Raw genomic sequence first — 121896 nt, 5'->3', positions numbered from 1 at the left:
GTATTCTACGATTCAAAATTTTGAAAAGCAGACGCGTCCGAGGCACGCCAGTCGCTCTGAAAATCTCAAAAACCAAATTTCTTCAGAACTCCCATTGTCTGGGGCTCCTCTGACGCGTTATCTACGATTCAAAATTTTGAAAAAGCGTCAGAGGTGCGCCAGAATTTTTTTTGTAAAAAAAGATTGAAACACTTTCTATCTGTCAGGTGCCTGATATGAATCATCCTGAGAATGTTGTCATCTTTTTTTGAAAATAAATTTTGAAATTTTGAAAGGCTGGGGTGCCTTTGGCGCGTCTAAGACGCGTCCAGATCTCACATATTCTCACATATCCGCTATTTTCCCTCTTATAATCAAAAAAATTTCAGAAATGAGTGAAGAATGGAAAGAATTAATACTGAACCATGTCAACAATACAAATAATTCCAATCAAATAATTCCGGAAATAAATAATGAGGATTTATTTAAAAACTTTATGAAGGAGATCAAATTAGAGCCGGTAGACGATGATAGCTCATCAAAATTATCCGAGTATTCGGAAGTGATGAAAATCCCAAAAGATATCAAAACGGAATTGGAGACCAAGGAGTACCCGGTGTTTGATATGCTAAATGAAGGAATTCTCAATGAGAATACGATAACTCAAGAGAAGTTGAACAATCTTCTCAACTTTATGAATAGTTTTACGGCAATGTCCCCGTCGGATAACAATTCGAATGAGACGGTGAATAATGAGATGGATATGACGGATGCGGATGATGAGTGGCAGGCGGAGTTTAAAAAGTTGGATAGGGAGACGCATTGTAAATTGGATAAGAAGGCGGAGGTGAGTGGGGAAATGGGGGAGGAGCATACTGTACATATTAACCGTAAAACCGCTAATAGAGGCGCCGCGTCTATTACAGGTTTTACGGTTAAAAAATAAGAAATGCAAAACATACAGTAAGAAAGGAATATCCTAGAAGACCCGGAAAGAGTCTAGTGTTCAAATTTTTCAAAAAAGTACTCTGGATACTGTATTCGGGAATAAGGGTATAATTATTTATTCCAGGTTGAAAGGTTTTAATACAGAAAGTACTATTCTATACAACACATCAGAAGATTTAGAGCAATTGATCCGGGTTACTGTAGTTTTCACGACGGGACCATTTGAAAGGTCTTGACACGCTGATTCTGAAAAGATAAGTTTCATTGTTGAGACCGATGCAAAACTGTCTGAAATACAGCCGATTCAGTGAATGTCAGATTTTCGAAAATCTGTAACTTTCTTTATTTCTATTGTTTTGGATTGATTTTTGGCGGGTAATAACGAGAATTGTTTGGTATATAAAGTATAGAAAATTTTTGTGTCATCTATTGGATTTCTGAAATTTTCAAACATTTTTTTTTAATCAGCAATAAAACAAATGATCTGACTCATTTCTCCCCAACAAACACAAAAAAACAAGAAAAAAGAGAAATAGACGGTTAGAGACCTCCCCGCCAAACAATTGCTAAGGAAGAACAGATAGGACTGAGCAAGACAAACATCTCCCAACGATATTTAAAGCGTAGATCAGAAAAACTTTGTGCATTCAAAAAATGTTATTAGCTTTAAGTATACTGAATTTTTATTTTACACCTGTGAGTTTACCAAATCTGCAATTTTGCCTCAAAAATTAAAATAAAATAAGAGCGGTGTGTCACTGAGGATCCAAGGAGGGTATTTTGATGATTTGAATCTCATGTTCTCGACACACAAAACCAGCCGGCAATGACTAACATTTTTTCATTTTTTTTGATTTCAGCCGGTTTACAACTAATAATATGCCGTCTATGATAACTTTCTTAGTAGACTACTGTAATTAACTAGGGAAGGCATCCAGGTGACCGTGGAGTTATGGGATGTGACCTATATCATTGGAAAGCTAAGAAAACGCTAATTCCAAATATATACTCAGTTTTTGCGCATGTGGTCTGGTTTTCGAGAAAAAAAGAGATCAAAGTTTGGGTATATTATCAGCGTTTTTTTCAGCTTTCCAATGATATAGGTCACATCTCATAACTCCATGGTCACCTGGAGGCCTTCCCTAGTAAGATACATCATTTTGAATCACAATTTGAACAAAAGCCTTTCGGACCGATATTTTTTGAAAATTTTGTCCTGAATACCGTAATTTTCCTATAAAACCACAAATCGCTATTCTTCAGGAACGTCACCGCCAAATGGCAAAAAACCGTGAGTACGCTCGGAAATGCGTCCAGAAAAAGAAGGACTTAAGGAAGCAAGCCGAGATGCAGAGTATGCACATCCTACGACGAATTCAACTTCAACAGAAATTCAATTCGATAAAAGAGAGGAATGGAAACTTTGCAGTCTTTCTAAGGATAATGGAGGGCGATACGGAAGCGGTGGAGCAGAAAAAAATGTACGAAGGGAAGAAGTTAGAGATGAATAAGAAGTATGATGAGATGTTTAGTGCCGACGAGGCGGTGAACTTGAATTTTCACGTGAGTTGGTTTCTAGGGGGTACTGTAGCGCTAGGATGTAACTGCAAACTACCATAACCCATGAGTACAGTAGTAGCAAAAATATGAGTTGGTTGAGGGTACTGTAGTCTAATCCAGGTTACTGTAATTCCAAAAATTCCAGAGACTCGCCAGCTCACGGGAGGAATTCGAAAAAGCTGCAACTGATCTTCAGATGAAAAATGGTGTGATTGGGACGCTGGGCTCTCGAAAAATTCGAGCGAAGCAGCAGATGGAGTGGAGACAACACTTGTATAATATCTCGGTTCATGAACATGTGAGTTTTTCGTATTTTTTGAAAAAAAGCAAAAAATTAGTAATTTTTTTGAAATTTTAGAACTTTTTTGGAGTCTACTGTACCAAAATGGTTCAAAATTAATTCTGGCGCGCCTTCGACGCGTTTTTCTGAGAATCGGAAATTTCTGTGATAATGGCAATTTTCACTACACAAAAATTATTTGGCGCACTTTGGGCGCGTATTATTCCAGAAACAGAAAGTTTTTCAGTCAATTTGCAGATTTTGGCTTTAAAATCTGAGAAAAAGTTGATTTTATTCAATTTCAGTTTGAAAAAGGGTTTTTGCATCAGTTTTGATGAAAAATCTCAAAATTAGAAACTGCACAATTTTTGCGTGTTGAGAGCCTGTTTTATCTGAAAAGTTCTTTAATTGGTCGTTTTAACACGAAAATCTCAAAATGTGGATTTCAAACAGTTCAAAATTCTTTAAAATTGGTCTTTTTACTACTACAATCTGAAAATTCCAATAAAATCGCGTAGTTTAGTCATTCTTAAAAAAACATAGGCAGTTTTTTCCATACCAGTTCAGTAGCGCGTACTTTCTACTCCTGAAAAACAGTAATTTTTCCAGAAACTTCGTCGAGAAATCGAGTTATCGAAACTAGCAGATGAGTATGTCCGTTCGACCGTCCCAGCCGCCGCTCCACTGATTCAATCGATGCCGAAACACCTGTTGGATGAGATAATAAAAAATAATAGAACCTCTGAATTGGAGGAATTTTATAGATTCGTAGGCGATAATTCTAGCATTATAGATGATAGTTGTAATAGTAGTGAGGTGAAGGAAGAAAAAGAAGAAACGGTTGTTAAATAAAGTTTTGACTTTTTCATTTTTTATTTGTGAATGGGAGATATCCGGACAGACAGTGTGACAGACAAACAGATGTAGGCATCCGAACAAATTGAATTTCTAATCTCCGGTCGTTCGGTTTCGAAATATTGTACAGGAAATCGTTGATTGGGTATTGAGTGATTTTCACGCAGATATCTTATTGCTACAGGGGTAATAATTCTGAAAAAATACTCAACCGTAAATTGATAATGATCGTCTGATCTCGAAGAGGCCGTTCTAACACCAGAAGAATGGGTGACAGAAGCAAAGACAGCCAAAAATCGTATTGTTTTTTTCCAGTTATATTGTCTAGTTTCCAACATTTAAAAATATTTTTTCTATTTCTCCACTATCTTCTTCTTCAGTTAAAAACCTCTCAGCATCTTGTTTTTTTTTGTTTGTTTCATCACCAATCCGTCGGTTCTTTTTTCCATTTATTTTCTATGATCCAATAGACTATTTTGTTCAAAATCTAAAATCTTACGGAAAAAATCTTATGATAGTAGTAAAAATAGTTTTTTGCTGTTTTTTTTAATACTTGCTAGGAAACGCCTCCAGGTGACAAATTATTGCCCTTCTGACACGCGAAAAATGTTAGGAACTTTTTTGCGATTTTTGCGTGTTTAAGACGCACTCTCTGAGTCAATCGAGCATCGATCAACTGACCGTAGGCACACGAAAAAAGTTGACCATCTCCGATTTGCCTATAATTTTGATCAAAGATAGTATCAAGTGTTCTCAGCAAATTAGGGTATTTTTTGGCCGGGTCCGTCACCTGGGTACCTAGGAAAATCAAAAAATCGATATTTTTCGAAAATTTTTCCTGAAGTAGTTAGGAATGAAATCTCAACGGGAAATTAATGTAGGCACTATTTTAAGCATTTTTTGTGTTCAGAAGAAAATTCCAGCTCAACACCTTCATTGTGAAAATTTTGGCTCTTTATGATTTAACGGGGGTTTTAAGAATTAACGGGGGTTTTATAAATAGACGGGGGTTTTAAGAATAGACGGGGGTTTTGAGAATAAACGGGGGTTTTGAGAATAAGCGGGGGTTTTCGACAAGTTCTATTTACTTATACTAAAAAAACCCCAAAATGGTCAGAAATGACTACACTCCCTCCAGTATACATTTTTTCATAAGCTTTTCCAATTTTTTTGCTTTTTTTTATATTTTTTCTGCATTTTCTCATTTACTTTACTATTTTGTACGTCGCATTGTTTTTTGATCAGAGAAGTGTAATAATTGTCCACCTTTTTCTTTTGCTCTACATTTGAAATTGACGAAACGGCGATGTTTCGGGCGAAATATAATTGGGATCATATGGTAGATGATTATCAGAGTGCAGTAGAGCGCATGTTTATAAAGTGGGCGAATTGCCCTACAAATGGGCATCTTGCCCTACTCCATCCTCACGCACACCCCCACTTCTTCCACCCCACCCTTGCCCAACTCTTGCCCAACCATCGCCCAGTGAGCAACCTGCCCAAAGTGAGGGCAATTCGCCGAAAATAGAGGCAAAATGCCGGCAAGGCGCAGAAACCTCGCCTAAAATTCCCTGAGTGGATCTTCTTCGTACAATAAAAATCAACAACCAACCTCTTTCGGATGTATTAGGCTGGTGCATAAGTTTCTTTCTTTTTTAAAGGTGTGACTTTGGTCCTCGGTCTCTAAGTGGTGAGATTGTTTTTCAACCCAAACTTTTTTGCATTTTTATTACCTATGTAGTGGCTAACACATAATGTATCAAGTTGGTGCCTAGACAGTCCGTTCGTGAAAACGATGGCTTTTTCGGTCGCCGACCAAACGCCTATTTTGGAAAGTTTTTTGATTCTAGTCGCATTGGTATTAAAGTGCTTAGATTTTTATGAAAAATAAACTGCAGTTTCTAGAACAGAACTTTATCTTGTTATCACATTTCAGTTTTTAGTCGGAATGTTAAAAACAAAAAAGTTACGATCAGACGATTGAGAGCAACGAGAAATCATGGTTCAGCTGGGTTCAAACAGATTACATAAATATTTGAGAGAACATTTTTACAAAACTATTTGTAAAAGTTAGAGGAAAACATGAGCAACTTATGCCATAAAAAATTTATGGAAAAGCATTTCAATTAAATGATGAAACTTGGGTGATGTATTTTCTATGATTTTTGCGCTTTTGAGAAACTTTGAGCAGTAGACCTGGGTGGAGTCTAGGTCTCTTCTCAACGATCCCAAACAAGCCGGAATTATATTCTTACAAATAATCAACAGTAGATACATTGCTCTAAAGTTGTGCAAAAGATCTAGTGGATTGACTTAGAAACAGGAGCTGTAGGCTTCATCAAACTTAAAAATCACATGATTTTGATGAGATTGGCTTTGCGCTTCCTGTGAAATGAGGGAAAGTGCTTAAACTTTTCAAACAAAGTAGATTTAGATACATCAATGTCTACTCTACTCAATACTAAACATTTCCACTAATTTCCTTAATTAGCGTTAAAGAAAAATCGAAAATACTCGCACATGCCTAACTTGCTGATCCTCACCTTTCTTCAGGGACCGGCACTAAACTATGATTGCTCAATTCAAATGTTTTTATTATTTTTTTAAACATAACGTTCCTTGCTTGTTTTAATTCAAAATAGCTCACCCATTCTCGTCAACATTTTCTAGGAAAAAAATTGAGACGAAGAATGGTACCACAAAAGGGTTCCTCGAGTATTTTGACTTGTCTACGGCTGAGATTAAGCAGATGGCGGACGTCAAGTCACAGGTAGAATCACAATGAGTTATAGGTACTAACCAACTATATTTCTCTTTGTGTGAGCAATTAGCCTTCAAGAAATTTCATGACGAAAATTGTCCAAAAAAAGAAAGAAACTTATGCACCAGCCTGATAACACCCCAGATGTTGAAAACGATTTGAGTGATACGGTTAAGTTATTGAAATGGGACATTTGAAAAATAGATGCATTTGTGTCGCATCATTATATATACAACCCTTTACATACCAGGAATCTGGGATATTCTTCTGTATGCGGCCCAGCCATCGCTGATAATCGTTGTTCTCGCAAAAATCTCTTTTTTATGTATTTTTTTTTCAGAGATCATACCAGGTTTCCGATTACGTCTGATTATGGGCAGCAGGATTATCGAATCTACCTTATTAGTCTTCCTTTCCAGCAATCCAAAAACCCAAACAGTTGGACGATCTACCATATGATCCCAATTATATTTCGCCCGAAACATCGCCGTTTCGTCAATTTCAAATGTAGAGCAAAAGAAGAAGGTGGACAATTATTACACTTCTCTGATCAAAAAACAATGCGACGTACAAAATAGTAAAGTAAATGAGAAAATGCAGAAAAAATCAAAAAAAAAGCAAAAAAATTGGAAAAGCTTATGAAAAAATGTATACTGGAGGGAGTGTAGTCATTTCTGACCATTTTGGGGTTTTTTTAGTATAAGTAAATAGAACTTGTCGAAACCCCCCGCTTATTCTCAAAACCCCCGTTTATTCTCAAAACCCCCGTCTATTCTTAAAACCCCCGTCTATTTTTAAAACCCCCGTTAATTCTTAAAACCCCCGTTAAATCATAAAGAGCCAAAATTTTCAAAATGTGTGAAATTTTCGAGATTTTTTCATGAAATCGCTTTTATCTCGGCAGAGACCCGAGAAGACAAGGTTTTTTATTTAAAATTCGTAATCTACATAAAATTTGGTATCGGAAACACGTTGTCCCTACTCGTAACTCTAGATCCCAAGAACGGTTTGTTGGGGAAGAATGAGAAAAACTGCGATTTCAATTTTCAAGTCCTTCCAGTAAATTATTTTTGATGTTTCAAAATAACGGTTTTTTAAAGTTTTTTATTCAATCATATCATTTTTATTCAGTTCCGGTACAATTTTTGATCATACCACAAAAAATTTTTCGAAAAAATTGAATTTTTTGATTTCTGAAAATTTTCTCCCGAATTGAACCATTCCGACTGAAATGTTAAGGATAGCATTATAAAATCAGGAGAATATAATTGGAACATTTTTTAGGTTTATAAAAAACTTGATTCCCACTGTCGGGTCACCTGCTACTTACGCGTTCATGGTGAAATTCAGCGAAATTTTCAACTTGGGAAGTTGGTACAACGCTACTTCATACTTGCAACGTTATTTGACAGGGAATTGCGGTGAATATGACAGGAATAGTGAGAAAACTGCAAAAATTGATAGATTCAGCAAGATTTACGAAAAAAGCTTTAAAAAATTAGGACTCATAAATGTTCAATGGTCTGACCTTTTTATGGATATCAAGAAAAAACTTTTAAAGCTTTTTTCGTAAATCTTGCTGAATCTATCAATTTTTGCAGTTTTCTCACTATTCCTGTCATATTCACCGCAATTCCCTGTCAAATAACGTTGCAAGTATGAAGTAGCGTTGTACCAACTTCCCAAGTTGAAAATTTCGCTGAATTTCACCATGAACGCGTAAGTAGCAGGTGACCCGACAGTGGGAATCAAGTTTTTTATAAACCTAAAAAATGTTCCAATTATATTCTCCTGATTTTATAATGCTATCCTTAACATTTCAGTCGGAATGGTTCAATTCGGGAGAAAATTTTCAGAAATCAAAAAATTCAATTTTTTCGAAAAATTTTTTGTGGTATGATCAAAAATTGTACCGGAACTGAATAAAAATGATATGATTGAATAAAAAACTTTAAAAAACCGTTATTTTGAAACATCAAAAATAATTTACTGGAAGGACTTGAAAATTGAAATCGCAGTTTTTCTCATTCTTCCCCAACAAACCGTTCTTGGGATCTAGAGTTACGAGTAGGGACAACGTGTTTCCGATACCAAATTTTATGTAGATTACGAATTTTAAATAAAAAACCTTGTCTTCTCGGGTCTCTGCCGAGATAAAAGCGATTTCATGAAAAAATCTCGAAAATTTCACACATTTTGAAAATTTTCACAATGAAGGTGTTGAGCTGGAATTTTCTTCTGAACACAAAAAATGCTTAAAATAGTGCCTACATTAATTTCCCGTTGAGATTTCATTCCTAACTACTTCAGGAAAAATTTTCGAAAAATATCGATTTTTTGATTTTCCTAGGTACCCAGGTGACGGACCCGGCCAAAAAATACCCCAATTTGCTGAGAACACTTGATACTATCTTTGATCAAAATTATAGGCAAATCGGAAATGGTCAACTTTTTTCGTGTGCCTACGGGTGATCGAACGAGTCAGAGAGTGCGTCTTAAAAGGCAATATTTTGTTATTTTTCCAAACTTTGACAATTTTTTCTCGAATACGAGGCCTCGACGGCAAACACTAAATATATGTTTGGAATCAACGTTCTCTCAGCTTTCCAACGATATAAGTCACGTTCCATAACTCCACGGTCACCTAGAGGCCATCCCTAATTAGTAAATAGGTCCATTTGGGAACTGTCAAGCATATCCTCTGACTATGATTTCATAATGTTCAGAAAATCGATTTCAGTGGAATAGAATAGAGATTAATTTACTTCAATTTGGTTTTTTTGACTTTTTTGTACGTCATGGTCATTTTGTCTGACTACAAGCGTCTCTTATATTGAGTTTCATCTTTTGCATTCTCCCTCTCCCTCTATTTCTCCCTCACCTGCGTGCGTGTGTGTGTTTGTTCATATTTAACCGTTATTCTGTGCAAGAAAAAATGATTTTCGTTTCTATTTTATCGAATTAATTAACTTTTTGTAATTTTCGTGGTCTTGTACTCAAAAAAACCTAAACCGTGTTTTGAAATTGTCAGTTAAACCACGAAACATGACCACCCGCCCGGATACAATTTTCAAGCGGATGGCTAAGAACCATCATGTTCCTTTAATTAACGATAAAGAAATTCCGAAAAATGATCAAAGAGGAATAGAAGAGACTTTAACTCACGAGGAGACTCAAGGAAAAGTGTTGTTTCGTGGTAAGTCACTGTTCTTATTTTGTACCATTCGAGGAACTATTTCAGAACAAAATACTGTCGTTATGGACCACAGTGAACAGAATGAATATCAACTTGCTAATTTGAGTGATTTGATTAATCTCGGTTCCGTTATTGAGTCAGCAGACAATTCGGATGGCAAACTTCGTGTAAAGGGTCTTTGGAAAACAAAAAAAGAGACAAAGTCTAAGATTCCTCGTAAAAGAACATCCACATTGACTATGAAGGCAATGGTAGGTTTTCTTTTATTTAGACACCCAACTCGAGTCGTTATCCTTAAATTTTTCAGACACCCGAAGACAGGGAAGAGCACGTAAAAGCTCAAGATAGAAGAAACGCTACGGCTTATCGATATCGCCAAACGAACAGTTTTAACAGAAAAATTGAAATTGAAAAAGAATTGAGAAGAGAAGTTCAACGAATGAAACTGGAAAATGAGAGTTTGGAGAACGCCTATCTTGCTCAATTAGATGGTTACAAAACGGAAGAATGGGGAAAGAATAATTTGAAGACGTTGGAAAGTGTGGTGTTTGCCACGTTCGAATTGCCGATGAAAATTGCTTGTGACGAGTTGGAAGAGGTAAATACGGTTTTTAAAGTAATAGGAAAATTAAGGTTCTGATATCAACACGTCGGAACTTGATAATTTTCCGATTCGGTCACAGTTTTGGTATTTCAAAACCCAACGAAAGTTGTTTTTGGCTATAATAGGTTCAATGAATACGTTAGAGTTTGAAAAGTATTTATACAAAAAAGATATTGAACTTGCGGCACACTATAAATTGTTTTCTCAATGTCATGGCTTTGAACTATATCAGAAAATATAGAAATTAGACATTTTATATTTTTGACCTACTTTGTGCTGAATAACGAATTGTTGCCGCAGGCCGCATCAAACAACTTTACTCATCAACCGAACCGACACCGGCCGACACGGGCCGGTACGTAGCTTGCTTGAAACGTAATATCATGAGCTGACATGAGTTGTGAGAATTACACCAAAATGTAGATCTCAGCGAGATCTATGTCTGTGACCTAATACAAGCCGGATGGCTAGTCGTTAATTTGCCATAAGCCGGGATAAAATTCCAAAAAACGCAAAAATGGCCAAAAAACTATTTTGTCCCGTCTCGTGGTACATAAACGACTAGCCATCCAACCCGTGATAGGTCACGCCCATCCATAGATCTTGCTGAGATCTACATTTGGTATATTTTTCAGATCATAAAACGCAACTTGAAGCGAGTTACGCCCCGGTCCCGTGTCGCCCGGTTGACAAGTATGCAAAAAATTGAAAAACGGTTGCCTCCGGATAAAATAACACCCCCTTTTTCAAAACACATTAACGTTTTCAGATCATCGACTCCCATAAAGACCAGCTAAATAAAATTGAAACAGAAAAAGCTGCCATTCTGAAGCGAAACGACATGAATAAGAAGAGCGACTCAAGCACAAATGGCTCTCAAAAATGTCGCACCAACAAAAAGTTGGCGTCTAGCCAAGTGGACTTGAAGATCTGCAGACTCGAGTTTCGTGTTGCGGAGTTGAAAAGTTACGGAGACAAGCTACTGAAACTTATGAGCTCTCAGAAACTTGTGCCGAGTAGTGAAGGGTCAACGGAGCCAAGAAATCAAGATTCAATGGCATCAATATCTGGAGAATTCACAGAGCTTTCTATGGAACCGAGTGGGGAGACTGTTGAAGACTTGCAACAACCTGGAACCAAAGCGACAGCTTTGTTGGCGCATACTACACTATGCCCGAAAAGATCACAAGAATTTATGACTCACGGATATGATGCAAGACCGTATTCAAAGGATTACAGGCCTAATTGGTCAGAAGTCACTCCTGCAGACTTTAATTTTGGTAGTTCGCAGCAGCAATTAGAGGTAATGTTATTTGGTAAGATTTTGGTATTTATTTGGTAAGATTTCTAGCTCATGAATCTAAATTTGAAGCAACTTACAATTAGCCGGAAAAATTCTAAACCTCGCTTAAAACGCAATGGCTGAAAAATATACGAAAATGTAGGTAGAAAAAAAAAAAAAAGTATTCTACCCCGGACAACTACTATTCCTATATGTGAAATAACTGAAACAAAACTAATGTGAGAAAATATTAGAATGAAGAAAAAGTAATCAAATGTGCATACATTCATCTTTAAGTATTATATTGAAACATTTCTTATCAATATGAAGCAGCATACGTCATTAGATAATTTCAAACTTGCAAACCGGGCCGAAATGGGCCGACGCGCTGAAAAATATACCAAAATGTAGATTTCAGCGAGATCTATGTCTGTGACCTAATAGAAGCCGGATAGCTATTCGGTAACGTGACGCGGACCAGGAAAAGGTGCCAAAAACGCGAAAATGGCTAAGACAGCCATTCTAGCCAAGATCACGGAACATTAAAAAATACAGTGACCAAACTACAGTGACCAAGTTACAACGCATTTCGTTTAATCCGGTTTGTCAGTGTAACTTGGTCACTGTAGTTTGGCTTAATGTACCGCGGGCTTTTTGGCCATTTTTGAAACTGTTGTTTTGGCTATTTTTGCAATTATGGATAATTCTATCAATTTCAGCACACCTTCCTTAACCCATCGGACCGACATGGCATCCAGCTACCATCGAGCACCTTTCCTCCGCCTGCTTCTGACCTTTCCTTGAATGAGTTCAGTTTCCTTGCAACACCGAATCCGACACCGGAAGCCATGGAAGTCGAATTTCTGCAGAACTCGGCGACACCCTCACACTGTCCTGCGTTACATCTGAAATCCAGATCTAATGAAGATGACGTAGAATTCCAAGAACTCGTAGATTATGTTCTAGATGAGAAGCTTGATGACTCCAAAGCGAACTTTGAAAATTTTAAGAAACGTTGTGGAGGTGCGGGCCCATCACTGCCGGACTTGCCGGATGATTTTCTGAAGTCGTCGCTGACTCCACCATCTCTAGAGTCTTCTATACCATCAGCTGGTGTCTCGGCTTCTGGAGCATCATCGGATAGTAGGATCAACTTATTGGAGAATCATACTCAACATATTCCAATGGACCAGACTCAACTCGACAGTCATGTGGCTAACCACGACTCCAGCCGCATTCAGAGTGCACAGGTAATGTGGGAATCGTATTTTGAGAAATGTTAGAAAAAAATTGTATAGAAAAAAGAAACTTATGTATAATAGTTGCCATCTCTGCCTAAATTTGTTACGTATTCCCTTCTTATCGGCGGAGTTGACAAAACGTCAATAAAGTCGGAGCCAATGTTTACTCTAGCTTTTTTCAGGAGCAACAATATTCCGCTGGCCACATCGCCTACCCTGGACAGCAAGTACCGGGGCAAAATTGGGATATCAGTAATGGTACAATGGGTATGGAATGGGAGCCTGCAAGATTATATGACGTAACATATACAGTTTTCGCCTGCGATGTTGCTAAACATATTTTTTCCTGCAGAACCCACCAAGTGGTTCTGAAATTCCACACGGAGCTGGAGAATTGCCATTTCCTGGAAACCCCACCGGTGTCTCTTTTCAAATGAATTACTTGTCAGAAGAGTACGCTCCTATCAACACTCCCGGAGACTCAGACGCAACCAACTTGCCTCCAGACGGTCAATTCTGGAATATGCCACGTTTTTCAGTCGCATAAAAATACTCAGGCTCATCATCTTCAATTTTCGACTGTTTCCCGGTTTTTCTCCTTTTTCTATTCATTTTTAAAGTTTATAAAAGGTTTTTCCGGGAACACTTTTTTTCCTTTTTTTATTGTATTTGCTTTCAGTGGTTCCAACTACCGTAAAAACTGTATTAGAGCGACATGTCGCTTTATTTTTCAACCGCCTCTCCGGATTTTGCATACTAAACAAAAAGAATTATCGGGGAACCAGCTTCCAATATGGGCGGAGTTTAGAGCAACACCAGTAGATTTGGCCAGTAACCAATGAGACATCCGGACTAACCGAAACACAGACAGACAATGCCATAGGAACAAGCCGGAGATGTTTCTTCTCAGTTTTTTTTTCTCGTTTTTAACTCTTTTTCAATTTTTCTTCTTCGTCTATTTCTCTACTATCTTCTTATTTAATGTAAGAAAGTAAAAGTAAGGTCAGCGTCTTCTATTCCCCCTCTTCTACTTGTTTGTTCAATAAGTCGTCTCCGTTCCCTTCTAGTAAGTCATATTTTTCATTTCTTACATGGGAATGACCCAGGGTGTAACGCTGGGATTTCTTAGATATTTTGGGAAATGATAGCCCTTCACCCAACTAGAACAAAATAAAAATCTTACGTGCCCCTTTTGAGTTTCCAGAGAATGGCAGACACAATTCCTTTTTTTCTAATTTTTCGAGTTGAGTCACTTCGAGACATCGTAACTCGGTCAATTCAAGAGCAATCTTTTCAAACTAAAGTGTAATCGCAAGATATAGATCAAGGCTTTATAAAAGGTAACAGACTCATGTTTCCAGCTGTGACTCCCGAATTACTATAAATGAAAACGTGAAAATTTGCACTTCTCATGAAATCAGAAAGTGGCCATTTACGAAAAAACGTATTTGGGAGACTATGTTTATCTGATTGCCAGTTCGTTTCGAACAAATGGTATAATGATATTTTAGATTAATTCAGTTTTTAAAGTATTGTGATACCCGTCTAACACAAAAAACTGAGAATTCACCAAACCGCGCTGAGTTTATTTTTAAGGAATTGACCTATACATGAAGTTAGACTGAAAAACTGGAAAAATGAAAATAAGTCTCTGGAATGAAAGGTGAGCCATATATTTGAATACGTATATATACCTTAATCGTCACTGGCAATCAGATAGACATGGTCTCCCAAATACGTTTTTTCGAAAATGACCACTTTCTGATTTCATGAGAAGTGCAAATTTTCACATTTTCATTTATAGTAATTCGGGAGTAACAGCTGGAAACATGAGTCTGTTACCTTTTATAAAGCCTTGATCTATATCTTGCGATTACACTTTAGTTTGAAAAGATTTCTCTTGAATTGACCGAGTTACGATGTCTCGAAGTGGTTCAACTCGAAAAATTAGAAAAAATGGAATTGTGTCTCCCATTCTCTGGAAACTCAAAAGGGGCACGTAAGATTTTTATTTTGTTCTAGTTGGGTGAAGGGCTATCATTTCCCAAAATATCTAAGAAATCCCAGCGTTACACCCTGGGTCATTCCCATGTTAGTTTCTTTTCTTTTTTTTTTTTGGGTATTTTCAATGTATGTTTTGAATTTTGGGAACATTAGACATGATGGTTTAGAGCTAAGGCGGCATCAATCCTTTGAGCCATATAATTTTTAATAAAGGCCGTTCTGTGCGTACAGGTCACTAGACTAAGTTACACTCCTCCTGCAGTTTACACATCATGACTCATAGCTATCATTCGAGGCAATTTTTTAGTCGATACAAAAACATATCAGGGTGCTTTTAGACACCAGACTCGAAAACTATATTTTATTGGAGACGGTTTTTTGACAATCTCTCTCCGAAAAAATCCCGATGAATCATCTGAAAATCGTTTTTTTTGTTCAATTTTTAATATTTTTAATTCCCAATTTTTTCCGACTCAATCTCTTTTCGATTCTATAAAACTTCTGTCCAAAAATCCCATTTAGTAAAAAATGATAAAATCCAATAATTTCGCAATAAAAAACATTCGTCTGTTCCCCCTCGAACCCTCTCTCCTATTTTTCAACCAGACGCAGATAACGGGGACACGCCAGTATGTCTTCATTCTAAGAGTGAGCAATGCCTCTGAAATTCTATTTTTTCTAGAATTTTATTTTTTAGGTAATAAATTATTATTTTTTAATTATTTTACTTTTTTGTGTAAAAATTGTTTTTCTCCCCTGTTTAAAAAATTTGCGTTTTTCTATCACGTTCTTTGTTCCTTCTCGAAGTTTTTTTCAAATTTCTTCCTATTCTTGAGATTTATTAAATTTTTTCTCTTTTCTAGGCGTGCAAACTTCACTTCATGTTACTGTAGATTTAAAGGCGCACGCAGTTTTTGAGGCATTGCTCAGAACAAAATGGGTTTTTTCTGCAATTTTCTGCAATTTTCTGCAAAATTCGTTAAAATTTCTGAATTTTTAATTATTTTTAAAAATCACAAACAAATTATTAAAAATCAGAAACATCCGTCGGGAAATTTGCTTATAGATTTTCCTTTTTTAAATACTATTCTCCACGAAATGTTTCACTGAAAAACTCATAATTTGCAGGTAATTATGAGCACTTGGAGTGCTCGACACGACCCACCGAACAACAACAGCAATTCTCCACTGGGAATCGATACCGAGTTTAAAGGAAAGAGAGGAGTAATTGAGAAGGTTGTTGTCAAGAATTTGAAACTCCTTAAACCTGACATCAACAACCAAATAGAAGTCTGCAAGGAGATGGAGTATTTTCAGAAAGATCCCACACTCAATCAGCTCAATGGCACCGACGATACGGAGGAGGATTTCTGGTTTATGGGGAATTTGTATGGTTAGTAAGTTATATTTGCGCGGCACACTTCTTACAACCGCGCTCTACCGAAATCGAAAAAAGTTTGTATGAAATTGAGAGGATCAGAGAAAAACACACATTGTTCAAGGGCATTTCGGTGGAGCGCGGTTGTAAGAAGCGTGCCGAAACGTCCAGGTTTCACTTCGACATCTGAGAAAATTAGTTTCCAGATTCCCCACCACAGTCACCTCCGATGTCTCCGTCAGTTGATACCCACGATTGGAGCGGTGATGAGAAGGAGAAGCTTGGTAGGTTTAGTCCAAGAGGACTACACGGCCGCTCGGAAAAACTCTTCCACCAAAACTCATTTTGATACGGGTCCATACAACTGCGCTCTCCCAAAATTCCCTTGAAAAATGTTTCTTTTTCTCTGATTTTCTCAATTTCACACACAATTTTCCGGTTTTGTTAGAGCGCGGTTGTAAGAAGCGTGCCGTGCTTATATAATAAATTCTGAAAATTTGCAGAGCTGACACGGCTGAAGTCGTCCCCGACATTGTCCCGTGAAGAATTCGAAGAGTTTATTGAGAGAGATAATGAAAACTCGGCGGCGGATTTGGGTAAGCAATTGGGTTTTTGATTGAATTTTGTCTGAAAATTTATGAAAATATGCATTTTTCTGTTCTAGAAATACTCCGCCGTCAACTCTCGCCGGACCGCCCATCGGATATGAATGGCCAACCGAAAGCGGAGCGTACCATTGGCCTAGGTACCCTATTTTCCACCAAATTACCTCGAAATTATTATTTTTTCAGAAATACTCTCCCAACTCTCGCCGGACCGCCCATTGGATATGAAAAATGCACCCCGCCCACTGGAAAATCCGATTGAATCAAGCCAGGAACACCGATTCTCGGCAACCAGTGGTCCATTGACCCTCAGTGATGTGTTTTGGCCAGAAGGTACGGGAAAAGAGCAAGATTTTTGCTTGAAAATAGAAAATCAGTAAAAATTGGATTTCAACCGTATTTTTATGCAAAAAACCAATATTTCCTTTTGAAAAATGCTGAAAATCATCGAAAATATCGTAGAAAATCGATATTTTTGACAAAACGAATAGTAGAAACGCGTTTTTCGGCGAGTTTTTTTGCATTTGAGAGTAAACCAGTCGGTTCACGTCGCCTTACGGCGACTAAACCTCCTTCTTAACACCACCCTTCTATGTGCTACAGTAAATCTTAATTAATCCAAAACGGACGACACGTTCGAAATCCTTAGTTTTTTCTGACTCTGACGATGACAAAAAATCTTTCATATCGCATCTGTGTATCAATCCGGAAACGGACGACACGTTTCGAATCCTTTTTTTCTGACTCTGACGATGACAAAAAATCTTTCATATCGCCTCTGTGGATCAATCCGGAAACGGACGACACGTTTCGAATCCTATTTTTCTATATCTGAATATAAGAAAATATATTTTACGTCCCAACATGGGTTTGATCCAACTGACTACAGTCAACGTTGCCGAACTTGACAGATCGGGTTCCTGAACGCACCGACCTTCCCCATTTGAAAGTAGAACTTAGCTTTGAAGTATAACCCCTCGCAATATGAACAAATTTGATTCATCCTTCTGGAATAGTGAAGGTCTGGTTGTGCACAGTAGCAGCTACTCCGAGAAGAGCTTCTTTCTTCTCGCCGTCACATCATCGGGCTTTTCTGATCGTCTGGTAGCTCCCCAGAAAGCTACTCAAGCCCTTCTAAATTATCTTCGGACTCTTGTCTACTGCTGTTTCCAATTTTTTTGGTGCCGGTTCTTTTGCTGTTCAACTTCTCAGTGTCAGCCTGTAGACATCTTCGGACTGCTGTATCATCTACCATTCATTTCAACCTCAACTCTTTCTCATCCTGACTCTCAGTTTCTCGTTTGGCAACCAAGCGGGTTGAATTAGCAGCTTTATTTTTCTGAAGTCATTAAAAGTTGATCTCTCTTTCTCTCTTAAGCGAGGTTATGCGTTTTTCTTATCTCGTTTTCGTACTGACTCCTGTGTCATCATCTCGTCCTCAATCCCTTCCATTCCGTTAAGCTCTACGATCATATGTGAATCGAGCCAAGGCCGTCAAAAAGGCCGGTGGGCGATTTTATATCTCAGTTCCCAGCCATGGAAAATGTTAGCTTCTTCAGCCGGCCTTGAAGAGAACCAAAAGATTAGTCGATATGCAAAAATTCAGCCCATTTCATTCATCCGCGGCCTCGACGGCCCTGAAAGCCACAGCCGGCCGTACGATAGCCTTGATCCGAGCTGATATCCGTCCTATATTCATCTCGCCTCTTTCTGCCGATAGGTCTACAACATTTGCTATGAATTCTGAACAATCTCAAGCCCGGATAGCAGTGCCCGACGTTTTCTTTTCGTCGTTTTTCTTCACCGACTCCTGTGTCATAAGTTGAATGTCCTGTATCATCAATTCCTTCGAGCTTCAATCTCCCATCTGATTCTGAGCGATGGATCACGCCTTCACCGGAAACAGGAGAAACATCACCATAATCATCCACTAACTTGTCGGCAGGAACAGTAGTTGTTGGAGACATTGACGCCATGAAGGAAATAGGAAAATGATAGTTATCAGCAGTTCAAAAGAATGGGATTTACGTGGCCACATGTCTGTACTTCACGCAACTTCCGCTTTTCACTGTATTTTACACGAAAAAGTAGGCGGAGCTAAAACCGTGGTAAGAAGGAGAAGGTAAATTCTAGCCAGATTGGCTATTAATACTTTTAAAAACGTGGACTCATATCCACAATGGATCCATCCCCTATTAGCTGTCTCCAGAAAACTGCCCGTATTTATATGATATTGATCAATCTGAAAAAAAACGACACGGTTGGAATCATCTACTTTTCTGAATCCTATGAAACCAAAACATCTTTCACGTTTTCGCTTTTTAGAACGCGGACCGTAATTTTCCTTATTGGAAACAGACGACACGTTCGGAAATCTCTTTTTTCCGAATTTATCAACAAAAAAATTTAAAATCTTTTTTTCGCCCTAAAAACTCGAACTAAAGACTAACTGTAGTCAACGACGCATAACTTGCCAGATCGGACGCAGCGACACGTCAACCGTAACCATAAGTCCACGGAAAATGCAAGCCGAAGAAAGGAAAGAAATGACAACGCTTAGGCCGACAGTTTCACGTCACTTTTTCCGTTTTTCATTCCCCTATGCTTTATCAGTGTTTTTGGCTCAGAAGGCGTCATTTTGAGAATTTTGAAAAAAGAAAAAGACGGGCATCATGCGGGGGAAATTTCTGATCTTTTCGTCCAACTTTGAAGAAAATCGGTCCAGTAGGAAGGGCTGTAGGATCGGCGACAGACACACAAACATACAGAATCTGGTGTTTGTTAATAGTAAAGATTATTGCTATTTCTGTTTAAAAAATCCCAAATTTTCAGAACCACCGCCGCCGGCGCTCACTCCACAGTCCTCGCCTCCGTCGATTCGTTCGACTCGTTCGACTTCATGCCGCCTATCTATTTCGAGTTCTGCCAGTAGTATATCACCGGTGAAGATTCCTAAGGTCGGGAGGAAGACTCGGCAGACTCGAAGAACTAAGGAGGCGATGAACGCGATGGTAAGTTGTAGAAATATTCTTACAACCGCGCTCTACCGAAACCGAAGACAATTGTGCGCAAAGTTGTGAGGTTTCAGAGGAGCGCAGTTGTAAGAACTGAGTGAACTTTCTGATATTAAATATATAATTTCAGTCATCTGCCGCCAAGGTGGATATGAAAAGAGTGCGGAATAAATTTCATGCTAGGGATTCGTTGGCCCGCAAAAAGGAGGAAAACGCTGACTGGGGACGCCGTGTTCAGTTCCTGGAGCTGAAATTAGGCGAGTCGGCGGAAAATAATCGACAGTTAGAAATTGGAGATTTCGATGAGGCAATGGAAGCGACCCGGGCCCTTAGTCGCTTCAAATTGAACGATGAAATCGCAAAAATAAAGAGTGAACTCGCTGAAATCGAAACTGAAAAAGCGAAGAAAGAACTTAAAGCAACCACACGTGCATCCCAAAAGTGTCGAGCCAATGCTAAGCTTAAGTTGACTAAGTTGAAATTGAGAGCCCTTGATCTGTTAGCGAAAATCGATATGGAGCAGGCATATGGAAGAGAGCTTTTGGAGAACACGTCGACGGAGTCTGAAGTATCGGAACCACCTTCTGTGAATAATTTCTCACCGGGAGCCAAGCCTACAACGGATAGACATGAATATAGGATTCAGGCGGAGCGCCATCAGTTCGGTCGCTCCGCCTCCGCTGACAGCTTGCCAATTTGTCAGCCTGATGGCACCGCCTATATTCACACACCACCTGATAATGTGGATTGGCAGCGGTTTGGCAAGGATCGGATGTACCATAGCGACGTAGCTGCAGAGCCTTATAACTGCGCCCCAGCGGCTTCGCTCCCGGAGCAAATGAGCGGCGTCTATAATGGTCAGGCGAATGATCAGCAGTTTGATGGCTCTGTCTTCCAGCGTGGCCACCAAGGCGTCCCACTGCAGATTCATAGCCAAACCGCCCATGACGGTCATAGCGGGATGTTCACCGAGAAGCAGATGGAATATAAAAGCGTGGATGCACCGCGTTTTAACGGCGCCCCAGCGGCTCAGCCCCCGGAGCAGATGGGCGGCGCCTTTAATGGTCAGGCGGCTTGTCAGCAGTTTGCTGGTGGTTTTGCCCCTCAGCAGGACCTGCCGCCGCCTTATAAAAGCACCGTATATGATGGTCAGACGAATGGTCAGCCGTTTGGTGGCACTACTCATATGGGTCAGATAGCCGCGGCTTCTCAGCAATTCCGCGGCCCTGTAACCCAGTACGGCCACAATGGCGCCCCACTAATGTTTCCGGAGCAGAGAAGCGCCGCGGCTTCTCAGCGATTCCGCGGCCCTGTTTTCCAGCACGGCAACCGCGACGCCCCACCGGAGCATGCGGGGTTTACCAGAATCGATTATATGTCGAATGAAATGAATTACGCGAATTTAAGTGCTGCTCAATACGCGGTTGATGTGGTGTCTCGTTATGAAGAAACTTTTGGAGAGTCTCCAGATGACGGCAATCACGAACGAATGGATGTCGATGACGCAGTCTGGCAGTCTGAAAGCGTGAACGCCTTCAACGACGGCGTGGGCTATAGCAACATGCCGAATCGAATGAATTACACGAATTTAAGTGCTCCGATGAGCCAAGAGGTAAACAATCTGAAAAACCACAAAAATCGATAAAATAACGATTTTTATGCGAAATATGTTTAAAAACTCGGTTTTTGTTAAAAATGCTCAAAATTAGCCATGGCCGAATTTTGGATTTCTAGACCATCAAGCCTAAAATGACCAATTTTTATCATTTTTAAGGCAAAAATTGGGTTAAAGGGGGTTTTTAAGTCATTTTACTGAAAAATTGATTTTTCAGAAGGCGCCGGCGGCCTAGACGACCACCACGACACCGCCCGAATCTAAATAATTTTTCCTCGAATTTTCTCATTTTTCCCTTGAATTTTCACATTGGCAGACTTGTCGCCGGGCCGCGCTGAATTGGGCCGGAAAAATCAAAAAAAATTAATTTCCGGCCCGGTTCCGCGCGGTTTTATATGACATGCTGGCGACATGTCTGCCCCGCCCCCTTTTTATGAATATCAGCTACTCTGTCTAAGCTCCGCCCCCTTTTTTATATCTCTGTAGTGTAATCCTCCTCACTGTACCGCCTTACTGTCAATTTTGTCCCCCGTTTTCTCTTTTTAAAATACCAACAAGCTCCGCCCCTTTCGATGCCACGCCCCTTATACTGTAACCCACCACTCCCGGTTCATTGTCATCTTCTCCCAATTTTTTCCGATTTTTTAATAGTTATACCGCCGTTTTTGCGTTTTAAAAACCAATAAGCTCCGCCCCTTTTAAGACCACGCCCACTTAATTCACACGACTCACTATCCCGATTTTCCCCTCTTTTTTTCACGTTTTTTAGATTTTTCTATATCGATTGAAATTTATTGAATAAGAGGGTTTTTCACGGAAATTTCTCTTTTTTTTCTATTTTTTTTGTTTTGATTTTCTAAAAAGAAAGAATTGAAGGCGAAGGTTAGTTCATCATGAATAGAAAATAGCAATTTTCATACGTAATATGCTTTAAAACCCGATTTTCCGCCGGAAAGAAACTCCTGGCGCACCTTTGACGCGTTTTTCAAAAATAGTCGAAAATGCCCGTTTATTGACCCAAAATGTTCAATTTTCACTTATTTTTTGCTCAAATCATGCGAAAATAACCCGAAAAAATCCCAAAAATGTGTGCTTCTCATGCGCAGAAAAAATTGAATTCATAATAATAGTTTCGTAGTAAAAAGTGAAAACTGAAAAATTTCCAAAAATAACAAAATTTCCAATAAATTTAATTCGATTTATTCAAACCATTATACTAATTTTCCGAGTGTTTCAATAATCTCTGTGAATTCCCTCAAGTTTTTAGTCCAAAACAACGATTCCCAATTAACCATTTTATTTCTAGGCGCGCAAATTTTACTTCGGGTTACTGTAGGTTTAAAGGCGCACGCAGTTTTTTGAGGCATTGCTCAGAATAAAAATTGAGTTTTTTTTCTGGAATTTTCAGTCGTTTTTCTTCATTTTTCTTCAAGAAAACTCTGTTTTTATTGATTTTTCTTCGATTCCAAATCGAAATTCATCAATTTTCCGCTTATTTTACCGGAAAAAAACGAAAATAATTCGATTTTCAGCGTTTTTTTTTAATTGCTCATTTTTATTCAAATTTTTTGCAACTTTGCCGCTTTATTCTTGTCAATTTTCTTTTGTTTTTTTCAGTCATCCAAATGAACAACCCGAATTTTATATTGGGAAATCCCCATTGGGCGTCGGCGTACGATCTCGAAGCGATCCAGCGAATCGCGGATGAATTGAAGAAGAGCAATCAGATAGAGATGAATGAAGGGATGATGGCTGAAAAGGTTTGTGGAGAGGGAAATGTGACAAAAATGCGCGAAAATCGGCTGAAAATAAGCTGATTCTAATTTTTCGCTGTTTTCAATTAATTATCAACTAATTTCGGTAATTCTCCATGTTTTTGAGGCGACTTTTCTTTATTATCGCTGATTTTATGTAATTATTTGCAAATTTCAATGATTTTTCATAGTTTTCGTAGACTTTGAGCAATTTGTAATTGATTTTAGTCATTTTCCATATTTTCAACTTATTTTCAGCCGATTTCGATCATTTTCCACGTTTTTCAGCTGAAAACATGGAAAATGACTAAAATCAATTACAAATTGCTGAAAGTCTACGAAAACTATGGAAAATCATTGAAATTTGCAAATAATTACATAAAATCAGCGATAATAAAGAAAAGTCGCCTCAAAAACATGGAGAATTACCGAAATTAGCGGATAATTGGTTGGAAACAGCGAAAAATTAGAATCAGCTGAAAATGGGCTGAACATCAGCTGAAAATGGGCTGAAACTAGCTGAAAATTGCTTAAATTAGGCGAAAATCGGCTGAAAATAGGCTGGAAGTATGAAAAATTGACGGAATTTACTGAAAATTGCTTAAAATATGCAAAAAGAAGCAAAAATTGATCGGAAAACAAAAAAAATGACTGAAATCAGCTGAAAATCCCCGAAAAAGTCGTTGAAACTAGGAAGAATTTGCTGAAAATCATTGAAATTGTTCGAAATATGACTGAAAACATCCAGAAATCGTCGAAATCATTTAAAATTCGCCATTTTTTTACCGAAAATTGTGAAATTCGAAGGCAACCGCTCAAAATGGTTGAAATCAATCAAAGACATGAAAAATCTTGAAAACTGCTCAAAATTTAAAAAAATTTAGCGATAACTTAGCGGAAAACCATAGAAATATTGCGTAAGTAGGCTAAAAATGACCGGAAATAGCTCAAAAATCATTCTTATATATAAAAGACAAGTGGTGTTTGTCTGTCTGTCTGAGGCACTGTCCGCAACGGTTTTGGAAAGAGAAGAGAAACTGAACCAGCGGGCAAAACCGAACTAGGGTGCTTTGGACAGCGACAGCCGCTTTAGACCACTCGGCCATGCGGGCACGTTTGAGAGAAGGTGGCCACGTGAATTAGGAGAGGCCAGCCGACTGAATCGCCGAAGGCGAGGCAGATAGGCTGGTTACTAAATAATCAGAAAAAAACATGTTTTTTCGTCAAAACTGGAAGAAAATAGTTTAAAACCGGTCAAATCGGGTTGAAAATTGTCAAAATACCTATTTTAACCCTAGAACACATCGATAAACGGCTAAAAATGCGCCAAAAACGAACTGAAATTATCGTAATCAGTGAGAAGGTTTGTGAAGGTAAATTTGACTGAAAATTAGCTAAAATAAGCTGAAAATCATTGAGATGGTCAGAAAAATGACTGAAAACATCCAGAAATCGTTGAAATCATTCAAAATTCGCCATTTTTTACAGCGAATTGTGAAATTTGTACGGAAAACCCTCAAAATGGTTGAAATCAAAGAAAAAATATGAAAACCCTTGGAAAATAGGCTAAAAATGATCGAAAATGGCTCCAATTACCTCAAAAACACATTTTTTTTTAAACTAGAGAAAAATATTTCAAAACTGTTTTATTTTTTCAATAAAATTATATTCAAATCCGCACAAAAATTCTCATACAATAAATTTTAACTCTGAAACCCTATTTTTTCAGCAATTCGAACCCGAGGAACACGTGGACAATGTGATGGATGGCGACAGTACGTTGGAAAATATTTTCGAAGGTATTCGTTTTTTGCCGTTGAGTAAATTCGCTCTAACGAACTTATTTCAGATTCCATGCTATCACCAATCCCATCACCAACAAGTCACGTGGCTCAGAGTTTCGGCGGACTCGAATTGGGTTCCGGTAGGTTTTGGCAAACGCGCTCCATCGTACAGAACTTTTTTGAATATAAATTTTACGGTGGAGCGCAGAAGAAAAACTATGAAAATTGATCGATTTTTAATATTGATTTTTCAGAGCCGCAAGCTCCGCCTCCTACTCCTGATTTGGTCACCAGTGGTCCGCTGACATTGAAGGAGTTTTGCCATGCAGGTACAGTAATAGTGAATTGGCGGGAATTTGAATTTTTGCATAGTTTCAGCAGAGCGCGATTGCAAAAAAAAAACAGAAAAATGCTGTTTTTGAGCATTTTTAAGTGGAAAATTGCAATTTTCAATCGAAAAGAGAACGAAAATCCATATTTTCAGCAGAAAAAACAATTTTTTCAGATACCAAGACCACCCGCTCCTCATCCCGTATATCCAATCGCCGTCAATGTTCGCTCCGCCCACCAAAGTCGCAATTCGAAACAAAGACTCCCCGTTATCGATTGAAAAAGAAGGAACTGAAAGCGATGGTTAGTTATTCATGACGACGTCTGAAATTCTGGATTTTTTGAAAAATTTTTAAATTTTCAGCCTCCCGAACAGAAAATCGATCATATTCGCCATCAAAATCTCCAAAATTCTGCGAAATATCGTCAGCGTCAGAAGGTGAAACTCGCTGAGAAAGGGAGAATAGTGGAAGAGTTGGAGGTGGAGCTTAAACAAGCTGAAACTGAAAGTCTGGCGATGGAAAATGAGTATAAGGCACGATTCGAGACAAACAATGATCTGAAGGCTCAAGTTTTCGACGATATCCAGCGAAAGCGACTCAAAAGACGTGATGAGCTTGAAAATCTCATGAAGTCCCATGAGGCTGTGCTCCAAGGAATTGCGGAGCGTCGGCGCGAAATTATGGATAGCCAGGACTTGAAAGACCACCAGAAAAAGACGGAGATAAGCACGAATGGTAGCCGGAAGTCACGTGAGATGGGTTATCTGAAGTCAAGTGAGATGGTTTTGAAGGCATACGAGTTGTCGACATCCTTAGAGCAACATGCGGTTTTTCTGAAGAAGTTGGAGCACATGTTTGGGAAGATTCCGATTCGCTCGGGTGCCAAAGATCAGAATTCGACAGCTTCTATGGTCGATCCGCCTCAGGTACAGTACCTTATCGTTTTTAGTCATCTTTTATTGTTCTTTTTTGCAGGACGGGGATGATTTCATTGATTTCACCACAGGATGTAACACGGGAGCCACTGGCACCTCCATGCCCAAAGGGAAACGCACCGGGAGAAGATCCACCGATCTTATGGCAGCCCACACCACGAATAGATTCAATTCTAGGGGTAGAGCCGTGTCGGATAGTATGGCAACCCACACAACCCATCCCGCCGATATGAGAGCCTCCGGAGCCCCTGCGATTCGTCGTAAATCAGTTTGTCTCGATGGAAATGACCACGATAGGGCTAGACCCGACACAAAGCGTCTCAAGGAACTCGAATATTCTCAAGATCGTCTGGATGTTATGGCGGGCTACTACTCGGATGATTCCGGCGTCACTCCAACACCCGCGGGAGGAGAAGGCCGCTCAAAAATGTCTACGTCTCTCGCTGTCGTCTCTAACGGCGGAACGCTCTCTGGTCGTCTTACTCTCGCCTTCCCCCAGCAATGTGATCGTCACCGCCACGATCGGCTTCATTCATCTCACTCCCCGCTCAACCCTGGGGAGGAATCAGCAGCCCGAGTCTATCCTCCGAATCATGGATCCCACGCGATCCGTCGTAATTCCGTTCGCTTCGATGACAACGATTGGGCTGGGCCGGACACAAAGCGTCTCAAAGAACTCGAATCTTCTGAAGATCGTCTAGATGTTATGGCGGGCTATTCGTCTGATTCTTACTTTGAGGAATCAAACACCGAAAACTATTCTCTGGACACTATCCGCGGTCATATGCTCGGCCACAATGGCCACGATGGGCATGGATTGCACAATTATCAGGGAGACCTCGAGGACGTCATCAGGGATGCGACTGAACTTTACAACATCGGTTCAGTCGCAAGTCATCCCGCCGGTGCCACTCATGTCGTTAATGTCAATAACGCCAAAACTCTCACCTCCTCCGCTCCCTGTGGAACTGAAGGGACTGGAGTGCACAATTATCAGGGAGACAGCAGGGATTCGACCACTCACCTCGACGGATTTATCTTCGTCGGTCACAAAGCCCACGATGGGGCTTGTGTACATCATTATCAGGAAGACCGCGGGGAATCGACACCGCATCCCGGCGGATTCAGTTCCGTCATCAATGCCAACACTTATGAAAATTATCCACTCGTCACTGATCTCAACGTACTCCACCGTCCGCTCATGTCTGATGCATCCCACCCGGACTCTCTGGCCTTCGTGGCCGGGGCGAGCGATACTGAATCAGTAGGGCGCAATAAGGGCGGTCTCGACGACAACGACCGCTATAGGGCTGGGCCGGATACAAAGCGTCTCAAGGAACTCGAATCAGTCACTCGTGTCTATCCTCCGAAACATGGAGCCCACGCGATCCGCGGGGAAATGGCCGGACACTATGCCAACGATGAAGCTAGAGTACACAATCATCAGGGAGATCTCGGGGAGATCATTCCCGCCAACGCGACTGGACCTAACGGAATTGGTTCAGTCGCAAGTCATCCCGCTCATCTCGCCACTCACGTCATCAATGTCAATAACGCCAAAACTCTCACTTCCACTGTTCACCGTGAAGCTGACGAAAATGATCCACTCGTCACTGATCTCAACGCACGCCACCATCCGCTCATGTCTCATGCATCCCACTCGAACGCTCTGGCCCCCATGGCCGGGGCGAGCGATACTGAATCAGTCGGACGCAATATGGGCGGTTCGTTCGATACTCAACTTAACGAATCCCGCCGTGACGCCAGCGCAGCTGCGTTCAACAAAAACGATTCTGACGCGGAAGATGCCATTGCGATCCGCGGCTCTGAATTCTGTCACGATGTCACCATCCGCAATGGGGAATCCCGCCGTAACGTCCTTGCGGTGGGACCTTTCGGAAATGTGGCGGGAGGGCGTAACGTCCTTCACCCATCCCGCCGCGACGTCATCTACAGTGAGGCAACTGGTCATAACGAAAATGATCCACTCTCCGGTATTCCTATGGAAACCCACCCGGCTATGATATCCTCCCGCCGTCCCGCCGGTGCTGATGTCGGAGCTCATGGTACTGCTCTCCGAGCCCATCCCGCCGGTATCGGGATGTCCGCAGCCCATGGTAAGTACCATACAGTAATCATGTTACAACCACTTGTTGCAGGACTTCACAGGTATAATGGAGCCAGCTACCGTACCCCGACCGGGTCGAACGCACGTGATACAGTAGGCTCTTCCGGCGTCATTAATTAATTACTCATATCATAATTATCCCTAATTATACCTCGTTGTGTTAACCATTTTTATTGTCATTCATTACCCTCCTCTTACAACTGCGCCCCACCGCAAACGAGGCGAGAGACGCAGAGTTTTTTCTCTCGCCATACACACGCTTCTCACAACCGCGCTCTACCGAAACCGAAGAAAATAGTGTGCGGGATTTCGGTGGAGCGCAGTTGTAAGCGCTGTGCCGAAAAAACTCTGCGTATCTCCCGTCGATGCTCTCTCGTTTGCGGTGGGGCGCGGTTGTAATATGTTGAAATCGTGAATTTTTTCCTCTTTTTCCCGCCGGTGGTGTAGGTACTGTTGCATACTGTATAGGCAGAAAAATTTCAAAAAAATCGATTTTTAGAATTCATTAGTTAGTTAGGTAAGGAAACTGCGCTCCACCGAAATCCAGTCAAAAATGAGAATTTCGGTGGAGCGCAGTTGCATTATATAGATATCTAAAAATAGGCTAAAACTGGAATTTGAGATTATAATTAGTTCCCCTAATTACCTAGAACCAATTAAATCCTGCTAAAAAGGGGCGTGGCTTAGAAATCCCCTCAACTCACTTGTTAATTTTAATTAGGCTCCGCCCACCAACTCATTTACTAGGCTCCGCCCACATCTCACTCTACTGTAACCCTCGTTTTCTTGTTCTCATTGTTTTTGAATTTTTCTTGTTTCTTTTGTTTCTAAATATAATTGAATTTGAGCTATCCCATCTGAAAATCTCTGAAATTTTAGAAAATGGAATTCATAGAAAAAAACTAACAAGAAGGACTAAAATAACAAAAAAATCTGAAATTTTTAGACAAAAAATTCCAGAAAAACTATGCTATATGAAGATTACAACAGAAAAAAAAATCAATATTTATTTCGCATTTCCATACTTATTCGGGATTCCCTTCTCATCGAGAAAATCGGAAATTTCGCCATCTTTGTGCATCGAGACGAGAATATCGCATCCGCCGACGAACTCCCCCTTCACATAAACTTGTGGAATCGTCGGCCATTCGCTGTAAATTTTGACGCCTTCGCGGAGCTCGGCGTCTGTCAGCACGTTGTAGTCACGGAATTTCACGTTGTGGAAGTCAAGCACCTGGAAATTCGGGATTTTTTGGTGAAAAATGGAGTAAAAATCGATAGAATCCGAGGTTTTTACTGCAAAAATCGATATTTTCAATCAAAAATTGGCTGAAAATGGAGGAAATCGGTACATCTGGATATCCGGACAGACTTTCGAGAAGAAACTTCGAAAAATCGGGTAAAATGACGGAAATCGGGACATCCGGACATCTGGACAGACAGATTTCGAGCAGAATGACACAAAACTGAAGTTTTGGACATCTGGATGCACAGATGTACAGACAGACGGATGAATGGGACATCTGGACTAACAGACACATAGACAGACCATTATTTCCGATTTTTCTCAAAATTCGTCGAATTTCATCGAAAAATTCATATTTTTGGCTTAAAATATCGATTTTTGCAAGAAAAAAAACTTGAAAAATCGTTAAAATTCGTAGTTTTTACTGCAAAAATCGATATTTTTCGATGAAATTCGACGAATTTTGAGCAAAATCGGAAATTGGTCTGTCTGTGTGTCATTGAGTCCAGATGTCCCATTCATCCGTCTGTCTGTACATCTGTGTATCCAGATGTCCAAAACTTCAGTTTTCTGTCAATTTGCTGAAAATATGTCTGTCCGGATGTCCAAAAGTCCAGATTTCCATAATTTTCACCAGATTTTTCGTTGTTTTTCTTGAAATTTTAAGAAGTTCAGTCTGTTCGTGTCTGTGAATCCCGATGTCCACAAAAATGACTGAAAATGAATATCGGTGTGTCTGTGAGTCCAGATGTCCGCAATCTCAGTTGCTGTCTTTCTGTCTGTCCGGATGCCCCGATATCCACTATTTTCAGCCATTTTTCAGCCAATTTCGCGCATTTTCAACAGATTTTTCTCGTTTTATATCCATTTTCGGTCAAATTTCTCGCATTTCTCACCAATTTGACATTTCTCGAGAATCCGCACGCCGGTTCCTGTTGTGTTCCCTTCATGAAGACGACAACGTCATCCTTCTTCACAATTCCGTCGATTCGTTGACGAACGTCGTCACTGAGTCCACCGGCCGCCGCTCCCGCCGAGAAGCTCTGAGTGGAGGAGCGGAGCATTGCGGACGCTTGTCGAGACACTAGGCGCAGCATTTTTAGAGGCTGAAAATGGGAAAAATTGAGTATGTCCAGTCGGAAATGGTGAAAAAACGATATTTCTAGCTGAAAAATAACCAAAAAAAACCCATTTCCTTAAATGGAAATGCTCAAAATCAATAATTTTACGACAAATTCGAGCATTTTACAAATTTGAGCAAAAAACGGTCAGAAATGACATTTTCAGCCGATTTTTAGGCTCGAAAACGTCAGAAATTCGCAATTTTAAGTTCAAAATGAGTTTCGGTGTCGATTTACGGTGGAGTAATGTGTATTTACGGAATATGCCGAATTTAATGCTCAAAAACATCAAAAATTCGTTATTTTCGGACCGAAAATGAAAAAATGTCATTTCGACTGGAAAATTTGGCTGAAAAATTACCAGAAAACTCAATTTTTCATTGGAAATGCTTAAAATCAATAATTTACGACAAATTTGAGCATTTTCCGCGTTAAAAACCAGTTTTCAGATATTTCAGAGTGATTTTTCAACTCAAAACCACACAAAATCGATAAAAATCAATAAAAAGAGTGGAAAACGTGTCTTTTTCAACAAATTGATATATAAACATGTTTAAATAACCCGAATAGAAGATCTGAGACCGTAGGAAAATGAGATTGAGATGAGAATAATGAAAATCAACAGAAAATTCAAAAAATAAATGGAATTAAATGTATAAAACAAGAAGAACGTGGTTAGTCTAGAAATGGGAAAAATTTAGGTGGAAATCGGGGATTTTTGCATAGAAAATGGTTAAAATATGAATTTTTGGGCGAAAAATGATATAAAAATCGCCACTTTTGGGCTGAAACTCGGTAATTTCAGAGTTTTTCGGGTGGAAAATACGGTTTTTGAGTAAAAATCGGGGATTTTTGAATAAAAAATGGTTAAAATATGAGTTTTTGGGTGGAAAAATGATAATTAAAGGAGTTTTTGATGTGAAATTCGCCATTTTTGGGCTAAAACTTGTGAAAAATTGGTTAAAAAAGAGTTTCTGGTGGTTTCTACAGGTGAAAAATGCATAAAATCGGGTAAAACCATGGAAAAATCGTCAAAAATCGATAAAAATCAGAGAAAATAGTCGGGAAGCGGATGTCTCTGAGCGTATCCTCTGTCCTCCTGAGGCGCCGCGTCGAATGTGATGAAATTTGGCTCCGTGGTGTTGTCTTCGGTGAATTGCATGATTGCAGCAACGTTTCCGCATCTGGAATTAAGGAAATGATGAGATTTTCAGTCAAAATTTGGTATTTTTACTAGAAAATCACGAAAAATGGATGATTTTGCAATGAAAACGCGTCAAAGTCACCCCAGCGCCTGCCTGTATGTCTGTCTGTGTGTCTGTTAGTTTGTCCAGATCTCCATCAGCTGTCCGTCTGTGTGTCCGAATATCCTTATGCCCAAATATCCTTTAAAAAACGCTTTAAAGGCGCCCCAGATAGCCTTAAACTCAAAAAAACTAAAATTTTCAGAAAACGCGTCAAAGGAACCCCAGACAGTGGAATTTTAGGTTAAAATTTGTGAGTATCAGTGTGTCCTGACGTCCGGATGTCCGCACAGTAAATAAAAATCGAAAACGCGTCAAGGGTGCCCCAGCAAAAACTATTCAAAAATCGCATAAAAACATTAGAAATAGCTGAAAATTCGAGATTTTTACTCAAAAATGCTCAATTTCCGTGAAGAGACCGATTTCAGACCGATTTTCAGTCATTTTTGACCAATTTCAGACAATTTTTAGCTGAAAATCGATAATTTTTACACTTTTTCGCATGAAATCTCCTCATTTCCCGTACCGATAACAATAATTGGGTGCCGACCAGACGGTGACGACTCTCTTGTCGAAATGAAACTTGAATCCCTCCATCACCAGCTGATGTGCTCGACAGATCTGATCGATTCCATTCGTGTCGCAGAACAACTCGGCGGGCTCCGGACCGAACAGATATCCGGCTCCACGTGGACTGAACGTCCATCCTTTCATTGAATCCTCCGGATCCGACCACATCAAATCACACATCGATCCTTCGTGCGGTACCTGCAATTTGAAGGGGAAATGAGGAGTTTTGGGGGAAAAATTGAGAAAAAATCGAGCTTTTGGAACCAAAATTGAGCTGAAAACGTTAAAAATGGCTCATTTTCAGCTGTCCACTGAAAATCTGTCTGTCCGGATGTCTTTTCAGTCAGTTTTAAGCTGATTTTTCATATGTTTCAACTGAAAAATAGCATTTTCGGTCATCCGGATGCACAGACACACAGACAGCCCGAAAATTTTCAAATTTCAAGAGAATTGATAATCAGAAGACGTATCCGACCAAAATGGCTTGTCTGGAGCCAAAATTGACTGGAAACGTTGAAAATATGCGAAAATGATCAATTTTAACAGAATTTTTCAGTTTTTACCGCAAAATCGATATTTTCAGTCAAAAATGTAAATTTTTTGATCAAATTTGAAGAATTTTGAGCAAAATCTGAAATAATGATCTATCTGTCTGTCTGTTAGTCCAGATGTCCCATTCATCCGTCTGTCTGTAAATCTGTAAATCCAGATGTCCGAAAACTTCAGTTTTCTGTCAATCTGCTGAAAATCTGTCTGTCCGGATGTCCAGAAGTCCAGATTTCCATCATTTTCACCTGATTTATCGCAAGTTTTTAATGAAATTTGGATAAATTCAGTCTGTTCGTGTGTCTGTGAGTCCATATGTCTCGATTTCCACCATTTTCAGCCAAATTTCCTCGTTTTTCCGATCATTTCTCGCATTTTCCTCGGATTTTTCTCTTTTTTTACCTCCTGCTGTCGATTTATACTGCGAATCTCATCGATAGTCGGACAAGTCGGCGACAATCCTCCGTGCACACAGAACACTTTCCCATCGATAACGGCGGCCAGCGCCAAATAGTCGAACAGATCGACGCAGTGTTTCCAGACGGAGGCGTTACCGTACTTCCGGAGACATTCATCGTAGAATCCATAGACTTGTGTGATCTGACGGGATTCATGGTTTCCACGGATGAGCATGATGCGGTCAGGATAGCGACACTTGAGGGCGATCAGGAGGATGAAGGTCTGGAAATTTTATAAATTTTTGAGAAATTTAGATAGAAAATAAGGTTTTTTGAGCTTAAAATCAAAAAAATGCCATTAAAATCGGCTAAAATCACTATATTTCCAGCTTTTTGTGGGGTTTCAGAGTGAAAATGGAGGTTTTGAGCTTTTTTAGCGGAAAAAAGAGCAAAATATTGGAATTTTGAGCATAAAAAATCGACTTTATCATCAAAAACCGGCTAAAATCATCTTATTTCACTGAAAAAAAAACATTTTCAGCCAATTTTCGAGATTTGGGGGTTTCGGAGAGAAAATGGAGGATTTCGAGAATTTTTTGCGTAAAACAAGCAAAATAGAAGTATTTTGAGCTCAAAAAACCGATTTTACCATCAAAAATTGACTAAAGTCTCCTCATTTTAACATTTTAACCGCTTTTAAGAAAAAAGAGCAAAATTGGAGGATTTAAAGCATTTTTTCAGCTAAAAACGCGATTTTTGTCTGAATTTTGCTGATTTCCGAGCAAAAATCTGTAAAATGCTCATTTTCAGCCCATTTCTCCAGCTTTTATGCGAATTTTCAGCCTATTCTATCAGTTTTCAATGCTTTTTTCGTTGAATTCCGCACCTCCACAGAATTATATCCTCTATCCACGTAGTCACCGAGGAATAGATAATTGGTGTCGGGTGGAGGGCCGCCAACTTTGAAAAGTTCGCGCAGATCGTGGAATTGGCCGTGGATATCGCCGCAGATCTGAAAAATAGAAAGTGTTGAAGAAAATTGATCGGAAATCGAGTTTTTACGGAATTTTTGAGCCAAAAACTCAAAATTTCTTCAAAAAAATTGAGTTTTTAGTTGAAAAAAATCGCTAAAAAACCAGTTTTTGGGCAAAACAGCCCAAAAATCTAGATTTTCTACGTAATTCCAGCAGAAAACCAGCTGAAAACCCACCGTGACAGGTGTATCGATGACTTGCACGTTTCCTTCCTCGGCAAGAATCTCTCGGGCTTTAACGCATAGCGTTTTGACTTCGTGTTCCAGAAGCACCTCACATCGCATTAATCGCTCAATTTGGCTGAAAAATGTGAGGTTTTTAGAGCAAAAATCGGTTTTTTTAAGCGATTTTCAGCTAAAAAATCTGTTTTTCCGTCGAAAACCTACTTGTCGATGTCATTTGAGCCCACTTGGCCAATTACGTCTCGATTTCGATGTGTCAGTGGGTTGGGACCATCATCTCTGACTGCCAACATCTGAAAATAGGGAAAAATTGAGAAAAAAATTTTTTTTTGAGAAAATTCGAAAAATACGGAAAATAACTATTTTTACAGGTTTTTGCTCGATTTTCGACTGAAAAAACGTTTAAAATACATAAAAATCTACTAAAATCCCTTCAAAACTCTTTCTAATCACCGCATACTTGTCACGGGCCGGGCCGGGCCGGGCCCGCTAAAAAAATCTTCCGGCCCGGCCCGGCTCGGCCCGGGCTGGCCCGGCCCGGCCCGTTCGGCCCGTCAAAATATTGAAAAAAATTTTTTAGTCGTTTTCCCATTGTTTTTTCGTTTACTACTTCATGGCAAACATATTATTGATTAGAAATTATAAAATGACAACAAGTGAAAACGAAAATTGTCAGAATAAGTTATTTTGTCTCTATAAACTTTGAGCCTCTCAAAGTCTCTGTGATAATCAGCCGATGATCAGAATCAGGATCAAGAACTTGCTGGAGGCTTCTGAAAGTAGTCTTATCGAATCCCCCGACCTCGATTTAGTATAAACCGAAGAAAAAATTTAATTTCCAAGACTTTCAATTCTATTTTTCAAAAATAATTTTTTGCTGCGGGCCCTGCGGGCCGGCCCGGGTCCTGAAATTTTCAGCGGGCCGGCCCGTGATTTGACAAGTATGAATCACCGGAAAACTTATTTTTAGCGTTGCCAATTGGTTTTCCGGAAAACACGATTTCTAAGCGATTTTCTGATGAATTTTAGCGATTTCTGCATGAAAACACTGAGAAAAACATTGTAAATTCAATTTTCATGTCAAAAACCAGGAAAAACAACGAAAAACAACCGGAAATGACGAAAATTTGGTTGAAAAATGATGAAAAAATAATTTTTCTTTGATTATCAGTGGGGCGCGTTTGCAATTCTCATCAATTTTTACGCGCGAATTTAAAATAGAAATTTTCAGTTTTTTCAATTTTTTCTTTAATTTTTCCTTTTTTTCGCATGTTTTGCACATTCTATCTGTTTTTTACTGTGTTTATTAGATTTTAGCTCTTATTGTTATTTAATTTTGTAATTTTCAGAGTCAACAATGCATTTTTTATTCACAATTATCAGAAACTTTCTCAAAATTAATCATTTTTCTTCGTATTTCCACCGATTTGCACATCTTCCTCGATCGAATTCAAGAACGCCGGTCTCACAGAGTCCTCCTTTCCAACCAGTGCACAATAGATTCTCATCACAAGTTCTGACATCCGATAGCACGTCAAAAAAAACAAAATCTGGCACAAAATGCCCCACAACACGAAGACGTAGCTATTCACGTCGCGTTTTCCGCGTAGAATCGAAGATTCGAGACCGACGACGAAGTTGGTGACCATCATCATGTTCTCTGATATCTCGTTGGGCGAACGCATCCAGGTGTGGTAACAGGAGAGGAGGAATAGGCAGACGGCGTAGAAAGAGCAGTAGAGAAGAGCTGGCGAGATTGGGAGGAACGCTTTCATAGTACGTTTGGAGAGCGCTTGCCACGAAGCTTTGATGTCGTATTGGGTCGAGGTGGTCTGGAAAAAATTTCCTTATTATAATTTTCACTTTTCCTTATGATATTCACATTCAGCTCGTCGAGAGCTTTCAGAAAAATATAATCATGACTAGGTTTGGTTGAAATTGGGTCTCGACGCGAAAAGCAGCGAAAAGCGGGTTACTGTAGTTTTCGTGGTGAGACCCAACTTGCACCGAACCATGGCATGATTATACTTTTCTGAACCGCCATTGTACGCTGAATTCAATGATGACACTTTAAATTCAAAGAAATCGGGTCTCGCCGCGAAAATCTTCACTTTATGAGAAAAACTGATTTTTTAGCGGTCAAACCCAAAATTTTCGAGTTTTTATTGTAATATTCAAATTCAACTCGCCGAGACGCTCCGAATGAGTATAATCATGACCAGATTGGAAGAAAGTTGGGTCTCGACGCGAGAAGCAGCGAAAACCGGGTTACTGTAGTTTTCGTGGTGAGACCCAACTTTCACCGAACCATGGCATGATTATACTTTTCTAAACCGCCTCGCCACGCTATATCCGAATTTTTCCTCAATTCCTCGAAATTCTCTATCCCTTCCGACTAACCGACTTAATCTGGACCCTTCTCGCCTCCGCCTTCTGTCTTCTCAAATCCAGCACAAAATCAGTGAATTCATTGACATCTCCCAGCGTTTATAAATTTCCATATCATCCAAAAATGTCTCCACTTTTTGATCCGCCCACAGAACAAAGCGAAGAACATTCCACCCGTAGAGCAATGAGCCGACCAGCGAAAAAATGACAATGTACCAGGAGGATTTGTTGTGAACGTCGAAATCTAGAGTTGAAAGTGTCAGATTTAAATTCAGCGCGACGAGAACTTTCAGAAAAGTATAATCATGTCGTAGTTTGGTGCAAGTTGGGTCTCACCACGAAAACTACAGTAACCCGTTTTTCGCTGCGTTTCGTGGTGAGACCCAACTTGCACCAAATCATGGCATGATTATACTTTTCTGAAAGCTCTCATCGCGCTGAATTCAAATCTGACAATTTCAAACAAAAAATCTTGAATTTTGACCTACCAACACCAATAAAAGTGCAGACAACCATCAAAAAGTCTCTTTTCGGTTCATCGTCAATAGTCTTTTCAGTAAGGACCAATTCCATGTCGGCATTCCACAAAACCACCGAGAAGTCAATATTCTGAAGACAAATAAGAAAAAAAAAGTGATTTTCAATTGGGAGACTAGTTTTCCATATTCTGGATTTCTTGTCCCCGGCTCAAATTTTTGTAATTTTTTGACCTACACTTGACCCATTTATCATCGCGTCTTCCGTCGCATTCTCAGCAATCTCCTGAGCAATCTCCCAACTGTCTAAATACGAATAGGTGTTCTTTTTGATGGTGAAAACACCGAGAACGAGGAGTCCGGCGATCAGAAAGAAGTAGAACACATCTGAAATTGAATTTTATAGCAAAATTCAGATTCAGCTCGGCGAGACCCTTCGAATGAGTATAATCATGCCTATGTTTGGTTGAATTTGGGTCCCACCACGAAAACCGCCTGGGTACTGTAGTTTTCGTGGCGGGACCCAACTTGCTTCGAAACCCCGCATGTATATACTCTTTCGAATCGTCTTAGCAAGCTGAATCCAAAAATACAAGTTTCGCACCAAAAATTACGCGAACCGGCGAAGTTTTTACTGATTTTCTCCATTTTTCGCCAAATTTTCGAGGTTTTTGGCTGAAAATTTTTTCTAAGATGGTTTTTAGCATTTTTCAACACAATATTCTTATTCAGCTCGCCAAGGCGCTTCGAATGAGTATAATCACGCCCCCATTCCGTGCGATTCGAAAAATTCGGGTCTTGGCACGAATTTAAAGGCGCATACACCGAAAATTCTCAAACTGGACGGAATATGGGCATGATTATACTTTTCTGAACCGTCTTGGCGAGCTGAATTCGAAAATCGTATTCAAAATGCCAGAAAGTTTTGACGTAAAGTTTTGACGTAAAGTTTTGACGACAATTTTTTTTCCATTTTTTACTAAAAAAAAGGGAAAAAAGCTCCCTGACGTCTTCTGAATCACTCACTAATCAGAATCTTCTTCCTCCGATGAATATTCCCAATAACACTGAGAAACATAGTGTCTCACCAGTCGGGAAAGACGACTTCAGCTCAAAATGAAGTTGGAAAAAGGGAAAACGCGAGGCGAGGCGGGCATCGAGTTGCCAGGCGCCAGCGACATGTTGCTAGACAATGTATCGAAGCACACGATGTTTTATTGGAATTTTGAATCTTTTTTTACGTTAGATACATATAGAATGTCTCCAACGATTACACAAAAAATTGGGAGGAAAATTCGGAAAAAAAGTGAGATCGGCTGTGGTTCGATCGCAATGGGGGGAATAAATACGAGAGAGTTATTATATTACAGTCTCAAATACAAGTGTTAAACATTTTGGGGAGATGAAAAACGAGTGGAATATTTAGGATGTTGTGCTTCTTTGGTGGTGACGTGGCGCCTTCGCCGTCGACGCTGGGGCGCTTTAGGCGCGCTCTCCACGGATGCGACGAGCGAGTTGCATGTCCTTTGGCATGATGGTGACGCGTTTGGCGTGGATGGCACACAAGTTGGTGTCTTCGAAGAGACCGACGAGGTAGGCCTCAGATGCCTCCTGGAAATGGGAAAATAAGGATTTTAGGGGAAAAATGAAAAAAATTTGGGCTTTTTAGCTCAAAACCAGCATTTTTAGGCTTAAAATCAGCTAAAATGAGCTATTTCTGGGGGAAAATACCAAAAATCTGAGATTTTTCAGCTGAAAATGGGTGAACTAAGCTATTTCTAGGGAAAAACGCCAAAATTTTGGCGTTTTTCAGCTCAACATCACCTGAAATTTGCATTTTTATGCTCAAAATCAGCTAAAATGAGCTATTATGGGGGAAAAATACCGACAATTTGGAATTCTCCAGCTGAAAATTAGCTAAAATCTGCATTTTTAAACTCAAAATCAAAACATTTCGGCTCAAAATCAGCAGTTTTCAGCTCAAAGTTAGCATTTTTAGGTTCAGAATCGGCATTTTTAGGCTCAAAATCAACATTTTTAAGCTCAAAATCTGGATTTTTAAGCCTAAAATCAGCAAATATGAGCAATTTCTAGTGAAAAACCTCCAAAATTGCTTTTTCAGCTGAAAACGGGTAAAGTAAGCTATTTCTAGGGGAAAAAGCCAAAGTTTTAGCGTTTTAAGCTCAAAATCAGCATTTTCTAGCTAAAAATCGGCGTTATCTAGCTCAAAATCCGCAGTTTTTAGCTCAAAACCGGCATTTTTGAGCTTCAAACCTGCATTTTTAGCTCAAAATCAGATAAAATGAGCAATTTGAAGGGAAAAAAACGCCAAAAGTTTGCAATTTCTCAGCTGAAAATCATATTTTTATCTACCTGAAGAGCTCCGATAGCAGCAGACTGGAAGCGGAGATCGGTCTTGAAGTCCTGAGCAATCTCACGAACGAGACGTTGGAATGGAAGTTTGCGGATGAGCAATTCGGTCGATTTCTGGTAACGACGAATCTCACGAAGAGCGACGGTTCCTGGACGGTAACGATGTGGCTTCTTGACTCCACCGGTGGTTGGAGCAGACTTGCGAGCCGCTTTGGTCGCCAATTGCTTTCTTGGAGCCTTTCCTCCGGTCGACTTACGCGCGGTTTGCTTGGTACGAGCCATTGCTTTCTGAAAAATTTGGGAGGATTAGTGAGAAAGGAGAGGGAAAGAGAAAATTGAGCGAAAAATCGATAAAATTTGGAATTTTTAACACAAATTTGATTGAAATTCGATTAAAAATCAATGAAATCCCATTATTCAAATTCAAATCTGATTTGGCGGGGGGTTGTCCGATGGAGCACACTTGCACACACACAACAGGTGGCGCGTAGCGGCCGCGTCGCGTGCGGATTATTGATTGATATTGATTGGGCACGAGGGGGAGAAACGGAGAGAAGGCTGGGCGAAAAAGGAGGAAACCCGCAATTATTGGACAAAAAGAGTCAAAAATTGGGGAAAAATGACATTTGAAGCGGTAAACTAGCGAAAAACCAGCATTTTCCCAACAAAATCTACGGAAAATCGGTCTATTTTCACTCTAAATAGCCAAAAAACCAGAAAATTATGAATCGCGAAAAAGTGGATTTTCAGAGCTTTTTTGCAACTAAAACTCACGAATTCACCTAGAATTTAATTCAAACTATTAACTTCTAAATAGTTTTCCCGAAAATCCGAAGAAAAATGAAGGAAATCGACGAAATCACAACGGAAAACTGGCTAGAATTCAAATCGAGATTCGCGGGTGATTGTGTCCAATGGAGCGCGAATGCATACCCCGGTGCGACGCGGTCGCGTCGCGTGCACTTTTCGAATGTAAATAAAAGAAAAGGGGGTTTTTGGCGGATTTTTACAGAAATTTCGCGGGGAATCAATAGAAACGGCTGGAAAATAGTGAATTAATGCAGAAAATCTACTAAAAATGACTAAAAATCACCTAGAAAACCTAAAAACCCGAAAAATTAGAGCAAAAATCGAAACCGCAGCTCGCAAGAGGAGCAACAGGTACGAATGGCTCTAACATTTGGGTGCGCGCGCAATTCGAAAAAGGGGCGGAGTCAGGCGATGCGGTCGCGTCGCGTGCGCAGAGGGGGTCATGTGATAAGATATTCGAAATTAGGAAAGTTTGGCTGGAAAATTGGGAATTTTGGCCGAAAATGGAGAAATTTTTGGCTGAAAATGAGGGAAATTTTGGCTGAAAATGGAAATATTGCGAAATTTCGTCAAAATTGAATTCTTCTATATTTTATATGTTTTTTACCCAAATTTTCATTAAAACTTGCTGAAAATCCACGTGGATTTGCACCCGGTATTCGAATTCGAATCAAAAATCGATTTGCCACGTCGGCATCGAAATTCTGCGAAAAATCGATTTTTCAGTTCTCGAAACAATTTTCGCGCGATTAGTCACGTGGAAACCAGCGAAAAACTAGTTTCTACCCCAAAAATCGGTCAAAAATCGATAATTCACCGCCAAAAATGACAAAAATGGTCCGGAACCGAAGCGGAGCGCGCGCGCGCACCTCCCGCCACGACAACAAACCAACACAACTGAACGATCCGCGCTTGTTGGGTGTCAAGGCGGCGGAGGGGAGAAGTAAGAAGCGAAATTGGTGCAGAACGTTTGATACTCAGTCATGTCAGCGTACTCTAATGGTGAAACTGAAGAGAGAGCAGAGAAAAGACTTGGCACGATGCCAAGTCTCCTCCCCATCCCTCTTCTTCCACTTTTTTAGTGTGTTTACTATTGATTTCCTTCGTTTTCCACGATGGAATCCCGAAAATCTTTGGGATCGTGGAGAAAAAAGGGGCGGAGCCAACTGGAATCTCTCTAGAAAATTCCAAGAAAAACCCAAAAAAAATCGTGGCGCTACGTGGAATTTAAGCCAAGTTTCAGACGGGGTCAACACTAATCGCTCGGATTTTTCAACAAAATCTTGTCGAGCCGATAACTCTTTTTCCTATCGATAAAATCTTCTGATTTTCAGCAAGAAGGATCAATAGGACCTCAGCGAGCTCTGGAAAAAATTTCAGAAATTTTAGGCCAGTTTAAGCCTAAAAATAATTAATTTCAAAGTGGAACCTTACTTTTCAGTCCGTTACGGGTTTAGACGAGTTTACGCGCCCGCAATATTCCTGCGGACACTCTCTTCAAATCACACACTCTCTCGCCGCCGGCCGTCGCTGCCTCTCGTTTCTCTGGCGTCTCTTCAGTGACGCCGCTACTCTCGCTCCCATTTTTCAAGAGACCCTTTGATGGACTATAACTCATTTCAAACCTGATGAATTTCGATGAAAATTTCTGAATGTATAGAAAGGGATCTTTTGAAAAATCATGGAAAAAATCGAAAAGAATCAACAAGTCTGAAAAAAATTAGAGCAAAACGAAAATTTTGCACTGAGTCTGCATTTGTGCGTGAGCGTGTGTGGCCTTGCGTACGTGGCGCCATATTCCACGCCCAATGAGTGACATTGGCTAATATCATCATTTTTGAAACGACATCCAATTTTGTTGGATTTTAAGTGGTTTTTTGTGTTTTTTTGGGTAATTTTACTGCTGAAAATTGAATTTTTGAGCTAAAAATGTCTAAAATTCGAGAAATTTCGGTCAAAATTCGTGAAACCAGAAATTTTCGATTTTTGAATCGACACCCAATTTTTTGGGTTTTCGGTGGTTGTTCGTGCTTTTAGGGTAATTTTACTGCTGAAAATCGAATTTTTTAGCTAAAAATGAGTAAAAATAGAGAAATTTCGGTCAGAATTCAATGAGAAACGAGGAATCTTCGTTTTTTTTTTATTTTTTGAAGTTTCTAGTTCATTTTTTCTTGATTTTTTTTTGGATTTTAGGTGATTTTTTGTTCTTTTAGGGTAGTTTAACTGCTGAAAATCTATTTTTGAGCTAAAAATGTATAAAAATGAAGAATTTTTCGCCAAAATTCAATGAAAAACGACTTTTCATTTTTTCGAAATTTTTTGGTTATTTTATAGCTAAAATTTAGAATTTTTCTCTTCAATTCTTCGGTTCTCCTTTCATCTACCCTCTAATTTCCAGATTTTTCAGAAAATGGCGCCACCAGCTTCCACCGACGCATCGAGTCTCAAAACGACTCAAAAATTGACGGAAGAGTCGAATGAGGAGACTCTCAGAAAGTATTTCCGTACTAAAGTCGATGCTGCTCAGGTAGGAGAAGATAATTGTGGATTTATGAAAATCGGGACGAAAAATAAAGAAAAATCCAGTTTTTGGATGGGAATCAGTGAAAAGTGGCTGAAAATTGAGTTCTGAGCCGTTTTTCAGCGTAAACTTGCCCAAAATTTGCTGAAAATTACATTTTTTGGAATTTAGAGCACAAATACCAACTTTTTTTGACAAAGCTTGTTTTAACTCAAATCAGCGATTGGTGTCATTCGGACCAGAAAAGTCAGTTTTTTCGGCGGAAATTTTCAAGTTCTGTCTTTTCCAATGTCGAAAATCATTTTTTCGGTGAGAAAACTACGTTTCAGCGATTTTCCATGTCAAATACTTGTTTTTACTGTTCTTGTGTGATTTTTTGACCGGAAACTTGATATTTTCTTGTTAAACTGACGGATTTCTGTCCAAAATCTCTGTTTTTATTATTTTCTAAGTCAAAATGTCTGAAAATTGTCAAAAAATTGCAGATTGAGTCTGAATAACAGCTATTTCCCACTCAAAAACCCTGAAAAATCCAATTTTAAGACCTATTCCTAACCGTTTCCCAAGTATTTCAGCAAAAAGTGGCCGACAAATCGCAAAACGTCCGCCGTCTCCAAGCGCAACGAAACGAGTTGAACACGAAGGTTCGTATGCTGAAAGAGGAGCTTCAACAGCTCCACGAGCAGGGATCGTACGTCGGTGAAGTGAGCAAAGCGATGGATAAGAAGAAGGTGTTGGTGAAGGTTCATCCAGAGGGAAAGTACGTTGTCGACGTGGATAAATCAATCGATATCAACTCGTTGAATACTGGAGCTAGAGTTGCTCTTCGTGCGGATAGCTATGCACTTCATAAGGTTCTTCCGAATAAAGTTGATCCGTTGGTCTCATTGATGATGGTAGAGAAAGTGCCTGATTCGACGTATGAAATGGTTGGAGGACTCGATAAACAGATTAAGGAGATCAAGGAGGTTATTGAGCTTCCTGTGAAACATCCGGAGCTCTTTGATGCTCTTGGAATTGCTCAACCGAAAGGAGTGCTTCTTTATGGACCACCGGGAACTGGAAAGACGCTGTTAGCTAGAGCTGTCGCACATCATACTGAATGTACATTCATTCGAGTTTCTGGTTCGGAATTGGTCCAGAAATTCATTGGAGAGGGAGCGAGAATGGTAAGGAGACTGAAAAGGCTTTGAAAAGCTGAGAAAATGATGCTTCTAGCCAGTGGTGGGCGCGAGTGAAGCTGAGATTCACTCCAAAATCCACGGGGGGAGGAGAAATGTCTGCGTCTCTCGCTGTCGGCAATGGTGGGGCGCGCTCTCTCGCACTCTCTTCCCCCCGCGCTGTGGCCGCTGCCGCTACGGGGAGAGTCACTAATTTCACTCCGCGCCCACCACTGCTTCTAGCTCAAAAAATCTTGAAAATGACGATTTTCTAATGAAATTGAGATTTTTACCTCAAAAAAGCTGAAAAATTACGATTTTTACAGATGAAATTGAAATTTTTAGCTTGAAAAATATGTGAAATTGATCGTTTTAGCTCGAAAATGCTGAAAAAATTACGGTTTTTAGCTTTAAAAAACTGAAAAACTGACGATTTTCCGATGAAATTGAGCTTTCTAGCTCAAAAACTGAGAAAATGACGGTTTTTAGCCTAAAATCGGAATTTTTATGCGTCAAAAGCAAGGAAATGATTGAATTTGCAATTTTCCAGCTAAAAAGGACATCTAGACTTATAGACACACAGACAGACATCATTTTCATCAATTTTTATGATTTCCAGCTGCTTTTCACTGGAATTTTACAATTTTTTCAACGGAAAATAGTGTTTTCGGACATCCGGACGTACAGACACGCTTTTGAGAAAAAAATTGCGAAAAATCGGGTAAAAATGATGGAAATCTGGACATCTGGACATCCGGACAGACAGATTTTCAGCAGATTGCCACAAACCTGTTGTTTTGGACATGTGGAAAGACAGATCTACAGACTGACGGATGAATGGGACATCTGGATTCACAGACAGACAGACAGACCATTATTTCCGATTTTGCTTAAAATTCTTAAAATTTCAACGAAAAATTAAGATTTTTGCAGAAAAAACAGTGAAAATCGCTAGCTTTAGACCTTTCGTATCAGTTTTTGCTAAAACATTGCCATTTTTCAGGTGCGTGAACTGTTCGTGATGGCTCGTGAACACGCTCCATCAATCATCTTCATGGACGAAATCGATTCGATCGGATCGAGTCGTGTCGAGGGATCGAGTGGTGGAGATTCGGAAGTTCAGCGTACGATGTTGGAGTTGTTGAATCAGTTGGACGGTTTCGAGGCGACCAAGAATATTAAGGTGTGTAAAGAGCGAAAATCTACGAATTTAGGCTTTTTTCCATCAAAATTAGTCAAAAAACGGTCACAATAGGTTACTGTAGCTTGATCCTGGATCTTAGGGATCCTAGTGTCTTACTGTAACTCGATCCTGGATCTCGGGGATCCTATTGGTTACGGTAGCCTGATCCTCGATCTCGGGAATCCTAGTGGCTTACTGTAGCTTGATCCTGGATCCTGGCTCTCGGGGATCTCAGTGTCTTACTGTAGCTTGATCCTGGATCCTGGATTTCGGGGATCCTGGTGTCTTACTGTAGCTTGATCCTGGATCCTGGATTTCGGGGATCCTGGTGTCTTACTGTAGCTTGATCCTGGCTCTCGGGGATCTCAGTGTCTTACTGTAGCTTGATCCTGGATCTTAGGGATCCTAGTGTCTTACTGTAACTCGATCCTGGATCTCGGGGATCCTATTGGTTACGGTAGCCTGATCCTCGATCTCGGGAATCCTAGTGGCTTACTGTAGCTTGATCCTGGATCCTGGCTCTCGGGGATCTCAGTGTCTTACTGTAGCTTGATCCTGGATCCTGGATTTCGGGGATCCTGGTGTCTTACTGTAGCTTGATCCTGGATCCTGGATCTCGGGGATCCTATTGGTTACTGTAGCTTGATCCTGGATCTCGGGAATCCTAGTATCTTACTGTAGCTCGGTCCTGGATCCTGGATCTCAGGGATCCTGGTGTCTTACTGTAGTTCGATCCTAGTATCTTACTGTAGCTTGATCCTGAATCCTGGATTTCCGGGATCCTGGTGTCTTACTGTAGTTCGATACAGGATCTCGGGGATCCTAGTATCTTACTGTAGCTTGATCCTGAATCCTGGATTTCCGGGATCTTGGTGTCTTACTGTAGTTCGATACAGGATCTCGGGGAGCCTAGTATCTTACTGTAGCTTGATCCTGAATCCTGGATTTCCGGGATCCTGGTGTCTTACTGTAGTTCGATACAGGATCTCGGGGATCTCAGCGTCTTACTGTAGCTCGATCCAGGATCTCGGGGATCCTAGTATCTTACTGTAGCTTGATCCTGGATCCTGGTATTCCAATTTACAGCCAATTTTCAAAGGGATTTCGCTAATTTTGACCGATTTCAGATAATTTTCTGTCATATTCCGACTATTTCCAGCATAATTTCTATCTCTTTCCAGGTAATCATGGCCACCAACCGTATCGACATTCTCGACCCCGCCCTCCTCCGTCCAGGACGTATCGATCGTAAAATCGAATTCCCGGCGCCAGACGAGAAGGCGCGTGCCGATATTCTGAAGATTCATTCGCGTAAAATGAATCTGATGCGTGGAATCAACATGGCAAAGATCGCTGAACAGATCCCCGGAGCATCTGGAGCAGAAGTGAAGGCGGTGTGCACAGAAGCCGGCATGTTCGCACTACGTGAGAGACGTATTCATGTGACACAGGAGGACTTCGAGATGGCTGTTGGAAAAGTGATGCAGAAGGATTCGGAGAAGAATATGTCGATTAAGAAGTTGTGGAAATAATTGTATTCTTTTTATTGGACCCTTTTATTTATTTATTCCCCTCTTTTTCCCTGTACCCGATACTACAATACAATACATTTAATGGATTCTTTTAGATCCGGAAAAGGTAGAAAAAATTGCAGGGATTTCATTTTATGCGGAAATCATTGTCACCAAAAGATTCAGCTCGCCGAGAGCTTCTAGAAAAGTATAAACCAGACTTGCAACGGGCCGGGCCGGGCCGGGCCGGGCCGGGCCGGAATGAAAATTTCCAGGGCCCGCCCCGGAAGTTCAGTACTGAAAAAAATTCAAATTTTTTTTTCGAAAATTTCCCGATTTTTTTTGAAAAATATTTCTTAAAAACAATTTTTTGTAGGTTTCGAAGGTTTTTGAAAAATATACTTGAGGAAAAATATGAAACATTTTCAGAAAATAAATTTTTGGATAAAAAATTGTAGTGAAAAAAGTTCAAAAATTCAAATCCGGGCCGACCGGGCCGATCGGGCCGGCCCGGAATCTTGCAAGTCTGGTATAAACATGCCCAGGTTTGGTTGAAATTGTGTCCCGCCGCGAAAACTACAGTATCCCAGTCTCCAGACTACTGTAGTTTTCGCGTCGAGACCTAACTTGCTTCAAACCAGGGCATGATTATACTCATTCGAAGCGTCTCGACGAGCTGAATCTGAATATCATACTAAAAAGTAAAAATTGTTTGATTTGCGTCCCACCACGAAATGTACAGTAACCCAACTCCAGATTACTGTACTTTTCGTGCCGGGACACCCTGCCTAGGCATGATTACACTTTTTTGAAAGCTCTCAAAACGCTGAACTCAAATTCAGCCATGGCAGTGACAGGAATTTTAAATTATTTATTAAACACGATTTTCGTTGGGGGAAAAAGGGAAAATTTCGAATCAAGGCCAGGGGAAAACGTATATAATGAGGATATTTCAGGTTGGAAATAGAAAAAAAAAAGATTTTTTAAATCGATGGAGATTCTGAAAAAGCTGGATGGAAATGGGGAAAACAAAAAAAATTTTTTGGAAATTTTTTTTCAGACAAAAAGAGAAATAAAATGATATAAATGCTCTCTCAATCAAAGGAAATAGTCGGCATGTGGCTTCTTGGCCGGGGCGCCACGACTCTCCTGTGGTGCCGCCTCGAAAATGGTGAATTCCTTGTTGAGATTCTCGTCGAGCTCCAGAATCGCCGCCACGTTTCCGCATCTGAAAATAACATTTTTTTTTCGATTTTTGGGTGGAATTTACTGAAAATCCTAATTTTTCATAGATTTTCAGCTTTAAAATTGCTTTTTTCGGGTTAAAATTCGCGAATTTTCACAAATTTTCAGTCATTTTTAGCTCAAAAGTTAGAGTTTTGACCGAATTTTTTAGAGATTCCGGCTGAAATTGCGGGAAATTTCGCATTTTTAAACTCGAAATCAAAAATTTTCAGTCATTTATCACTGGACACGGTTCTGATCGATTTCAGCCAAGTTTTTGATGATTTTCAGCTAAAACTCGCAAAATTTTGACCATTTTCAGCCTATTTTCGGCAAATATGAACTATGTTTCGCTCAAAATCCGAAATTCGCTGCCTAAAATCGACTATTTTCAGTCTATTCCTGCTCCCTAAAGATCTCTGGGCCTCAACGAAAAATGTATGCTTTTTGGACGATTTCAGACCGATTTCAACAGATTTTAACTGAAAATCGATACTTTTCTGTCATTTTCAGCCATTTTCATACGATTTTGGACAATATTTTGCGATTTTTCAGCCAAAATCCAACCTTTGTTGCCTAAAATCGACTATTTTCAGTCTGTTCCTTATTTCCAATGATCTCTGGGTCTCTGGGATAATATCATATCGATTTCTTTGATTTTCAGCTCAAAATCGTCGAATTTTCAGTCATTTCTACTCAATTTCAATCATTTTCATCTCTCTCACTCTTACCGATAACAATAATTGGGCGCCGACCAAACGGTGAGTACTTTCTCATTAAAATGCCATTTATATCCCTCCATAACCAATTGATGTGCTCGACAAATCAGATCAACTCCATTCGTTTCGCAGAATGTCTTAGAAGCGTCTGCCCCGAATAGATATCCGGCTCCACGTGGACTCAATCCCCAACCGACATTCCCTTCTTCTGGATCAGACCACAGTAGATCACACATTGGGCCGTCGTGTGGCACCTGGAAATAGACGAGGAATTGAGTGATTTTGACTTGAAAAATTGCAAAAAATCGGCTCTCTTGACATAAAAAATGACAAAAATCGAGATTTTTGGCCTGAAAACTGACTTTCAGCTCGAAAAATATAGGCTTTTGGCAATAAAAATCGGATTTTTGAACAAAACTAATGCCTAGAAACACGTTTTTCACCGAAAAATATGAGTTTTGGTAAAAATTTTTATGGTAAAAACACGACTTTCACCTTGTTTTCATGCCGAAAGGCTGATTTTTTTTATTATTTTCATGATTTTTGAGTCAGAAATGGCTGGAAATTGAGTTTTTGTTATTTGGACTCATTTTCCACAATTTTTGTCGGTTTTTTTGAGCGATTTTGTTGGGTTTTTCGCCTAAAAAGTCCTTAAAATGGCCAAAACTCTTTTCAGTCTATTTTCAGTTAAAAACTAAAATTTTTGAGCTAAAAACGAGCTTCCAGTGTAGTTTTTCGCGGTTTTTACACAAAAATCGTCATTTTTCCAGGATTTTAATCGATTTTTGCTGGATTTTCGCTGAAAAAAGTGCTAAAAATGGTTCAAACTCCATTTCACCATATCGAGCCAGAATTTCAGCTCAGTTTTTCAGCTCCGACACAAAATTGAGGCTAAATCACTGAAATGGCTTCTACAGCTAAAATTCTTCGTTTTTCATCATTTTCAGCTGAAAAAGTATAGTTTTTCACGATTTTCAGCACAAAAATCGTCTTTTTTCCACGATTTTGAGCAATTTTCCTCGAATTTTCGCTCATTTACCTCCTGCTTCCTATCAATAACCCGAATCTGATCCATCGTACTGATCGACGGCGACAATCCTCCGTGCACACAGAAAACCTTTCCATCAATGACGGCGGCCAGCGCCAAATAGTCGAAAACTTCAGTGCAGTGCTTCCAGACGGAGGCGTTACCGTACTTCCGAAGGCATTCATCATAGAATCCATAGACTTGAGTAATCTGACGGGATTCATGATTTCCACGGATTAGCATCATCCGATCCGGGTAACGGGCTTTCAGAGCGAGTAGCAGGAGAAATGTCTGGAAAAAAACGAAAAAATGGGGATTTTGAGGGATTTTTGATGGAAAAAACGGTGAAAAATGAGTGAAAACGGGTCTAAAACAACAGAAATATCATTAGAGCGCACTTTCTACATTCCGAAATATGAAAATTTGGGCATAGCTTCCGCATCAAAGTGGCAAGTGCGCTCTACAGATAATCCAGTTAAATTTCTGATATTTTCAATGTCTGAGATCGTAAAATAACAGATTGTTATACCGGATTATCATTAGAGCGCACTTTCCACAAAATGATACGATTTTCAGTGTATTTTCGACATAAAACTATCGGAAAATGTCAATTTGTCAGTGTCTCTCTATCCGGATGTCTCAAACTCTCTGAAACGCGTCTAAGGCGCGCCAGACACTCGTAAAACGATAAACCGCGTCAAATGTGCGCCAGAAAGAGATTTTTCTAGTTTTTGTGTCAAATTTTCACCGAAAATCAGCAATTTTTCCATTTTTTGAAAAAAAACCTTAATTTTTCACTGATTTTTCACTCCAGAACTCTAAATTTCAACTATTTTTCATTGAATTCCGCACCTCAACCGAATAAAATCCCCGATCGACGAAATCTCCGAGGAACAGATAGTTGGTGTTCGGCACCGGACCGCCCACTTTAAACAGTTCCATTAAGTCGTAGAATTGGCCGTGGATGTCGCCGCAAATCTGAAAATATCGATTTTCAGCCAAAAATTCCGATTTTAAGTGAAAAAACTGAGTTTTTAGTCGAAAAAATCACAAAAAAAACCAATTTTTTGGGCAAAAATAGGTTTTCCGACACGAAAATTGCGATTTTTCAGCTAATTTCAGCTGAAAACCAGCGAAAAACCCACCGTTACAGGTGAATCGATGACTTGCACGTTTCCCTCCTCTGCTAATATCTCTCGGGCTTTGGCGCACAACGTTTTGACGTCTTGTTCGGCGATGAGCTCGCATCTCATCAGTTTTTCAATGTGGCTGTAAAATATGAACAATTTATTCGAAAAATTGAGAAAATTTGGAGCATTTTGAGCTAAAATTTGGGATTTTTCGATGAAAATATGAAAATCAATATTTTAGGTGAAAAATATCGATTTTTGAGGTTTTCGGGGTGGTTTTCAACGTTTTTTTTCGTCTTTTTCAGCTTTTTTCACCCCAAAAACACTAAATTTCAAAGAACTTACCGATCCAAGTCATGTGTACTCAACTGATCCGATGGTCCTGACGTCGGGGAGTCCGATCGGGCGAATGTCTCATTTTGCGTCGTTTCGGCGACTGCCAGAGCCATGAAATACTGAAAAATCGCAAAAATTTGATGGGAAACCGTCCAGAAAAAACTAAAAACGATTATAAAAAATCAATAGCCATGCAAATCGATATTTTCGACAGATTTTATGTGAAATTTTTAGTTTAATAATTTCAAATACAGCCTAATTTTAATATAAGCAAAAAAAATCGCAGAAAAATCATTTAATCCATCAATTCCAGCTTATCGAAATGAGTCATATTGTAATCTTGGCACACTGCCAGGTTTTCTGCGCGTCGAGATAGGGCGCGCTTGCAACATGGAAGAGGAACACCCTCGGCCGCGACCGTTTTTATGAAATTTTTTAAATATTTTTCAGCGAATTTTTTTCAGAAAATCACTGAAAATGTCAAATTTAGCGGATCTCGGCTACTTTTTCGATGATCAAGGTGTTTTGAGAACTAAAGAGGTAAAAAAGCACTCTAAATATCAGACTTGCAAGATTCCGGGCCGGCCCGGCCCGGCCCGGCCCGGTTTTGGCCCGGCCCGGCCCGGTCGGCCCGGATTTGAATTTTTGAACTTTTTTCACTACAATTTTTTGTCCAAAAATTTATTTTCTGAAAATTTTTCATATTTTTCCTCAAGTATATTTTTCAAAAACCTTCGAAACCTACAAAAAATTGTTTTTAAGAAATATTTTTCAAAAAAAATCGGGAAATTTTCGAAAAAAAAATTTGAATTTTTTTCAGTACTGAACTTCCGGGCCGACCGGGCCGGGCCGGGCCCTGGAAATTTTCATTCCGGCCCGGCCCGGCCCGGCCCGTTGCAAGTCTGCTAAATATCGTGAAAATACAAAAAAATCATGAAAAATTGGCTTTAAGGACAATGAAAAATTCAAATTCACTACCCAAGAAGCGTACGAGACCCTGGGTGAAGCTGTCGATGAAGAGATCTTTAACCTTCTGGAAACACGCTGCGGTCTAGAGAGAAAAGTGGTATTTTTAGAAAAAAATATTTTCGGCCAAAAAAAAATAATTTTTCAGCTGAAACCAGCGGGAATCGAGGGTGACGATGAGGATTTCAGCTTTTATTTCGCCTCAAAAAACTTGAAAACCGCTGAAACTATGCTTATTCTAATGCACGGAAGCGGGGTGGTTCGTGCCGGTCAATGGGCGCGGCGCCTCATTATTAATGAGAATTTGGAGTGTGGAACACAGATTCCATACGTCGAAAGAGCACTGAAACTGGGGTGGGCGGTGGTGGTGATGAATACGAATGCGAATGGAACCGATCAGCAGGAGTTTAAGGTGCAAAAGTTGGAAAATTCTGGAAAAAATCAGAAAAAAAAACACGAAAAAACTGCTTTTCTGGAGTTTTTAGACTGAAATAAGCTGAAAAATCGATTTTTTTTAAAATTAAAATCGTCTGGAAAGGCTCAAAAATGCTCAAAAATTGCAGATTTTACCCTGAAACAGTAATATTTGCGATTTTAAGACAAAAATCTCAAAAAATTACGTTTTTTGGAGTTTCTAGTCTGAAAAACGCTGAAAATAGCATTTTCGAGGTTAGAAACGTCTGAAAATGCCCAAAAATCACTAATTTTACCCAAAAGTGTCAAAATACAGAAAAAAAATCGCTGGAAATCACTTTCTGAGATTTTCAACTGATAATGAGTTTAAAAATGATTTTTCAGTGATTTTAGACTGAAAAAAGCTGAAAAATCGCATTTTCGAGCTCCGGATTATCAAAAAATCCTCAAAAATCACTAATTTCCACTCAGAAATGGCAAAAACTCGATTTTCAGTCATTTCTTACTCAAAAAACTTGAAAAAATAGCACCAAAACTCATATATTTCGCTGAAAAACGTATTTCACACTGATTTTTTCAAATTTTATCGAATTTTCAGCCCAAAACCTCAAAATTTCCCATTTTCAGTTCTCTCGAACACCCGAAGAGCACGCCGAGATGGTATTCAAGATGTGTGTGGGCGGAGCCAAGCTGAAATCTGTCTATGTCGTCGCTCACAGTCGTGGAGGGTACGATTTGTCGGCGGCGGTGAGTAGCGGCAGGCTGGCGTGTCGTTGGCGTGTTTTGGAGCGAAAAAATCAAAAAAATCCGAAGAAAATAGAGGGAAAATGAGGGAATTGGCAGAAAACGTAGTGTCTGGCGCACCTTCAACGCGTTTTCAAAAAATGGAAATAACATCCGGATATATAGACAAACAGATAGACACACCGACAACGTTTGTTCGGCTGGGGCGCCATTGACGCATTTTTCGCTTTACGAGTGTCTGGCGCACCTTTTACGCGTTTCAGAGCTTAGGACACTGAAAAATTGACATTTTCCGATAGTTTTATGTCGAAAAAAACTGAAAATCGTATCATTTTGTGGAAAGCGCGCTCTAATGATATTCTGGTATTAAATTCTGTTATTTTACAATTTAACCGGGTTATCAGTAGAGCGCACTTGCCACTTTGATGCGGAAGCTATGCCCAAATTTTTATATTTCGTAATGTAGAAAATGCGCTCTAATGGTATTCTGGCGCGCCTTTGACGCGTTTTCACTCATTTTTCCCCCATTTTCAGCTAAAACGAAACGGATCGGACGACCGAATTCAGAAGATTTGTCTCACCGACTCACCGTGGTTCAGATTCCCGAAAAGCTGTGAAGAACGCAAGACACCTCTATATGTGTTCAATTTTTTGGCTCGCGGGGTACGGATTTAGTGGTTTAAGAAGGGAAAATGACCATTTTTTGAACAAAAATTGTTGAAAATCGCATTTTTCTGACCAAAAATGACTATTTTTGACCAAAATTAGCCATTTTTCGGCCAAAAATGCTTAAAAATTCGATTTTTCCAGAAATACGGCTCTCCAGAATACAAAGTTCACGAGTATCAAGCCGGTCGAGTCACCGATCTCTACGCCGGAACGAAAATTCACGAATGGTCGAGTCATATGGCGATTGACGCCGTTTTTAAGATATTCGAGACGGAGGTACGGAGACTGGCGTGACGTTGCCGCGAAAAATAGAAGTTTTCGGTCCGAAACTCGATTTTAAACCAAAAAATCTTGATTTTTCTCATTTTTTTATACTCAAAATTCACATTTTTTCAGCCGAATAAGTCAGAATAGAGTCTGGCGTAACGTTTGGCGCTGTTTTAAGGCTGAAAAACTCGATTTTCTACTTGAAAAACGAAATTTTTCGGTCGAAAACTCGATTTTTCCAATATTTTTCACTCAAAATGCACTATTTTCAGCTGAACAGGCTGGCGTGACATTGGCGCTTTTTCCAAGTGAAAATTTCGTATTTTGAGATAAAAATTGAGCTTTTGAAGCCAAAACCACTTTTTCAAATTTCAAATTTTGGACCGTCTGGCGTGTGGTTGGCGCGATTTTTGAATCAAGACAGTCAATTTTTCTCTTATAAATCCTATTTTTCATAGCTGAACAGGTTACCGTCTGGCGTGCCGTTGGCGCGTTTTCAAGTGAAAATTTGATTTGCGATGAAAATTGAGCTTTTGAAGCCAAAAACACTTTTTTAGTTAAAAATTCAAATTTTGATCCGTCTGGCGTGTCGTTGGCGCGTCATAATTTAGTTTTCTCATTAATAATCCCATTTTTTCCAGCTGAACGAGTCAAATTTCGTGGAAACTGTCAATGAAGCGAAATATTTAGTACTTCATGGAAAAGAGAAAGAAGATGTGGAGAGTGATGAGCCGTCGGTCAAGAAAATGAAACAATAAATGCGATTTTTATCGATTTTTCAATGATTTTTGTGTAAAATTTGCATATTTTTCCGGTTTTTACACGGTTTTTCCCTGGAATTCACCTTAAAAATCTCAATTTTGACCGATTTTTCACTCAAAAAGTGCGATTTTTCCACTTTTTTGTGTAATTTTGCATATATTTCATGGTTTTTCTCATAATTTTTTATTGAAATTCGCGAATTCGTCATTTTTTCCCCAATTTTCTTCTGGAATTTCTCATTTTCTGAAATTTTTTGTTTTTCACATATTTAATTTTGATCGATTTTTCATGTTTTTCACTCAAAAATTCACTTTTTTTCTCTTTAAAACGATATTTTAATCATTTTTTCTGTAGTTTTCCTCCTCAAAAGTGTCATTTTTAATGCATTTTTTGTGTAATCGCTGAAATTTGTCTTTTTTCACTTGATTTTTTTCTATTTTTTCCCATTTTTCATTCAAAAAATTGCATTTTTTTCCACTTTTTGTGTAATTTGCATATATTTCATGAGGTTTCTCTTCATTTCTCATCAAAATTCCTCATTTTTTCCCCCGAATTTTCATCTAAAATCGCTGACAACTTCATTTTTTAAATTTAATTTTTCCACGATTTTTCCCGATTTTTGCTGTTTTTTTGTCAATTTTCTTTGATTTTCCCAAGATTTTAATCGATTTTTCATATTTTCCGCTTAAAAATTCCTATTTTATTCATTTTTCTATTGTTTGCCCTCGGTTTTCTCATCAAAAAGTGTCATTTTTATTCATTTTAATGCATTTTCCCTGAAAAAATCCATTTTTCCTCCCTGAATTTCCCTTTTTTTGTCATTTTTCAATACTTTTCAATAGTGTCTCTCGGCTATCTTTTTGGGGACGGGGGCTCCGCATTTTGGCGCCAAAGTGTCTACACTACGGCACGTCGCTTTAGAGACCTTCAGAATCTTCTCGGCTTCATTTTTTCGAAAAAAAAAGTTTTTGTTCAAAAAAATATGAAAAAATCGATTTTAGGCCCTACTCACCAACTGACAACATGTGCGATAATTGTTTGTATAGTGAGTTTTTTCTTCAAAAAAAGAGAAAAAAGGTGTCTGGCGCGCCTTTGACGCGTTTCTGAACAAAAAAGCCGGCAAAAAGTGTAAAAAGGAGATACACATGGAGAGAAAACACAAAAGCCAACCAACAGTCAACAAGGAGATCAAACCGGAGGTAGATCGAGAAGATTTCGATATGAAGATTTCGAGACCAGCTCCATCACCACCTGCGATATCGATGAATTTGACCCGTGTGGTTGGAAAACCTCCTCGAAAAACCTCAACATGCTGATGAATTGAAACCCATCGAAGAGTACGGTTTTTGACAGAAAATTTGATTTTTGAGCTGAAAATCTATAAAAAATCGCTAAGAAATCACAATTTCGTCTTAAAAACCCCAAATTTTCAGATTAATGAGTCGATTGATGAGAAGAGAAAGGATCTTGGAGCAGGATGGCGAATCGCTGTGCAAAACAGCCATGGCTACTTTTATGAATGAGGAAAACGAGCAATGTGCAATGGAATCCACTGTTTCCTTAACTTGTGTAAGTATCTACATGACTTTCCCGATACTGCCCCATTTCGAGAAATTCATCGGGAAATATATCTCGAAACTTTCTCGATATTTCACGAAAGTATCGATCAATTTTCTCAAAAACTTTCTGTTTTTTCTAGATTTGTGGAATCCAACACCCGGAATTGAAGGAAGCTCACGAGATTATGAAATCAGCCGACTCGCCACCCGACACGAAGTATGAGTTCTTGGGAGACAACATGAATGGAAACATTGAGGTGCGGAATTCTATGAAAAATGCATCAAAAGCGCCAAAAATCCGCATAAAAGCTGGAAAAATAGGCTAAAAATGAGCACTATAATGATTTTTAGGACGGAAATCATTAAAATTCAGTCAATAATCGCATTTGAAGCTGAATAAATGCTCCATTTTTCGATGTAAACCCCTACAAGACGGAAAATTGGCTGAAAATGTTGCTTTTTGGTGAAATATGGTGATTTTAGGCAATTTTCGGTACGAAAATAGGTTTTTCTGCTCAAATTCCTCATATTTTGCTTATTGTTCCGCTAATAATGCTCAACATCATCCAATTTCTCTTCGATAAGCCCCAAAGCTGGAAAAAGGCTGAAAATGTCGTTTTTCTGTGAAATGGGGTGATTTTAGCAGATGTTTGATGGAAAACTGGTTTTTAAGCCTAAAATTGCTCTTTTTTGCTATCTAATCCTCCATTTTCTCTTCGAAAAAACCTCAAAATAGGCCGAAAATGTTGAAATGGGGTGATTCTAGCCGATTTTTGAAGGTATTTTTTGATTTTGAGCTCAAAAAACTTCTGCTCAAAATTCTGTAAAATTCCTTACATTTTTTCAGACCTTCCTCCTCCTCATCGGCCTGAAATGCCTCTTCCCCGAACGGATCATGCTCATCCGTAACCAAGACTCCCGACAGACCACTCGACTCTATGGGTACTATGATGAGTGTATCCGAAAATACGGTAACGCCGCCTTGTGGGAGTCAATGGAGCACCTTTCCGGTGTGGCAATGGACAAGAGAGTGTTCATGTTCAAGGAATGGTTCGAATGCGAAGCGATCGGAGCAATTCGGAAGGATTCTCATTAATTTTCTTTGACGATTTTTCTCATAATTTTCCCGATTTTTCCAGTTTTTCTTCCAAAAAGTGTTTTTTCCCTCTTTTATGGGAAAATTTGCACAATTTCTCATTGAAATTCCCCATTTTCCCCCTATTTTCATCTGAAATTGCTTAAAATGTAATACCTTTGATTTCCCCAGAAATTCACCTCAAAAATCTCATTTTTGACCGATTTTTCACTCAAAAAGGGCATTTTTTCCTATTTTTTTGTGTAATTTTGCGTATTTTTCATGGTTTTCACATATTTTTTTTTGTGTAAAATCGCTGAAATCTGTCATTTTCACCCCATTTTTTCACTCGAAAATTGTTTTTTTTGTGATTTTTCTCATCATTTCCTCGAATTTTCATCGGAAATCGCTGAAAATTCTATATTTTTCTTGATTTTTCCCCGATTTTTGCTGTTTAAAAATCCATATTTTTTTCATTTTTCTACGTTATCCCCCGTTGTTCCCCTCAAAAAGTCTCATTTTTGCATTTCCCCTGAAAAAAATCAATTTCTCCCCTCTGAATTTTCCTTTTTCTTTGCAACTTTTCAAAACTTTTCAATAGTGTCTCTCGGCTATCTTTTTGGGGGACGGGGCTCCGCATTTTGGCGCCAAAGTGTCTACACTACGACGCGTCGCTTTAGAGACCTTCAGAATCTTCTCGGTTTCATTTTTTCTAAAAAAAATTGTTTTTTTTCCAAAATTAAAAGAAAAAACTGATTTTAGGTACTCACAACGACATCAACATGTGCGATAAGCGTTTGTATAGTGAGTTTTTTTCTTCAAAAAAGAAAAAAAAGGTGTCTGGCGCGCCTTTGACGCGTTTCTGACTCCAAATATTGAAAAAATCCGGCGAAAAAACTCACAATTTTCACTGAAAAATCAAATTTTAAAACAAAACAAAAACGAAATAATATTTGTTAGAAAAATCGCGTCAACGGTACGCCAGATGCTCAAAAATTGTCCGAAAAGAAAAATCTGGCGCGCCTTTGACGCGTTTTCCAAAAACTTCGAGGTTATAGCCAGCTGGCGCACCTTTGACGCGTTTTTTGCATCTTAAAGATTCTGTGTGGACATCCGGACACCTGGACACACCGATTAACACCAGAAATCCCTAGAAATTAAAAATCGCTGGCGCACCTTTGACGCGTTTTCCGAGAGCTCGGGAGTTTCAGAGTTTGAAGCCAGGCTGGTGTACCTTTGACGCGTTTTTTGTACTCAAAAGGGACATCTGGACATCTGGATATACAGACAGACATATGTTTTGAACTATTTCAAAAAAAAATTTCCTTAAAAAAAAATTTTTTTTTCGAAATTTTTTTCTGCATGCACGTTAATTCAAAGTGAACCTATGCAAACGCGCTCTTTTGAGAAAAATCGCTTACCTAAATTTTTTTGTTTAAACTGAAAAACTTTGTCAAGAAATAGTTTTAAGGAGAAATATAATCGAGAAAGGCCATTTTTTTGAAAAAACAAAAAATATCAAAAAATTGCAATTTAGGCGTCAAATAATATTACCAAAATGTAGTCTCAACAAAGCGCGTTTGCATAGGTTACGATTGAATTATCGTGTGCATGACGTGATGGGTTTTGATTTTTCGCCCGAAATTTTCCCCACTTCATTTTCATTGATAAAACTAGAGAGTATCACGAGTAGGGCTGTTAAAACAGGCGTTTTCGGGCGGCAACGCCGGTTTCATTTCCGGCGATTGTCGCACACGCCGAAAATAAAACCGGCGATTGCGGCAAACACCGGAAATGAAACCGGCGATTGCGGCAAACACCGGAAATGAAACCGGCGATTGTCACACACGCCGGAAATGAAACCGGCGATTGCCGCCGCTTTCAAATAAAAACCGGCGAATGACGCCGGTTTTTCAGCATTTTTATTCATTTCCAGTATATTTTCTACGAAAAAAAACAGGCGTTTGACGCCGTTTTTTGAAATGAAAACCGGCGAATAACGCCGGTTCAGAAATGAAAACGGCGTTTGACGCCGGTTTGGAAATGAAACCGGCGATGGAAGCAAGTTTCGGAAATGAAATTGCTTTTTAGGCAATTAACGTGAAAATAAGCGGCGCCTGCTTGCCGGTGATTGCCGCAACTAACAGCCCTAATCACGAGACACTCGTTTTCCGCCGAAAAGTTTATTTTGGGAGAGAGAGAGCGAAAAAAGAAGAAAAAGTGGTTTGGGTACTGTACCACCTGTTTGTTTTCTCAAAAACCTTGAATTTTTTAACGAGTTTTCAATCTGGAAATTTAGAAATTCATATGACTGGGAAGCTGACGTCGTGAGGATTCTGAATCTGTTTTCAGATTTTGACTAGCATTAAAATTGACTGAAATACAAGGTTATCTATCTGAACGGCTTGTATCTCGGCCCGTTTTGACGCTAGCCAGAATCTGAAAACAGATTCAGAATCCTCACGATGTCAGCTTCCCAGTCATGTAATTTTTTTTTCGAAAAATTATTTTTCGTCCGTTTTTCCATAGTGTGTACATAGTGCGATGATAACAGTTGTTGACGAGCGAGCCGACCAAAACGAATGATTCATCGCATTATATTTGCTCAAGAAGAGTGGAAAAACTGCAAAATTTTCGATTTTTAGCACAAAATTTTGATTTTCACTCAGTTTTTTGTTCTAAAATCAGTCATAAGTCATCCTTTTCGGGTCTTTCAGTTCCAAATGGTGTTTTTAGTGGCAAATGCGCTCCACTGATAATCTGTTGCATTTTCTGCGGTTTTTTTCAACACAAAAATCACTGAAAATGTATAAGATTATCAGTAAAGCGCATTTAGTCACGCGTAGGCGGAAGCTATGGTCAAAATTCTAATTTTTCCAACCTACCCTATCGCTATCGGTGTCACAGTATTCAAGGCTGGATTACTGTAGCTTGTAGCTGATTTTTGCGCTCTACCGATAAACGCGGATTAATGTAAAAAAGCTACTTGTCTGTCGGATGATCCGGATGTCAGTAACATTTACAGTAATCCGCGATTATCAATAGAGCGCACTAGCTCAACGCCAAATCGATTATAGCTAAAGTCACTATCCTATAGGCAGGATTACTGTAGCTTTGACACCAAACTACACATTCTTTTTCCATTTCCTCAGATCGACGCGTCCTGCAACACTGCGGGCCGACTGAGGAAAAGTGGAGAATGTAGTAAACAATGCTATCTATCACTCCATTCTCTCTCTTTCTCTCATCACCCTCTCCGTTCCACACACTCTCTCGCCTTCTCTCACATTTCTCTTATCTCTCCACTTCCTCTCCTCTCGGCGGCCACACTCACTTGATCGGCGCCGTGGCGCTGGGCGCCCGGCGCCCCGGCCGATCAATTTAAGAATGAGCAACACGGAGGATTTTACTGTGTGTGGATTTGACTTGATTTAGGAAGAATTAGGAAGATTTAATTGCCCAGTGAGGAAGAAAAATCGATAATTGATTAATCGAAAAAATTGCAACTTTTTTTTTGGTTGGAAATTTTAAAATTTCAGATTTTTCCACATTTTCATTGTCATATTCAAATTCAGCTTGTTAAGACGCTTCGAATGAGTATAATCATGCCGGGATTTGAAAAAATTGGGTCCCGCCACGAAAACTACAGTACCCCCAGGTCGTTATCGTGGCGGGACCCAAATTACTTCAAATCTTGGCATGATTATACTCATTCGAAGCGTTTCGACGAGCTGAATCTGAATATGGCAAGAAAAATGAGAAAATATTGCAATAAAATTGCGAAAAATTTAAAACATTTCAATTTAAAAGTATTTTGAAAATTTTTTTCTGCATTTTTTCCGTATAATATGGTTCATCTGTTTCCCACTACTGTAGTTGTCATTCTGTCGTAAGATCTGAAGCATACGCAAAGTTGCGGAGTACTCAGTGATTACTGTATCGATTACTGTAGCATCTGTCACCTCATCTGACGCAGAATCACGGATTTTTTCGAAAAAATGAAAATTTTGAATTTCAGTGCATTTTGTCGTGAAATCTAGTATGCATCAGATTTCACGACAATTTGCGGACTTTCTCTGTTCCGTTTCTACCGTAACCTCGCCTACCGTAACCCCATCTACCGTAATTCCAGACCGCCCATCAACACCAATCATGAACAATCAAAACGATAATATTGAAGAAATGGACTTGGGTGTGCCACCTGAGATAATGGTAATAATAAATTTTTTGAAAAATTAAAAAAAAAGTTTTTTTTTTTGATCCAGGAAATGGAAATCCCAGCCGACATCATGGATACATGCAATAAAACTGTATTCAACGAGGTTCCCGGAATCATCGAGTGCGAGGGATCGGTGGCTGAAGTGGATAACCATGATTTGGATGCTCCTGTTCTCCATAATAACCAACAAGACGAGTTTTTGATGGATTTCAATCCGGAAAAGGTAGAAAATCGCTTTTATTGTCACCAACAGATTCAGCTCGTCGAGAGCTTTCAGAAAAGTATAATCATGCCTAGGTTTGAGACAAGTTGGGTCTCGACGCGAAAACTCAAAAAGCTACAGTAATCCACCTGGGGTACTGTAGTTTTCGTGGTGGGACCCAACTTGCTTAGAATCTGAGCGTGATTATACTTTTTTGAAAGCTCTCGACGAGCTGAACACGATAAGAACAATAAAATGGGAAAAAATGTTGGACCTTTTTTTTCAAAAAATGTTTCTAATTTTTTTTTGAATAATTATTCCTAATTTTAAATGTGATATTCAAATTCAGCTCGCCGAGAGCTTTCAGGAAAGTATAAGCACGCCTAGATTCGAAGCAAATTGGGTCCCGCCACGAAAACTACAGTACCCCCATTTAAAGGCGCATGCCGTAGTTTTCGTGGCGGGACCCAACTTGCTTCGAATCCACTCATGATTATACTCATTCGAAGCGTCTCGAAGAGCTGAATTTGAATATGACAATGAAAATGCGAAAAATCTGAAATTTAAAAAATTTCAGCAAAAAAATAAAATTTCAAAAAAAAAAAAATTTTTCAAAAAAGTCAAAAAATTTATTTTCAGCCTATGATCGTATATCCAAACGATATGACACTTACCGAGTTGAATGGAGGACGTGTTACTGACGAGAATTTCGGCTTCGAATGTGAAGAGGAGAAGACTCTGACTGGTTCGTAGCAGACAGGGGCTGACTAAGGCTTAGCAATAAACACGTAGATCAAAAGTATTAGTCATAATTGCCTTGCTCATCTTAAATTACAAAATACAGTAACAATAAGGAATAGGCGGGCTGAAAATGAGTTGGAACGTATATAACCCAAAATTTATTCGATTTGATCTACCACGCGTCGCTTCGAGACCCAAAATATGTCTCAAACTTCTCAAACAGTTATCTGCCACTTTTTTTATATCAATAAGAAATATCATCGGCAAAAGAGGAGACGGATAGTGAAAAAGTGCAGAAAAAGTGAGTTTTTTTGATAAAAAACTTGATTTTTTGTTGAAAAACTTTGATTTTTTCGATTTTTCCATCGGAAAACTTGATTTTTGACAGTTTTTAAACCAAAAATCGAGTTTTTCACAGTTTTTTTCACCCCAGAAATCGCGTTTTTCAGTTCTAGATAGCTCAGGTGCGCTCCACTGCACTCTCACCCAATTTTCGCAGTTTTCGACCCGGAATTTGAAATTTCAGTGTGAAAATACGATTTTTCATTCAATTTTTCCACCTAAAACCCTATTTTTTACCTCGAAAAACCTATTTTAGTCCTAAAAACCAATTTTCAGCCAAAAAATGCAGATGCGCTCCACCGCACACTCCAGTTTTTTTTTCAAAAATCCAATTTTCAGATCTCGATAATGTCGACAGTAACCCACCACCGTACGCCGCCAGATACGGTCAAAATCGAGAAATGGGAATGAATCAGCAATTCGAAGAGCTTGGACTCGGTAAGGCTGGCGCGCCGTTGACGCGTTTTCTCAAAATTTCGAATTGGCGCTAATACAGTCTAATAGAGCGCGATTGCTTCGAATATTGAAGATTTTCACTACCTGGCGCGCCTTCTCCGCGTTTTTTAAAAAGAATTTTTTTCGAATTTTCAGAACAAAAAGCGGATTACTACGCGTACCAACAGGCGGAGCAGACGCCGACTCTCATTTATCGAGCGGAATTCGAGCAGGAGCAACAATATATGCAACCGGTCTATTTGGAGGACCAGAAAGCGTTTTATTTGGATAATGAGCAGAGTAAGCGAGCATTTGTGGTGAAAATTAGAAAAAAAAATTTTTTGCTTGAATTTTTTAAAATTTCAGATTTTTCCGCATTTTCATTGTCATATTCAGATTTAGCTCGTCGAGACGCTTCGAATGAGTATAATCATGCCCAGATTCGAAGCAAGTTGGGTCTCACCACGAAAACCGCCTGGGGTACTGTAGTTTTCGTGGCGAGACCCAACTTGCTTTGAATCTCGGCATGATTATACTCATTCGAAGCGTCTCGACGAGCTGAATCTGAATATGACAATAAAAATGGGAAAATATTGATTTTTAAGAGAATTTTTTTTAAAAATTTACTATTTTTAGGTTATTTTTGACCAAAAATCATCAAATTTTTTGCAGAACCCGCCAATTTCTTGCCGTCCCCGTCGCCATCTCTATCCATCGACGCGTATTTTGTCAATGACAACAATACGAACTACTCACCGCGTATTCGGTCTCGCAAGACGTCCACCACTAGCAGTTGTGGCGGGAAATTGCTCGGAAAGCATTTCATTGGAAAAGTTGGATTGAAGGAGGAAAAGCCGTTCAGAAACCGCATGACTAAGGCGGAAATGGGGAAATTGGTAGGTTAACGGTCAAAAATAAACTAAAATTCAAAAGTTTTTGAGTTTTTTGGAATTTTTCCGCTCAAAATTCATTTTTTCCCATTTTCAGTGTCATATTCAAATTCAGCTCGTTGAGACGCTTCGAATGAGTATAATCATGGGTGGATTCGAAGCAAGTTGGGTCCCGCCACGAAAACTACAGTACCCCTGGCGGTTTTCGTGGTGGGACCCAACTTGCTTCAGACCAAGTCATGATTATACTCATTCCAAGCGTCTCGACGAGCTGAATCTGAATATGACAATGAAAATGGGGAAAATCTGAAATTTAGAAATTTTCAGCAAAAAAAAATTTCAGAATTTTTTTAACCAAAAATTTTTTGTTTCAGTCAAAAGCTGAAAAAGAAGCACGAAAGAAGGCGCAAAACAAGGAGAACGCGAAGAACTGCGTCGCCCGTAAGAACAATGGAAAAAAGGAATTGCAGGCGAATCTGCCCCACCTCCAAAATAACGCTAATATTATGGAAAACCAGAACGAAATCCAGGAGAATGGTCTCCTCGCCGTCTATAACGACGTGATCTATCCATCGTATCAAAACAATTCACAATTCGGCTCAACTGAACAATTCGCCGAGCAATTGAGAGATCAAAAGGAATACGTCTGCGAGGAAATTCTCGATAATAATGGATTTGAACTACACGCGTTGGAAAAGGTAAAAAACCCGAAAAATCTGTGAGAAATTCAGAAAAATCGAATAAAATCACAAAATTTCTCCGGCTGGGGCACCCAAGACGCGTTTTTTCGGGAATTTGGACATCAGGACATCCGGACAAACTAACAGACACACGACAGACGCTGGGGCGCCTCCGGCGCGTTTTTGATGAGGAATCACTAATTTTTTCGAAAATTTTCAAGATTTTTACAGAAAATAACTCCTTTTTTAACTTTTTTTTCTAATTTTTCGATTTTCAGGATCACAAGGAGACGAAAGCGAAATTCGACGAGATTTCTTCGAAAAACGGCGAAGAAGGAGTCCCCCAAAACACATTTGCCTCTCGAAAATCGCGTGCCAAGACAGCTGCCGAGCTCGCCGAGCTCCGTTACCAGACGAAACTCGTCGAGATTGAGATTCTGAAGAAAGAGGCTGTCGGACAGGTTCTGGAGGGCTTTACGTCTGAAATTAATCAGATTTTGGAGCGGTTGGGCGAGAAAAAATTGCCGGAGAAGATTTTCTATGAGGGATTGATGGAACAATTTGAGCCGAGTTAAATGGAGGATGCGAGGAAAAAAAAGAAAAAAAATAATTAATTCGCATAATATTTTGTATTCTCAAAATTTCCCAATTTTTACTATGTAAAACCCGCTTCTTGCTTATCCCTTTGCCATTTTCAGTTCCCATGATTCTTCCCAGTTATACCTCCGATTTAGACAACACGCCCCGCCCACTTTTTATGCACAATTTCTAATTTAATCTTAAATAACTTCTTATACTTTTTTCATGTATTAATTATGTTGAGTTTTTCTAAAAATCTAATAAACAGTAAAAAACAGAAGTGTATTTTGGGTACGGTATGCGTCTTTAAACCATGTCGGAATTGTGATGAGAATCTATTGTGCACTGGTTGGAAAGGAGGACTCTGCGAGACCGGCGATTGGTGGAAATAAGAAGAGAAATGATGCATTCTGAGAAATGTTCTAATAATTGTGAAGTTTCGCAGTGGGGCTTAGTTAAAAAAATGCTAGCTCAGTTATATGTTGTGTCGAAACAAATGAGAAGAACAAATGTTTATTAATCGAATTAAATTCAAAATGTGTTAAAAAAATATTTTGAAGGATTCGCTCATAAAGTTTTTCACCGGATCCTTTACACCTAGTATCACCGCGTGGATGTAATCATCGCGAATCCTTAATCCTTGAGCTTATTTTGCTCCTAATTACCACTTGCGCAGATACCCGGAGCCGGCACTGACTTCTTCTGCAACGTGTTGAGCAACGCACTGACGGTACCGGACAAAAGTTTCCGAAGAAACTTTCATCACTTACGTACCCGGAACGGCCCTTACCTATCCGTGTAGCATTCGGATCGTATGCAGACCCTCGGAGAAACGGTTATTATTTCGTTCTCAACTGGGATTTCTTCCTGTATGAACATGCTCCAAACGGCATAATCCAGGAGTCCGCAAAGTGACTCCTGACCCGGAGACAGTCCCTTTCACGTGGCAGATACCCGGAGCCGGCACTGACTTTCCTGCAACGTGTTGAGCAACGCACTGACGGTACCGGACAAAAGTTTCCGAAGAAACTTTCATCACTTACGTACCCGGAACGGCCCTTACCTATCCGTGTAGCATTCGGATCGTATGCAGACCCTCGGAGAAACGGTTATTATTTCGTTCTCAACTGGGATTTCTTCCTGTATGAACATGCTCCAAACGGCATGGTCAAGAAGTCCGCAAGTGACTCCTGACCCGGAGACAGTTCCTTTCACGTGAGCAGATACCCACGTGAGCAGTTACCCGGAGCCGGCACTGACTTTCCTGCAACGTGTTGAGCAACGCACTGACGGTACCGGACAAAAGTTTCCGAAAAAACTTTCATCACTTACGTACCCGGAACGGCCCTTACCTATCCGTGTGGGACACGGACCGTTGCAGACCCTCGGAGAAACGATTCTGATTTCGTTCTCAACTGGGATTTCTTCCTTCGTATGAACATGCTCCAAATGGCATGGTCAAGGAGTCCGCAAAGTGACTCCTGACCCGGAGACAGTTCTTTTCACGTGGCAGATACCCGGAGCCGGCACTGACTTTCCTGCAACGTGTTGAGCAACGCACTGACGGTACCGGACAAAAGTTTCCGAAGAAACTTTCATCACTTACGTACCCGGAACGGCCCTTACCTATCCATGTGGGGAGCACGGATCGTGTGCAGGAACCCGGAGAAAACGGATATGATTTCGTTCTCCATTGGGATTTTCTTCCTTTTCGTAGAACGTCCCGACGGTTCTGAAAAATATAAAGTGTGAAAGGCGTTTCGAAAACAAACGAGAGGGGCGAAAAGAAAAACGAGTGAAGGAGTGAATATGAGTTTAAAAAGCAGAGCTACGACGCAAAGACGAGTATCGAAAAAGGATTTTATCAGAGAAAGTTGTAGAAAACAAGGAAACTTTCGGATGAGCACGCGAATAGATTCTGACGGAAGAGAGGAAACAATAGAAATTCAAAGACTTAACGCGGAATCTTCCAGTGAAACTGAACGAAGCCTGATGAAAACAACAAAAGAGGGCGAATAATTTTATAACCAAAAAGAATATTGCTGAAATATGCTGATAAACAAAATCATGCTGAAAATGGCTGAAATATGTGAAAAACTAATATTTTCAAGAAACAATTGAGAAAAACCAACGAAAATAACTTTTTACAGCAATTTGTGCTCAAAAAATCAAGAAAGAAGTTGAAACTTGAAACTTGATAACTTAAATGCTTTGGAAATACCGTAAAGACTGTAATAGAAGCTACCCTTTATTTGAGGCGCCCCTCAAATAGAGGTGCACCCTGAAAAGCGGTTTGAACAATAGTGGCGCGCCTTACATTTTTACGGTGGTTACGACTGAGTTTGTAAAAAAGTACGTTTACCTTCTCCGGTTATTTTTTGAAAGATATGACGGAAATCGGAAAATGAGCGATAAGAATTCAAAACGAGAGAATCATTCTCATATATAAAACCTGTGGAGGGTCTGTCCATCTGTCCCAGAGTCTGCATTTTATTTTCATTTCCAACAATACAAATTATCATTGAGAAAATAACTCGAGTGGCACTGGCGCGAGAAAAAACGCCGGGGCGCGTCAGCTGTAGCTGGTATTCAATAAATTCTAATGGGAAAATCAACGAAGCTGTGATATCGAAAACTGCATGAAAAAGAGCAGAAAAATTTAAACATTATCGACTTTTGCGGAAAATCGAAGAGATTTTGCTGAAAATGAAAAGAAATTCACACGGAGCGATTGTCAAATGAGCAAAAATCTTAAATTGACAGAGGGAACTGTAGGGATTGAAACACTAGATCACAGGTTCTAGGGGTGAGTACTGAAAATAAACGCGCTCCGCTGAAATCAGCGAAAATTTTAATCGAATTGATCTCGAAAACACGCGAGACGGTCGAAAAACTGGCCAAAAATGCGGGAAAACGGACATAAATCGGCTTAAAAAGTGGTCGATTAAGCTGCGTATCAAAACGTAATGCTTAAGGTCGAATTGAAAAAAATAATAATTTGAATTTGCCGCCAATGTCTAGTGGAGCGCAAACGATTTCAGTACTCACCCCTAGACCCTGTGCTAGATCCGTAATGACTTTTTTTTTTGAAAAAAATTGAGAAAACGCTCAAAAACTCACTATTTCCGTCAATTTTGGACGAGAAAAATCATGAAAAACGACCCAAAAATAATTCAAAAAGTCCGCGTTCTGACGTGACGGTGTTTGCGGACAATGCATCAGACCTTACGACAGAACTTTAAAATGTGAATTTGCACTTTTCGGTCGTTTTTAGATTTTGTTTTTCAAATTTGCTGGAAACGGGGAAAATAAGCGATGAGAAGTTTAAACGAGAAGATATTTAATAGATTCCGCGACTGAGAAATGAGCAGAAAACAAAAATTGATAGAAGAAATGAGGAAAAACCGTTTTTCTCCAAAATCTAGCTCAGTAGGCGGCATATATGCTAAACTAGGTCGATGACAACGGAAATACAAAATTAAAGCGATAAAAATTATATTTTCAAGTGAAAATCTAGAAAAACCGTTGGGAAATCACTATTTCTCCCGGAAATTCTCGCAGAAAAAATTAAGAAACAGCGGAATTTCGAAACGTGTCGTTTTCAGATCGAGATATGCCGGAAAGAAGGAAAATGAGCGATGAGAAATCGAATTGAGAAAATATTCAATGAATTCCAACAAGAAAATTCTCAAAAATCCGAAAAAGAGTGAAAAATTCAAAAATATCGATTTTTCTGAAAATCAGAGATATTTTGCTGAAAACGAGAGGAAAGCTGCGTAAGGTGGCTGAGAAAAAAACTGAAATTGACGAAAAATGATGACAAATCGATTTTTGATGAAAATCTTAGCTTAGATGATGAAATAATAGCGAAAATGAATTGCAAACCGGTGAACAAACTGATTAAGCTATTAAAAACATTATATTCATCAAAAAAAACCAGAAAAAATCGTCGAAAAATCACTTTTTTAAAGGGAAAAAATCAATTTTTTCGCCAATTTTTTTCGAATGCACCGCCTTTTCCCGAGTACGCATTCTGACGTGACGGTGTTTGCGGTCAATGCATAAAACCTCACGACAAAGCCAGTTTTCAGCGATTTTCAGCCGATTTTTCTTGTTTTTTTTTTTCAATTTTCATTATAAAACCCTATAAAATCCTATAAAACGCATTATTTTTTCCAATTTTCCACGATTTTCTACGATTTCACTTCCAATTTCCCATTTCCACGTGTCGCCTCCACGTTTTCAACATTTCGTCACCCGCCACGTGGCACAACGTGTCGATTTCCGCTCCCTCCAAACCAACAAATTCACTTTCAGATCTTATTGAACCGCCCCGAAAACTGAAAAGTTCTCGTTAAAATAATCACAAAAAATGCGTTGGCACTGGATTTTTTCACTGTTTTGTAGGTTTTTTTTTACGGATTTTTTCCGTAGAAAATTCAATTTTTTAGTGATAATTAGTGTCTCCGCCTTCTACACTCCCAGCGATGGAATCGTCGAGCTAACAGATGCGAATTTCGACTCGAAAGTGATGAAGAGTGATGGGATCTGGGTGGTGGAGTTCTATGCGCCATAGTGAGTGGAAAATTATGGAAAAACTGTAAAAAAGCGTAATTTGTACCCTGAAAACCCCTAAAATCCGCTAAAAATCATTGAAAATCCCCCAAAAAGTCATTTTCTCTTTCAAAAATTGAAATTTGAAATTCGCGCCAATTTGAAATCACCAAGTCCGCAAACACCGTCACTGCGTACCCAGCATTTAATCTGACGACAAGTGATTGTCAAGTCGATTTTCAGCGATAAAAGCTGAAAATTGATGGATTTTCGCAGAATTTTCATTCTGAATATTGGAAATAAGGGTTTACGAATGTATTGGAGCACAGAATTTCAGAAAATTCCTGCAAAATTAGGCTGAAATCGAGTAAAAAGCCGTGAATGCTCTGAATACATAAAAACCGGGAAGAAATATGGTTTTTGAGTGGTTTTTGGGTGGTTTTCGCAAAGAAATAGCTTTAAAATTACTCAAAAATCGCAATTTTCATCTAAATTTCATAGGAAAATCCTTTAAATCAGTTTTTTTTTCAAAATTCAGAGAAAACAGGATTTATTTTCGGGTTATTTTTCACCGGATTTTTGCATTTTTTACTTGAAAAATTCTGTTTTAACGAGTTTTAGCCCTAGAAACCTCAAAATTTCATCAAAAAATCACCAAAAATCCGCCAAAATCCCCCAAATCTGCGAGTTTCAGCTGCGGACACTGTAAATCTCTCGTTCCGGAATACAAAAAAGCGGCGAAACTTCTCAAAGGGATCGCTTCTGTCGGATCGATCGATGGGACGACTCAGCAGACAATTTCATCGAAATACGCCATTAAAGGGTATCCAACCATCAAAATCTTCGGCGCCACTGACAAAAATAAGGCTATTGACTATAATGGTCCACGTACTGCCAAAGGAATCGCCGATGCCGTTCAGAAATCTATTAAGGAGACGTTGGACGCAAGATTGAGTGGAAAATCTGAAAAATCTGAAAAATCTTCGAAAAAATCGAAAAAATCCGGTGAAAACAAGGGAAAACAGGGCGGAGTCGTGGTGTTGACCGATTCAAACTTTGAGAAATTGGTATTGAATAGTAAGGATGCGTGGATGGTCGAATTCTATGCACCGTGGTGTGGACACTGTCAGAAGTTGGAGCCAGAGTGGAAGAAGGCGGCGAAAGAGATGGCGGGCAGGGTTAAGGTAGGAAATATCGATGAAAAATCGCTTTTTTACACGGAAAAAGCTGGAAAATCGGGGTTTTTAGGTCTGGAATCAGCTGGGATTCAGAAAATTGTGCTTAGAAACAAAAATTACAGAAAAAGCACTATTTTACAGTTCGAAAAGCAAATTTTTAGCTTTTTTAGGCAAAAAAACAAGAACAAATGGCTAATTCATGCATTCTTTCTCTTAAAAATTATGTTTTTCGCTCAGAAATAATGTTTTTGAATTCAAAAGCTTGGTTTTTCAGAAAAAATCCGATTTTTGCTCAAAACATCAATTTTATCCGATTTTAGTCATTGTTGATAGGAAAATCACGGAAAAACCGGTTTTTCTAGCCCGAAATTCGCTCTTTTTTGCATTTTTTCATTGAAAATCTGCGATTTTCGATAAAAATGTTCATTTTTTGCTCAAAAATTCAATTTTCAGCTTCTGGGGGGCTCATCGCTCAACAAAATTGAAATTTCTGAAAAATAGTTTATTTTTGTCTGAAGAAATCGATCCGAAATCAATTTTCGGTAATTTTCCGGCAAATCCGTATATTTTGGCAATATTTTGGACCTGGAATTGATCAGAAATCACTTTTTCAGACAAAAATAGTCGAAAAAGCCGATTTTGATCATCAAAACTCTGATTTTCAGCATTTTTACTGGGAAAATGACAGAAAAATGATGATAAATGATTTTCAGCCTAAATGTAGCTTTCTATGTGTTTTTTTCATTGAAAAACTGTGATTCTCGATCAAAAATTTCCTTTTCTATCAGTTTCAGCTCAAAAATTCAAATTTTCACTCCAAAACTGTCCAAAATCCCTCCAAAACTCTTCAATTTCCAGTTCGGCGCTCTCGACGCGACAGCTCACGAGACGATCGCCCGTAAATTCCAAATCCAAGGCTTCCCAACTATCAAATTCTTCCCTCCCGGCTCAACGTCTTCAGATTTCGAAGATTATCAAGGAGGACGAACGTCATCTGATCTCATCAGATATTCAGAATCCAAGTATGAAGACGTCGCGTCTCCACCAGAAGTCGTCGAAGGTGTCTCGAAAAAATCGATCGATGAGACGTGTCGGAATCGTCAATTGTGCATTTTCACATTTCTTCCGTCGATTTTCGATTGTCAATCCGAGTGTCGACGTGCGAAAATTCAGATTCTGAATGATCTGGCTGCAGTTTTCAAGAAAAGAGCATTCGGATGGGTTTGGATTGAAGCGGGCGCTCAAATGGAGCTCGAGAAGGTCAGAAAATCGATAAATTGCAATATTTTCAAAGAAAACTCAAACTTTTAGAATCAGCACGAATAGAGCTTTCAGAAAAGTATAATCTTGCCATGGTTTGAGACAAGTTGGGTCTCGCCGCGAAAGCACGGGGTACTGTAGCTTTCGTGGTGGGACCCAACTTTCAACGAATATAGGCATGATTATACTTTTCTGAAAGCTCTAGTCGTGCTGATTCTAAAAATATAAAAATCTAAGTTTTGTCATTTCAGGCCTTCGAAATCGGTGACTCCGGCTACCCGGTGCTCGTCGCAATGAGCCCGTCGAAGATGAAATACGCCACGCAAATCGGTCAATTCTCCACCAGTGGAATCAAGGAATTCCTGAATTCTGTGAATTATGGAAAATTGAGAGTTCAGAGTGTTCAGGTGACTTGTTTGGGGGAAAATTCGAGTAATTTTAAGTTTTTTAAGCACAAAAATCGACAGATTTTCAGAATTTTCGAATAAAACTTAAATTTTCAGAATCAGCACGACAAGAGCTCTCAGAAAAGTATAATCATGCTGTGGTTTGAGACGAGTTGGGTCTCGCCGCGAAAACTACAGTAATCCACTTGGGGGAACTGTAGTTTTCGTGGCGGGACCCATCTTTCATCGAATATAGGCATGATTATACTTTTCTGAAAGCTCTCGATGAGCTGATTCTAAAAATTCAGGTTTTAATAATTTTTGATAGAAAATTTTCAAAAAAAAGTTCAAAATTTCTGTTCCAGCCTGCCCATCTCTCCAACAACTCCCTGAAAATCGTCGACACCGAACCATGGGATGGAAAAGACAAGGAATTGCCGAAAATGGAGGAAATCGACCTGTCCGACGTCGATTTGGACGAAAAAGATGAACTTTAAATAATTTTTTTTCGTTTTTTTCCACGTGTACTAGTTTTAAGTTATTGATTTGTTCTATTTCCAGTGAATTTTGCTTTAAAAATTTATTTCTCAAGTTTTCCACGAAAAAATCTCGAAAAATCAGTGCGAAAAATGGGTAGCAATCAAGAAGAGAACGGTAAATCGCGTTTTTTCTCTGAAAATCCCAAATCTTTGGGATTCTTAGATATTCCAGATGGTGTTGTTGCAGAAAATCTACTGAAATATGTGGATAACGAGTGGGGAACCGAAGCATCGACTCAGGTGTCGACACGACCGGTGGAAGGAGTCGTTGGGGACGTGGTGGGTGGTTTGGGACTGGGAATTGGGGGTAGGGATTATGTTTTCCTGAAAATTCAGAAAATTCCGGTCATTTTGCACCTAAAATCAGCTGGATATCTCAAAAACATAGCGAGTTATCGGTTTTCGGAAATTTTCGAAAATCCAATTTTTCACTAAATGTGGTATAAATCGATTAGTTTTCAGAATTTCAAATAATAAATTATATTTTCGGATTCAGCTCGTCTAGACGCTTCGAATGAGTATACTCGTGCCTTGGTTTAGAATATTTTGAAAATTTCGAGTTTTTCTTATGCGCCTTTAAATTTGTCATTTTCTACAATTTTCGCTGTTTTTCGCTTCGAGACCCAATTTTTTCAAATTTTGAGTACCATATTCAAATTTAGCTTGTCAAGACGGTTCAGAAAAGTATAATCATGACAAGGTTCCGTTCAGATGGGGTCTCGCAGCGAAGTCGAAAATTTCGGGGTACAGTAGTTTTCGAGTTTTCGCGGTGGGACCCAACTTACTCCGAATATAAGCATGAGTATACTCATTCAAAGCGTCTCGACGAGCTGAATTCAAAAATCTAAGTTTCATGTGGAATTTCTGAAAATAAAGTGAGATAGGGTAGTTTTAGTGAATTTGAGCTTTTCGAAAAGTTTCGAAATTCTGTAACTTTTTCATTTTTCGACGAAAAGTGTTGACTTTTAGTGGGAAATACGCACATTTTTCGGAATTTTCTTCGAGAAATAAAAAATTTGGATCACCACTGCTTTTTTTCCAGCCAGTGCCCGCCGAAGTGGAGCAAGTGGAAAAAGAGTTGAAGCAGTCGAGTGAGCGGTTCCGTAGATCAAAAGTTCACTCGGTGACCACAACGACAACGGATACGGAATCAGGACCGCCCGTCCTTCACACCGCCACAACAACCAATGCGAAGAAGTTGACATTTCAAAATATCGAGGCGATCGCCGTGAAGAAGAAGGGCATTCGTCAGGAGATTCTGAAAAAAGTATCTGGAATCGCTCGTCCCGGAGAGCTGACGTTTATTATGGGATCATCTGGAGCCGGAAAAACGACACTTTTGAATATTCTGACTGGAAGGAATCTGAAGAATATCGAGACGGAGGGAGAGGTTTTTGTGAATAAGTTGGTTTTTAGGCTTTTTCAGGAAATCTCAGAACTGCAAAAACTAAAACTACTTTTTCTGAATCCTGAAAATTCCGTCCATTTTGCACCTAAAATCCTCATTCTACGCGAAAAATTGATCAAGTTACAGATTTTCGAAACATTTCGAAAATTTTAGCACTAAAAGCACAATATCTCGCTCTATTTTCAGATTTTCTCATGAAATTTGAATTTTTGAAATCAGCATGTCAAGACGCGTCGAATGAGTATAATCATGCCTATATTCGGTAAAAGTTGGGTCCCACCACGAAAACTAGAAAACTACAGTACCCCCGAAATTCACGACTTCGCTGCGAGACCCAATCTGAACGGAAAATTAGCGTGATTATACTTCTCTGAACCGTCTTGACACGCTGAATTCGAATATGGTACCTAAAATTCGAAAAAATGGGTCTCGAGGCGAAAAACACCGAAAATAGAAGAAAATGTCAAATTTAAAGGCGCATAATTGTCAAAAATTTCAAAATATTCCAAACCAAGACATGATTATACTCATTCAAAGTGTCTTGCTGCTCTGATTCTGAAGATATAAATTTCATTTTGAAATTCAAAAATCTGACCGAGTTATAGCCAATTGAGTAAAATGTAGGATTTTCGAAAAGTTTCGAAAATCCATAACTCGGTCAGTTTTTGAGCGAGAGACTTGATTTTTACTGGAAAATGACCTGAATCTTTCAAACTTGCTCTAAGAAATAAACATAGAAATTTTCCAGCCGCAACATGACACCGGCCGAGATGAAGAAGCTATCCGCCTACGTTCAGCAAGACGACGTCTTCATCGGAATGTTGACAGTCCGTGAGACCCTCCGTTTCGCAGCGAAACTCCGTTCCCCTCATAAATTGGATAAAGTCGAGCTGGAGTCGATTGTCGACGAATTGCTGGTTATGATGAGTCTGAAGAAATGCGAGAATACAAAAGTCGGATCGATGACCGAGAAGAGTTTGTCGAGAGGCGAGAGGAAACGGTTGGCGTTTGCTTGTGAGGTAAGGCTAAATTCTGGGAATTCTAAAAGTCCAGAAAATTTTGTAAAAGTCGTGCTTAAAATCAAGTTTCTAGCAGAAAAATAGGCGGAGTTAAGGGGACTCCAAAAGTTTTTGAAAATTACTGAAATTATAAATTTTTATGGTTTTTTTCTTTGAAAATCCATCAAATTCTGCTTATTTTCCACTAAAAACCACCAATCTCTGGTGGATTTTCGAAACTTTTCGAAAATCCTGAAACTACCGTATCTCGCTCGGTTTTTTGAGTATCCCTTTGAAATTTACTCGATTGCTTCAATTCTTTTTCGCCTTGCTCCACTTCGGCGGGCACTGGCTGGAAAAAAACAGTGGTGATCCAACTTTTTTTTTATTTCTCGAAGAAAATTTCAAGAAATGCGCGTATTTTCCACTAAAAATCATCAATTTTCGTCAAAAAATAAAAAAGTTACAGAATTTCGAAATTTTTCGAAAAGCTCAAATTCACTAAAACTACCGTATCTCACTCTATTTTCAGAATATCCACGTGAAACTTAGATTTTTGAAATCAGCTCGTCAAGACGCTTCGAATGACTATAATAATGCCTAGGTTTGCTTGAAGTTGGGTCCCACCACGAAAACTCAAAAACTACAGTACCCCAGAAATTCACGACTTCGCTGCGAGACCCAATCTGAACGGAATTTTGGCATGATTATACTTTTCTGAACCGTCTCGGCGAGCTGAATCCGATAAACTTAAATTCAATTCGAAATTCTAGTAATTGATCGATTTATAGTGCTTTGTGGGAAATTTCAATATTCGAAAATTTTCGAAATTCTGTAACTCGCTTATTTTTCGAGGTATCTTACTGGTTTTTAGCTCAAAATACGCCAAATTTTTAGAATTTTCATCCGAAATATTCCAACTCCATTTTCGACCTTCCAGATCCTCACCGACCCGCCGATCCTCTTCTGCGATGAGCCCACCTCGGGTCTCGACTCATTCATGTCTCACCAAGTGATCAAAGCTCTCCGTCAACTGACTTTCGAAGGAAAAACCGTCGTTTGCACTATCCATCAACCATCCACTTCTGTCTACCATATGGCTGATCAGTTGATTCTACTCTCACAGGGATACGTGGCGTATTCTGGACCCGCTAAACAGGTGGACGCGTTTTTTGGAAGGTACGGTATCTTTCCTTGAAAATTTTGAAAATTCTGGATATTTTACACTAAAAATCAAGTTTCTACGTCAAAGATTGACCTAGTTATGGATTTTCGAAACTTTTCGAAACTTTTCGAAAATTTTCGAAATTCCATAACTAGACTCATTTTTGACGTAGAAACTCAATCTTGGGTGCAAAATAACCGGAATTCTCAGGAGATTTAGGTAACAATTAATTCTGCCTATTCCAGATGCGGCTACCCGATTCCCAAGTTCGTCAGCTCTCCCGACCACTTCATGCGTGTGATCTCCCACAAATCCTTTGAGTCGGAAGACGAATACAACCGTCGAATCGAGCGAATCGTGCTGGAACACGACACAATCCAAAAGGAAAAGTCGGCTCACTCATCGACTCACTCGTCCCGTCGTGATCTACCAGTAGATCTGAAAGACGTGTTCCCCAGGACATGGTGGTGTCAGTTCTATTACATTTTTCATCGATCCGCCACTCAATTGTACAGGGAAAGGGCAGTACTGGTGGTCAAGCTTATTCAAGTAAGATTTTCTTGATTTTCCGTAAAATTGCGGTCATTTTGCACCCAAATTCATCTGGTTACGTCAAGAATTGACGGAGTTATGGATTTTCGAAAATTTTCGAAAATTTTCGAAAATTTTCAAAAATCCAAAATTCACTAAAACCTTCATAACTCGAACAGATCACAGAATTTCGACATTTAACTAAAAAGTTTGAATTCAGGGTGTCGAAACGCTTCGAATGAGTATGATCATGCCAAGATTTGAAGTAAGTTGGGTCTCACCACGAAAACCGCCTGGGGTACTGTAGTTTTCGTGGCGGGACCCAACTTGCTCCGAATCTGGGCATGATTGTACTCATTCGAAGCGTTTCGACGCGCTGAATCTGAACATATAAGTTTCATTTTGAAATTCTGAAAGTAGAGTGAGATACGGTAGTTTCAGTAATTTTGTGATTTTCGAAACCTTTCGAAAATTGGTCAATTTTTAGCGCGGAATGCTGATTTTAGGTGCAAAATGAGCGCAATTTTTAAGAGATTTAGGGAAATATAGTTTTGGTTAAAATCTAAATATATTTTGGGAAAATATCAATTCCACAGACCCTCATCATGAGCACGATGATCGGCGCGACTTACTTCCAAATGAGCATCGAGAAAAAGTATTTGATGAGTTTCAAAGGATTTGCGTTTGTCTCCGTCCAAATGATGCATATGTTGTTCATGATGCCGGCGATGACAGTTTTCTGGAAGGACTACCCGGTCGTTGTCAGGGAGTTTCAGGCGAACATGTACTCGCCAAGTGCCTACTACTTGGCGAAGACTACTGCTGATGTGAGTTTGCATTTTTTGGGTGAAAATTGTTTTTTCAAGAAAGTCAAGGAGATTCCGGTTATTTTCCATTTAAAATCAGGTTTCTACGTCAAAAATTACCGGAGTTGTGGGTTTTCGAAAATTTTCGAAAATCCAAAATCTGGTAAAATCACCATAACTCGGTCAGATCTCAGAATTTCTACTCAAAACTTATATTTTTGGATTCAGCGTCTCAAGACGCTCCGACCTAATATAATCATGCCCAGATTCGAAGCAAGTTGGGTCCCGCCACGAAAATGACCTGGGGTACAGTAGTTTTCGTGGTGAGACCCAACTTAGTCCGAATATAGACATGATTATACTTATTAGAAGCGTCTCGGCGAGCTAAATTTGAAAACTTAAGTGATATTTGAAAATTGTGAAATCTGAACGAGTTACGGTAGGTTTAGTGAATCTGCAAACTTTCGAAAAACCGAAAAATTTCAAAGCCTCACAACTTTGTCAAATTCCAACCGTTTTCAATGATTTTTAGCTCAAACTCTTTCAAATGTTCCAAATTTTGATTATTTCAAGTTTTCAGAGCGTCCAATACCTGGTCTTTCCCGTCATATTCAGTGCAATCCTGCTGGGAATGACAGCTCTTCCATTCAGTGGTTATGTGGTCACTCACTACTTGATTATCAATATTTTGCTCAGTTTGAATGCGTGTTCGATTGGTGGGTACGAAAAATTTGTAGAATAATCAGGAACTAATTGAAATAGGAACAATTCTGATTTTTGGTGTAAAAATCAGTTTTGTACCTTGAAAAGTGGAAAAGTAACGGATATTTAAAATTTCTTGTTTTTGGGGTGGAATTTTTTTGAGTTTTGAATAGTTTTAAGCTCCGCAACTTTTTTTTCTTATTTTTATGAAAATTGCGGTCATTTTGCACCCAAATTCATCTGGCTTCGTCAAAAATTGACCGAGTTGCAAATTTTCGAAATTTTTCGAAAATCCCAAAATCACTAAAACCTTCATAACTCGAACAAATCTCAGAATTTCAAAATTTAATTTAAAATTTTGGATTAAGCGTGTCAAAACGCTTCGAATGAATATAATCATGGACATTTTTGGGTCCCACCACAAAAATCCGAATTTAAAGGCGCATATCGTAGGCGCGATACATGACTAGAAGCGAACCTATGCAAGAGTATACTCATTTGAAGCGTCTTGACACGCCGAATCTGAAAATATAAGTTTCATTTCAAAATTCTTGATTCTGATTAAGATATGGTAGTTTAAGTAAATTAGAAAAGTTTCGAAAAGTTTCGAAAATCCATAACTCGGTCAATTTTCAACGTCGAGATCTGATTTTGGGTGGAAAATGACCGGAATTTTCTGAATTTTAATCCGAAAATTGCAGCTCAATCCTTCGCGGCGATGTGTGGCCACCTTGCCACCGGAATGACCGTCCTCCCAATCGTCGTCGTGCCTCTTATGGTGTTCGGTGGGTTCATGATTAACTACGACTCGATTCCCACATATTTCTTGCCTCTCGCCTGGGTCTCTTGGTATAAATACGGTTTCGAGGCAATCACTATTGTCTATTTCGAATCAATCGATAAAATTCCGGGATGTGATGTGGGCGGAGCCAACACTACAGTAGTCTCCATGTCGATGGAAGACAACTGTTCGACTGGCGCCGAGTTTATTAAGGTTCAAGCGTTTGAGGTATGCAAATGCGCCCTGATGGACTCGAAAAATTTAAATTTTGTTTCAGGTTTCTAACTTGTGGCTCGACTACACCGTCATTTTGGTTGCCCTTCTGTTCTGGAAGATTCTGGGAGTGGTGGCGTTTAGTTGGAGAATTCGTAGAGCTTGAACTACTTGATTTGGAATAAAAACTATTGAATTTTTGTTTTCAGCGTGTCAAGACGCTTCAAATGAGTATAATCATGCCAAAAGTTGGGTCCCACCACGAAAATACGAGTTTAAAGGCGCATACCGATACACGACTAGAAGCTAATCAATGCATGATTATACTCATTTGAAGCGTCTTGACACGCTGGATCCGAAAATATGAGTTTCATTCAAAAATTCTGAGATCTGGACGAGATACGGTAGTTTGAACAGTTTCGAAAACTTTCGGAAATCTAAAAATCCTTCAATTTTGGACGGAGCAAGCTGAAAGTTTTATGTCACATTCTGAAAGTCACACACTCTAAATCCATTTATTCACAATAAAATCTCATAATCCAATTCAAGTAATTGCACATTTCAATAATCCAAGTATTCCTCTGCAATCTTTTCTAATTCTTAACTCCCTTCGGCAATCCATTTCCCTTCACAGCCATATCCAAGTAGGAGTTGTTCATCTGGTGATAGATACTGAGTTCAACTCCATGTCTAACCGAGAGACAGTAGACAACTCCACACTGAAGCCAACCGATCTCTTGCCAAGTGTTAAACGAGGAGTACCGTTTGTCGACCAATCGTTTGAAGGCGTCGTCGAAAGTCATCTGTTCGTTGCATTCCATGTTACGCGAGATGTATTCCATTCCGATGATGAGCATAGTGGGTCCGGTGCCAGATGGAGAGTGCACGATCACGGGGGTCTGGAATGAAATAATAAGAAATATTGGAAGAGTCATTTTCAACACTTACAGTACTACTGCTACACTCAGTCAGAATCATTTCCAACTCGGCGTGACTAATCGGTGGCAGCAGCTGTCCTTGAGCCCAGTTCTTGATTTGGAATTGTTTCACACTTCTCGTCAATTTCTTCTTTCCATCGGTTATCTTCAGTTGGCGAACCACAATATTTTGAGAGTTCCCACCGAATTGAGTCTCACTTTCAGTCATCACATTGAACCGCCCGAATTTCGCACTGCCGACTCCCTGATGGTAGTAAATGCCAGAGGTATTTGAGTCTTGAGCCATTATGATGTATTCTGAAGAGTCTTTGACTATCAATTCGAGGAATTCTTCACGGGTGTCGTCGTGTTCATTAGTGGCTTCCATTGGGGACTGGAAATGAAGTGGTAACATTTTCTGACTTTTAAAATACATTTTGGTTTCAAAACGTCTGGTTTTAGAGTCATTTCGAAACCGAGGCGGTTAAGAACTGATGAATTTCAAAACCAGTTATTTCAGAACTAAAAAACAGACTAGTTTTGAGACGTCTCAGTTTCAAAACGTCTGGCCTCAAAACTTAGCTAAACTAGAAAGCTCGAGAATGCATATTTTCAAAACTTGGACGTTTTAAAACCAAATTCTTTCAAAACCAAAGTGTAATCAAGCCTATCGTTTTAAAACTAAAAGTTAGTTTAAAACCGAGACTATTTAAAACTAAGACATTTCAAAACCCGGACACTTCAAAACCGAGATTCGCAAAAAAAACTAGATTTTTTTCTCTATTAGAACAAAATTGGTTTAGAAACATCTGATTGTTTTATTTTTGTACCCCTCTTCCCTCTCAAATACCTGCATTGCATAGAAAATTGTCCCGATCCTAGTCCTAAACCGATTTCCGTGGAGTCTTATACTTTGTAGGGCGGTGTACGGCATCAGTCGGATATTTGGGTCACTGGAAATTTCAAATTCATTTTAAAAGTACAATTCCTGACAAACTCACAAATATTTCCTCGGGTCAAGTGGGATATACGGAAATCCTCGTTCCTCAGAATTTGAAGACGACTTGACATAATTCAGAAGTTGCATCCATTGCTCGAACTTGACAAGAGTTCTTATGATAATCTGATTAACAATGACAATCACAATGATATCCTGAGTGAGCGGTGGTGGGTATTCAGCTGGTTCGTTATCAATTATTTCACATTCGATGACTTCTTTTCGGAAACACAGCCACTTCTTTTTCCAGCTGATGAACGATACGACAGCAGATACGAAGACAACAAAGAGAACACAACTAATGATTATATATCTGGAAAATTGAAATTTCGAGGTTTGGGAGTTTAATGCAAATTGTTTTGCAGTTTGGGTCAGAGTTGAGCGGGAAGCGGTTTTTGAAATGGCGGAAGGCAGAGGCGCAAGAAAAAAAAAGCCATCAAGCGGAAGGCGAAATAAAATCACATTCTTAGCTTTTTTGCAAAAACCTCAAAAAATATCAGTAAATTCAAGTAGGCGCAGAATTAAAGGCGGAATTCCGCTCAACCCTGGCCCTGGCTGTTTCGATTTGTTCAGAACAATTTTTGTAATAAAACACTTACATATAATGTTCATCAGCTTTAGCAGCAGCTTTCGCATTAGCTGTTTTGTCTTGATCTTCTGGTTTGTCCTCAGTAAAACAATTGTCCAAGAAATCACCAAACTTCTTGAATGCATCCGCCGCACTCTTGAAGTGTTTGGCAAAATCCAGATCCATCGATGAGATTTTAATAAATTCCGATCTTATTTGATATAAACCTTCTCTTCTGGTATCGTTCAATTCTATGGGAATGTAATAATTCAAAACGGAGATCAAAGAATTGAAATCGAAGTTCATATTGGGAATCCCTTCCAACTCTTTGAAAAAAACAGAAACATTCGAGATATTTTTCATTTTTCGGAAATTGATTTTTTCAAGTGCTTCTTTGAAATAATTGGAGCTGCTTCGAAATGCCAAATTGCCCGTTCCTAACTTCCATTTCTGTTCTAATTCTAATTTTGTACCCGATTTGTCCACTCCATAATTCGTATATTCGATGGCATCCCGCATTTTTTCAGGTTTGTTCACAAACTCCATTTTGTTCAATTCAATTAGGTTCTTAACAGATTCAACAGCATTATCAATTTTAGCCACAATTGCTCCATCAATCGTTTTCAGTTTTTCCCAGCTCACGTTGAAATTAGTGTTCTTCAATATTAGCGTCGTTTCTTGTTCGTCAATCAACTTCTTCATGTCAGCCAATTTTTCAATAAATGCATTAACATGATTCACTCCCTCCTCGCCAAAATTTCTTAAGTTTTGTAAAAGACGAACATCGTGGTATCCCATGCTGATGTCATGTTCATGATCCCGGAAACATTTATTAAATTTGTATTCTTCATTTGCGAACTTTGACTTCATCGCGCCCTCTAAGTCCTCGTTCCACGTCAAAAATCTATATAAGCTATTTTGAAACTCTCTTGCATCAAATTTGTTAGAAAACTCCATCAGTCTGTCTACCGATTTCTTCAGTTTTTCCATGCTCCCACTAGTTTTCAGTTCATCGAATACACGTGTAAGCACTTTGAACTGTAGGTCGGAACTGTGTGAATCCTTGTACTTGTTAATTATACTTGAGACACTATTAAAATCATCAATAAGCGGTTGAAGTCCTTCATAAAGAAGCTTTGTGTCCAACAAGATTGAAAATTGTTCAGCCGCTTCGCGTGAATACTTTGGTGACTGTAAAGCACCACTCACTTCATTCCAACCTATCTCACCAACATCCTTAAGACATCTCTCCAAAGTATAAGAATAATCATAGTCTTTACTATTTCCCTTTCTTTCTCTTAAGAAGTCAGCGATCAAGTACATATCCTCAATAGCTATCCCTGTCTTGTAATCAGTCGATAAACTAAAGTTACTCAACTTTGAATTATTCTTCAGTGCAAAAATTGGATTCAAAGAATGAATTAGTTTTCTTCGTCTTTCCTGGTTCATTCCCAGTGCATTATCCATCCAATCCTCGTTTATTTCCGATGATAACCGATTTAATGCTTGAAATCCTCGGAGATCTGCAGACGGCTGGTTAGAATATTGCAGGAAATTCGTTTTGAATGTTTGAAAATCATCTCCGACGTTTTGCATATTCTTTTTCAAATCATCTATTAATTTGTATTTGTTGCTGATGGAATATTTCGATTCTACACTCGCATTCAACATTTTTTGTAATTCGTTTCTGAAGTATAATGAGAACACAAGTCTTTCCGGTTGATCCATAACTGATCTTCTAACTTCCAAATTCCAATCTTTGAAAGAACTCAAAGCAGTTAAGTGTTGATTCGATGCAATGATAAATGGTTTAGCGTATTCGATCGAGTCAAGCACGTTCGTGAACAGTTTCACGTCTTCATTCATTTGTTTTGTTGTCGAACTACCATTAGTAAATCCGTTCAAAGCATTTAAAACAGTTGAAACCTTTCTGAGTGGCGGCCATGACTCGTTAAACTGGGCCCATTCGAATTTTTCACGAAGTTCATTGATTTTGTTGGAGAAATCAGTTCTACTCGGAAACTTGTCGATTGCTGGCAGATCTTTCATTGAGTTTTGCATTTCATATAAATAAATTACTGCATTTTCTCCATCACTTACATCTTTTCCAATCTCAGATATAGTCTTGTTCACTACCTCCATAAATTCCAACATGTGAGTCGTGTTCATATTTTTCAAAAAAACTATATCCAGTTGTCCAATATTCAGAAGCTCTCCGATTTTGTAGTGCATTTCTGTCTTGTTTATCAAATCGGATTGCAACAGAATAGTGTTTGCTAGACGAGCAATAACAGACATTTTATGCAGAAACTCACCGAATAATGGATTATTGGCTGAAAATGGAATAGTTTTGATGATAACGGTGTGAAATCTTACATTGTCTTTTGACACGTTTAGCATGACTCAAAAAGTTACCCAAATCAAATGGATATCGAGAGTTGGGAGGAGATGAATCTGAAAGTTATAGGGGTCATAAATGAAAGTTATTAGGGGTATCGAAAAAGAACGGTATGTCATACTTGGAGATGCCGAAGCAGATGCAGAATCAGATAGAGCAGTGTTGGAGAAGTTGGATGGAGTATGGATTGCATGAAGAGTAGGTTTTATAAAATCTGGAAAATGTTGGTTGAAATCAAAATGACTTGGAAAATCTGAGCTCACTATTGTGAACGGACGGAGTTTTAGAAGCTGATGATGTGCTCACTGACGCATCAATGTTTGTGGAATAGCCGCCATTGACTGAAAATAAACTTTTTGTATTGATTTCTGAATTATAACTTACCGCTGAGAAGAATTGCAACGACTAGCACGTAATGTATACATTGCATTTCGGCGACTGGCTCTTGGGTAAATTGGGAATAAATTATTTTCGGTTTTTCCTTCGAAATGTTTAAATGGGGACGGAGTCGGTTATTGGGGGTAAGGTCACGTTGGCGACGAAATGTCACAACGCGCGATTTTATCATTACAGTTTTGCCATGATGACAAGGTAAGGTCACACGTACATATTTAGGGAATGGGCTATTGAATGAGTTTCTGTAGTGTTTTGGGTGAGACCCTAGGAATGATTATACTCATTCGATGGGTCTTGACACGCTGAATTCTAAAATCTACGTTTCATTTGAAATTATGTGATCTGACCGAGTCATCTTACACCGTTATCATCAAAATGATTCAATTTTCAGTCAATTATCCATTATTCGATGAGTTTCTGCATAAAATGTCTGTAATTGCTCGTCTAGCCAATACTATTTTGTTGCAATCCGATCTAATGAACAAGAAATAAATGCATTTTGAAATCGGAGAGCTTCTTTATGGTAAACTGGATATACCGTAAAAACTGTATTAGAGCGACATGTCGCTCTATTTTTCAACCTCGTCTCAGAAAAATTCTGTGTATTCAGAAACTCATTAAAGTTGAACGGAAAACATTATTTTGAAAGTTCTATTTGTTGATCTAGAGGTTACTATTCACGCTGCTTCTAATCAGAATCAAGAAAATACATTGGGATAAACATATTCATGAATCCTGATTATAGATGGGTGTCGTTCTATTAGAGGTGTCGTTCTATTAAAGGTGTCGCTCTAATACAGTTTTTACGGTAGCTTTCTTTAAATCTGAACACACCGCTCACATGTTGGAATTCATGAAAGTAGTGAAAAAGACTATATCTGAGATTGGAAAATCTGAAAGTGATGGAGAAAGTATTATATGCAAAGCTCAATAAAAGATCTGCCAACACAAAAGTATACTCAAACAGAGATTGGATTACTGTAGTTATTTTTGTGGTGAGATCTACCTATGGCATGATTATACTCATTGGAAGCGTTTTGACAACCTGAATCCAAAACTTCGAGATAAAGTTTTAAATTCTGAAATCTGTTTGAGTTATGAAGGTTTAGTGAATTCGGGATTTTTTTTGCAAAACCGACAGTATGCATTGCTACGGTACATCTGACACACGTATATCCACGAGATCTCTATCTCCCCACTTGAGTCCTCTGGGAAGAGTCTGATAGCCATCTAATACCATCTGCCACGTGGCATCCGCCCAATTATGTACGCAACATCTGGGAACTGGGAACATCTTGTCAGACGGTGACATGACAAGGTGATCTGATAACATCTTGGAGCCATCTGCCTACGCAACCTATGGGAACATTACCCCCATTGTGACCTCTAGGAAGATAAGGACCATCTGCCACGTGGCCTATCTAATTAGTCGCCTAATTATCTACGGAGCCTATGGGAACATTATCTGGACCATCTGCCACGTGGTCTCTCTAATTACTCAGGTGCCTAATTATCTACGCAACCTCTGGGAACATCTTGTGACGAGATCTGATAGGAGCCATCAACCTCCGGGAACATCACCTAATAAGCCACGCCCCCAGAACACTACCCAGACCCCGCCCTTTTTGCTCCAAAAAACCGTATAAAAGGAGCACGAGATGTATGAAATCCTCAGATTAGATTGCCTACTGGATGGCTGTCGCTCTGTTACCTTATTCTTTTTGAATTCTAAATTCTAGTTATTATTTTATTCTCATTCTTACTTTACTGCTATCTGGATTCTTCAAATTGCTTCAATATAAATTTCTGTGAGTTTGGGACTAAAAACTACCGGTGGCCTTTTAAAACTTGTATTATGGATTAGAAATTTCTTTAGTACACCTTTAAAGAAGTCGTGCTGCCATAATTTTTTTCAGAAATTCAATAAACCACCAAGGACGTCCACGCAATTATGGGCTGCTTCAGTTTGGATGGAATTTGGATTTCCATGAGCATAGTGGAAATTTGGTGAGTTTTTTCGTATTTTCTTCCAATAAATTAAATATTGGTTACAGGGGATATCATGGAATTCAATCAGTTTCCGATTGCCGTACAGATGCATGGTTCACAAAAATGGAAAATTTGTCACAAGAGGATTTCCCTGTTAATTACTACAGACTTCCTATCAACTCTTGTAATGCTTCAACAAATACACAAGGTGAGAAACTTTTCCGAACAATTCTCGGATCGGAAAATGGAAGAAACGGGAAAAATCTTGAATTTGTATGAAAACTCTCATTATGTTAAGACTCGGGAAACATGTTTTTGAGCACAAAATTAGAAAAAATTTCAGCTTTTCTACATCCATATTTTTCTGGTTTATTGTAATAGCACTGTACAAAAGATTTCAAACGATTGAAATTGAAATTTTTTAATGAAGCAAGGAAATTTTGAACGTGAGCCATAGTCTCGACTCTCAAGGTGTAGGATTTTCAACTTGTAGACGCTACTGAAAGTGCCAAACACCCCTTAAGGAATATTAGCCTACTTTCATTATTTGAAAACTTTGTTTCAGATTCCAGCACTTGCCTGTACCTACGGAAAAGATTAGGGAGTTCCAACGACAATGACTGAACTGAAAGGATACAAAAATATCGGGTAAGTAGATTTTCCAAACTTCGACCTGGTTTTTCTTGAATACCAGATCCCGCCGGCAACAAAAGGTACCACAAAAAAATGATCGGATCCAGAGTTCAGAGAAGAGGATGCTTCAGAAATAAGTGACGGGGATGCTGATCTAAAAAATCTTTATTCAAGTAGGGATGAAGAAGATGATGATGATATTGAAAAATTGACGACTCGCCCAGAGAGTCGAGATAGTAAAAATTGGAGTGATGTTTACAATGATGATGATGACCAAGACGCTCTTGAAGACAACGGTCTCGATTCGCTTTCTGATCATGTCGAAGAAGAAAAAGAAATGATGGATACAGAATCAGGTATGAATCACGTTTTTGAAATAAGGGATATTCTTATTCTTTTTTTATTTTTTAGATAAATTATATGAATTCTTTACCGAGTGCATCGACATATCTTTCAATTTCAGGGCACGGTTTCAGTTCTATTTACACTGATTTCGAGGGCAAAATTTTCATTTGCTTGCTCATCTTCATGGATTTTGTTGTCCTCATCATGAAGTCTCGATAAAGATTCATGTAAGTAATTTTTCTCCGACCGATGAATTAAAAAAAACATATGTATCTTATACATGGTCAAAGAAGAAGGAAAGGGAGGACACCGATAGTTGGTTCAGAAAACAAGAGAAACGGTAGTTTTTGTAATTTTTGTCCAAAAATCGAAAATCCCGAATTCTCTAAAACTTTCATAACTCGAGCAAATCTCAGAATCTCGAATTTTAACTTAATTTTTTGAATTCAGCACGTCAACTCGAATAAGTATAATCATGACATGGTTTGAAATATTTCGAATTTTGACCATCTTTGGTACCAAATTTAAGAAATATTAAAGTTTGTCAAAATACAGTGATGATTATACTCATTCGAAGCGTCTTGGCAAGCTGATTCTAAAAATTATATTTATGTAGGTCTCAGAGCGAAACTGGTCGGGCTACGGTAGTTTGAAATATTTCAGATTTTTGAATATATTCGAATATCTGTAACTTTTGTCATTTTGCTCCGTTTTCTTTGGTTTTTGGCTCAAAATGTTGGAAATTTTTTGCATGTTTTATAAAAAAGCGCTTCAACACCATCTTTATTATTATATAACGCCGAACTTTTGATCGATTGAAAAATCTCAAAATCATAACAAAAATAAAATAAAATTTCAATTACAGGTCGAATGCCGTGTTTTGTCTCAATCTGGACAACAGCGAGTACGTGAAAAAGAAGTTCAGTGGAAATCACCGAAAATGAATATCCAGAACACTCAAAAATGGGTAAAACGTTCTTCGAATATTACCAGATGAAGCAACCACGAGGAGTAATATTTATTTTATATTAGACCACTATGTGAGAAAAGGTCCGGTATTATTATTTTTATCAAATTCTAGTATTTTTATTTGATTATTCTAGAAAAGTTTATAATAAAATAGTTTTTGTGAGGGAAAGTGTGTTGGGCTTGGGATAGACAGACAGACAGACAGACACAGACCGGAATAGAGTGGGAAAGGACGAACCAACATACAGGTTGAGGACCCTGAAATCCCAAGTGTCCGTTTCCTGTGTAAGGTGTAATTGACGTATTCAAATATTCAAAATGCGTGTTTTTACATCAAAAGTCGGAAAAAAGTATAGGAATCAGAACCGCCCGAATCGGAACCTCCCGGATCTGAACTGGTACGAATCAGAACCGTCAAATGTCTTAACCACTCACTATCTCCATACTTTGTGTGAGTCATTCCCTAGTCAGCCAGAACCAAAAAAAAAACTGAAAACTCGCGATTTTCGGCTTAAAAAAACTCAAAAACTTCATGTAAAACCCAAAAAAACAAGCAAAAAAGATTCAAAATGTTTTATTATTCGTTTAAAAAAATACGTAAAAATTTGTGAAAGATTTGTGGAATTTTTGTAATTACAACCTGATAAACTCTGATCAGAGCGGTTCAATTTCAAATTTCCTGTACAACAAACTTGTCACCTACAAAAATTGGCTACAGTACCGCTCAAAAGTATATTAAGTTTTGGTTTTTTTCAGTTGAAAAGGTCCAACTTTGAGAGTGTGCCATAGTAATTCTGATGGACCCATCAAATAGATTGTTAATGGTTCGTACAGAAAAAAAGTAGAGATTCATTTTTGTAGTTGACAATTTTTTTGTACGGACACCACCTAGAGAGTTATGGCCATTTTAAGACAACATCACTATTTTGCACTGAATTATTGGTCGATTTAAGGGAGAAATTACTTTGCCTATATGTAACTCTCTAGGGAGTGTCCGTACAAAAAAGTTGTCAACTACAAGAATGAAGTTCTACCCTTGACCTGTATGATCCATTAAAAGTTTTCTTGGTGTGACAATCAGAATTACCATGACACCCTCTCAAAGTTGGACTTTTTCAATTGAAAAAATCAAAACTTCGGATACTTTTGAGCGGTACTGTATATAGGATGCAACAAAGCAATTTTCTACAGACAATTGTGAAAACTAATAAAAGCTGATACAATAACATCACCTATACTAGAAACCATAGTTGTCCGGAATCCGGAATTCCGGTTCCGGTTCCGGATTCCGGTTTTTGAGTTTCCTATTTCCGGAATCCAGAAGTAGAAATTTTAAAATAGTTATGAGTTTAAAAGACAGCTATAGTAATTCTTTTTCCGTTTTGATCCTCAAAAGTAGTTTCAAACTTTATATATCATGAAAAACACTCGAAAAATAAATGATTTAGCCTTGCAAATTTATCGAATCATTCCGGAATTCCGGGTTTTTTTGTCATTCCTGTTTCGGATTCCGTATTCCCGAAAATGTAAAATCACATTCCGGTTCCGGATTCCGGATTCCGGAAATCAAAAAATGCCATTCCGTACAACGATACTAGAAACCTTGTTGTGCCTAGAATCTCATATGATTTTCTTTCAATTTTTATTTTTGCTTGTTCTCCGTGTTCCCTACCTCAGCCTCACCAATGTTTTTGTGTAATGTGTTTCCCTATCTCTTGAATTTTCTCTTCCCCTCCTCCCAACTATCAAGGTCACCCAGTTCTCGGGTTTTCTTTTCCTTCCATCTGTCATACGTATCCTATAGACAACCTACTGGATGGTCGTCAAAAAAAACTATGTATTCTATTTGATTATTTTTGAATTCTAAACGCTAATTTTTATTCTTTATTTCTGTAAAAAACGGTTATATAAATGGTAAGTTATTAGTCCAGTTTCTTAAAAATTTAGTATTCTTTTCAGATTCCCCCGACATTGCATGGGATGATATGGGAGACTATACCATTGAATTAAATAATTAATTATTTTCTAATAGTCTTGTAACAATAATTTTTGTACTGTATATATTTTTCTAGTCGCATTAATATTCATCATTTTAATTATTTATATTGTGTTTCAAATCTCAAACCGATCAATTACCCTTTGTGATTTAGTTTTTACTTGTAACTTAATTTTTATTCATATACCACTGGACCCAACTCACAACCACTTTAATTGTCTCCCTATTAAGTAATTAATTATTATTTTTCCTCTAAAAATTGAATATTTTGTTCTCCAAGTAAATAAATAGTTAGAAAAATTTGATATATAATTCTCTATGCGCCTTTAAACTCATGTCATGAAGCACTGCTTTCAAATTTATAAGTTTCGCGCCAAAAAAAGACTTTAAACTCGATTTTCTAAAATTTTCCTAAAATAAGCATGATTACACTTTTCTGAAAGCTCTTAACGCGCGGATTCTAAAAATTTAATAAAAATTTAAAACAAGTCAAAACTGACCAAGTTACAGCGTTTGGAAAAGTCGTTAATTTTCGAAAATATTCGAACTTCTGTTACTTTGTGAGTTTTTGAGGTTTTCTCTGGTTTTTAACTGGAAAATATGCAGAATTTTTGGAATTTTTAGGAAAAATAGTAAAATGATAGAGAAAACACATTATTTTTTTTGTAAGCGCACATAAACAGCGTTTCGACACGTTGAATTTGAGAATGACAGTGAAAAAATTAAATAATATTTTTTTATAGTATTTTATTAAAAACTTTAAAAAATTAACATTAAAATTAAAATTTCCTCCTCGCCTTTCTTTCTTTTTTCTCCATTTCGGTCCATCTTCAGTGGTCTTTCGTTTTCTATTTCTTCCAGGAGTTCTCCGATCCAAACCTAGAGAAATATGTTAATTAGGTAATTAAGTAGTAATTTAAAAAAAAAATATATATACCTCTCCATCTCAAATGATGTTCTTGATGCGTAGATCTCCATGATGTTAGGCTGTAAAACTTTTTTTTATTCAAAAAAAAAATTCAAAAAAAATCTTACCACTGCAAATACCCCAGGTAGAGGAAAGTCTCGGCCTTGTCCTGTGCCAATTTTAACTGAAAAATCGATAAATATTATCCCAAAAACAAATTGAAACTTAAGAATAACTCACACATACCTCAGAGCAGCAACCAACAGAGGAAGCGGAAGAATAATAGTAAAAAAAACTAATTAGAGAATAATTTAAAGCAATAAGCAATAATTTCAATGAGAATTCAATAAAAATCAAGTAAATACAATACATTTTTGACAACTATTTCCGGTAAGTCGTCTCAAGTTAAAATAGGTACGTACTGAAGAGAATAGGTAGGAAAAAAAAATTGGGAGTAAATAAAATATTGGGGGTAAACTGGTTTATCGTGGTGACCGTGAAATTAGATAGGTGGGAAGGGATGGGATGGGATAACCTGTCACTATTGATAAACAAGGGAAAGTTGATTGAAAAATCTTTTCACACAAACAACTTCGGAAAACTTTTTGAATTCATTGTTACAGTACCGGACAAAAAGGTATCAACATTGCTGTTTTCAGTGGAAAATAACCAACTTTGACAGTGTATTTCGGTGTCACCTCATTATCTCATAAACTCAAGTTTATATGGGTTAGACAGAGCAAAAATAGTACATCATTTTTGTAGTTGACCATTTTTTTGTACGGACACTATCTTGAAAGTTATAGGTAAAGAAACCCATTACTCCCTGAAATCGACTAATTTCAATGCAAGTTAGCGATATTTTGGAGATTTTCACTTTGACCACTTATAACTTTCATGGTAGTGTCCCTACAAAAAGTAACCAACTTTAAAAATGATGTGCTATTTTTGTTCTATTCAGCCCATATAAACTTGAGTTTATCGGACAATCGGGTGACACCGAAATACACTATCAAAGTTGGTCATTTTCCACTGAAAACAGCCAAAGTTGATTCCTTTTTGTCCAGTACTGTATATACAGTGCCGTCAGCTTTGAGAAAATTTTTCGGTATCACTGATGATCCTACAAAGTAAATTATGTATAAAACATACAGAATAAAGGTAGAACTTTATTTTTGTAGTTGACAACTTTTTTGTACGGTCACTCCCTAGAGAGTTACACATCGAAAAAGTAATTTCTTCTTAAAACGCCCCATTTCAGTGCAAGATAGTGATGTTGTCTTAAAATGACCATAACTCTCTAGGGAGTGTCCGTACAATAAAGTTGACAACTACAAAAATGAAGATCTACTTTTGTTCTGTATGGTACATACATAATTTACTTTGTGGGACAACTTGTCAAAAATCAGGCTGCAAACAAATTTTAACCGGTTTTTCTTTTATGACTCTTGGGTATCATTCGATTCAGCTCAACGAGATCTATCCGATGCGTCAAAAATTCCAGCGAAATGACAATTTTCAGTAAAGTTATAGCGTCTAAAAGATAGTGAAGATACAATCTGCAATAAGAGAGTGCAGAGAACACGGGGAGACGGCAAATTTCACGAAAGTTTAAAAAGATTATCTCCAACTGCAGAGACGCAGCATTTTAGAAAAAAGTGACCTACTAAGAGTGTGTAGACGGAGATTAGAGACAAACCGATGTCCGGCCCGACCAACAAAAGTGAAAAGATAACTAAATCAAGTGCAAAAAAAGAGTCGTTTTCCGGAACAGGACCAAGAAATGGGGTCAGGGAGAATATTATAAAAGGGAAGCCGCTTAGGTATTTAGGTATTGTTTAGTCCGATTGTTTAGACTGCCATGTGAGAGGCTGGTCAACCAATTTTTTTTATATGTAACTGATTTTATTTGAATTCTGGATATTAGTTATGGTAAGTGAATTTTCTAGCTGCTACATATGTACTTTATACAAAAATTTCAGATCTCATTTGCTGGTTGTCTTTGTGATGGGTAAAATTGGAAAATCCGGTTTGTACATAATTATGATATGGTAGGTAATGAAATATTACATAATTACCAATTAAAACATTTTTCAGATCTCTTCCAGCTTGCTTTTCATTACAAATGGGATGCAAATTTTGTGAGGTTTTGTAATTAAACATTTTCATAGTAATTAAATTAAAAAAAGTTTTTACATGATTCTGGTAAATCAAAATAACTTTCAGATTTCACCAAGCCGCAAATCAGCTCTCATTTTTTAAACGATTGGATGCAATTATATATTTAATTATCTGTTTTTTGAAATTACTACCTGGACTGATGAGTACTACCAATGGAAGAAATAAGAAGGAGTGAGTTTTAAATTTCAATTTTTAGTAAATTCGACAAAATACTTTATTTCAGTAAAGTTATGCCACGCGAGGATCTGAGTATATCGGTCACTGACAAAGATTACATATCGGGATTATTGTTTAGATTATTGGTTATATTACTGCCTAAAGAGGTAATAATCCAGGGATTTATAGACGAAGAAATCATGTATTACGAGTTTCAGAGAAAACATCTACAAAAAAACTTGTGGAAGGTGGAAATAATTTTGAATTCTTAGTTTGTGCATATCTGAATACACAACTGATATCTCTAATGTTTCATTTATTTTACTCGAATATTGAAAATAAATAAATAAGTCCATCGATTTGCTATATTTAGTCTATATGAACTTATTTTCAACTTATTAACACATGCTGCACTTGAACGTAAACTCGTTGGAATTACCCTCACGGAAAAACGAGAGAAAAACCTCCACCGAGAAGACATAAGGAAGATGTCCCAAGTGAAAGACCCTCTTGTCTTCATCACCAAACGAAAGTTATGTTGGGCTGGCCACGTGATGAGAAGAAACGATAATCGGTGGACAACGTTACTTCAAGAATGGATACCCAGAAATGAGAAAAGACCAGTAGGAAGACCACCAATGCGATGGGCCGACTCCCTGAAGAAAGAAATCTCAGTGCGACAAGGAAGTCAATTGATCGAACCATGGAGAACAATCGCCAAAGATCGGAAAAAATGGATAGCTGTGATCCGCGCCCACATCAACTGAGCGAAGAACGGATCGACTAAGTAACTAAGTAACTAAGTAAGAACTTATTTTCCCGCTTGGCAGGTTGTCAATTGAGTCGCCGCTCAGCCAAATTGCGTTTTATGACGTGGAAAAACAATTGAAAGTAAAGTTTTTCGAAATGAAGCTCACATTTTTTCTCGCTTTTTCCGTTAAACTTTGCACAAAGAAGATAAAAAACACATTTTCAAAAACACAAACCAACAGCTAACTTCCGACAATTTCCCCCATTTTTTTGGTTTCGAAACGTCCCAAAATCCTCTTAATAAAATAAAACCAATAATAAAACATCCTCGACCGTCCACCTACCCGTCCACTATCGTTTGAAGGTCACTGACCGAAGAATCTCCAAGAAACCGGTTTCCCCCCTTCCTCATTCACAACGCCCCCAATTGTATTATTCTCCACCGCCATTCTATACCTTAGAGATCCTACTGAATGGATTTCGAATCATTTTTTATGTATATATCTGATTTTTATTGAATTCTAATATATTTATTTGTATATTTATAGTTAGCCTCAAAATAAAGAAGTAAGTTACCTATTCTGACTCAATTATCTTATGACCTAATTAATTAACTTTTTTCAGGCAACCAACTGATAGGGTCCATCAATAATGAATTTGTTTTTTAATGCCACACCTGGTTCTTTGAGGAAAAGGCAGTTAAAAAATAATTAGAACATGTAGGTAAGTGACACTGCATATTGACAATATTTTATTTAACAAAATCTATTTTTAGACACTGACAGTGTGATATACTTGAAAAGCTGAAGTGGGAGATTTTAACGAAAAAATGGTGAGTATTATTTTTAAACCAATTCAGACGTTTTGAAACCGTTTTGATCTCTGGTTTCAAAATTTCCGTTTCCAAATGTCTCGGCTTCCAAAATGTCCGGTTTTGAAACGTACCCGTGATGAAATGTTAGACACATGATAGCGAGAATGACACTTTTGGAATATCCGGTCATTCTCAAAATTGCAATTTTTCTATTTTTAGCCTATAGAAACTGAAAAGAACCACTTTTTCTTAAATAGCTATTAAAATTGTTTTTAAATATCAAAAAAAGCAGAAATTATCCGTTTTTTTTCCACCAAATATATATATTTTCCATTTTTCAGCCGGCTCACTACTGTCATGGTATAGAAGTGAAAAAGGACAAGAGAGAGAGAAGAGAGAGAAAACAAAATGAGACGTAGTGCTGAAAGAAGATGAACGCGGAAGAACCAGTCGGGCATCATCGATTGTAAAACTGTTTTTTTGTAAGCTACTGAACCGCACATTGGTGCATCGACCAGGAAATTGGAACTGTCTTATCGCAAAAATCTGCTTCGGCCACCCCTTCTTTATTATATTTCCTCTTGTATTTTATATCTTTTTTTATCTTTTATTATAACCTTTAGATTATTGTAACTCTTTAGAAATCCCAATACTTATTCTTTTAGTGTAACCTTACTAACACTTTAAATAAATCGAGTTATCTTTAAACCGTTTTGTTATGTATATGGAAGAATGTTGTTTAGACCCCACAACAGGTCTAGGAAACGTATTCAGACAAAATAAACTAATCATCCTCTAAGTTTTACTACCAAGACGGGCCAGATAAGAAACCAGACTTCAATCACCAAAAAAGACTAGCGGATACATATATCAGTTATTATCGTTATACTATTCGACATTCCCATTGAGATAGGTGACAGGTGCGGCAGATAATAACAAAGAGAACACCAACCGACTTCTTCACATTCTTTGTTATTTATTTGTTTTTTTGTGGTTGCACCTGTCGGCATGAACTCAATTAACCTATCTACAAACTAGTGTGATTAAATGAATTCAAATCTTTAACAATGAGTTTCAAACTTTCAAATCACTCGCGGTCCTCCATGCATGCCTTCTTCTTAAAATTATAAAAATTATAAAAATTATAACATTATTAGGAACAGGAGTTGGAGGAACATGGGACGGACTGCACTCGCGGTCCTCCACACATGCCTCTCCTTAATATTATAAAAATTATAAAAATTATGACTTTATTAGGAACAGGAGTTGGAGTCACATGGGACGGACTGCATTCGCGGTCCTTCACGCATGCCTTCTTCTTAAAATTCTTAAATTTTTGTTAAGCTTGAGGTATTTGAATTTCTGAAAATGAGACAATAAGTCAATCAGTGACAATTTTATTTGACAAAAATGATTAATCACAGAGAATGTATGATTAGAAACGAATAAGTGAGTAAGTTAAGTGGGTCTAAAAGACTCCATATCGTGACACAACGGACAGTAGCTGTACTTCATGATCTCATGTTGGTGAGCTCGATGTTTGCAACGTGGGCATAGCCAGAAGATGTTGTCGAGGATTAGTCGTCCAGATGCGATGCAGACAGGGAACTGAAATAAAATTTGTAAGATAGGGGAGGGGTTACTGTAGTTACCTTCGTCTGACACTCCTTGCATTGCATATCAAATGGATCAATCATAGCGTCACACGCAGTACATGGCACCTTTGCAGAATTCGGGTTGACTGGTGGGTGTCTGGAATCGATTTTTGTCAGTTTTTTCCGCAGAAATATGTATCACTTACTTCGAGAACAGTCTAAACGACAAATTCCTCATCTCATCCTTCTCCGCCTCCTCAAAATCGTCGAGTGCTTCCAACCGCATCATAGCCTTTGAGCAGATACCGAATTGCTTCACGTTTGCTGCAGCTAGGGCTATCATTGAGTAAATTTCAGCAGGGTCTAGGAACTCTTCGTAGTCAGAAAGGCTTAGCGAGGTTTGTAGGGCGTCTTCGATGCGGTCTGGATAATAAAATTGTGCAGGATCGGTTTAGATTGTTTAAATTTGGTTAAAATCGGTTGAGATCGTTTAAAATCGGCTAAAATTGGTTAAGATCGGTTAATATCGGCTAAGATCGGTTCAAATTGTTTAACATTAGTTAAAATCGGTTAATATCGTCTAAAATCGGTTAAAATTGGTTCAGATTGTTCAATATTCGTCAAAATTGGTTAAAGTTGGTCAAAATCTGTTAAAATTAAAATTGGTTCAGATTCTTCAAAACTGGTTAAAATTGATCGAAAGATCGGTTACTGTAGTTCAAGAATTGGGTGACTGTGGTTATGAGAGCAAATCTACTGTAGCTGACACATATGAATCACTCAAATAAATGGAAAAAAAATATTTCAAACCAATTTTTCTCAATTTCACGGTAATTTTTTCAAAGTGTTGACAACTACAAACTTGCAGCCTTTTAAATTTTCTTCAATTTTAAAGAAATAAAAATTTTAAAATCCTGTCACCAAAACAAGTTATGTGCCTTTAAAGCTCCAAGTACATTCACATATCCACCAAAGACCGGCTCAGATCAGTTCAGATTGTTTAATATTGAAAAAACAATTGGCTCAAATTGGTTGAAATTAGGTTAAAACCGGTTATTCATCCCGAAAGTAGGAGAAAAGTGTGTGCCTTTAAGCGTGGGTGCTGTAATTTTGCCGGCAAATTCAAAATTGGAACTACAGTACCCCTGGAGTGCAGGATTAGTTGATTTGGAGCATTTTTAACGAAACATTATTCAGAAATGTCAGAAATTGAGGAAGTCCACAGATTTTTGAAAACATTTATTTTTTCGAAAACCCAATAATTTTTATCGTATCTCACTCAGAATTGATCCGATCTTTTGGAAATTTAGAATTCTAAATTCACCATGGCGAAACCTTTCAGAAAAGTATAATCATTCAGTGAATCTTCTGGATTCGAAACACCTTTGGAAAACTCACGCTCAAAAAAGTGTTGCTGCGCCAACATCATGAAATGATACGCCTCTGCTCCTCTCCACGTGTTCTCCAGAATCCTTGACTGCTCCACAGTTAACCCAGACTCATCGTCCAACGCATCCTCCAGCACATTGTGCTTCTGAAAAACAAATCTTTGAGTATTTAGGTTAGGATCTTATAGGTGGGGGCCCGTAGGTGTAGAAATGGTTTTGGATCGTTTAATAGTGGTCAAAATCGTTTAGGAGCAGCTAAGCTAGGCCAAGATCGGTTGAGATCGCCTAAGACCGTCGAATGTAGGCTGAGATCGGTTAGGATCGGCTAGAATCGGTTAAAATCGGCTGAGATCGGTTGAAATATCCCAGACTCATCTTCCAACGCATTTTTAGCACATTGTGCTTCTAGAAAAAAATCTCTGCGTTAGGTTATGATTTTTTAAGTGGCGTCAATTACTACCGTATCTGCTCAAGTGAACTCGGACCCTATGTATTTACCAATCCTTTCCTAATGAACATCCCGCCAATACATGCTGAAATCTATTAAATTTTACCGTTTTGTCGATTTTAGGTTTTTCCCTTCTAGGTCACGTTTTTTCCCTTCTTGTGGTCTATTACAATTCTAGATTGGATGTATTCACAAGAAAAAAGGTTTCAACCGATCCTTACCGATCTTCGCCTATCTTAACCCGTCTTAGCCAATCTTAACCGACCTCAACCGATCTTAGAGCCGACCTCAGCCAATTTTGGGAGATATTAGCCGCCGATCTTAGCCGATCTCAAACAATTTTAAACAATCCGAACCAGCGCCTAATGCTATTCTTTAACATTACAGTATTCTCTAAAACTCACATCAATCTTCCTCAACTCCTTAATTGTCTGCCTATGATTCTCCACTAAAATTGCTCCAAGCACATAACATTGTTTGAGCTCCTCATATGGCACGTACTTGTCCCTTCTGTCTTTTGCGATCTGAGATTTATTGAAAGTTATGGGATAAATAATTGCTAAGCTCACATCGAAAGCGATTTTTGCGGCGTCCAGATGTCTACCGGCACGCATATACAAGGCGAGAGCATTTAGCGACTTTTCATCAGATTCTCCTTTCATCTCAATCGCATATTTGCCCAATAATCCATCCACATTTTCCATATGATTTGCGTCGGCGATGAATTGTGCCTTCTGCCACTGATTGAGCTCCATACAAGCCTTAAGGGCCTTCTGGGGGAGACTTTTTCGTAGATAACACTCCACAGCCTGGTCACACATACCACGAGAAGTGAACGCGTCGCCCATTACCTTTAATTACAGATGATATATAATTGGATAATGGAACCGTGAAGTACCTCCATAAAATCGCTGTCATCTGGCAGAGCTCTCGCCAGTACTTCCAGCTCTCCAAACATATTTCCCCTTATCAAACAGTCAATCTGTTCGCCAGTATCTCCTGACTGTCCGTACCATTTTGCGGCGTCATCGTAGTCCATTAGCTCAGCGGCGGTCTCTGCTAAATCTCGGAACGCTTCTTTCTTCGCATGCTCATCCGGATCGTTTTTGATAAGATCGTAGACTGCTTTCGAGTCACCCACTTTTTTGAACATTTCTACAGCGAGGTCTCTGGAATCGGTTAAGATTGCTTAAGATTGATTAATATTGGTTAAAATCGGTTAAAATCGGGAAATATCGGCTAAGATTGCTTAAGATTGCTTGAGATCGGCTGAGATCGGTTAAGATTGGTTAATAATAATACACATAGTTAATTCTGAATGCAGAGAGTTTTTAGACCCAAACGTTGAGATTTTGTGCAGATAATGGTCTGTAAACGTAGTTTAGACAAGAAAATTTGGGTTTTCAGAAACAAAAATTGAGGTTTTGAGCGAAAAATGGTCTAAAAACTCGGTTTTAACAAGAGAAATCGGTTTTTGGCATTAAATAGATATGGCAGATGGATTTTTAACTCTTTACACTAAAAATGTTTTGAAAATGCTGTTTTTAAGCATTTTTCAGTTTTCATATCCAAAATTTGAGGTCTTGAGCTTATCTAGGTCTGGAAAGCCAGTTTTTCAGTGTGTAGCAGCAAAACGACCGAAAGTCAGGTGTAGAATGTCAAATGTCAGTTGAAATTGGTTAAAATGGGTAAAGATCGTTTAAGATCAGTTTAGATCGGCTATGATCGGTCAGGATTGGTTAAAATCGGCTAAGATCAGTTAAGATTGGTTAGGATCTGTTAAAACCGGCTGATATAATTATTTCATCGCTTGTTAGTGGTCATTCTCATTTACAATGATATTAAGAGAAACCCTTTCAAAAATTACTGTTTCATAACAGGAGACTTTATAATGATATTTTTTGAAACCGAGCTGTTATAAATGAGAATTGAAAACGTCTTGCGATGAAGTAGTTATTTTAGCCAATTTTAGCCGATCTCAAGCGATCTTAGCCAAGCTTAACCGATCTTAACCCAAAAATTGTTTTCCCATAGAGCAAACTCACTTCCTATCACACTGCAAAAACAGCTGTTTCGCCTCCTCATACTTATCCTGATACGCCATAACCTCCGCATTCCTCAATTCTCTCGACGTCATCAATCTCAACCGTTTCAACAGCTGAACACCAGCGTAATCGCCCAACTTCACAAAAGCGTGCTCGGCCGAATCGAACTGCTGCTTGAACAGTGCATACTGAGCAATCATAGTCCACAATTCCGAGTGAGGAGTTCTCTCTGCGTAGTCAATTGCCTCATCGAGTTTCATCGAATTCAAAAGATTCGTCACTTCCTGTTTCGCCTTGATCAGCACCTCTTGCAGTGCATTCTTCGTCGGCATCTCCGGATTCATCAGTATCTTTTCAAGGCTTACTGCGGTTACAGTAAGATTTTTGAATGATACAATGTTACCGTATACATTGGATTGTTCGAGTAGAGACGTTCCATCACAGATGAACAGTTTGTGTTTGTCCTTGAAGGCAAGCATGTTTTCTTCGTTCTGGAAATTAAGCTCATTGCTAACATTAGTTTTAATTAATTTTGGAACATTTTAAAACCCGGACATTCTGAAACTATGGTTTTCGTTCTGGAAATAACAGGAAATTTCAAATCGCTGTAACTCCGCCCATTTTTATCTTATACAAAATATGAAACTAGATTCTGAATCCTCATGACGTCAGCTATCCATTTATATTAATTTCAATTAGTTGTAATTAGTTGTAATTAGTTTTGAGACGTTTTGAAACTGAATGAAACTTTGATATTTCACACCTACTGAGTTAATCGGGTTTCATCGAAAATTTCCTCGTTTTATTCATTTTTTCAAATTTTTTTCGGTTCTAAAGCCTCCTAACTTACCGTATCCCACTTATAATCCCATATATCCTTCTTCTCACAAGCGTAAATCTTCGATAGCTGCTCACCATCAAACTCGTAGAGGAGAATTGAGAATGGGACTTCTGGAAATGAGATTTTTGGTGGAAAACTAGAAATATAACCCTAGAATTTCATTATTTTGGTCTCATAGCGGAAAGCATAGGTTCAGAAAAAAATGTCGTTTACCAAGTTTTTGACATTTCCAAGGTCTCACGGCGATTTTAAAGGCGCATATCCAAAATAAATTAATTTTTCATGTATTTTCGGTTATTGCTAGCCTAAAATTGCTGATGGATTTTCAAAATTTTTCGAAATTCTGAAATTTCTAAAATTGCTATAACCCTCTCAGCTTTCAACCAAACTCAAGTTCAGTTATATTTTCAGAGCTAGCACATTTTTAGCTCTAAAATGAGTATAATCATGCCAATATTCTTAAAAATTCATTTTTGTAGTTGACAACCTGTGCAGCTGTATTACTCCCTAGGTGTCACCCGTACCAAAAAGTTGTCAACTACAAAAATGAAGATCTGTATTTAAAAAAAAAAATTTCATACATTTTTAAGCCATAAAATAAGCTTAAACTCACGCTCAACAAGCTTCACAATTGCTAGACGATTATATTTACAATTCAATCTCATTGAGTCAATAGTCGCCGATATTGGAAAGCTTTTAGTAATCGAGCCATCCGATAAGTTTGCATAAAAGATACCACCACTTAGAAGCGCCTGGAAATCGAATTTATTTTAAAAATTCATATTTAAAAAAATACTATCACATACTATCACGTAGCTTATAGCGTCAATTTTTATTTTAAGAACCAAATGTTGGAACACAATATATTATTACAAAATATATTTCCGCCGTGAACTCTCAACACCGAAAAACAGATAAATATATTTTTGGACGACGTGACCTACGATGTTGGAAATTTCATATAAAAGATCCAAAAATCAGAAAGAAACTTCAGTCTCAATTATATTGACACGACTTCTTCCCTCATGAAGACATCCCTTCTCTTCGGCTTCATACTGCTCTATAGTTAGTTTGAAAGAATCTTTACTTCAATTTTAAGAGTTTTCAGTTCTCTCCGTCACTCTCGATGCAGCAAAAGGAGGTCTTAGTAAAGACGAGCAGAAGAAACTTATGGATGAAATCAATAAGGATCGTAGAAAAGTTTCAAAAGCATTCAAAGATCTGGTGAGATAGTATGAATTAGTCAATCGCAAATTAATAAAGAATAAATTTCAGTCCTAAGACACTGAACTCGAAAAAAAGGCTGCCGAGTTCAAGTGTGACAAAAAGCCTCCAATTTGGTTACAATGGAACAGTGTGACACAGGATTTCCGGAAAGAAGCTGATCATGATCATGACCCAAATTTTGAATTATACGACTCGAGAGTTGTAAAAATTGGTTGCTCAAAAGAAGTCAAGTGCACAGAGAAACTTGTGAAAGACCCAGAAATACCTGAGAAGTTAGTTGGGAAAGAGATGGTTATGCTTGGAGGGTGTTTTATTAATCCACACGATAGTTCGACGGATCCAATACAAAAAAACTTTACGTTAGTCCCAAAAGGTAAAAAATATGGAGACGTGCTCGGAATCAAGTTATCTTCATCTGGCCGAGTCTTCAATCTGTTCGTCTTCATTGCTATTATGGTCTTCAACTTTTGAGTGATATGAGAATTGATTAAGGGTTTTAAACCTTAATTTACAAGTGATGAGAATTGAATAAAGATTTTAAAATCCTAATTTACACGTTGTACACGGAAAAAATTGGAAAATTTGCGTCTAAAATTGATATTGAAATTTTAGAAACATTCATTTTTTTGCTTTGGAAACGCTTTCAGTGATCAGTGAAGCATTCAACAAAATTAGATTTCGTTTTCGGAATCAGCAAAAGTATTCAAAAGAATATGAGCCAATTTAAAAGGAATAGCTACTGGAACCCTCCCTAGTCAGTTCTCTAAAAAAATCATATTTAAAAAACAAGCATACCATCAAAAAGAAGGTGTCACCAATGCAAATCGCACATATCTCGTCTTTACTGCCGAACTGGAATAGGAAGAATTAGAAATTACTATTTTTTCTGGAAAGCACTCATTTTTCGGAATTTTTAATGCTAAAAACCAAGAAAAATACCAAAAACCAGGAAAGTTACGGATTTTCGAAACATTTCGAAAATTCCTTTTCACGTAACTTCTGTATTTTTATCCAATTCAATTTGATTTAAATTTATGAAATCACGGAGTCAAGACGCTTCAAATGAGTATAATCACGCCTACATTTGGAGTAAGTTGGGTCCCACCACGAAAACTACAGTACCCCAGGCGGTTTTCGTGGCGGGACTCAACTTGCTTCGAATTTAGGCATGATTATACTCATTCGAAGCGTCTTGTCACGTTGAATCCAATAATTCAGGTATCAGAAGAAAATTCGGAGAATTAGGGGAGTTACGGTAGGCTTAGTGTAAATAAGGTTTTTGAAAATTTTCGAAAATCCATAACTAAGCTAATTTTTGACGTAGAAACATAGTTTTAGGTGAAAAATGATGGGAATCTCTTTTACTTTTTGTGGAAAATAATTTATTTCAAAAAAATGACTGAGCCCAAAATTCTCGAAAATCAGTGACATCCTAGGTTTTTAACATTTTTGCTCGGTTTTTAACTCAAATGTTCAGAAAAATGTGGTTTTTAATGAAAAAAACAAATAAAAATATTTTCACCACTAACCGATCTCTTGCCTCCATACTCCCCAGGCCTTTGTTGCTCCTCCAAATTGTATTCAGCTGGGGAAAAAAACCTTTTCAAAAAATCAACAATTTTCCCTAATACCTGCTTTGCCCGGAATATGAATGCCTGCTTGCACCGAGTTATACTTTGGTAGTACAAAATGCCAAATGCAATACCGATCCTTATTCGCCACCACTGCACACATACCGTTGACACACAGAAATTTCGGCGGGATAGTTGTGAAATTGTGGTCAATCGACGTGCCAATGCTATTGCACAGTTGGCAGTAATACTAAATCGGGGTAATTTTTAAAAACTGGAGTTAATTAAGTAATTAGTCACACCTGATTCGGGTTAAGACTCTGGTCGTCTTGACGGCTAACAATTACACAGTGATCATGGAAGAATGCCATGTTTTCAAAGTAGGTCACCGTTTTTGGGTGTTTTTCATCGGTCTGGAAAAGAATTGATAACGTTGGATCAGTAAGATCAGTTAAGATCATCTGAAGTCTGTTAAAATTGGTTCAGATTGTTCAATATCCGTTAAAATCGGTTACTGTACCTCCAGAATTGGGTGACTGAAGTTATGAGAGCAAAGTTACTGTAGCTGACACATATAAATCCCTCAAATAAATGGAAAAAAGAACTTTTAAAACCAATTTTCCTCAATTTCACGGAATTTTTTTCAAAACGTTGGCAACTACAAATTTGTAGTCCATTAAATTCCCTACAATCTCATACACATCAAAATTTTCAAATCCTGTCACCAAAACAAGTTATGCGCCTTTAAAGCTCCGGGTACATTTAAATATACTCCTAATGCGCTAATTATCAAATCTTATCGGTTGAAAAACTAAATAAAAAAAAAGGTCGGCCAGGGTATAGTAGAAATCCGTCTTACTGTCAAAAAAATTTTGGAAAACTTGAAGTTGTAAAGAAAGTCACCGTTTTAGGTGTTTTTCATCGGTCTGAAAGAAAATTGATAGCCTTGGATCGGTCAAGATCGGTTAAATCTCGGTTAAGATCAATTACTATCGTTTGAGATAGCTTCAGATTTGTTAAGATTGGCTAAGATCGGTTATGATCGGTAAAGATAAACGTTTCGAAGCAGGGTTTATTTATTTCATTCCTCTCATAGTCCACTATCCATGTACCTTTCAGTTTTTCCGGCTTCCAGTAGATATAGGTTTATAATTTATAGTTTTCTAATTTTTCAAGTTAATTAAAACTTAAAAAAAATTGTATATCAATGTATTGAACATGTAGTAAATTGTATTTAACAAGTCTATAACTCTCACAATTACATTGATTGTAATAAATTATTATGATTATTATGTACCAATCAATATCCCACAACTCACCTTATGATCGTAGAACATAACAGTATACTGCGAGAGCTCCTCTCTTTGGAAGACATAGACGATGGCGTCGACCAGCGCTCCCCACTGCAAAATTATATATATATATATTTTTTTGTTGTTGGATTATGTGAGAACAATTTTTTGTGCTACAATTACAGTACTTTTTGTTTGGTGGCCTAGAATTGAAGAATTCTAGATCACCAGCCTAAATTTCAAAATGACCATGTAGAATTACTATTCCAATTAAACATTTGTTGTCGAATTCGAATTCTTTTCCCAAAACTGTGAGACCTGTTCCTGAGCCTTTGAGGTTACAATTTTTGCGTTTTAGTGAACTTTTCGGCCATTTTCACTGGCAGTAAATAATTTTTACAGTGAAGAATCAGAATCTATACTCAAATTTAGTGTTTTTCACGTTTTTCGCTACCAAAGTTATCTAAATTGACTACAGATTCTAAGCCCAGCTACAGTAACCCATCTACAATACTAAACTCACTTTAAACTCCGGTCTCACGTGTCCAATGAACAAATTTCCATCCGCCGCAATCGACATTCGTAGTCCAGTGCCTTCCCAACAAATTCCCGTGATACGAGTCTCGAAATGTTGGAAGAATCCGATTTTCTACAAAATATGGCTTCTCATCCATTTAAAATTGAAATCTTACATGTCCATACGCAGACAGAAAATGGATATGAGAGTGCCGGGGCTCTTCTTTATCCAGGTCTGTTCCCGAAATAGCAATAAATGCTCCGTTGGGAGACCACTTGGCTCCAGTGATTTTTACATTGGGGAGGCGGACCACTACGGGCTCTGAAAGATATAATTAGATAGCTGAAAGTGTGACAAACTCGAATTTGTCATTAGTTTTCTGTCTTATAACATCTAATCGGTTTAGATCGTTAAAAATTGGCTAAGATCGGTTAAGATTGGTTCATATTGTTTAAAGTTGGTTGAAATCGGTTTGGATCGGTTAAGATCGTTTAAAACTGGCCGAGATTGGTTTCTCAACTAGTACTATGCCCCTAATATAGTAAAGTTAGATTTAAGACTCATTATTGTACCTTCCGGCCAGGCTAAAATGTCATTTTGGTGATTTTGGTCTTTGGCCCTGCCCTCGGTACAAATAATGAGTATTACGCCAATCTTTAATATAACAGAGACATAGTACTAGCTCAGGGACCAATCTTAGCCGATCTAAACCGATCTTAACCAATCTTAGCCAATCTAGTTTCCTTCATTTCTGTTTCCTAACTCATTTCCAGAAAGTTCGCTGCGGAAATGTTTAAAAAGTAGGACTATAGTTTTCTGTCCATCCGTGTGTCTGTTTGTCCATGTTACTAAAATTTCTTATAGAAAAATCTCAAATATTATATTAGAAGAAGAACTCTCAGACACACAGACAGATTTAGGTATAGTAGTACATTAGTCGGGCGCGAAGGGGTCCGTGTCAATTACAAAAATTCTAATTTACGTGCGACCTGTAGCTTCTATTACATGAAACCTCGGATCTTAACCGATTTTAACCGATCCTTGCCAACCTCAGCCGATCTCAGCCGATCTTAACCAATCTAAATCTAAACCAATCTTAGCCGATCTTAATCAACCTTAGCTAATCTTAGCCAATCTTAACCGATTTTAAACTATCTCAACCGATCTCAACCAATTTTAGCCAATCTAAACCGATCTTAGCCAATCTCAGCCATCTCAACTCGGGATCCTTCCCTAATGACTAAAAAGTTTCTCATATTCCCACTTACCTGGATCTTGAATCGACCTCATCAACTGCAGAATCCCCCTCTGATAAGCCACCATAAACCTGGGACGATCCGGTGGGATGGGTTGATGAGGTTCACTACTCTTATCCGGTTCCACGTATTCCCTATGTGGTTTCTGTGTTGGATAGTTGTTAAACACCGCCGTGCCTTGAGGTTCCCTCTCCTTCGCCATCTCCTTCTCCCACTCTTTTTCCATTTCCTCCATTACCGCTTTCGATTTGAGAGTGGGACTCCAGTACTTGATCACAACTATTTCCTCCCGTTGGTTTTCTTCTGGATGAACTTTATTTTATTGGGAAATTTCGGGGAAAAAATTAAAACATTACTTTTGGCGAGAGCTTGCTCCAAATCCTCCGTTTCCAGGCAGTGCATTGGGATGTCCAGCTGAAAAATGTGGCGGTGAGAGTGTGGGGAGACGCAGAGAACATTTGAGGCAATTCTAGATATTTTCAGCACGAAAATAGTCTATTTTTTAATTTTATTTTAGCCTATTTTAGCATATTTTAGCCTATTTTAGCCTAACATACCCTATTTTAAGCTCAAAAACTTTAAAAATGTGATTTTTGTTATTTATAAGCTCTGGGACCCGAATTTCAGCTGAAACTGTTCACATTTGGCACCAAATGATGTTTTTGAAAATAAAATCGAGCACTAAAATAAAATTTAATTCAAAAACTGTGATTTTGAGCTTTTAGAAACAAAAATGCTTTTAAAAAAACAATTTAACTTAAAAACGTACTTTTGACTTCAAAAAAAAAACGTATACTTGGTTTAAAAAACTTAGTTTTGACTAAAAAAAAAACGTATTTTTTACTTGAAAAAGACTAATGTTTGGGTCAAAAAACTTAGTTTTTGCTCCAAAACTCAGTTCTGATTTAAAAACTTAGTTTTGAGCTCAAAAATCCAATTTTCCCAGTAAAAATACCACTTTTTTGCCATTTTGTTGCCCCAAAAACCCCATTTTCACTCACAAAATGCGATCCAGTCTCATCGAACACCACCACTTTCCCATCAGCAGTTCCAAATATCAACATCTCTCCATCCGGTGCCCACTGAAAGAAAAAAAACTTCATTTGTCCCACTACAAACTACAAACTACAACTCACCTCACACGCCGCTAGTTGCATATCCAATTCCTTATTCCAAATCCGGTTTCCCTCCAGGGTTCCTACTATAACATTACCATCCGCATAGGCAATAGCAATTTTTGTTCCATCTTGGTTCCAGACGATTCCAACGACAACACTTTTGTTTCTGTAATAGAAAAAATTGAGCGATTTTTAGCGCCTAGCCTATATACAGTACCGGACAAAAAAGTGTCAACTTGACTGTTTTCAGTGGAAAATGACCAACTTTGAGAGTGTGTCATAGTAGCTCTGATTGTTACACTAAGAAAACTTTCAATGGATTATATAGATTGAACGTAGAGCTCCATTTTTGTAGTTGACAACTTTTTTGTACGAACGCTCCCTAGGCAGTTATGGTCATTTTAAGACGACAGCTCAAAAATCGCACTATTTTGCACTGAAATTTGTCGATTTGAGGAAAAAATTACTTTGTCGATATGTAACTCTCTAGGGAGTGTCCGTACAAAAAAGTTATCAACTACAAAAATGGAGCTCTACGTTTAATCTATATGATCCATTAAAAGTTTTCTTAGTGTAACAATCAGAGCTACTATGACACACTCTCAAAGTTGGTCATTTTCCACTGAAAACAGACAAAGTTCATACCTTTTTGTCCGGTACTGTAGGTAGTTCGGGGGGACGGTTTTCAGGGTCTCACAGCGATTTTAAAGTCGCATATCCTAAATAGATGAATTTTTCATGTAATTTCGAATATTGCTACCCTAAAATTGCTTATGGATTTTCAAAACTTATCAATATACTAAAATTAGTAAAAATTGCTGTAACTCTCACAGTTTTCTGCCAAACTTAATTTCAGTTCTATTTTTCGAATTTGCACATTTTCAGCTTTCAAATGAGTATAATCATGCATGTATCCTCAAACATTCACTTCTGTAGTTGACATGATTTTTATACGTGTCTTAATTACCTTTGCAGCTCCATAATTCCCTAGGACTCCCCCGTAGAAAAAAGTCATCAACTACAAAAATGAATAACTGGGTTTTATCTAAAATTTCTACAAAAATTGGGGTATTGGGACAAAAATTATGATCAAGACACGTTCTCAAAGTTAAGAATCACAAATTCAGCGCGTTTTTAACTAAATATTTCCTTTTTTTAAACAAAAATTACTAATTCTTGTTTAAAAAAAAGGTTTTTGTGCCAGAAAACTGCATAATTTGCTCACCTATTATTAATCATCTCCTCCACCCATTGCTCATTGAACAATCCCCACACAATTATCAACCCAGATGTGTCGCTAGTCGTCAACTTCTGATGATTCTCATTCCACGTCGCAATCAGTACCGTCGCTGAAACCACCCCAGTTAACACCTATACTTCACCACTCTCACCACTTTGATGCCCCTCCAATGTCTGATTGACAATCAGGGAGGCTGTTGCGGGATTCTGTTTTGTGTCCACCGGGTCCAACCCGATTTTCACCACTTTGAGGGTACCCAGGGCTCCACCACAGGTTATGTAGTTGTTGTTATAATTCCACTCGGAGAAATGGAGCTGTGCGTTGTCAGGGAGACTCATGTTGAACTGAATAATATATTTTTCTGGTTAAAAATAGTTTTTCAAGCCTAAAATCCAGATAAAAAAGGTTAAAAAACTCACTTTTCGAAAAACACACATATGAATCTTCGATATCGTCTTCTCATTATAATTCGCCATGGAGTTTAAGACGGGCGGTGCCATTTTTGAGATCATTGTGACTTTGAATTGGGTAATACAAGAAATAGGTGCTCCGGGGTGGTGAAACGGGCGTTGTTGTCAAGGGCAACCGGGAAAGAGAGAGAGAAGAGGAGGAGGGAGACACAGACATTAAAGAAAAGGGGAAAAGGGGGATATGTGTATGTCTGTGGGAAGGATATAATTAGTATATGGAAAAAAAGGACAGGTGGAGGAAATATGAGGGAAAGAGGGGGAAATGTGTTCGTAATTAACTATTCGGACTTTAGAAGAAAATTTCAAAACGAAAATTGCAGAATTTCAGACGAAAACTTCAGAATTTCAAGTGCGAAAATTTCAGAATTCTAATAAAAAATTTCTGAATTTCAGAAGAAAATTTCAGAATTTAGAGACAAAAATTTCAGAACTTAGAGACAAAAATTTCTGAATTTCAGACAAAAATTTTCGAATTTCAGAAAAAGAACTGAAGCCGTTTTTTCCCGTTTTAATTCAATTATTATTCTATTTTTGCACTGAAAATCCAGTATTTTCAGGTTTTCAGAAATTGCAACCGATGAAAAAAGGTCCCATTCTTTATGAAAAATTAAATTATCTATATTATGAGCCAGAAAAAACGAGAATTTTGGTCAGAAAATGACTTTTTAAATACAGAAAAAAACGATTTTCAGTAAAAGATGATTTTCAGAAATTTAGGCAACAATTTTCTTTTCAAAATTAAAAATGTACCAGTTTCAAGCATCCTCGAGTACATTAAGTGCAATTTTCATGAGAACATGTTTTCTGCCAAAAACGTTATACTCATTTTTCTGAAATTTTTTTTTTCTGTATCAAAAAAGTTATTTTCTGGCATATAAAATAAAGAATTGAATTTTACACAATTCTGATTGATAACCTGAAAAATCTGCATTTTCGGTGCAAAACACGAAATAATTGACCTAAAAAAATTACAGCCAAATTCAGAAAGTCTTTTTTTAAAGCATAAAACTCACATAATTTTTCTCTGACGTGAGAAAAAATGCCGGAACTTTTTTGTTGTGACAATATCCCACTCTCTATATACATTTTCACTATATAGCGGCAGACTGGCAAATTTCTGTGACAGTATTTATTTAAGAGACATGTTGAGTATGGTATGCAGTGTCCAATAAACCCAACCCAGAAAATGTTGTCATGACTATTCTGATTCGTCTGGAATTCATTAAAAAAAACAAAAAAATCAAGCCACCTAGGGGACTCGAACCCCTGACCTTAAGATTAAAAGTCTCACGCTCTACCAACTGAGCTAAGGAGGCTCCGCTCAATTGTCTCTGGTAAATACTATTCAAAAGGCGGGTTGGAGAGAAGAGACAGTCAGAGAAACTGGTCAGGAAACTAACGGTATATTGCAATTTATGGACCTATTCTGGGGTAGCAAAATATAGTTTTTTTGCTTATTTTTTGCTATCCCAAATCTCTTATAATTTCCTCACGTCGGACTAATGAACCATCTATGCTAAAGTCAAATATTTTTGGTTTGGTACCCAGGGTCATACAGGAAGTTTTTCTTTATTGAGAGCTAACCGATGGTCTTTTGACCATTTGATGATGGCCTCGGTGGCTGCGGGGAGAGGGCTACCGACGGCGTCTTTTTGGCAGAATCGCGTACAGTTTCAGATCATCCGCGAATTGCTTACAGCGAACATTTTGTGGAAGAGCACTAGGAATAGTGTTCACAAAGATACCAAACAGCGAGATCACGGAGCCCTGCTTAACCCCACAGATCGCTGTTCTTTTGCTAGAAAACGAAGAACCCCACTTTTACCTTAAAAACTCAATTTTTCAAAAATTCACTTATCCACGAGACTAAATTCTTATTAAGCTTCAGTTCTTGGAGTTTATCGAGCAGTTGGCAATGGAGCACTCGATCGAAAGCTTTGGCGAAAACAAAATCGATTAGATCTACTTAGTGTCCCTTGTCAATGTCCTCAGTCCATTCATTCATTGATTTAAACATACATGTTGTTGTAGATTTCCTTGGCAGAAATCCGTGCTGGGAACTGTTTCAGAATTGGATATCGCTAAGATGACTATGCTTGATGTTATCGTGCCTCGCAGCTCGTTGGCTATCATCATGTAACCGTTCTTTTTCTTTCGTACGACCCTCCAATCAACACGGAAAATCCAGACAACCTAATCGGCGGAACACCGCAATAGGACACTTCTAACTGTTTCCCGTGTCTATCGCTCATAACTTGTGTATTTCGGATCACGTACTAACTTCAAAGGAGTCGAGTCAGTATCACCGTATGAAGATAATCATCGCGATATGACAAAGTTAACAACTACTTATTTATAGTGACCCAACTTTAAAATTGTACCTTTTCGAGAGAACCAAATTGAGTATTGGCGAACCAACGCTACTTGATGATTCACCGATCACAACACAAACTAAACAACTACTAACTCATAGTGACCCAACTCTAAAATTGTACCGTTTTCGAATGAACCAAATTGAGTATTGGCGAACCAACGCTACTTGATGATTCACCGATCACAACACAAACTCAACAACTACTAACTCATAGTGACCCAACTCTAAAATTGTACCGTTTTCGAATGAACCAAATTGAGTATTGGCGAACCAACGCTACTTGATGATTCACCGATCACAACACAAACTCAACAACTACTAACTCATAGTGACCCAACTTTAAAATTGTACCGTTTTCGAATGAACCAAATTGAGTATTGGCGAACCAACGCTACTTGATGATTCACCGATCACAACACAAACTGAACAACTACTAACTCATAGTGACCCAACTTTAAAATTGTACCGTTTTCGAATGAACCAAATTGAGTATTGGCGAACCAACGCTACTTGATGATTCACCGATCACAACACAAACTCAACAACTACTAACTCATAGTGACCCAACTCTAAAATTGTACCGTTTTCGAATGAACCAAATTGAGTATTGGCGAACCAACGCTACTTGATGATTCACCGATCACAACACAAACTCAACAACTACTAACTCATAGTGACCCAACTTTAAAATTGTACCGTTTTCGAATGAACCAAATTGAGTATTGGCGAACCAACGCTACTTGATGATTCACCGATCACAACACAAACTGAACAACTACTAACTCATAGTGACCCAACTCTAAAATTGTACCGTTTTCGAATGAACCAAATTGAGTATTGGCGAACCAACGCTACTTGATGATTCACCGATCACAACACAAACTCAACAACTACTAACTCATAGTGACCCAACTCTAAAATTGTACCGTTTTCGAGAGAACCAAATTGAGTATTGGCGAACCAACGCTACTTGATGATTCACCGATCACAACACAAACTGAACAACTACTAACTCATAGTGACCCAACTCTAAAATTGTACCGTTTTCGAGAGAACCAAATTGAGTATTGGCGAACCAACGCTACTAGATGATTCACCGATCACAACACAAACTAAACAACTACTAACTCATAGTGACCCAACTCTAAAATTGTACCGTTTTCGAATGAACCAAATTGAGTATTGGCGAACCAACGCTACTTGATGATTCACCGATCACAACACAAACTGAACAACTACTAACTCATAGTGACCCAACTCTAAAATTGTACCGTTTTCGAATGAACCAAATTGAGTATTGGCGAACCAACGCTACTTGATGATTCACCGATCACAACACAAACTGAACAACTACTAACTCATAGTGACCCAACTCTAAAATTGTACCGTTTTCGAATGAACCAAATTGAGTATTGGCGAACCAACGCTACTTGATGATTCACCGATCACAACACAAACTCAACAACTACTAACTCATAGTGACCCAACTCTAAAATTGTACCGTTTTCGAGAGAACCAAATTGAGTATTGGCGAACCAACGCTACTAGATGATTCACCGATCACAACACAAACTAAACAACTACTAACTCATAGTGACCCAACTCTAAAATTGTACCGTTTTCGAATGAACCAAATTGAGTATTGGCGAACCAACGCTACTTGATGATTCACCGATCACAACACAAACTCAACAACTACTAACTCATAGTGACCCAACTCTAAAATTGTACCGTTTTCGAATGAACCAAATTGAGTATTGGCGAACCAACGCTACTTGATGATTCACCGATCACAACACAAACTGAACAACTACTAACTCATAGTGACCCAACTCTAAAATTGTACCGTTTTCGAATGAACCAAATTGAGTATTGGCGAACCAACGCTACTTGATGATTCACCGATCACAACACAAACTCAACAACTACTAACTCATAGTGACCCAACTTTAAAATTGTACCGTTTTCGAGAGAACCAAATTGAGTATTGGCGAACCAACGCTACTTGATGATTCACCGATCACAACACAAACTCAACAACTACTAACTCATAGTGACCCAACTCTAAAATTGTACCGTTTTCGAGAGAACCAAATTGAGTATTGGCGAACCAACGCTACTTGATGATTCACCGATCACAACACAAACTAAACAACTACTAACTCATAGTGACCCAACTCTAAAATTGTACCGTTTTCGAATGAACCAAATTGAGTATTGGCGAACCAACGCTACTTGATGATTCACCGATCACAACACAAACTCAACAACTACTAACTCATAGTGACCCAACTCTAAAATTGTACCGTTTTCGAATGAACCAAATTGAGTATTGGCGAACCAACGCTACTTGATGATTCACCGATCACAACACAAACTCAACAACTACTAACTCATAGTGACCCAACTTTAAAATTGTACCGTTTTCGAGAGAACCAAATTGAGTATTGGCGAACCAACGCTACTTGATGATTCACCGATCACAACACAAACTAAACAACTACTAACTCATAGTGACCCAACTTTAAAATTGTACCGTTTTCGAATGAACCAAATTGAGTATTGGCGAACCAACGCTACTTGATGATTCACCGATCACAACACAAACTCAACAACTACTAACTCATAGTGACCCAACTCTAAAATTGTACCGTTTTCGAATGAACCAAATTGAGTATTGGCGAACCAACGCTACTTGATGATTCACCGATCACAACACAAACTCAACAACTACTAACTCATAGTGACCCAACTCTAAAATTGTACCGTTTTCGAATGAACCAAATTGAGTATTGGCGAACCAACGCTACTTGATGATTCACCGATCACAACACAAACTAAACAACTACTAACTCATAGTGACCCAACTTTAAAATTGTACCTTTTCGAGAGAACCAAATTGAGTATTGGCGAACCAACGCTACTTGATGATTCACCGATCACAACACAAACTCAACAACTACTAACTCATAGTGACCCAACTTTAAAATTGTACCGTTTTCGAATGAACCAAATTGAGTATTGGCGAACCAACGCTACTTGATGATTCACCGATCACAACACAAACTAAACAACTACTAACTCATAGTGACCCAACTTTAAAATTGTACCTTTTCGAGAGAACCAAATTGAGTATTGGCGAACCAACGCTACTTGATGATTCACCGATCACAACACAAACTCAACAACTACTAACTCATAGTGACCCAACTTTAAAATTGTACCGTTTTCGAATGAACCAAATTGAGTATTGGCGAACCAACGCTACTTGATGATTCACCGATCACAACACAAACTCAACAACTACTAACTCATAGTGACCCAACTTTAAAATTGTACCGTTTTCGAATGAACCAAATTGAGTATTGGCGAACCAACGCTACTTGATGATTCACCGATCACAACACAAACTCAACAACTACTAACTCATAGTGACCCAACTTTAAAATTGTACCGTTTTCGAATGAACCAAATTGAGTATTGGCGAACCAACGCTACTTGATGATTCACCGATCACAACACAAACTAAACAACTACTAACTCATAGTGACCCAACTTTAAAATTGTACCGTTTTCGAATGAACCAAATTGAGTATTGGCGAACCAACGCTACTTGATGATTCACCGATCACAACACAAACTCAACAACTACTAACTCATAGTGACCCAACTTTAAAATTGTACCGTTTTCGAATGAACCAAATTGAGTATTGGCGAACCAACGCTACTTGATGATTCACCGATCACAACACAAACTCAACAACTACTAACTCATAGTGACCCAACTCTAAAATTGTACCGTTTTCGAATGAACCAAATTGAGTATTGGCGAACCAACGCTACTTGATGATTCACCGATCACAACACAAACTAAACAACTACTAACTCATAGTGACCCAACTTTAAAATTGTACCGTTTTCGAATGAACCAAATTGAGTATTGGCGAACCAACGCTACTTGATGATTCACCGATCACAACACAAACTCAACAACTACTAACTCATAGTGACCCAACTTTAAAATTGTACCGTTTTCGAATGAACCAAATTGAGTATTGGCGAACCAACGCTACTTGATGATTCACCGATCACAACACAAACTCAACAACTACTAACTCATAGTGACCCAACTCTAAAATTGTACCGTTTTCGAATGAACCAAATTGAGTATTGGCGAACCAACGCTACTTGATGATTCACCGATCACAACACAAACTCAACAACTACTAACTCATAGTGACCCAACTCTAAAATTGTACCGTTTTCGAATGAACCAAATTGAGTATTGGCGAACCAACGCTACTTGATGATTCACCGATCACAACACAAACTCAACAACTACTAACTCATAGTGACCCAACTCTAAAATTGTACCGTTTTCGAATGAACCAAATTGAGTATTGGCGAACCAACGCTACTTGATGATTCACCGATCACAACACAAACTCAACAACTACTAACTCATAGTGACCCAACTCTAAAATTGTACCGTTTTCGAATGAACCAAATTGAGTATTGGCGAACCAACGCTACTTGATGATTCACCGATCACAACACAAACTCAACAACTACTAACTCATAGTGACCCAACTCTAAAATTGTACCGTTTTCGAATGAACCAAATTGAGTATTGGCGAACCAACGCTACTTGATGATTCACCGATCACAACACAAACTCAACAACTACTAACTCATAGTGACCCAACTTTAAAATTGTACCGTTTTCGAATGAACCAAATTGAGTATTGGCGAACCAACGCTACTTGATGATTCACCGATCACAACACAAACTCAACAACTACTAACTCATAGTGACCCAACTCTAAAATTGTACCGTTTTCGAATGAACCAAATTGAGTATTGAGGAACCAACGCTACTTGATGATTCACCGATCACAACACAAACTCAACAACTACTAACTCATAGTGACCCAACTTTAAAATTGTACCGTTTTCGAATGAACCAAATTGAGTATTGGCGAACCAACGCTACTTGATGATTCACCGATCACAACACAAACTCAACAACTACTAACTCATAGTGACCCAACTCTAAAATTGTACCGTTTTCGAATGAACCAAATTGAGTATTGGCGAACCAACGCTACTTGATGATTCACCGATCACAACACAAACTCAACAACTACTAACTCATAGTGACCCAACTCTAAAATTGTACCGTTTTCGAATGAACCAAATTGAGTATTGGCGAACCAACGCTACTTGATGATTCACCGATCACAACACAAACTCAACAACTACTAACTCATAGTGACCCAACTCTAAAATTGTACCGTTTTCGAATGAACCAAATTGAGTATTGGCGAACCAACGCTACTTGATGATTCACCGATCACAACACAAACTCAACAACTACTAACTCATAGTGACCCAACTCTAAAATTGTACCGTTTTCGAATGAACCAAATTGAGTATTGGCGAACCAACGCTACTTGATGATTCACCGATCACAACACAAACTCAACAACTACTAACTCATAGTGACCCAACTCTAAAATTGTACCGTTTTCGAATGAACCAAATTGAGTATTGAGGAACCAACGCTACTTGATGATTCACCGATCACAACACAAACTCAACAACTACTAACTCATAGTGACCCAACTCTAAAATTGTACCGTTTTCGAATGAACCAAATTGAGTATTGGCGAACCAACGCTACTTGATGATTCACCGATCACAACACAAACTCAACAACTACTAACTCATAGTGACCCAACTTTAAAATTGTACCGTTTTCGAATGAACCAAATTGAGTATTGGCGAACCAACGCTACTTGATGATTCACCGATCACAACACAAAGTCAACCTATCTTGACTGAACGTCCTTAACAACCTAATTTTTTGAAAATCAATCCTAAAAGTGAACAGTCTTCGACAAGCATTCAACTTCAGCCATGGTAAATTTCCCTTAGATAAGAATGGTGGGAGAAGTGAAGAACAATAAAATATCTATATTCTAGGACTTATAACTTACGTCTCTCCAAACGATCGTCAACTGATTGGGTTCATCTCCTCGACCCATTGTCCTCTTGTCACTCGTAGATTGCACTCGACCATTCCTTGTTCTTTGCGACGGTTGATTCCCTCTCGCTTCACTTCAACACTGAAAAAGAAAACACTTTGTAAACTTAGTGAGCAAATAGGGAATATATGTACGACATAAATCATGGATATGGGGGATATTTCAAAGATGGTCAAAAAAGAGGCAATAGATGAGTCACTATCCAGTACGGAGAAAAAGTGGACGACTGAGCCAAGAAGATAGTGTGAGGAGACAGAGGGACAGTGGGAGGAGTCTAGAAAGAAAGCGGTCATCTGCTGGTCAATAGGATAGGACATCAAAAGTGATAGTCTAATCAACATCACGTTACGCTAAATCCCTAAAAACCCCAACTCACCGTTCATCGCTTTCTTGCGAACAGCATCTCGCACTCGACTGCTCCTCATCCTTCACGACGGCTGGCTTCCTCTCGATCCTCATCACTTTAGCACTGAAAAAGAAAACACTAATTTGTAAACTTAGTAAGCAAATAGGGAATATAAGTATAAGATAAGTAATGGTTATGGAGATACCACAAAGATGGTCAATAAAAAAGAAACTAGATGAGTCACCATCCAGTACAGTGAGATAGTGGACGACTGAGCCAAGAAGATAGTGTGAGGGGGACAGTGGGAGGAGTCAAGAAAGAAAGGGGCCATCTGCTGGTCCAGTAAGATAGATTTCCCATGAAGATAAGTGAGCAGGTGGTTTTGTGTTAGCATTAAATAGGACAGTGTCTATCATGTTGTCTTAAGAAAGGGTAAGAGTGGACTGCTCGGTGGTGAGAGAGAGAAAGGGACAACTGACTGTGTTCTACCAGTCTGACCTCATTTGACCTGGCGGTGTGGTCTATTCGTCATCCTCCATTCGATTTCCCAGGAAGATAAGTGACAGATGGCTGTCAAGTCGAGTGAAGAACAATGAGAACACAGGGCGACTTTTTCACATTTATGATTAATGACGCGCTCTCACCTCTCCCTATGAGTATTGTTTGCGGACCGCTCGCAGATCACAACCGGCCACGTTTGGGGTAAGAATTATTTATTTATTTATTTAATTTCAAGGGATAAAGAATTATAAGATACAAAAAAGACTTGAAACATGTCCCTCACGAGACAGTTTCAGGTTTAAAAAAAAGAGGATAATTCAAGGAGCAATAGCAAGGGACAATTACAGGGTTGAATGAGACAAGTGAAATTGCTAAAAACGGGGAAACCGTGTTATATGAATGAGATAAAAGAGGAAAGCGAATTAGGCAGTAGGAGAAACTGTGAATATGTACAACTATAAGGAGAAAAGAAAGAAAAAATTAGAACTGGGTGATTGAGGAATCGAGTAAAGTAATACATTGTGAAGGGGAAAGAAAAGAATTGACATTTTAGGTAATGGCATTCCAATACGGAATAGTGAAGGATAAAAAATTATGAGACAGGTGGGAGAGATAGATAAGAGTCATGGGTGTTCTGGGAGAATTTGACAGTCTGACATAGGCATTACGGAAGGGAAAGTGAGACAATGAATTTGTACAGAAGGAGTAATTGGGCTCTGAGTCTACGGTATCTAATAGAGTGCATAGAGGGGAGTTCCAAGCGATGCGCGTAGAAAGAACACGAGATGTTGCAACGCTAGAGAGTTTTTCTAGAGAATACTCTGAGGGTGAATTCCAGTAGTCTAGAGAGACGAGCTGAGGGGGACAGGCAGAAAATAACAGAACAATGGATAGGAAGCACATAAGTTTTGAATAGGAAGGAGTAGAAAGCAGGGTTGCTAGATTTGAAAGATTTTAAGATCTGGGTGGAATGAAGACGGGCTAGAGCCACACGGTTCGATTAATGAGAGCGCGAAATTTGATCAGGTTCAACAAAAAGGCGAATGCCAATTATGCGTGCAACTATGGACCAACAGCTAATTTTC

The 121896-nt window shown here is 38.5% G+C and overlaps 20 protein-coding genes across 20 annotated transcripts; 12 read left to right on the top strand and 8 right to left on the bottom strand.

Moving 5' to 3' along the window:
- Positions 1-370: 370 nt before the first annotated feature.
- GCK72_011712 (uncharacterized protein) lies at positions 371-3619 on the top strand (the record flags this gene model as incomplete). The annotated part of the gene is made up of 4 exons (XM_003093784.2): positions 371-826; positions 2191-2490; positions 2633-2785; positions 3377-3619. 4 exons carry the CDS (start codon positions 371-373, stop codon positions 3617-3619), a joined length of 1152 nt encoding a protein of 383 aa, XP_003093832.2.
- Positions 3620-9428: 5809 nt separating this feature from the next.
- Positions 9429-13253, top strand: GCK72_011711 (uncharacterized protein; the record flags this gene model as incomplete). Its single annotated transcript, XM_003093772.2, has 7 exons — positions 9429-9579; positions 9625-9830; positions 9887-10177; positions 10953-11486; positions 12185-12715; positions 12889-13005; positions 13059-13253. 7 exons carry the CDS (start codon positions 9429-9431, stop codon positions 13251-13253), a joined length of 2025 nt encoding a protein of 674 aa, XP_003093820.2.
- Positions 13254-15844: 2591 nt separating this feature from the next.
- On the top strand, positions 15845-21557 carry GCK72_011710 (uncharacterized protein; the record flags this gene model as incomplete). The annotated part of the gene is made up of 8 exons (XM_053728636.1): positions 15845-16103; positions 16295-16372; positions 16592-16684; positions 16753-16833; positions 16880-17026; positions 19526-19704; positions 19838-21319; positions 21540-21557. 8 exons carry the CDS (start codon positions 15845-15847, stop codon positions 21555-21557), a joined length of 2337 nt encoding a protein of 778 aa, XP_053588213.1.
- A 1390-nt stretch (positions 21558-22947) lies between these two features.
- Positions 22948-28375, top strand: GCK72_011709 (uncharacterized protein; the record flags this gene model as incomplete). The annotated part of the gene is made up of 8 exons (XM_053728635.1): positions 22948-23082; positions 24806-24875; positions 24926-25000; positions 25115-25189; positions 25366-25493; positions 25555-26118; positions 26168-28244; positions 28287-28375. The coding sequence occupies 8 exons, from the start codon at positions 22948-22950 to the stop codon at positions 28373-28375; spliced, it is 3213 nt and encodes a 1070-aa protein (XP_053588212.1).
- Positions 28376-29261: 886 nt separating this feature from the next.
- GCK72_011708 (uncharacterized protein) lies at positions 29262-30598 on the bottom strand (the record flags this gene model as incomplete). The annotated part of the gene is made up of 2 exons (XM_003093778.2): positions 29262-29489; positions 30398-30598. The coding sequence occupies 2 exons, from the start codon at positions 30596-30598 to the stop codon at positions 29262-29264; spliced, it is 429 nt and encodes a 142-aa protein (XP_003093826.2).
- Positions 30599-31670: 1072 nt separating this feature from the next.
- Positions 31671-34889, bottom strand: GCK72_011707 (uncharacterized protein; the record flags this gene model as incomplete). The annotated part of the gene is made up of 6 exons (XM_003093766.2): positions 31671-31806; positions 32393-32634; positions 33385-33663; positions 34267-34392; positions 34591-34714; positions 34801-34889. 6 exons carry the CDS (start codon positions 34887-34889, stop codon positions 31671-31673), a joined length of 996 nt encoding a protein of 331 aa, XP_003093814.2.
- Positions 34890-35993: 1104 nt separating this feature from the next.
- GCK72_011706 (uncharacterized protein) lies at positions 35994-36371 on the bottom strand (the record flags this gene model as incomplete). The annotated part of the gene is made up of 1 exon (XM_053728634.1): positions 35994-36371. One exon carries the CDS (start codon positions 36369-36371, stop codon positions 35994-35996), a length of 378 nt encoding a protein of 125 aa, XP_053588211.1.
- A 666-nt stretch (positions 36372-37037) lies between these two features.
- Positions 37038-38538, bottom strand: GCK72_011705 (uncharacterized protein; the record flags this gene model as incomplete). The annotated part of the gene is made up of 4 exons (XM_053728633.1): positions 37038-37228; positions 37473-37593; positions 37699-37847; positions 38487-38538. The coding sequence occupies 4 exons, from the start codon at positions 38536-38538 to the stop codon at positions 37038-37040; spliced, it is 513 nt and encodes a 170-aa protein (XP_053588210.1).
- A 404-nt stretch (positions 38539-38942) lies between these two features.
- On the bottom strand, positions 38943-40115 carry GCK72_011704 (uncharacterized protein; the record flags this gene model as incomplete). The annotated part of the gene is made up of 2 exons (XM_003093791.2): positions 38943-39071; positions 39834-40115. The coding sequence occupies 2 exons, from the start codon at positions 40113-40115 to the stop codon at positions 38943-38945; spliced, it is 411 nt and encodes a 136-aa protein (XP_003093839.1).
- Positions 40116-43053: 2938 nt separating this feature from the next.
- On the top strand, positions 43054-47039 carry GCK72_011703 (uncharacterized protein; the record flags this gene model as incomplete). The annotated part of the gene is made up of 4 exons (XM_053728632.1): positions 43054-43170; positions 43740-44333; positions 45328-45507; positions 46689-47039. 4 exons carry the CDS (start codon positions 43054-43056, stop codon positions 47037-47039), a joined length of 1242 nt encoding a protein of 413 aa, XP_053588209.1.
- A 1077-nt stretch (positions 47040-48116) lies between these two features.
- GCK72_011702 (uncharacterized protein) lies at positions 48117-51567 on the bottom strand (the record flags this gene model as incomplete). Its single annotated transcript, XM_053728631.1, has 6 exons — positions 48117-48246; positions 48974-49215; positions 50001-50279; positions 50841-50966; positions 51134-51257; positions 51464-51567. 6 exons carry the CDS (start codon positions 51565-51567, stop codon positions 48117-48119), a joined length of 1005 nt encoding a protein of 334 aa, XP_053588208.1.
- A 364-nt stretch (positions 51568-51931) lies between these two features.
- GCK72_011701 (uncharacterized protein) lies at positions 51932-55272 on the top strand (the record flags this gene model as incomplete). The annotated part of the gene is made up of 7 exons (XM_003090174.2): positions 51932-51994; positions 52407-52520; positions 52569-52832; positions 53462-53581; positions 54113-54241; positions 54389-54523; positions 55156-55272. 7 exons carry the CDS (start codon positions 51932-51934, stop codon positions 55270-55272), a joined length of 942 nt encoding a protein of 313 aa, XP_003090222.2.
- A 1149-nt stretch (positions 55273-56421) lies between these two features.
- GCK72_011700 (uncharacterized protein) lies at positions 56422-56799 on the top strand (the record flags this gene model as incomplete). The annotated part of the gene is made up of 2 exons (XM_053728630.1): positions 56422-56556; positions 56710-56799. The coding sequence occupies 2 exons, from the start codon at positions 56422-56424 to the stop codon at positions 56797-56799; spliced, it is 225 nt and encodes a 74-aa protein (XP_053588207.1).
- Positions 56800-56818: 19 nt separating this feature from the next.
- Positions 56819-57931, top strand: GCK72_011699 (uncharacterized protein; the record flags this gene model as incomplete). The annotated part of the gene is made up of 3 exons (XM_003090175.2): positions 56819-56845; positions 56976-57092; positions 57683-57931. The coding sequence occupies 3 exons, from the start codon at positions 56819-56821 to the stop codon at positions 57929-57931; spliced, it is 393 nt and encodes a 130-aa protein (XP_003090223.2).
- Positions 57932-70370: 12439 nt separating this feature from the next.
- GCK72_011698 (uncharacterized protein) lies at positions 70371-73873 on the top strand (the record flags this gene model as incomplete). The annotated part of the gene is made up of 6 exons (XM_003094519.2): positions 70371-70401; positions 70450-70573; positions 71247-71736; positions 72589-72990; positions 73242-73397; positions 73742-73873. 6 exons carry the CDS (start codon positions 70371-70373, stop codon positions 73871-73873), a joined length of 1335 nt encoding a protein of 444 aa, XP_003094567.2.
- Positions 73874-74005: 132 nt separating this feature from the next.
- GCK72_011697 (uncharacterized protein) lies at positions 74006-80685 on the top strand (the record flags this gene model as incomplete). The annotated part of the gene is made up of 11 exons (XM_053728629.1): positions 74006-74030; positions 74088-74194; positions 74958-75319; positions 76072-76342; positions 77262-77500; positions 77732-78035; positions 78238-78282; positions 78614-78844; positions 79404-79539; positions 80227-80534; positions 80584-80685. The coding sequence occupies 11 exons, from the start codon at positions 74006-74008 to the stop codon at positions 80683-80685; spliced, it is 2130 nt and encodes a 709-aa protein (XP_053588206.1).
- Positions 80686-81112: 427 nt separating this feature from the next.
- GCK72_011696 (uncharacterized protein) lies at positions 81113-85829 on the bottom strand (the record flags this gene model as incomplete). Its single annotated transcript, XM_053728628.1, has 9 exons — positions 81113-81418; positions 81468-81830; positions 82287-82389; positions 82438-82746; positions 83033-85334; positions 85378-85455; positions 85521-85613; positions 85663-85740; positions 85784-85829. The coding sequence occupies 9 exons, from the start codon at positions 85827-85829 to the stop codon at positions 81113-81115; spliced, it is 3678 nt and encodes a 1225-aa protein (XP_053588205.1).
- A 1917-nt stretch (positions 85830-87746) lies between these two features.
- Positions 87747-88981, top strand: GCK72_011695 (uncharacterized protein; the record flags this gene model as incomplete). Its single annotated transcript, XM_053728627.1, has 4 exons — positions 87747-87802; positions 87850-87992; positions 88525-88773; positions 88881-88981. The coding sequence occupies 4 exons, from the start codon at positions 87747-87749 to the stop codon at positions 88979-88981; spliced, it is 549 nt and encodes a 182-aa protein (XP_053588204.1).
- Positions 88982-97993: 9012 nt separating this feature from the next.
- Positions 97994-111573, bottom strand: GCK72_011693 (uncharacterized protein; the record flags this gene model as incomplete). The annotated part of the gene is made up of 24 exons (XM_053728625.1): positions 97994-98143; positions 98188-98287; positions 98337-98553; positions 99529-99664; positions 100371-100490; positions 100536-100817; positions 100865-101135; positions 102012-102502; positions 102862-102962; positions 103466-103604; positions 104875-104931; positions 105609-105664; positions 105711-105900; positions 105953-106063; positions 106970-107053; positions 107466-107591; positions 107635-107780; positions 108728-109018; positions 109072-109129; positions 109717-109797; positions 109852-109999; positions 111059-111182; positions 111228-111417; positions 111493-111573. The coding sequence occupies 24 exons, from the start codon at positions 111571-111573 to the stop codon at positions 97994-97996; spliced, it is 3750 nt and encodes a 1249-aa protein (XP_053588202.1).
- On the top strand, positions 103878-104550 carry GCK72_011694 (uncharacterized protein; the record flags this gene model as incomplete). The annotated part of the gene is made up of 3 exons (XM_053728626.1): positions 103878-103917; positions 103961-104076; positions 104155-104550. 3 exons carry the CDS (start codon positions 103878-103880, stop codon positions 104548-104550), a joined length of 552 nt encoding a protein of 183 aa, XP_053588203.1.
- Positions 111574-121896: the final 10323 nt, after the last annotated feature.

Source organism: Caenorhabditis remanei, chromosome III (genome assembly GCF_010183535.1).
Source record: "Caenorhabditis remanei strain PX506 chromosome III, whole genome shotgun sequence".
Lineage (NCBI taxonomy): Eukaryota > Metazoa > Nematoda > Chromadorea > Rhabditida > Rhabditidae > Caenorhabditis > Caenorhabditis remanei.
Note: the sequence above shows the minus strand (reverse complement) of the source record. Positions and strands in the feature narration are given on the sequence as shown.